This window comes from Vombatus ursinus, unplaced genomic scaffold, assembly GCF_900497805.2.
Source record: "Vombatus ursinus unplaced genomic scaffold, bare-nosed wombat genome assembly UNPS02014962.1, whole genome shotgun sequence".
NCBI classification, from domain to species: domain Eukaryota; kingdom Metazoa; phylum Chordata; class Mammalia; order Diprotodontia; family Vombatidae; genus Vombatus; species Vombatus ursinus.
The window spans coordinates 489,425-633,603 of record NW_020954740.1 but is presented as its reverse complement, the minus strand read 5'-3'; the positions used below and the strand labels follow the sequence as shown (position 1 = coordinate 633,603).

General features: G+C 36.0%; 1 protein-coding gene across 2 annotated transcripts; it reads right to left on the bottom strand.

Moving 5' to 3' along the window:
* Positions 1–31,869: 31,869 nt before the first annotated feature.
* Positions 31,870–90,575, bottom strand: ZFX (zinc finger protein X-linked). 2 transcript variants are annotated; one of them, XM_027845450.1, is made up of 10 exons: positions 90,486–90,527; positions 87,687–87,754; positions 84,297–84,443; positions 74,754–74,842; positions 64,237–64,806; positions 39,989–40,138; positions 39,650–39,793; positions 38,900–39,034; positions 38,190–38,330; positions 31,870–37,162 (listed from the first exon to the last, which is right to left on the bottom strand). In XM_027845450.1, the coding sequence occupies exons 4-10, from the start codon at positions 74,812–74,814 to the stop codon at positions 35,979–35,981; spliced, it is 2,385 nt and encodes a 794-aa protein (XP_027701251.1). In that variant the 5' UTR covers positions 74,815–74,842; positions 84,297–84,443; positions 87,687–87,754; positions 90,486–90,527; the 3' UTR covers positions 31,870–35,978. The 2 variants fall into 2 exon arrangements, with proteins under 2 accessions (XP_027701251.1, XP_027701250.1); XM_027845449.1 differs by lacking the exon at positions 87,687–87,754 and having other exon boundaries at positions 90,486–90,575.
* Between the last annotated feature and the right edge of the window lie 53,604 nt (positions 90,576–144,179).

Here is a 144,179-nt window from a genome sequence, read left to right as displayed (position 1 = left end):
TTATTTTCCTAAAGGATCATAGGAATGGGATTTCCTATAGTTAAGCTTGCTTTCTTCAGGAGAATGGAAGAGCCTATATGCCAGAACTTACTATAATTAATAATCTTTTAATATTTTACCTCTTTCTTAAAACATCCCAACAATCCATCCCCCTACAGCTGTTATACCTCAGTGATATCACTTTGTATACCTCCATTATCTTGACTACTTGGTATACTTCTGTTAATCTCTCAACTTTGTATACTTCAATTAATCCTGTCCAAGGCTCTCATTTGATTATTTATGCCTTCAAAGGCTATAAAATTATTAAGACTAGCACAGCTGAATGAGCTTCTTCACTGAATTCCTTTCTCTGTGAGGGTCTTTTCCTTTATGGTCATAAATAGTAAGCGCTATCTGTGCCTTGATTACTAGAGAAGGAAATGCCAACCACTACAATATCTTTGCCAAGAAAATATCATGGATGGTTTGGTCCCTGGGGTCATGAAGAGTCAGATATGACTGAATGACTCAACAACAACAACAACATCTTGATTATGCTGAAAATTTCTGTGCTCTGAGATAATTCTTCAACTTCATTGTTTGGAATAAAAGGCCTGAGGTAAAACCAGACCCTGAAATACATCTTTCCCTCTCTTTTTCAGGCTACAGTTCCATTAATTGCTTCCTGCTCAATAAATTCTTTGCTTAAGACCTAACTGAACTTTCAGGTTCATGGGTGCCATTTTGTTTTTTGGGGGGTTTTTTGTTTGTTTGTTTTTTTGCTTTTGGGTGAGGCAGTTGGGGTTAGGTGACTTGCCCAGGGTCACACAGCTAGCAAGTGTCAAATGTCTGAGGTCGGATTTGAACTCAAGTCCTCCTGACTCCAAGACTGGAGTTCCATCCACTGCGCCACCTAGCTGCCCCCCATGGGTGCCATTTTGAGTGACCACTTTGAAGGCAACTTTCATCTTGTCTACTGATTGTCTAATTTGTTGGTGTTAGTGGAAGGGAGTTCTTCAAATCCTCTTTCAAATCACTTCACTGATATCCACACACAAAGGATCCTAGAAAAGTGTTCAAAAATAAACCTTTCTTGAATAAAGGCTAGAGGTATATGTTGGATACTGAGAAATCTCCATTCTTATCTCAAACTGTTAAAGGACTGATAGGATCCTTAGCAAAAAGTATGAAAAATCCCAGCAGGACCTCACATTTAGTGGGGCAGTTAGTTGGCGCAATGGATAGGGCACCAGCCCTGGAGTCAGGAGGACCTGAGTCAAATCTGGCCTCAGACACATGACACTTACTAGCTGTGTGACTCTGGGCAAGTCACTTAACCCTGATTGCCTAAAAAAAAAAAAGCATGAAAAAATTATGATAATATATGTTCTTTTGAAGAGTATTGGCTTTGGGTTCAGTAGGACTGAGATGAAATCCTACCTATAACATTTATTCCCTGTGAGACTTTGAGCAAGTTGCTTAGCCTCCTTGGCCTCAGTTTAGTCATCTGCAAAATGAAAGGAAGGGGTCCCTTCCACCTCTAAATCTAAGATCCTTAGAATCTTTGAGTGTGAGAAAATTAGAAACCAAAGTAATACGTAGACACAAAGTCGTTCAGAGTTATTATCAGAGCAATCAGGCTCAGAGAACTTGTGACAGCTGCAGTTTTGTTTTGTTTTGTTTTGTTAATGAAACATATTCTCAGACACTGTAGTCATTGGCTTTTGGATGCTTGACTCTGAAATCTCCTTTATGCACAGTTCTGTGGCTGGTTAGTGAGATAAAATATGGCAATTAGTTCACTGAGTCACTGGGAAGGAGTCCCGTAAGGCTGACTTATTGTGCCTTTGATGTGTTCTGTGGCTAATATACTTAAGATACTTGATTCAAGACCAACTAGACCCCAGCTTCAGGAAGAAGAGTTGTATTGACTTCTTTGTGATTCAGGTTGGCAGCTGTCTGATGACCACAAAATTGTGAACCTTGGTGTCTAAACTTTGATAGATGAGTTATTAGTTTTTTGGGGGTTCCTTTGCCTTTAGATTGATTACATTTAATACTTGGCTTGCACATACCTGGCTTTCAATCCAACAGAACAGTGTCACCACAAGTCTGTTAAATCACCTTCCTGGGGGCAGCTAGGTGGCATAGTGGATACAGCACTGGCCCTGGAGTCAGGAGGACTTGAGTTCAAATCTGGACTCAGACACTTGACACTTACTAGCTGTGTGACCCTAGGCAAGTCACTTAACCCTGATTGCCTCATGTGCAAAAAAAAAAAAAATCGCAAGATGAATCACCTTCCTGTCTGATCTTATTTCCAGCTCATCATGAGAGTTTCTGGATAAACATTTTAATACATAATCAAAATACAATATATGTAAAAAAGGAAAAGAAAAAAAAGAAAAGGGCAGCAAAAGTGGTTTTTGTGTGAAGGATGAGATTGGTATTTATTGTTAAAGTATGCACAGATGATATTGCCACTGTTAGGCATAAACCTTTTGATGTCTAATATAGGTAGACAAAGAACTTTGATAAATTGCTGAAATATATATATATGTATATATATTATATATATACATATATATACACACAAAGGAAGAGATTTCAGACAGGATTTTTGACATTTTAGGAGAGAAAATTATTCATGTATAGATCTGAGGACTGGAATCTCTTTGTTAACAATATGGCATGATACCTTGCTTGTGTGCAAAAAATCTAATGCTATAAAGAAACAGAAATAGATTTTATTTATTAAAAACTAGAGAAATATAAATATGAGGAAATGTGGTTTCAAGGGCACCAGACAGACTGCCTTGGTGGAGACTTCAGAGCTGAGGCTTGATAGCTACCTCTTCTCATTTGCAAATACTTCTTTTCTGACTAAAGATTGATTCCATTTCATATGGGTCCTTCCTGATTGTTTTTGGAGAGAAATGACATCATTGGCCAAGATTTCTAGTAACAGCTATTGCCCTTCATCACCACCTGGAGTTGAAGAAAGGTAAAGTTTTTTATAAGGGCTTATTCTCTGCTGCCACCTCTGGCATGAGAAGGGAAAGCACTTGCTGTAGTGAGCAGGTTTGAAGTGTTGAGCCTGAATTGTGCTGTTGTGAGCTCCATTCTGATTGGACAGCACAGAATCTTGTTGGTCGAGTAACTGGCTGGTCTGGTCTGTATAGGGCAGAGATAGTCAGTTTAATAAGCTTTGCAATTGTCTAGGTTAAAGACAACTGTAGCTTTTCACATTAAGAGCTAATATTTTCTAAATGTTCTTTTAAGGGTAATGGTTAATTGAAATTGCTTTAAAAACTTCAAGTAAAGAAGAGAAGAGAAGAGGATTTCCCTAGCTGAAGAGCAGTTAGGATCAACAGTGATGGGTGATACAAATGTTACTGAATGGACAAATAACATTGGAGCCTGCAGTCTAGAGTTGGAGTTGCCTTAAATCCGTAAGCTTTCCTCTCTTACGTGTTTTTAGGGCAGGTTCCTATAAATGTTTGCCCACCCTTCACCAGAGCTACTAAGTGCATTGGTGGGACAGTGTGATCCAGGTTTACAGGTATATTTTAATGTATTTTGTTATTTATATATTTACTTTTTAGCATGTTAATATTTGTAGCATCTTTTGCTTTATTGTTAAGTAAATAATTATATTCAAGATATAGAAATGTCATTATTAGGAGTGGTTGATTGTGTAAATGGAAAATCTGTTGGATGGGGACTCAAGAACTAGAATAGTCAGGAGGATAAGTATATTTCCTTTCAAGAGGATTCCCCCCTAGGAATATAAGTATGTGGTGGTGGTCTGTCTCTAGCAACTTAGACTTGGCTAGTGAGGATAGGATGGAGGAGTGAGCCAAGTCCAGGGAGCGGTAGGGATATTTCATACACCTAGGTGAGTGGTGTGAGAACTCGTGTTACACTGTGGGGGTTTATAAGCCACTCTGTGACTAGACCGTACTTGGAGCACCACACATAAGGTGTTACATTTGGGAAATGTAGGGGCCCAAACTAACATATATTTGTCTCATTACATACATACAACACTATTATTTGTATGTTGAAATGTTCATGCCCTTCACAAGGAAGAACATAAAAAATAAAAATGGTGAAGGAGAGGGTGTGGGCCAAGGAATAATAAGGTAGGTGTCATCCAAGAAGAACTAAATGTTTAAAAAAAATTCCTAAAGAAGACAGGGCACTTTGTACAATAACAAAGAACTGGAAACGAATTAGATATTCATCAATTAGGAAATGGCTAAACAAATCGAGGTACATAAATGTAATGGAATATTACTGTGTTTTAAGAAAAAAATGACTGTGATGAATAAAGACATAGATGAATATAGATATATATATAGAATATAAAATATGGGAACATTTATATGAGCTTATGAATAATGAATTAAGGAGAACCAGGAAAATAATATGCACAATGACCACAGCAATGTAAAGGAAAAGAATAACAAGAAAAATGATTTTTTTGGGGGAATGCTGTGTAATTACAAAGACCAAGCCTGGTAATGAAGATGATATAAGAAAATGCATCTCCCTCACAATGTAAAATCACAACAAAACCAGAAGAAACAAAAAGAATTAGCAGAACTTATTATGCCAGCAAAAATGAGGACATAAAAAGAAATAGATGATTACTACCAAAAATATAAAATAAACCAATAGAACACCAAATAGAGAACAAAATAATTCTGTCTCAGAAAAAGGAAACAGAACTAGTTGTAATGGAGATGTGGAAGGAGAGGGGCAGAAAATTCTCGGTCTTGATGAATTTACAGGAGAATTATATCAAACTTCAAAAGAATAGTTGATCCCAATACAACACATTTTATTCTTTAAGATTGAGAAAAATAGGGGCAGCTAAGTGGCGCAGTGGATAGAGCACTGGCCCTGGATTCAGGAGGACCCTGAATTCAAACCTGGTCTCAGACACATAACATTTCCTAGTTGTGTGACCCTGGGCAACTCACTTAACCTCATTGCCTAAACAAAAAAAAAAAAAAAGATTGAGAAAAATAGCATTCTACCAAACTCCTTCTAGAAGATAAACATAGTCTTAATACTTAAACCAAGGAAGGAGAACTATAGGCCAATATCATTAATGAATATCAATTCAAATTTTTTAAATAAAATCTCATCAAACAGGTTACACAGCACTTCATTCAAGAAATCATTCATTTTGACCAAGTTGAATTTATACCAAAGATGCAAGGATGGTTTATCATTAAGAAATCAATCAAAATAAACATATTAAAAACAAAAATATCTAAAACCCATGATTTTCTCAATAGATACAGAAAAAGCATTTGACAAAGTACAACATTCTTTTATGTAAAATACCCTAAAAAGTATAGGAATAGAAAGGTTTTTTTTTAATGAAGGAAAGCATCTATCCAAAACCCAAAGCAAATTTTATATGCAATGAGGATATACTAGAAGCTTTCCCATTAAATATAAGAGTAAAGCAAGAATTCTCCCTTCCCTTGCTATTATTTGAAATAGGTATAAAATGCTATCAGTATCAAAAAGGCAAGAAAAATAAATTAAAGTCATAAAGTTAGACAAAGAGGAGATGAAACTATCCCTATTTGCTTATGACATAATGTTTTATTTAAAAATCCTAGGGAACAAGCAAGGAAACTAATTGAGACAATAATTTCATCAAGGTGCAAGCTATAAAATAAAACCACAAAAATATATTTCTGCACGATAAAATCCAAGCAGCAATAATAGAAAGGGAAGTCTCATTAAAAATAACTTTAAAATGCATAAAATACATAAAAGTCAATCTACCAAAGCATACTCAATACCTGCATGTGTTCATTTGCAAAATGCTTCTTAAAGAAATAAAGGAGAACTAGAATAGCTGGAAGAAGATTCAGTGTTCATAACCCAGCCATGTCAATGTAACAAAAATGAAAATATTACCATTAGTTTACAAATTTAATGCTATACCAATCAAACTACTAAAGAGACAATTTATGGAGCTAGACAACATAATAACAAAATTCATTTAGAAGACTAAAATAACTAGAATTACAAAGGAAATAATGAGAAAAGGGTAAGGATGAAGGGAGACTGGTATTCTCAGAATTCAAACTACATTATAAAACATCAATCATTGAAACCATTTTGTATTTTTTAATAGGATAATGGAACAAATTAGAAAGGGAAGAATTAAAAATAACTGAACTAAATAATACAGTGTTTGATAAAACCTGAAAACATAAATTACCTAGGAAAGAAATTAAGCTGTCTGGCAAAAAATTAGCCTCAGACCAACATTTTATACCGTATTTCACAACAAATTCAAGACGGATGAACATGCAACCCAAATGTTAAAGATCATATCACAAAAATTTTTAAATGACAATTCATATACCTTTCATAGCTATGGGTAGGGGATAATTTTTGTACCGAATGAAAGAGAGGAAATTACAAAAGATAAAATAGATCAGTTTGATTACATGAAATTTAAAAGCTTTTGCCAAACAAAATTAATGCAACTGAGATGAAAAGGGAAGCAATCAACCTACAAAAAAGTCTTTGTATTGAATATCTCAAATAAGAGTTTAATATCCAAGATATATTGGCAACTAAAAGAAATAGATAAGACCAAAAGCCTTTCCCGAGGATGTAAACAAACAGTTCTCAGAAGAAAAATTGCAAACTATTAACAGCTATATGAAAAAAATCTATTAATAAAAATCAATTTAAAAAAGAAAATTCACTTCCCTTCCTTCTTTGCTGAAGTGTAGAACATTCCAAAAACTGTCATTCTTGATTAATTTGTTGATTAGTTCTGTTATGCTGCCTTTTTTCTCTATAGGAATGGTTCTCTGGGCAGGGAGAGTATAAGGAATAGATAAAGAAATGGTGTAACAAAACAAAAGAAAGCACAAAAATTTAGACAAGAGTTTCAACAAAGTAGCAGATTGCAAAATAAATCTATAAAAATCATTAGTACTTCTATATAGCAAGAACAAAATCCAGGAACAAATAATAGGAAAAGAAATCTTATGCAGAATATCTACAAAATGCATGAAGTTTCTAGGAACCAATCTACCAAGATACACTCAAGTTTTATACAAATGTATAACAAGGACCTAACCAATGCGGTTCCTAGTGGGTTACACAGGGCATGCACAAATATTCTTTCTTTGCCTGGTTTTAATCTAACAGGCGGAAACCTAGTGAAGCCTACTTCCAGCTATAAGTCAGGGGCTGGTACTAATATGTGCAGGAGGGAAAGGGAATAATAACTGTCCCCTCAGATTGCGAGGAAGGAAAAGGAATGCTTTGTACCAATCACTTTAAGTTTAAGCCCACCCTTCCTAGGGATTAAGTAGGTGCAGAGGACAGAATGATTTGGAGGATATTTTTGTAATTCCTGCACTTGCTGTACTTTCAGCGAGGTGATGCAATGGGTCTCAAGTTAGAAGGCCTGAGCTCAAATCCAGCCTCAAACATTTACTTGCTGTGACATTTGCCAAGTCATTAAACCTCTGTTTGCCTCAGTTTCCTCATCTGTAAAATGGGGAAATTAATAGCACCTACTTCCCAGGGTTTTCTGAAAATCAAATGAGATAATATTTGTAAAGCATTTAGCCACAAGGTTGGCCATAGTAGACACTCTATAAATGCTAGCTACTACCATTATTATTATTACCTTCTTGATAATAATATCCCTTTGTAAAAGCTTGTTGATATCTGCTGGTTGATCAGTTTTGGGGGAGGACACTGGATAAGGGCTAATGAGTGAGAGTATTAGAAATTATAACCCCTCAATTACCTGCTGATATAACCCTGAGAGGTAAAGTAGTCAATTGCCTTTTAAAGCCCCAGCCTGCAATTGAAATGGGTGTTAGGGAAAAGCTCCAGAGAGGATGTCACTAATACAACTACAAAATACTCTTTAACAAAATAAAGAATGACTGAAATAATTGGAGAAATAATCTTTATTGCTTGCGGTTGGGCTATGTCAATCTAATCAAAATGGGAATACTATCTAAATTAATTTAAAGAATTACAGTTCAGATTTAGTGTTATACCAATTACTCTACCAAGGGGATACTTCATAGAGCCAGGCAAAATAATAACAAAATTCATTTAAAAGAAAAAAAGATCTAGAAACTAAAGGGAAACTATGAAAAAAAGGAATAAAAGGGGGATGAATGGTATTTCCACACTTCAAACTATATTACAAAGGAGTAGCTATCAAAAATAATATTAGGTGATTTTTAAAAAATAGAAAGGTATCAGTAGAATAGACTAGATAATCAAGTATTAGAAATGCTTTATTATTTATAAACAATTTAATTCAACAGCGCAGTAATAGGTAAACTTAAGGTCATAAACCACTTGGGGAAGGACTCCCCATTTAACAAAAACTGCTGGGAAAATTAGAAATCTGTCTGGGAAAAAAAAAACAACAGTTTGTACTAGTTTCTTAGAAAGAATAACCAACAATCACATTTTTAAAAAATCAGAGGAAAGGGCAGCTAGGTGGCACAGTGGATAAAGCTCCAACCTTGGAGTCAGGAGGACCTGAGTTCAAATCTGGCCTCAGACACTTGACACTTATTGGCTGTGTGACCCTGGGCAAGTCACTTAACCCTGATTGCCTCACACAAAAAAAAGAAAAAGTAGTAATTAGTTGTATGGTGACATATTAATCTCTGATGATTTTCCCTTCCCTCTACCTTGGGAGCCCTTGCTCATTAAAAACAAAAGAGAGAGAGAAAAAGACTAGTCAGAAAAAAAACAAGCAACACATCCACTCTAACTGAGTATATATGCAGCATCGTCCATCCATACATCTGTTGTTGTTTGTCCTTCATTTCAAAGAGGGCCAATGACATCACAAGATGATGTCTTGACTTGTGTGTAAATTGGATTTAAGTGAGACAGAACTGCAAAGTTGTCAGCCTCACTCTCTTCTCCTGAAATCAAAGTCCAGTGGCATGACAAAAGTCAGAATGACTGGAAATGGCCAGGGATGCAGCGGATGACTTTGGCATCTTCAATGTCTGACCAAGCTCTAAGCTCTCCATAGCACCAACTTTAGCCATCTTCATGACAGTTGGAGCAAATTGTTCTCATCCATTCTTTCGGCCAGCGGAAAGTCTTCACGTGCTTGGGAAAGCCATCCCCCTAACTCCCCAACAGGTAAGAGGCCTGTTGGTTACTCTCAACTTGGTTTAGTCCGTCTGCTGAGACAGTTTTACTGGATGCGGCCATTGTACATGCTACAGCTTCTTGGAGTCACAGGTGAGCTACACCTGCAATAAAGGAAGGAGGTGTTTTCTCTTAATTCTTCTTTGAGTCAAAACTTGTTCATTATAATTTGAGGAAAGAATTCTTAACCAAACAAGGGATAGAGGAAAACACAAAAGACAAAAAAACCCCGATCATTTCAATTAAATGAAATTAAAAATCTTTCACACAAACCAAGTCAATGCATCATGGATTGAAACTATCAACTGGGAAGTCAAGTCAAGAACCATTTATTAAGTGCCTGCTATGTGCCAGGCACTGTGCTAAGTGCTAGGGATACAAAAAAAGCAAAAACAAAAACCCAAAAAAAAACCAAAATACCCCAATTCCTGTGGTCAAGGAGCTCACATTCTTATGGTGACAACATGCAAAAACTACTATGCACAAATAAGGAAATTGAGATAATCAAAGGAGGAATGCACTAACATTAAGGGGGATTGGAAAAAAAGCTTCTTGTAGAAAGTGGGATTTTAGCCAGGGAGTCCAGATAACAAAGATGAGGGGAGAAAGCATTCCAGGCATTCGACAACCAGTGAAAATTCACAGAGTTGGGAAATGGAGTACCTTGTTTGAGGAACAGCAAGGAGATAGTGCCATTGGAAATTATTGAATAGTTGATGTCATTGGACCTACACCTTAGGAAGATCAATTTGACAGCTAAGAGGAGATGGAGGAACTGGAAACAGGAAGACCAACCAGAAGTCAATCAGAATAATCCAGGAATGAGATGATGAGCCTGCACGAAGGTGGCCGCGGGTTTGGGGTGGGGGAGAGTGGTAGGTTATTTGAATCAAAATCTCTGATAATGGTCTGATATCTAAGATCTATAACAAATTAGCACACACACATACACACACATATATATATACATGTATATATATATATATATACATGTATATATATATACATGTATATATATGAGATCAAGAGCCACTCCCTATAGTAAGAGAGAAAAGTTCTCAAAAGAAGAATTGAAAACTTTTTTAAAATATGAAAAATTGCTACCATGATATGAGCAAGATCTACTATGTAGGCTAGGATAGTTTTTCCTTTAAAGGATTGGAACCATCCTTGAGATGTCATTGGCTAAAAACACTAAAGCTCAGTCTATTGATGGAGCTGCTTGGTAGACAGCAGTTCCTCCCTCAGACTTCTATCAGACCAGCACGGCCAACATGGAGGCAAGAAGCAACAACCTACCTGAATCAGTGTTGGATACTTGCTGAATATTCTTTTTCTGCTATGTCTAAGTAAACCTCTTTTTGTTCACTATTAGATAGATTATGAGTATCTCATTTAGCTCCAGTTTTAATCATGAAGCAACAGACATGCCTGAATTGGAATATCTCCAAATCATCATAATAAGAGAAATCCAAATTAAAATAATTCAAGTCTCACTTCACACTCCAAAAAATGTCATAGACAAGAAAAGTCGGAAATGTTCAGTATTTTGGGAGACATTAGGGAGACGCACTAATAAACCAGCGGCGGAGCTGTGAATTCGTCCAACCATTCTGAAAAGCAATTTGGAATTATTTAGGAAAAGTGACTAAAATGTTCATGCTAAGAGATTTCTCTATTATGCATACATTTCAAGGATGTAAGAGGAAAGAAACATATCATATATAGAATTTGTAAATGCACTTTCTTTTAGGTAACAAGGAGCTGGAAGCAAGGAAGGTGTCTTTCAGTTAGGGAATGGTTAAACAAATTGTAGTACGTGAGTATGATGGAATATTATTGATATAATCACAGACTCATAAAATTTAAGAGTTGGAATGGATCTCAGTGACCATTTAGTCTATCCCATATCACAAGTGGCCTTAGTTTCTTGTTGCAAAATGACAAATATGAGGAACTCAGAGAAACATGGAAAGATATATATGAATTAAAACAGATAAGTAGGGGCAGCTCGGCAGTGCAGTGGATAGAACACCAGCCCTGAAGTCAGGAGGACCTGAGTTCAAATCTGGCCTCAGACCAAACACTTGACACTTACTAGCTGTGTGACCCTGGGCAAGTAACTTAACCCCAATTGCCTAAAAAAAACAAAACAAAACAAAAGAGAGAAGTAAGCAGAACTAGGAACATCCTGTTCACAAAAATTTACAACCACGTAAACAGACAGAACAATCTTATGAAACTGAATATTGTATAGTTATAATAACCAAGAATATTCTAGAGAAGAGGTAAGAGAATGCACCTCCCATCTTTAATTCAAAAAGTACATTCCTATGGGTGTGAAATATGGCATTTATTGTCAGAGACAATCAGTGTATGGTTTGATTTTGCTGAACTATTTTTTTAAATCTTTGCTGCCAAGGAAGACTTGCTGAATAGAAGAGGTGGAGGGATATATTTGGAAAGTAATATGATAAGAAAAGTAAAAGTCATCAATAAAACTTTTTAATGATTTCTTTCAAATCAACATGGATGGATAAGAAATAAAAACTAAAATAGTATCTTTTTTTTGGCAAAGCAGTCAGGGTTAAGTGACTTGCCCAGGGTCACACAGCAAGTGAGTATCATGTGTCTGAGGTCACATTTGAATTCAGGTCCTCCTGACTCCAGGGCTGGTGCTCTATCCACTGCGCCACCTGGCTGCCCCTAAAAGGTACATTTTCAAAGCCTTTTGAAAACAAATCCAAAGAATTGTGTTCATCAATGAACTCAAGAGATACATTAAGTACATAGATTGGTAGATGTCAGCTCGTATCAGGTTCTCTAAAAACATTCTGTTCCATTTGTGTCAATGTCCTGTAATTCATTGCTTACTTCCTGGCATGTAGTAATATATTGTAATATTATTGGTAATATTACTAATATGTTATAATAGTATTAGTAATATTATGAATAATATTGTGACATTATTGGTAATATTAATAATAATATGCAATATGACATAGTAATATGTAATAGTAATAATAATCAATAAATGCTTTTTCATTTATCCACTTATTGCTTCTACTCCGTGTTATGTATCAATGTGTCACTGTATGCCCATTGAAAACAAGGAACAATTATTTTATAAACCCTGCATACTCTTTTCAAGTCCCTTATACTATAATGTGTATCTAGTGGGTACTCAATAATTATAGAAATAATAAATATCCAGCTGGAAGAAAAAAATTGTGGTTTCTAAAAGGAGGGAGAGAGAGAGATCTATCAATCAATTCAGTAAATAGCACTCTTCTTTGTATTTGCCCGAGTACTCTTTTCTTCCTCCTAAGAAAACTCAATAAAATAAAAACTTCTCTCATGATTGAGAAATGAGATATTTTAATTAATTCAACGTTCTGGATGGTAGAGATGTTCCATATTTATTATACACGAATGACAAATTTTCAAATAATTTGAATACTATAAAACACACTTAACCTAATAATATACTGATCAATTAATCTTTCTTTAATGATTAAGGATTATAAGGCTCATTGCTGGGTACCCCTTCCAGGCCTGGAGATCAGACTGGGGATCTTAGAGGACCAGATAAAAAGCTCCATGAAAAATCTGTAGAATGCTTCATTATTGCTCAGCTCTCTTTGATGTCCTTTGCATCTGGACTCTGGCCTAACACAGAACCTGACTGCAAACTCAATTTCACCCACCCTGTGAACACAAGTTCCTGATTGCCTCTTTTGGAAGGCCATCTCTGCAGTTATGGCTATACCAGGAGCCTATGAGCTATACAAAACCACATAGAGAATGAATGATTCTATTTGAATCATCACAAAATGTTTCCTGTATGGCCTTATCTGTTATCATCTAATGATTAACATATTTCACTCCTCCCAAATTGATTAAAAGCTTGTTCACACCTAGTTAACATTTTTGATTAACTGATTCAATGAAAAAATCAGGGCCTTCTGTGCTTAGATAATTTGGGATGAGGGTTTCTATTCCCACACTTACAGAAGAAATCCTAACTGATCTTGGCATGTGAATGGAAAACACCTTGCCATAAAAGAACCTATCCTTTTGTTCTGACAAATCAAATGCTTTTTTGTTACCATCAAACAATGAATACCCTTTACTGCCTAATCTCCAGCCTCCAGTGGGGATGGGAAGAGGAGGGGATGTTGTTTTATCATCATGCTTCACATATCTTTTTCTTGGTCTCCAGCATCCCTTGGAAGAGAAACTTTCCAGTCTCCTGCTGCTTTGGTGAGGGGAGAGGATGAAATTCCAGTCATTCCTTCTCAGCCACTTGTCTCTACCTTCCTATGGGAGGTGACAGGAGAGGGTGCCATTCCATCAAGTTTCCAGTCTGTTCTCCTGCCTTTGGGATAGGAGACTATCACCATTCCTTCTCCTCCAAGCTCTTGTTTCCTTGCTTGAACTGTTCAAGGCTCTGGAAGGACTCCATCCTGAGGTCAAAACCTTACTGGCATAGAAAATCTTTCTAAAAATCTCCCTTAATAATTAACAAACTCCCCACTGGTCAAACCCCCACCACCACCTCAGTGATTCTGAACCCCCAGCAACTCCTATTGACCCATTCCTTATTCCTATTCCCCTCAATCCACCCCCCACCAATGTCCCAACCCAAAGCTATTCATCCCCTTCCACCGTGCTTCCTGGAATACTTGCTCCAAAAGCAACAAACTTTCTTTCATCTTAAATCTCTCCACACCTTCCATCTTCTGGCTCTCACTGGGACCTGGCTCCCTCCTGATGATACAGCCTCCCTGGACTCCCTTTCTAGTACTGGTTGTACTTGCACTCATTCTCACCGACATGATTCCCACTGGTTGAGGTGGGGGAGCTAGAGTACTTCTCGTTCCCCATTGTCAGTTCCAAGTTCTCCCCCTACCGTCATTACTCAGTAACCTCTCCTCCTTTAAGGTTCATATATAGGGCTCATCCATATTCACTACCCAATCAAAATCCTTGTAGCTGTCGTCTGAAGCCATCCAAGATGTTCCCCCTCCTTTCTCAACGAAGTCAGTACCTCATTCACAAATCTTTCTCTCTTCCCCAACTCCTGCCCTCATACTGGGAGACTTCAAGATAGATAGATAGACAGCAGACAGATAGACAGACAGGCAGGCAGACCGATAGATAAATAGATAGATAGAAACTCCCTCAAACACCCTCATCTCCCAGTTCCTCAACTTACTCATTTCTCATCACTTATTCTTTTACCCTGTATCAGCCACTCACAAAGATGGTCATAGCTTTGACTTTGCTATCACCCACAAACACACCACCTCCATGTTTATGAACTCTGAAATTCCCTTATCACAATCTATTGGCATTCCACCTCTCTACCTTCCAATATGAAACCCTGCTCTTCATATCCACTGTGACCTCCAATCTCTCTACCCTTCAGGTTTCTCACAGGCCATTACCCCTTCAGCTAGCTACACTCTCTTCCTTTCACCATTTTGACCCTTTATGAAGCATTGCAACTCTAAACTGTTCTCTTCTCTGGAGTCCCTTGCCCCCTTATCATAGTTTTACTTATGCCCTGCCAAGCGTCAGCTGTGGATCACTCCCACCACCACTGCCTTTGCTCCTATGCACATGCTGCTGAATGAAAGTGAAGAAAAATCACATAACTGTGCTGGCTGGGTCTACTACAAATTTATGTTGTTGTTCAGTAAGTTCAGTTGTGTCCAATGCTTCATGACCTATTTGGAGTTTTCTTGGCAAAAATATTAGAGTGGTTTGCTACTTCCTTCTCTGGCTCATTTTACAGATGAGGAAACATATGCAAAAGGGTTAAGTGACTTGCCCAGGGTGACACAACTAGTAAGCGTCTGAGGCCAGATTTGAACTCAGCAAGATGAGTCTTCCTGCCTCCAGGCCCAGTGCTCTATCCACTGTGTCACCTAACCACTTACAAATTTATGTTGCACAATCTCAATTGGGTTCTCAGTTGCTGGACAGGTCTTATACACCTCCTTAAGTAACTCACTATCCCACTTACCACAGCAGCTCTTCCAAACCTTTTCATCCTTTCTCAAATCTCCCATGGTGCTCCCTCCTCCAACCTGTCAGCTGAGAATCTTGACTCATTTTACTGAAATAATTAAGGCTATTTGCTAAGAGCTCCCTCTTTTCCCCTCCTCCTTATCTTGTGATGAGTTGCCCTCTACTTGTAAAAGTGATTCTCTTGTATCCCATCTTCTCCAATAGATTGACCCTTCTATCATCCTTATTGTTTCACTTATCTTCTGTTTTGCCCAGTCTACTGCTTCTCTATTGCTTACAAGCATATCCCTCATCCCTAAAAATCTTCACTAGATCCATACACACACACACACACACACACACACACACACACACACACACACACACGCTATTGTCCTTTTATGGCTAAACTCCTTGAGAAACCTGTCTACAATAGGCACCTCCACTCCCACTTCCTCTCTTTTTAACTCTCTATAGTAGGGCTTCCGATCTCATCATTTAAATGAATCTGTTCTCTCCAAAGTTACCAATGCTCTCAATCACCGAATCTAATGGACTTTTCACAATTCTCATTCTTCTAAACCTCTCTGCAGAAAGGTTTGACACAAATCACCTTCTTCTTGATAATCTCTTTTCTCCATGTTTTCAGGACACTGCTCCCTCCTGGTTCTACCTAACTATTCCTTCTCAGTCTCCTTTGCTGATGTTGGTCCTGGTCACACCTGTTAACCATATGGGTCCCACAGGGTTCTGTGTTAGGCCCTCTTTTCCCCCCAGAGGTTCCCAAACTTATTTGGCCTACTGCCCCCTTTTTTAAAAAATTACTCAGTGTCCCTCTGGAAATCTACTTTCTTTAATCCTCTAATGGTTTTTTTTTATTTGCATCATTTCAAAAAAATATATAAATTTTTAATGATGCATCTTAAATTTAGTAATTTATTGTAAATTTGTGGGATTTTTCCTGCATTGAAATTTTGATGATGCAATATTGCATCCTGTAACCATATAGTATCATATTGTAAACAAATCATCACACCCACATACTCCCGCCCATACATGCTGGACTTCCTGACAATGTATAATAACATGCTCGTCTGCCAATGCTTGCTTAAGATCTATCAGCGGACTTGACCATTGATCAGTTGTAATATGCATTGTGTGTTTATCTGGAAAATAATATAATCACTATGACTTTAACTCTTACACAACAGACAAAATATGTACGAACGACTTTTTCAAATTTTTCTTCTTTTCTTTCATTATGCTTCCACTGCCCCCTTATTTTTATTCAACACCTCCCAATTGCACCTGAGGCTACAACCTTCCCCTTGGATCGTTCCAGGGCCCCCAGAGGGCAGTATTGCCCACTTTGGGAACCTATGCAAGTCTAGATTATTTCACTTGGTGAATTTATCACCTCCCATGGATTCTCAAATCTACTCATCCAGCCCAAACCTCTCTGCTGGCCTCCAGTCTCATGTCTCTAACTGGTTATGAGATATCTCAAATTGGATGTCCAGTGACATCTCAAACTCAACATGTCCAAAACTGAACTCATTATTGTTCTCTTGCAAACTCTCCCCAATTTCAAACTTCCAAACCTCCTCCTTCCCTATTACTTTGAACATAGGTATCAAACACAAGGCTTGCAGGCTGAAGTCTTTTAAGTGTGACAGAACCAAATTAAAATGTAATTAGGAAATATTAAACAAAATAAATAAAAACACAATGAAATATAATATTAATATGAAACTTTTTTTAAAAAGTCAATATGCATCTGCAAGGATCTTTATGTACAGTTTAGTGAGTCTCTTTTTTAACCTTTGACCTTCTTTAAAAAATTTAATTCATTATTTATTTTTTTAATATTCTTTTCTTTTTAAATTTTGAGTTCTAAATTCTCTCTCTCCCTCCCACCACCTCACCCCCCTACTGAGAAAGAAAACAATATCATAGCATTTACATGATATATATCATGATAAATATATATCATGCACAACATACATATTAGCCACATTTTTTTTCTAAAAAACAAGGAAAATAAAGTGAGAAAATTATATTTCAATTTGCACTCAGAGTTAATCAGTTCTCTGGCAGTAGATAGCAAAGTCCTTTGGAATTGTCTTGGATCACTGTATTGATCAGAGTGGGCAGGTCTTTCACAGTTGTGCACAATGATCTCCTGGTTCTTCTCATTAAACCTTGCATTAGTCCTTACAAGTCTTGCAATGCTTTTTCTAAAACCACCCTCCTCCTCATTTCTTATAGCACAATAATATTCCATCACAATCATATGCCACAGCTTGTTCAGTCATTCCCCAATTGATAAAATTCCCTCGATTTCTAATTCTTTGCCACTACAAAAAGAGCTGATACATACATATGTATGTCTATATATATATTACATATAGGTCCTTTTCCTTTTTCTTTGATGTCTTTGGGATATAGACCTAGTAGTGTTATTGCTAGGTCAAAGGGCACGCACAGTTTTATAGCCTTTTGGGCATAGTTCCAAATTGTTCTCCAGAATGGTTGGACTAGTTCACTATTTCACCAGCAGTTCATTAATATACCTATTTTTCCCTCATCTCCTCCAGCATTTGTCATTTCTGACAGGTGTGAGGTGGTACCTCAGAGTTGCCTTAATTCACATTTCTCTAATCAATAATGATTAAGAGCATTTTTTCATATGTCTATAGATAGCTTTGTTTTCTTCTTTTGAATACTACCTGTTTATATCCTTTGACCATTTATCATTTGGGAAATGGCTTTTATTTTTATGAATTTAACTCAGTTCTCTACTCAGCATATATTTGAGAAATGAGGCTTTTATTAGAGAAACTTGCTACTTAAAATTTGATATTACTTCATTGTCTATGGTTCCTTTTAGCATAATGCAATTTCCCTGATTATCTCTTTTAGTTAGGTCTTTTTTTGGTTTTGTTTTGTCTGAGATCACAATTGCTACCCTTGCTTTTTTTTTTTTTTTTTTAGTTCTGCTGGAGCATATCAGATTCTGCACCAGCCCCTTATTTTAACACTATGTGTGTCTTCCTGCATCATGTGTCTCTTGTAAACAACATATTGTTGGATTCTGATTTCTAATCCATTCTGCTATCTGCTTCCATTTTATGGGTGACCTCATCCCATTCACATTCACAGTTATAATTACTCTGTATTTCCCTCCAACACATTTTCTTATTTCTTCCCTCCCCCCCCCCTTTCTCTTTTTATCCTGTCCCTCTTCCAAAGCCTATTTTGTTTGTAAGCACTGCCTCCTTTAATTTATCCTCCCTCTTATCATCCAACTCTTCTCTCATTTCCTTTCTCTCCTATTTCCCTATTGAGTTTCTGCATTTCTATACATAATTGAGTGAGTGTGTGTGTGTGTGTATTCTAATGAGAGTGAGGTTTAAGCATCACCTGCCACACCCCTATTTTCCCCTCCATTATACAAGCTCTGCCCTGTGTGCCTCTTTTACTTGATATAAGTTCCCCTATTCTCTCTCTCCCTTCCCCTTTCTCCCAGTGCATCCATCTTCCTCACTCCATTTTTTTAATATCATTCCAATATAATTGACTCACACCTATGTCCTCTGTCTACGTAAACACCTTTTAACTGCCCAAATGATGATAATAGCCTTAGGTGTTTCATGTATCATTTTCTCATATAGGAATGTAAGCAGTTTAATTTTATTAAGTCCTTTATGATTATTGTTTCATGTTTACCTTTTTAATGCTTCTCTTGAGTTTTGTGTTTCAATGTCATGTTTTCTATTCAGCTCTAGTCTCTTTGTCAGAAATGCTTAAAAGATATATTTTTGTTTGTTTGTTTGTTTTTAGGCAATTGGGGTTAAGTGACTTGCCCAGGGTCACACAGCTAGTAAGTATCAAGTGTTTGGTCTGAGGCCAGATTTGAACTCAGGTCCTCCAGAATTCAGGGCCAGTGCTCTAACCCCTGCACCACCTAGCTAACCCTTAAAAGATATTTTTTAAACATACATTTTCCACCCTGAAAGATTACACTCAGTTTTGCTGAGTAGATTGTTTTTGGTTGCAATTCTAGCTCCTTTACTTTCTGGAATATCATATTGCAAGCCCTCAGATCCTTTAATATAGAAGTTGTTAAATCTTGTGTTACCCTGACTGTGATTTCATGATATTTCAATTTGTTTTTTTCCTTGAAGTATTTTTTCTATGATCTGGAAGCTCTGGAATTTGGCCATAATATTCCTAGGAGTTTTCATTTTGGTATCTCCTTCAAGAGGCGATCAAAGAATTCTTTCAGTTTCTATTTTACCCTCTGAATCTAAGATATCAGAGCAGTTTTTCTTGATAGTTTCTTAAAATATGATGTCTGGGCTTTTTCTTTGATTGTGACTTTCAGGTAGTCCAATAATTCTTAAATTATTTCTTCTCAATCTATTTTCCAGGTCAGTTGTTTTTCTGATGAAATATTTCACATCTATTTTTTCACTCTTTTGACTTTGTTTTATTATTTTTTGTTATTTCATGGAGTCATTAACTTCCACTTGTCCAATTCTAGTTTTTAGGGAATTATTTTCTTCGGTGAGATTTTGTCCATTTGTCCAATTCAGTTTTTTAAGAAGTTTTTTTTTTTTAGAGAATTTTTGTACCTCCTTTCCCATTTGGTCAATTTTGCTTTATAAGGAGTATTTCTCTTTAGTGGAGTTTTGTGCCTCTTTTACCATTAGATTAATTCTGTTTTTTAAGTTGTTATTTTCTTAAATTTTTTGTACTTCTTTTACCAACATGCTAGTTCTCTTTTCATAATTTTCTTACATCACTCTCATTTCTATTCTCAATTTTTCCTCTACCACTCTTATCTCTTTCTTTACCTCTTCCATGAATTGGATCCAATTATCATTTTTCTTTGAAGCTTTTTCAGTAGTTGTTTTCAATTATTGTTTTCTGAGCTTATGTCTTGGTCTTCCCTGCCACTGTAGTATCTTTTTTATGTTCAAATTCTTTTTTGTTGTTGTTGTTGTTGTTGCTGTTTTCCCATTTTTCCAGCCAATTTTCTTTTGCTTTGAACGTTACGTTAAAGCTGGGCTCTGCTCACCTGCAGGTGAGGAGGCATTGTCCCAACCTTCCTGCTTTTTTTGTGCTGCTGTTTTCAGAGCTATTTCTGAGAGTCTGCCAGTTTTTGGTGCTTTCAAGGTGGTGTGATCCTAGGAGAGGGATGGTCAATGCTCTCCTGGTCTGCACTCTGGTCTTTACCCAGAAAGGGCTGCTGGTCCCCTGCAGCCACAAGAGCTAGAGTTCCTCTTTGCTTTGATACCATAACCAGAGTCCCTGTTCCCTTGTGACTGACCGACAGCTCTCCTCTCCTAGAACTGTGACTCAACTACATATGCTTGCTCTTGGTTTTAGATAGATACCATTATGATTTTAAGGAAAGGTCTATTTATTTTTGTGCTTTCTACTATTTGTTTGTTTGTTTTTTGAAATAAGAATGGATGTGGTATTTTGTTTGAAAAAAATACTAAGATTTTTCTTGGTTTTGTTGTTAATTGAACCAATCCTTTTGTCCTGTGATAAATTCAGTCCTAGTCATACTGAATGATCTTTGTGCTATATTGCTATAATCTTTGCACTAGTATTTTACTTTAAATTTTTGCATCAATATTCATTAGGAAAACTGGCCCATAGTTTCCTTTTTCTGTTCTGATTTTCCCTGGCTTAGATATCTAGACCACATTTGTGTCATGGAAGAAATTTGGTAGGATTCCTTCTTTACCTATTTTTTTTTTTAGTTTATGTAGAATTGGAATTAATTGTTCTCTGAATGTTTGGTAGAATTCACTTATATATCCATCTGGGAGTAGGGTTTTTCTTATGGGGTTCATTTATGGTTTGTTCAACTTTTTTTTTCTAAGATAAAGTTATTTAAGTATTCCATTTGCTGTTCTGTTAATCTGAGGAATTTATCTTTTTATAAATATTTATCCATTTCATTAAGATTGTCAGTTTTATTGACATATAGTTAGGCAAAATAATTCCTAAAAATTGCTCTTATTTCATCCTCATCGGTTGTGAATTCACTCTTTTTATTTTCATATTGATAATTTGGCTTTATTCTTTCTTTTTTCTAATCCAATTGGTCAATGGCTTATCTATTTTATTGTTGTTAGGTTTTTGTCCCCTCCCCCAAAAAAATCAGCTTCTAATTTTATTTATTAGTTCAGTGGGATTTTTTTGTTTTTGTTATTGCATTTTGTGTTTTTTTTTTTTTTTAACTTTCACTTTTGTTACTCTTTTTTTTTATATTCAGGATTTCTATTTTGGTGTTTTGCTGGGGGGTTTTATTTGTTAGTTTTCTAATTTTTTTAGTTGCATGGCCAATTCATTGATTTGCTCTTTCTCTCTTTTATGATAGAGATATAAATTTTTCCCTAAGTACTGCTTTGGCTATATCTCACAAATTTTGGTATACTGTATCATTTTCATTTTTATAATTATCTTTAATGAAATTATTGTTTCTATGACTTGTTCTTTGACCCACTCCTCATTCTTTAGGGTTAAGTTATTTAGTTTCCTATTAACTTCTATTCTGTGCTTCAAAGGTCCGTTATTGAATACATTTTTCTTGCATCATGGCCAGAAAATATGCATTTAATATTTCTGTTTTTCTGCATTTGTGAAATTGTTATGCCCTAATACATGATCAAGTTTTGTGTCACTCACAGCTGAAAAATAGGTATACTCATTTCTATTTCCATGTAATATTCTCCAGAGGTCTATTACATCTAACTTTTCTAAAATTCTATTCATCTCCTTAACTTCTTTTTTGTTTAGTTTATGATTAGATTTATCTAGGTCTGAGAAGGGTAATTGAGATCCCCCACTATTATAGTTTTATTGTCTATTTCCTCCTATAGCTTATTTAACTTTCCCTTTAAGAATTTAGATACTATGCCATTTGGTGCCTATCCAGTATTAATATTAATTCATTGTCTATGGTACCTTTTAGTAAAGTGTGGTTTCTCTATCTTTTTAAGTAGGTCTATTTTTGTTTTTGCTTAGTCTGAGCAACCTTTGCATTTTTTTTTATTTTCTGCCCTCCACTTCTTTATAATGGTGGCTGTTAAATTTTGTGTGATTCCGACTGTAACTTCATGGTACTTCAATTGTCTTTTTAGCTGTTTGAAGTATTTTTTTTTTAACCTAGGAGTTATGGATTTTGGCTATAATATTCCTGGGAGTTTTCATTTGGGGATTTCTTTCAAGAGATGACTGGTGAATTCTTTCAATTTCTACTTTGCCCTCTAGTTCCAACATATCTGGTAGTTTTCCTTCATAATTTCTTGAAATATGAGCTTAGTCTAGGTTCTTTTTGTTTGTTTGTTTATGTCTTTCAGGCAGACCAGTAATTCTTATATAAGCTCTTCTCAATCTTTGTTCTAGATGAATTGTTTCTTTCTATCAGATAGTTCATATTTTCTTCTATTTTTTCATTCTTTTAATTTTGTTTGATTATTTCTTGAAGTCTCAAGGAGATAGGGGTAGCTAGTTGGCACAGTGGATAGAGCACCAGCCCTGGAGTCAGGAGGACCTGAGTTCAAATCTGACCTTTGACACTTAGGGGTAAGTCACTTAACCTCATTGCCTAGCCAAAAAAAAAAAAAAAAAAAAAGAAGACATCAGCCTCCACTTGGCTAATTCTAACTTTTAAGGAGCTTTTTTCTTCAATAAGATTTTGTACTTCTTTACTAAGCTGTTATTTGTTTTCATAACTTCCTTGGTTAGGTCTTGTTTCTTTTCCTAGTTTTCCTCTACTACTCTTATTTGGTTTTTTCTTTTCTTTTTCTTTTTTTTTTTTGCTCTCTTTAAAATTCTTTTTTAGCTCTTGCTTTAAATCTTCTAGGGATCTTGTTGGGCTTATGTCCAATTTTTGTTGTTCTTTGAGGCTTAGCTTGTAGTTTTCAAGTCGTTGTCTTCTGTGTTTACGCTTCCCTCTTAAGCTTCCCTCTCACCATAATAGCTCTTTATAGTGCTGTTCATTTCTTTCCTCGTTCTTCCACCCTACTTCTTGACTTTGGACTTCATTTTAATGTTAGGCTCTGATCTCTTCTGGTTGGGGGATGGGAAAAATGTTTGGCCTGAGCTTCTGCTGTTTTCACAGCTCAGTCTGACGACCTAAAAGTTTTCTGTTCTGTTAAAAGTTGCATGATCCAGGGAGAGTTTTATGTACAGCCCTCCTGATCTTAGTTCCTGATTCAGATTTAGGTCTACTGGCTTATGTGTAATTGAATTTCCATAGACTGCTGTTTGATTCAATCATTGTTAGCTCTCTGGGAGGTTCTATAGGTTCAGTGCAACTGAACTTCTGCCTCTTGTTCTTCTGCCTTAATTTTCCACTGAAGGATTATGTTCCGGGCTACAGGTTAGAACTGAGTAACTTCTGTTTCCATGCTCAGAGCCACACAGCTAAGTTTTTGGAATTTGTTTTGCGCTCAGTGTTCAACTAAGTTGCTGAGAGTGGTGAGTCCTCTCCTCCCTGGATCTATGACCCAGAAAGGGTTAATGGGTAACCATTGCCACTTGGCACCAGTTCTTGCTCCCTGCACTAGTTCAGGGGTCCCCTAGATCTCTTGCTATTCCAATAGTTGGTTCTCTTTCTTCTCTGGACACTGTATTGTTCCCAGTTCATTTGCTCCTATAGTTACCACCATGCTGTTCTCCTTGCCAGCCTCCACTCCCAGTGTCTACAGACTTCTCTGTCTCTCTTCCCAAGCTGCCTGAGGCTGGAAAAAAAAAATGGTTCCCTGTGACCTTTTTTTGATTTTCTTATTGGAAATTTGGTCTCAAATGTTTTCTAGGTTATCATAGAAGATGTATTTGGGTACAGAGGCAAAAATGTTGTATCTCTCTCCACCATCTTGACTGCCCAAACATCTACTCACTCTTGATCTAGAGAAGCTTCTACTATACCATGGTACCTTGGTTTTTGCAAGATTGCTATACTTGCTAAATAAAATTATTGTACTGTGCATGATACATTGCTAATTAACCATGTAAACTTACCTTTTGGCAAGGCTAGTAATTATGTCAGTATTAAATTCTGCAGCGACCAATAAGAATAAATCAAACCTATAGATATTAAAAGATTTTAAACATTTAAAAATTACTGCTTGGGTTCTTTGTCTTCATCTTAAATCCATTACTGAGACAAAAATAAGACAAAGCGGTGAGGGTAGAATGGTGGAAAGGAAGAGGCAAAGGGAAGGCTACGATACCATTAGACTTCATTCTCTTTGCAGCAGCTTTCTACTCACAACCTGTACCCACCTCAGTTACTGGGCAGGCCCAGCCCTGACTGCTAGTCCCTGGGAGAGTCTTTATAATTGTTTGTTGTTACTAAGGGCAGAGTCCAATCCCATCAACTATTCCATTAAAGATGTTTTTCTCATTCTATGTGTAGTTAAGATAGCAATTTTTGTGGCTGGTGGAATGGCAGTGCAAAGGTCAAAAGGTCCTCCTGATCTTCTCTATCTAGCCCAACCCCTGGGATTTGTTTGGAACCCTGGAAGCAAGATGGGGTATAAAGAGGTAAGAGAAGTCTCCTTAGTACAATTTTACCCAGCTCCTATGTATTTTGTTAAGTAGAGATCCTAGTAATCATAATTTCAGGGGTATGGTAGGAATTAAGAGATTTTCTTACAGATATAACAGACAGGGGATAGGGGATAAAGATGTTTAAGAGATTCTGAAGCTAGCTCCTGGAGTGCTATTTGTTGTGATTCACATTTAAAAGGAGATGGCTTCAGGGCCATCAAAATTGTTGTTTGTCCTTTATTTTTTTTGAAGACCAAAGACATCACAATGTTGGAGTAAGGGTCTAGTATGTTTAACTGTGACTGATCAGTCCAATATGAGTTTGGAAGGGACCTCCACAGGTGAGGCACAGGTGCATCCATTAGGACATTTAGAGTGGAAGTGGCTTTGTGCTTCTATGATTCTACGATACTTCCTTTGATGCCACACTGCATGGTCCTATGCCAGCATCTCCCATGCTGTCAATATTAAAGTTCTTCAGCAATACCTTGAGAGTGTCCTTATACCACTTCTGATCACCATGTGAACACTTACCTTGTGCAAGTTCTCTGTGAAATAGTCTTTTGAGTAAGTGTGTATTTGGCATTCAAACTACATGGCCAGCCCATTGGAGGTGTGCTATCTGCAGCAGAGTTTGAATGCTTGGTGGTTTAGCTCTAGAGAGGACCTCAGTGTCTGGTATCTTATTATTATTATTATTTTTTTGCTTTATTTTTTTGGTGAGGCAATCAGGGTTAAGTGACTTGCCCAGGGTCACAAGCTAGTCTGGTATCTTATTTTGCCAAATAATCTTCAGGATCTTCCTGAGACAATCAACTCAAGTGGCAGTGGTTCTGTTTTCTGGTATAGCATTGACTATCCAGGTTTCACAGGTATACACACAATAGTTGTAGTCAGCACAATAGCTCTGTTAGACCTTCGGTTTGGTATGTAGCCTGATACCACTTTTCTCTCACACTTTCTTTCCAAATACTGAGTTAGCTCTGGCAGTATGTGCTTTACCCTCATCATCTATGTGGACAGCCCTGGACAGTAGACTGCTAAGGTAAATGAACTTATCCACAGCATTCAAAATTTCTCCATTTACTGTACCCAATGGTTCTACCTAAGGATGGTGTGGTGCTGGCTGGTGAAGAACCTCAGTTTTCTCGGTGTTGATTGTCAAGCCAAAATTAGCTTCAGGCAGCAGAGAATCAGTCCATACTCTGCTGCACCTTGGCTTCAGAGACTGTATTGAGTGCACTGTCATCTTTGAACAAAAAGTAAAGAATTGACAGAGTCCCTACCTCACCCCATCCCTTCATAAAAGAGAAGAGACTGCACTGTATTAGAAGTCCAGCAGATGGTAGCAGAGAACAGCAGCCGCCCCAGAAATTCATAGCTGATGACACAGCTCAGGGCCGCAAACAACGTGGCAAAGTAACCAGGGCAGCAGAGCACTCCAGTTCAACAGAGAAAATAGCTCACTCAGTGATGTGAAAAGATATCAGCAGCTTCTCAGTAATCAGGCATGAGTTGCTGGGTCACATGTGGGTTCCTTAGCCATATGTATCCCCTGAAGGAAGGAAGAATGGCAAAATGAGCTGGATCTGGAATCAGAGAGCTTGGGTGTCCATATTGGTTCTTCCACTTCAACCTATAGGATCTTGGAAAGTTATTTAACCTCTCAAGGCCTCAGTAAGTTTCCTTTCCAATTCTAAGTCTATGGTTCTATGTTCAATACCTATATCATCTTCCAGTTGAGGGGGTGGTAGGTGGACGGTGAGAGTGTATACCCCTGAGTGTATGAGAGAAATTTTTGTCATTTTTTAAAAAATGCTGTTTGATTAAATGTCTTTTGCTTTGAACTAATGTATCCTCTGATTGTCTAGTAAAAAAAAAAAAACCACACACATGAGGGGGAGCTCAAAAAGTGATGCTCTCCCACACCTATAAATTGTGGCTCGGACCTGGGGTAGTTTTTAGGGCAGGTCATATGCAAGGGAGGCTTTGAAATGCTACATATGCCATGACAAACTCTAGATTATCTTTTTTCAAATAAGCTATGTATCCACTCACAATAGGAGCATAGTATAAGCGCTGTTAAAATGGGTTGAGGGAGGAAAGGGGAAAAAAAGATACAGAATAGGGACAGAGGACATATACAAGAGAGAAGAAAACAAAGAAGAGATGTTATAAAGGTAGAAATGAAAAGACTTAACAACCAACTGGATATGGGGGTGAGAGAGTGAGGAGTTGAGGATGTCACCTAGGTTGTGAGCCTGAGTAACTAGGAGGATGGTGATACAGTAATAGGGAAGTTAAGAGTGGCAGGTTTGGGGAGAAGATAATGAATTCAGTTTTGAACGTGTTTAAGATGCCCATGGGACATACAGTTTGAGATATCCAATAGGCAGCTAGAGATGCAAGACTGCAGATCAGGGCTGGACAAATAGATCTGAGAATCAACTGCATAGAGATGACAACTGAACACACAGGAAGGTGGAAAAGTAGGGAAGGTATCAAAAGGGAAAAATAAAGACAAGAAGACAAAAGGAGGAAGGAAAATGGAAGGAGGAAAGAGAAAATGAAAAGAGGAGAGCTGAGAAAGTCAAAGCCTTAGGTTAAAGTTTTCATGAAGCTGCTCTCTCCTAGTTCTCCTATTACCTGTACTTAACCGTACTTTTTCTCCTTTCCTGGATCTTCATCTAGGTCATGTTTGCAAATCATGAGTATCCCCCAAAACTCTGCCCTGGACCCTTTTTTCTTCTCCTCCTATTGAAATATACACTATTTCACTTGTCAATCTCATTGGCTCCCATGGATTCAACTATCATCATATGGCATACAATTAGAATGTGCTCTGTTGTAAAGCATTTCTTGACTGTGATTCTCAGAACAGAGACTAGATTTCTTGGTCATGAAAGGCAATTTCTGAAGCATATCACAGAGCTTGCTACTGGTGGTAGAAATAAATTAGAAAACTGAATTTGAGTCATGGCACTTATTAGCTTAGAACATGAGCAAGTAATTTAACTTCTCTCACTCCCAGTCTCTCCATTTGTCAAATGAGAAAAAATAGTATGCAGAATTGTAGTGCACTTATAGTAAGAAATGTAATATGAATGAGTGCCAGTTTTCTCATGTGTACTATGGAGATACTGGTGACTCTCTTCTGAGAGGAATGGAGGCCAGTCAGTTCTCCAATCCCCCAGGAAGAAAAGGGTGCATGGCCTGGGGAATCAAGTTCAATCTGAACAACAAACATGCTTCTTTGTGCTAAATTTTTCCAGGTTCAAAGCTTGTGCTAACAACAGTATGACTTACAGCACAGTATACACAAAATGGGAAAGGGGAAAAAGGAAAAAAATAAGGATACTTTAAAAATAAAATGATGTAATAAGTGAATTCTATTGGCACTCATGTTGTCTTTTTTTTTTTTAAATACTTATTTATTTTAACCACTGAAAAAGTATACCTTGCTTTGCAGATGTTTTCTTTTGCATTCAGTCCTGGGATCTCAGGCAAATGTATGCTATCTCCCTGTAACAGATGAGATGACTGGGGTAGAATAAAATGGAATGACTCATTTGTTGCCTTCTGACACAGGCTAGTGTTCCAAGAAGAAAAAATACTAGTTGTACCACCTGCTTCAACACAAATAAGTACAAAAAACACTTCATAGACCTTCAGGTGCTATAGTACACTTATATTATAAGACTCACTGCAATGATTCTGGGCTTTTTTGGATGACGCTAGTACAACAGGAATTCTGCCCAGTCCTCCCAATCTGAAAAGGACTTTTAGTATGGGCCACTGATGGACTATGCCAGCTACCTGAGGCCCGATCTAGCAAAGTATGGAGAGGCTCATCAGCCTGGTTTCAGGCAGAATTTTTTGGCCACAGTCACTTTAGAAGGCAATAATAAACACTAGAGGCAGCTGATAGTGCAGCGAGCCTTGAGTTAAGAAGCCCTGAGTTCAAATCTAGCCTCAGATTTGTTTGACCTCGACAAGTCACTTAACCTCTATTTCCTTATCTGTAAAATGGGGATGATAATAGTACCTACCTCCTAGGGTGGTTGTGAGAATCAAATGAGATTTTTTAAAGTTCTTAGTAAAATACTTGGCACATTGTAGACACTACATACGTATTCTCTTTCCTTTCCCTCTTCCTTAGATCAATTGAAATATGCATCGGTGGATTAATGTTCTTGAATTGTAAAGGTATTATCATTATCAACATCATGATCATTACGACTGCTGCCTTGGTGCCATTTGGTTGTATATATGCTGAAAGTCATTTGAGACAAACAGGTAATTAGTAAAGTAAAAATAATGCCTTCATTTCTTTTAGCCAGACAGTGCTTCAATTACAAAGATGAAGGAAAAGTGCACCAAATCTGAGTTAAAGGGGAAAAATGTTTAAAGCAACTAGGAAAAAAAAGACATGATTTACTATTTGCTCTCCTTTTCTTTTGTTGTTTTGTTTTGATTCTTGTTTCTCGTGGTTCTTCCCATTGATTCTAATTCTTCTTTACATCATGACTAATGTGAAAATATGTTTAATATGAACATGTAAATAGAGCCTATATCAGTTTGCATGCCAGTCTTGGGGACGGGGGAGGAGAGAAAATTTGAAACTCAAAATCTCATGAAAGTGAATGCTGAAAACTAAAAATTAATAAATTGTTTAATAAAAAGACATGACTCAGAAATAATTCCACTGAATTCTACCTATGAGAAATCATACATATGTAAATATTGATATTTATGTTCCTTGTTTTAATAAGGAAACATTTGAAAGTCTCAATCTTTCATTTAATAATATTGCCCCTTTAAGATTATTTTTAGAACATAAATTCAAACATATATAATCCAACTGGCAGAGTGAATTGAGCCAGCTGCAGTCAGTGAGACTTGAGTTCAAGCCCCAGCTGTGACATACACTGGCTCCATGACCCTGGGAAAAGAGACTTAACATCTCAGTTCTCACTCCCCATTCCCAACTCTCTTAAGACTCTAAATTGTAGAACAATTGCCTATCTTTGCTGATGGTTTATTCAATAGTTCCCTGTATCAATGAAATCACAGGTCAAAAAACCCAAAAAATTCAAGCACACTGCTGTAGGTGTTATAGGTTATATCCTTCTAAATCCACACAACTGACAATAGAGTCTTCCTAAGGTTAGTCTCACTGCTGGCAATCTTCCTTCAAAAGTGTTCAGTGGTTCCCCATACCTATAAGATTAAAATACAAACTCCTTACCAGTCTCACTTCATGTTATTCTCCTTTACAAACTCAATATTCCAGAAAAACTGTACTAGCTGTCCCTTGAACTCAACATTCTCTTTGCAGCTGTACGTGCCTAGAAGGTATTTTCACTTCATTCATCTCCACATCTTGCAATTCTTGTCTTCCTTCAAGGATCAACTCAGGTGCCACCTACTGCACTGAAACCTTCTGAGCTCCCCAATTGTTAGTGCTCTCCCTTTTTTCCCCCCATATTGTACGTATTTGGGAATATGCTGTATTCATAGCCCCTTCCCCTTTGCCCCCTTCTTCCCCAATGTAAAATTTCTTGGGCCAAAGGCTATTTTATCTCCATATTCTCAAGTGCTTAGGATGTTTATTTTTGGTTTTAACTTGTGATTTCATTTGTGTGGAACTCCTGGTATGGAAACCTTCTTCACTAACGTGGCTCTGCAATTTGTCTTAGAGTCCAGGGAGCACTCCGTCTACAGGTGATTTGCATTTGGTGCTAATATTTCAAAGGCAAAACTTGGACCCAAATATTCCTTACCCCAAGTTCTATCCATTACATCATGCTCTCTCTTTATCTGAGGTGGGACAAAAAAGGGAAGAACTCCAATAAGACTTTAATGCTGGTGATCATACCACTTATTGTGCCCTTACAATAGGAATTAATCATCCTAGAACCTTTTTATGCTTCAGATTTTCTTGAGAATGCCTTTAATATACTTGCCCTTAAAGATCTTGGGGTGAATAGAAAACTCGATATTAGTTTTTCAGAACAAGTAAATGAAAATATGGAAACTAGATTCTACACTTTGAACAAAAACATTAAGAAAGCTAGTATCTTTTCAGGGAAAGCAATATGAGAAATGTAATCTTAATTAGCAAGTATCTAAAAGAATAAGACCAAGGAATATCTAAATGAAAAACTCTGCAAATATTGGATATAGGTCCATAAAACTCCAAGGATCAGCAATTCCAACATGGGAAATCATTGCACTTATAAAGATCACACCTCCTCTGTAACTTAATAGGGTTACTATGGTTGAAAAATTCATCACCAGTGAGTGAGCCAACTTGGTGAAGAGCCTTCTTTGAAATTAGATGGGTCCTCCTTGGATAGCATTCATTACTGGAATCGTAAATGCATTAACTACACAACTAAATGCCATTTGGAATATTTAAGCTAAGTGTCCAGATTCTCTACACGACAGAACTTTTCCAACCAGTTTCTTAGGTCATCACAATGCAAAGGCCTGTACATGACAAAGTTCATCTCTCATTCATCTCAACTGTTCTACCTGATACATAGGAAAAAAAAAAATAGGAGGCTAAGTGGATAGGAAAGGTCACTGAGATAATTCAACAGTTTTGGAGATTTGCCCTCAAACTAAAAAATCAAAACATTTGCTATATACCTACATACACTTCATGAGCATGTTGTGGAAATTAAAATTCTACGTTGTATATGCAAATACAAAAGATATCTTAGTGCTATATAACAATACTTACTAGATAATTAAAATGGCAAAATAGCTTGTTTATACGTTTAGGAGTGGAACAATGTTCTAACCTCTCTCAGTTTTGGAGTTAAGAACAAAATCACCTCACTTAGTTTGCTCACACACAAATATTCCTTTATCCATAGCCAACACTCTACTAGAATAGCTTAAAACAAAATAGGAATTTATTTACAAACAATAGCAAAGCTGTCAAAAGAACAAGGAACAATATGTAACAAATTCAAAAATTACTTTATAAACAAAACAAAACATACTTTCCACCTCTTGCAGTTGTTTAGGTAAGGTCAAGGTAAAGTTTGCCCTGTTGGTTTATGTTACTTTATGTTCCATCTTGTATATATTGTTTGTTTTGTTTTTTTTAAGAACTTTTAAATACCCCTATGGTAGTAAAAAAATAAAACACAAAAACTTTGTCTATACCCTTTAAGGAATGTAACATCGGAGGCTATGTAAAATTTATGAAATGGAAGAGATGTTAACCCTTTGACGGACATCTCATTGGACTTTTATCATCCAAATCATACAAGGTAAGCATGAGGTTCAAACTTCGCAAGTATGTTTCACCTCCACTTCTTCATTCTGATGTTTTGTAATACTTTCCCTTCTATGTCCCATATAATGAAATGTCAGACTAATGATCCTAATTTTCTGCGAGTGCTTTATTGTAGCTTTTCCTTTCAAAATTAAGGGGGGGGGGAATAACAGCTGTTAATGATACCCAAAGGATAAAGAGAGAAAGTCAATGTACAGACTCAAGAGATGGCTAGATCTATTTATTACCTGTCTTATTAAAATTAGTTAGCTGAATCCTGGATTGCTATGGTTTTTATATTTGATTCACAACTTCAAATAAGTTAACAATTACTATATTTTGTTCCATTTAACTGTTTCAGATGGTAGTCTTAATTACTAAGTAGGCTTTTTTCATTGAAGAATTATTTTCTCCCTAATCAGATAATGCATCAGATAAGCAAGGTTTAATTACTACTTTACATTGAGAAATGATTACACTTATTTACTAAACTAGTCATCGAATATTAGTTATTCTGTCACTTTATTCCTGTCTTGTCAGTGCTGCTATTTGGACTCCTGCTAGCTAACTTCAAACTTGACAAGATCAGTCAGTCCTCTATCTGAAAGAGTGAAAAACATGTGGAATGTTTTTCTGTCATGGACATAATGAAGGCTCATGAAATTAAACACTGATTTAATGTGTTGTGGATTTATGGCAAAAAAAAATTCTAAATCCTCTCAAAAACAGCTTTATGGACATTGTGGCACTAGTCTATACAATATTTTTTTTCTCTTTATCTTTTCCTCTCAATGGCTGCTAAAGAAACAAAAAACCCACAAATGAATTTCAAGGACATACTCATTAAAGATGTCACCAGTTACCTAAAATTTTATAAAATATTACTTGCAAAATCACAGAACTAAAGGATTCTCAATATATGCATTTGTGTCAAAAATTCAAAGCAATGACATTTTGCATTCCAGTACTGCACAAAATGAGTTAAGAAATGGGGAAATGAAAATAATCCACTGTATTTTGTTTATTAGGTTTACAAAAACTGTACATTTTTCTTAAGAAAAAGCATTAACTTAGTACTGGTATCAAATAGACTAAACATTCATTAACAGGAAAATATTCTGATTTTTATTTTTGCACGTTATTCTCAAGTACACAATTACAATAATGTCACACTTCCCTATATGATTTTCTTTTTATGTATTTTACTTTTTTACAAAGTATACAGAGGGAGGGACATACAATATTTAATAGGATATTTCTACAGAACAATAACTTATATTATGTCCTTGTAAAAATCTGTACCTCTTTAAAACATTTAACTGAAACATCCATTTCATAGCATTTGCTACGCAAATTGTTTTAAGAATTAAAACTATCCTGTAACTAATGTCAGTACATAACAATAACTACAATTCCATTTTCTCTTTATACAGACGAATACATTTTACAAAATCCACTTGACCAAACCCTTAATTACCTTTTAAAGGTTTCAATATTGTGCTTTAAAAAAAAATTGTGTATGATTCCAGACTATGTAAGAGAAATACAAAGTGTGTAAAGTGTTGTGTTCTTTATCTTTCAGTTTATTTAAAAAAATATAGTTAAAATGGCTACTTTTGTACTAATTTCATTTTTACAGCATGTTTTTTCAGTTCTTTTACACTGTTTAAAAGAAAATCAAGATTAACAGGGGAGACTTAAAAAAAAAAAGACTGTGATGAAAATACTAACATTTAGTTTTCAAGGACAATACTAGATATCGATGGACTGCACAACCATATGTGACCAATGAAATGTATTATGTGGGGTAATGTAGTATGAAGGACATTGAAGTACCAGAAAACACATCTTAGCTTTGATTACCACCAACTTCATAGCAGCCTGAAGCACTTAACTTAAAACTAAATAAATCTAATACCCTGGGGATTTGTCAAATACTTTGAAAAAAAAATGTAGTATTCTATACAATTCTGAATCCAAATACTGGGGCTAAAAGGAAAGATGATGAAAGATGAAAATCAGAAAGCAAAGGTAGGACAGAGAAGCATGACAGTAACAGGCAGCACTGGTATCAGACTTGAGAGTGTGGCAGGCAAGGTGATGGGAAGAGGCATTTGAAACTTCCAAAAAAATGCCAGAAACAGAAGGGAATTGAATTAAGTGGCAGTAGCCATTTCTGGGTACTTATATGTATTTCCCTCCCCCACCTCAAAATCCATATTAACTTCAAGCAAATTTAGGTTAAGAATGTCTGGAATCTACTATCTATTATACCCTTGCTTATTTAGATTGATTTAGACTGGTTTAAAAAATTCAACTGCAAAGAAAGACAAAACAATGAAAGACTTGCTAATCGATACAAAGCCTTAGCTCTTCTTTCTGCATACTTAAGAATGCTGTAATCTTTAAATCAGTGCTGACTAAGGTGTTGAACCATTTACATTTTCACTCACTGCAGTTGTTTAAGGTATAATAACTGAAACTTGCTACATCTATATATAATCAGTACTCATTTATAGAGATCTATAGCTCCTTCTTCACATCCTTCATACTCTTAGCTTGGTGAGAGAGATATATACTGTTCTCTCAAGCTGCTTGTATCACAGAACTGAATTTAGTTGTGTATGGATAATAATCACTTTTCTGGAATAATATGAAGCTGAAATATCATGAAAAACATTCTATTTAGAAATGTATCATTTCTATTTCTCAATTATTAAAGATATTTTAATGAAAATACCTTTATTCTTTTAAAAATACTACATACGTTATTTTCTTTCTACTTCTTTACCTGAGGTCTCTTCTCTAAATAGTATGTTTTACAAAATGGTCTATCAAGTACATCCCTGAATTTTTCACAAATTATTGTAAATTAAGTCCTTTTTAGTTTGAAATTTTTAACTCAGCCATTGTCTTAGGACGCGTGTATAAATGTGTAAAATAAGTAATACACAGAGATATATGTATACATAAAATTTGAGGTACACTTACATACAAAGTTGCAAACTACTCTATGAGCCATAGGAATGATCTCTCTCAAATTCCAAAATTCATTGTCAGTACTGTTTCATTTGTAGTACACAACCATTCCAAGACAAAAATGCACAGATGGAATAGCAGACACAATAGTAATAAGCAAAAATCTTCAGTATGTCTTTTTAAAAGTTTGTTGTGCTGACAAAAGATGTAAATACTCCAAAAAAGACCCAAACAATTTTTCTGCTAAAAATGAATTTAAAAACCACAGCTTTTTCATTCAGTAATGTTAGACTTAAAAGCTTAAATGTAAAGTTCTGTTGTCACATGATCTTAAGATAGTAAACAAGACAGTTAAATGAGTTCCGTATTATGACAGCTAGATCTGACAATAAAATCTCCCATATATATTTATATATGTATATATATATATTAGATGTATGACAATTTCATCATGAGAAAATGCAAATTACCTTTAAAATTTGTGACACAAATGAGTCAACATGAACACTTTGCAAGTTACCAATCTTAAATTATCTTTAGTTAAATGGTATTAGGTGAGTACCAAGAAGGTAAGCAAGGTAAGCAAGGTAATATTTAAATAAATATAAAAACTACTAGGACTGAAAGATTCAGTATAGAGGCAGGGATTACTTTATTAAATGCAACTTTATTGTTGCCATCTTTTCCTCATTTATTAAACAAACTGAATAGAATCCAGAACACGCTATTTAACAAAATGTAAAAAAAAAAAAAAAACAAAAAACCAAAAAAACAAAAAAAAAAAATCCAACTAGAAGCAATAATCCTATTTGTATACAGCATAAATCAATGCACAGTATTTTTTTGTAATCACAACTGATTGGCTTTAAAATGAATTGACTGTCTCAAGGCCAATATTCTTTACAATTCCACTCCACAGAAGTCAGCGAAATAATTTTTATGGCAGTCCAACATCTTTATGATGTCGCATGATGTGCTGGTTCTTTTCTGAGGGTCTTCGAAACCCTTTCTTGCAATACTCACACCGATGGGGATAGTCTTTTGTATGAATGGAAATAACATGCCGCTTAAAGCCTGAGGCATCTGTAGTGCTATACTCACAGTACTCACACTGGTAAACTTTCCTGCCGCTATGCGTCTTCATATGTTTTTTGAGCTCATTTTGCTGCCTGAACCCCTTCCTACATCTCTTACACCTAAACGGAAGATCCTTTGTGTGAACAGAGAGAATGTGGCGACTTAGCACAAATGGATCTGCAATCTTAAAGTCACAATGTCTACACTGGTGCATTTTTTTACCCTTGTGGGCAGCCACATGTTTCTTGAGTTCTGAAGGCCGATGGAAGCCTTTATCACACATGTCACACTTGTGGGGGTAGTCTTTTGTGTGAACTGAAATTATGTGTCGTTTCAAATCACTTGAGTTCGAGCTCTTGTGATCACAATGCAAACACTGATGTGTTTTGCTTTCTTGGTGGATAAGGGCATGCTGCTGCACCTCTTTGGTATCTGAGAAAGTCAGAAGACAAATCTCACACTTGAATGGCATCTCTTTACTATGTTTAGTCTTTACATGAGTTTTCAAGTTAGAAGAGTCAGCAGACCTATATTCGCAGTACTGGCATTGGTATGGCTTCTCACCAGTATGGATACGCATGTGTTTCTTGAGCTCAGACGGGTGACGGAAACCTTTGCCACATTCCACACAAATATGAGGAAAGTTCTTGCTGTGGACAGCCAGAAGATGGCGGTTCAATAACCCTTGTTCAGCTGTCTCATAATCGCAAAATTTACACTTGTGCATTTTGTTGGCTCCTTTTTCCTTATGCACCATTTTGTGAGTAAACAAAGCTCCAGCATGAGAGAAATGTTTCCCACATTCATCGCATTCAATTGCCTTTTCGGTTTTGTTGGTCAGCTTGTGGCTCTCCAGGTGGTTGTGTAAACTAATTTTTTTATTAGTAGTGTAATCACAGTCTGTGCATCGATATTTTTTCTTGGTAAGGTGCTCTGGATGGTTTTTCATATGCCTCTTCAAGAATCCTCTAGATTTAAACTTCTTTCCACAAATCATGCAAGGATAGACAGTCAATGGATGACCATCAGGGCCAATAATTATTGCTAAGGAGGAAGAAAAAAGAAAAGATTATGAACATCAAAACAAAGAGTTAAGAGCACTTATGTTTTACAGATTATTAGACAAGTTTAAATTACATTTAAGCTATTTTTTTCTACAATTCTCCAACACTGAGACATCCTCGTCGAAAAAGTTACATCCATAACCATGGACATATAGCCTTTTCTTCCATGGAGTAGTATTACATACTACTTCACCAAGTATTGCCCTACTATCTGCCAAACGTAAATGCCATCAGCTCAAAATAGCAAACGAAGCCATCTCAACGTTGAGATCTACAGTATCAAATCAAATCATAAAGGAAAAAATAACATAATACTTTTCCACATTTCTGTTTAATTCTTCCACAACTGTCATTTAAACTGAACTGAACATATAGCTAAAATAAAGACTAAAAAAAAAAAGCCAAGAGACCTTAAAATATTCCTGCAAAGAAATTACACTGAATGTCACTTTCATACCTAGACTGTCATAACATGGCTTCTTGTTTCCTCTTTTAAACAGGTTATGTTATAAGCTTAGCCCAGAAGAGTTGAGGAAATGCACCTCCCACCCCTCTTTACAGAACTGTGGGACTATGGGTGGCATATTCATAGGCTGTCAGACATGATTAGTTTTACTATACTGTTTCCCCCTGCCCTTTAAAAAAAAGAAACCTTTGTTATAAGGGACAGTCTGCTAGATATGTGACTAGGGAGGGATATATTCAGAAATAAACATGATGTAAAAACAAAAGATATCATTAAAACAGTGGTATCATGGTGGGGATAGGGGAAAATTTTTCATATGAATTAGAAGGAGTCAAGTTAAAAATCCTCTTTTCTCTCCACATCTTGAAGTTATCTTGCATTTTCAAATTTAACATACAAATTCATGTTTTTTGGTACTACAGCTTAAAAAGTATTGCAATACAGTGGTAAGCTCAAGATCATACTCCTCCTTTTACCCAAGGGATGACTGTTAAATCCCCAGAGAGTGAACACTGCACTAATGATGTTATTAACTCCTCACCTGTTTGGTACTGCCTGGAATCAGGTCTTCTCCTCTTCTTTGGTTTTTGTTTTGCCAGTCTGCCAAGTCCAGCAGACTCATCTATGTGCAAGAGGGCACTTGCAGTGCCATTCCGGTTTTCAATTCCATCAGTATTATTACCTAACAATGCGCATTAAAAACAAAATTATACAGTATTATCACTTTGAAGACTATTTGTATTATGGATTGTTTATTAATAACAACATTGCAAAAACAGCCATGATCCTCATGAATGACAGAAATTCCCCATCCTAAGTAATGAGTTATAGAAAAAAAATTTTTTTTGGTGATGGGGGGGGAGTCTAGGAAACTCCTAGTTGTCATTTTGAAAAAACACATTACAGCATTTTGCCCCATGGAGTCCCTTGTTGTCTCCCAAAATTGTAAAGCCACGGGGCAGATATTATCAAGATGGAAATTTTCAGCTTGGAAGTCTGTGTACTTCTTGCAGTACTTCCTTCTACGTAATATAGACATGAAGGAAATTCCTGTTAAAAATAGAGACAAAAAGTAGACTTTATAATCTTCCTCTATCCTTGCTGAAATTAAACAACCTTTTATAGGCACTGATATTTTAGCTTTCTGGGACTTACACCACAAAGAGGATTCTTTGAATGTGCACAGATGTTTATAGAAAAAGCACCAGCTTTTTGTTGTTCCCAGGACCTGAAAGTTTTCCTGAGACTTACCATAGGCTGCTGCCCAAGCTATTGGCATGAAAGTTTTTATTTCAGTGTCATCAATTTGTTGTTCATGTGCCACTGCTGCATCTTCCTCCCCAACAATCACTTCCATATAAACTTCATCAGCGATTTCTGCAACATCTAAAAAATAAAGACATAAGTATTAATAACATTTTCCATAAGCTGATTTCTAGATATCCATAGAAAGGCAGGTAAAATATAGGATAATAATAAACAGTAAAATGAAAATCTGAAAGCACAGGTTCTACTTCTCAATTACTGCTAACAACTTGTTCTGTGTCTGAAGGGAAGCCACTTTGCTTCTCTAAACCCGTTTTCTCATCTGTAAAATCAAGGAACTGGACCACATGATCACTGAGATCTCTTTTCTAATATTAATATTGTATGAGGGTGAGTCCACAGTTAATGTCTCTTTCCTCCTCTAACAGTCTCTGAGTCTAAATATGAGATAATGACATTTTTTCATTTTAATATAGTTACTACATCAATGAAGAAAAATAAATAAATAAAGGTCAAATTACAATCATCACTTGGTCTTTTTATACACCTGCTACCCCCTATAAAATTTTAGGCACACAAAGAAAAGCTTCATAGAGCATCTTTATTTTCTAGCTTTTGAAGTCACATAAATTTTTCTACAATTAGTGTTGCCATTACTGTCAAACATCAACTGAATTAAAATAAAGTCCTAAAAATTATATAAAATTTTCTCCCACAAAAAAGCCACCTACTTACTTAAATCTTCATCTTCTTGCTGAGAGTCATTTACAGTCATGTAAACCATCTTTTCCCTTGGAACACGAATACTGCTACTCTGATCAAGTAGTCCAACTCCATGATCATTCTCAGGTTCACTCTCCACAATATCCACTGTACCACCTAGTGGAAATGATCACAGAACAAAGAATTTATTTTCAAATTTCATATCTAATTAGTTACAGTATTACATTGAAATGTTTTGTTCAAAGCACTGCCCTTTCACTGAAACACTATTTCATAAAAGACATCTAAAAAGAGATAAGATTTAAGAAGTTGGGTTAAGATATATAATATGTGGTAAACATTTTATCTCACCTAAATCATCTTCTCCAGGATCAGCCTTAAAAATATAAACTTTGATGACTTCAGGGCAAGTGCCATCTACTTTACATGGGTCAATTTCAGATTCAGCATCCATGGTGATTTCAGAAGAGACATCATGTTCTATCTTCCCAGCATCATCCACTACAAAATTAAAATTGTAAAATAGGGCAAGTAAAACTAGGTTCCAATGAGATTAGTAATAACAGAACTACAAATGGAAAATATGTGGCTTTCTGCAAAACTAAAAATGGGAAGAAAAAAATACCTAACCAACATACACACAGACACACACACACACGAGATACACACACACAAGACACATACACACTTAAAATGGTAAATGTAACCTTAAAAACTACTTTTGTAATACTTAACACTAAAACTATATACCCATCACAACCTGTTCATTTCTATAGAAAGAATGCAGTAATGAAGTCAGGAAAAACAAAAAATATTTCCTAAGTCTTACTCATGACCTTTTGGTAAAATTTGCTTTTGATTATTATCAAGTCCTAAATAAAACACTGTGAAAAGTTAGATTGTTTATAATATTAAACAGCTAAACAAAATTCAATTTATTTAAAAAAAGTAAAAATAACCACATAACATAGTATCAAAACTCTTTAAAAGCACATATATTTAGGTAGTATTCCTGGTATACATAGGTATAAACGAAGTAAATAAAGACTGATCTTGTACAACATCTAAATAAAACATAAGAGAAAAATATTCTTATGCATCACCATGGTATAGAGGTGACCATCAATCTCAAAGGAGATACTTACTAATGAATGGAAAGGCTTCAAGTATGGATGACAGATTGAGAGTCTATACTCTGAAGAACACGAGCAAAATTCATAAATGCTGTTCACAAGAAAGCTAGCCACCAGGTGATAATTTTTCTTTATGACTATAGGAATTCATAAGGAGCATGTGCTTTTACTCAAGTATGAGGTATATAATCTCTTTTGCTGGAAGAAGTACCCATACCAGTGAAATCAATGGCTCTTTGGAATTATTAAAACAAATACTTTACTTATAGTTATATAGTTATTAACACATGCCAGAGGGAAAATTTGTTCAAATTTTTAAAAAATTAATTGCCTTAGAGGCATATTTAACAAAAAAACCTAAATAACATTTCCTAATTTGATGTGTTTGCTCACTTACTTTAACTGATCTGGGATCTTTCCAACACAAATACTACTACTCCTTCATCCATCAGTATAAATCCATCCCTACCTCTGTAACCTATGAAATTCTTATCCATGATCTCACCTAAATCCACGGTAGTCTTTTAATATTTTGTAGGTATCAGTATAACCACTGAGAACAATTTGCTTGATCTTGCCCCTAGACTAAGTCATCTGTTTTTCCAGTCATATGCCACAGATGTTTTCTACATCCTTTTTTTGCGTACAAGTCTCTGTGAGTGACAGGATGTAGCTTATTTATACCTACCATGCACTTCTCCACTGCTCTTTGGTCATTTGCAATTTTGATTCCTTGGAGAGAATAGTGTTTCATGATTTCCAGCTATATAGGAACCCTAGAAGAATATAGGTGCCAAAACCATAAGCTTTTGTGCCAAGCAGCAGCTTAAAATCATGGGAAGCACCAGCCAATTTCCCATATGCAATTCAACCTATTCTCAACCTGTTAAGTCTAGACTCAAGTTACTCTTCACTTCCTTCTTCAGTTCCTGTCCAAGGTGAATATACTGATAGATTAAGGATACTTATCCAACTTCATATATAATCTGAGGAATACCATTTCTTCATGAACTAATGGGCAATCTCTTCTCATTGAAGAGAAAAGCCCTACAGTATTCAGTGGCTTGATTAATCAGCATAATGTTATCTGCTAATAAAAGTATCTGGAAGACCTCAACATGAGTAAAGACTCTCTCTTCTCTTTGACCTCTACAAAGATATGAGTGAATACCTCGAGTGACTATGTCCCCAATCCTATGCCTCATAGAGCCTTTAAGGTTGGATTTTGCAACTAGAGTTATGATTTACGATTAATACTAATATTAATCTAGCTCTTTTTTTTTTTTAACTGTTGTATGTGTGCACAATTACAATGATACGGTCAACGTGGCCACCAAAATTATATGCTGTCTGAGAAAGATCTCAAAACTCCACAACCAACATAGGCAATCACATGAATATTCAACAAGAGATCCATAGGCTCATTTTCACCTCTGCTACTTTCCATTCTTCTGTGAGGTAAAATTGTTTAAAATCTCCCATCATTCTATTGATTCACTGATCCTACAGGATTACAGATCTACAGTTGGGGCATTTTACAGATGAGAAAAATGAGACTTAGAGGGCTTAAATAACGTGTCCAATGTCACACACAGAGTAGTACTACCCTCCTAATTGCTTTGTAGCTATGTAACTATGTAACTACGGCTAGTACCTCAAACTAATGTTTCTCTGGTAAAGATATCAAATTATTTGGCCAGCTTAGGTAGTTTTTAAGCTCTCCTGGCTTTTTTATGGCAACTACTTTACACAAACTGAGCTTCTCTAAGAAACAGAGATAATTGATAAGAATAGTTACTGTCCTTATTTAATCCATCTCCCATTTTTCAGAATCAACAGCTTGCATATAAGGACAGTCAGAATTTTTATAACTACATGATGTTCCTTCCCTCCTTCCTTCCATCTAGTCTATTCTAACTTTTATCTCTTCTCTAGCCAATTGACAATCCAACAGAACACTGCCAGTTGGATCTGAACGACCACGTCGGTAACCAGTCATTCCCTTTCTGTTAAGATATAGGCAATTTCATTTTTTAAATGACAAGATTTAGTGCTTCCCATATACAGACACAGCCAACTATAATTTTCTTGAAAAAATTATTCAGGATATACTGAAGCACCTAAGTAATCCAGGTCTCATGAATTTCTGGGATCAAGAAAGACCACATTTTCCAACGTATTTTTTGCTGTCATCGAGCCCACCTTCATCATGAAGTCACCAAGGAACTTGCCAAGTTCTTCACACGTTTTTTTTTTTCTCTCTCCTTCACCTCTACCCCCAATAGCAGATATTAGTGTATAAGTTATATACAGTCTGAAGGTACTTTCCTCCCCATGTTAAATAAGTAAATACTTCTACTAGGAATTATACAGATTAAAAAAATAAACCCAATTATTTTCAAGGGAGCAAAACTCAATTTCTAACAAAGTATTATCTGTGTAGTGAAAATACACTAACTAGAATCAGAAGACCTGGTTTCAAATCCCACCTATAACCCTTACAATCTGTGTGACCTTAAGTAAATCACTTCCTAGTCCCAGTTTCTTCATCTGAAAAATGAGGGAGCTGGACTTAGATGATCTCTGAGATCCCTTCCTACTCTAAATTTGTGCTTCTATGTCCCTTAGTCTCTTTGGGGACTTCCTCCTGAGGTCAATTGATGGTGATAATGATAGTAATATTACTTATATAGAGCGCTTACCATGTGCCAGGCACCATGCTAAGCACTTTACATTTATTATCTCATTTGAACCTCACAACAACCCTGGGAGGTCGGTGCTATTATTATTATTCCATTTTACAGACAAGGAAACTGAGGCAAACAGTGGTGTCACACTGCTAGTGAGCATCCAAGACCGCATGTGCACTCCAGTTTTACCGATTCATGTAACTTCCAAGTATTTTACATTAATCTGGTTCACCACATATATATCCGAATAGAACATATTTCAATTTATATGAGACCACATTATAATTTAGTTTCAGGAAAAACTTCTACCAAATCAAATCTGAATTTACAATCACAATTGGTAACAGTCAAAATCTCAACTTTTCCAATTTCCCCAGATTCTCAATTTTGCATTAGCTGCTACCACCTCAAATCAACTCATTGCTTTAAGTTACCTAACTTCCAAAGATGCATAGTGGCAGCCTCACATTCTTATTCCCTTCTTTTGGGTCCCACGAAGTTCTAAAAACTGGATCTTCTAACGATCTTTTAAGGACCTAGCACATGACATTCTGGAGATTTTTGCAAGTCCTAGAAATTAATGATTTAATGTTTGACACCTTTTGTCCAATCCCTTTGTGCAAGGTTAAAAACCTCCAATTAATGACACTTAAGAAATGAAAATTTGCCTAGATCTTTATAAATTGCCTTACTAACAACAATACAACTTTTCTTCAGTTCCTAATTAATTTTCTACTACAGAATGCAGGACTATACTGCTTTAATAAAATCATGGCCTTAAAAATCACAGGAATAAATTATCAATATTGCCAGTAGAAATTAATAAAAACTTCATAAAATATGCAAAAACAAGTTATCAATAAAGATCTTTTTCAAAAAACTCAAAAACCTCATAAGTTCTGGGAAAAGGAATAGAATGAGAAAGAAAATTTAGTTCAAGTAAATGACTAAGTAAGTTAAGGAAAGTTCTTTATAAAGTGTAGTATCAACTTGTTCAAGGACAGTATTGTTAAGACAAATATTCACAGATTGATTGATCTAGGAAGATTAGGCTCATCCCTGTAAGAAATTGAACACAGAACTCAATATTCCTAAAAACAAAGTCCTGGTTTCATTTCACACTTTTGAAACTGGTAAAGATAACAAAAGAGGAAAATGAAGGCAATTGTGGGAGAGACTTTGAGATGAAAGGCACAAAGGTGATATACTTACCAGAGGTGCTGAGACATATTTTTCTAGCCTGACCAGTGGGTTGAGTTATTTTTGATTGACTATTCTTATTTGTTCTAAAGAAAGCTTTTTTTTTTTAATGGAAGGGATAAGTCAAAATAAATTAATTTTAAAAATAAATAAAATAAAAATAAAAAACCAAAATATTCATAGCTGTACTCTTTGTGATAACAAAAATGTTGGAACTAAAATGAGACTAATCATTTGGGGGATGGCTAAAAATAGTGGCATATAAATGTGTGGTAGGAGAAATTCAAAGAAACATGGTAAGACCTGAAGTGATACAGATTGAAGAAAAGAGGACCAAGAGAATATTAAACAACATAATTATAACACTAAAAAAAAGTTGAACTTAAGTGAACTGTAATAGAAAACTAGAAAACTGATAGGAAAATATCATTTTCCTCCTTTTCCTAGAGAGGGAGAGATTGTCACACCCAGTTCCTAGGTAGGAAGCATTCAATGGGGCTGAGAGGACAAAGTTTAAAAAAATGACTGGCACTTAACCCCAATTGCCTAAAAAAAAAAAAAAAAAAAAAAAAAGGAATGACTGGATTAAAAACAAAATAAAACAGCAAATATTTTATATTAAAAAGACAGCCAGAGGCATTTAAAATAACATATGAAGTTATTTTGCTTTAGAATGGCATTTCATTTATTACAACCTTTGCTATAGAATATGATTATTAATGATTTTGTGAAGTTTCAGTAAAGAGAAAAAAAAAGGCAGCATTTTAATAATAGATACACTAAATACAACAGTGGTTGCATGCAAATTTCAAAATATGTGTACTTCTGAGAATGGCAGAACACATTTAAATGGAAACGGAATGATCCATCTTTTCTTCTACATTGATTTGTGAAACCTAAGTTTTCATAATCAAGGCCCAGAAAACAATAAAATGGTTCTACAAAAGAATCAGAGAATTTTAGAATTATTCAATTTGAAAAATGTCACCAGAAGTAACTATTAAATGAATACAATAAATATTTATTGCCTATATCCAGAGTGCAAGGTATTTTATATATACTACATGGAAAGAAGAAACAGTTTAACAAGTTTCTCCTAAAGACTAAGCACTATCCTTTAGAAAACCATAAAAGAATATTTTTAAAGTATTATTTGAACAAGATGGGATAAAATTTAGACGTCATTACATTTGAAAATAAGAATGGCATGTCTATTGATAGCTATACATCTACAAACCATCAAGTATGAAGCTTGAAACCAGAGAACCATTTAGACAGAAAATTAAATATATGACTCAAATTTGGAAAAACTATTTTGATCAACTGCTATTCTCTTTGACAAAACCTGACACTTTAAACAACAGAAAATAGTACAGTACTTCGCTATGTTAGTATTAGTTTAGAAATTAGCAATATACTTCATAGCAATTAACAAGCACCTCCAGTCCAAAGCTAATTAACTTTGGCAGTTTTCTGACATGTGGTTACAGCAGCATTGTAAAATGGAATTCAATGGTGGTTAAAATCTATTCTATGATCTTGTCCCCAGACTCAAAAATTTCCTAGCATGGACCATAGCATAAATAGCTGAAGTTTTCCCTAATGCAGATGTGTACCTACTACTACCTACAGGGATGAGATAAAATCAGATCAATCTTTACAGGGGTATGTGAGTAGTTGTGTGTTTGTTGGGGGAAGAGGATCAGGATGATAAAGCAGTGTTTATTCAGGCTGAAGTATGCTAGAAATAGGTTGGTACTCTTGGGAGAGATTACTAGCTTAGGACGTACCTGTGAGTAATTCTACTCCAGAATTAAGAATGGCTTTCAGGGTATTTAACTGAGTGCAATGTATGGCTGCTAGTATCCTATTGGTTTGAGTATTACTTTGGAGCATGAGATGAAGGGAGAGAGAACTAGTGCCTGTGGAACATGCCAGGGTCCCTTCAGTCCTGGAGCTGTGCATTTCACCCTTAAGGGTTCAGTTGTTGATCAAATCGCAAGAGATATGCTTAAGTCTGTATTCTACTTGTAGGGAATAGCAGATAAGAGATGGTACTGGTCTTTTTTTTTTTTTTTCCAGAAGTACCAGACGCTACACAGCAAGAAAACCTAACTATGGTACAAGCCTCAATATCTGATGATGTCATACTTTTATCCAGCCTTAGGAACCTGTTTCTAATAGAAAAGATAAAACAAGAGGCCTTAGCCCCTGACAAGGGTATTTCATAACATTAATTCATCTCTGACAAAAATGGGAAGGAGTTACTTGAATAGCAGTCATGTCTTTCCTATCAGCTCTAGCTATTACCAGCAAGGAAATTAAATGAATGGATGACTAGTACAAGCAACTAAGAAAACAAATTTGGCTCTTTTGTTTATACAAATTTTTAAGAGATAATTGGTTAGTCAATGTCATATTTCCAGCCAAAAAACAAAACAAAACAAAAAACCTGTTTTAATAATCAGGTTAATTTTTCCATGGAAATTAAAGAAAACCAAAAAGAAAAAATGAATTCTGAATATTCACACTGATACAATCTCCTAGGAAACTAATCTGTTCTAAGAAACCTATTCTAATTTAACAGCTGACAGACAGAATAACGATTGCCAGTGGCAACGATGTTTTCAGAAAGATAGCTACACTTGATTATCTCTCCTGACCAATGTACTGCCTAAAATATTTTTCAAATTAATTACTGTACCCTTCTCATTTAAAAGAATATGATCCAAAGAGATTTACTCCAAAAGTATTCCAAAATTTCAAAGAACAATATGGGATTAGAATCAAGAATACAAATATCAATTAAAGAAGATTACAGAAGGAAAAAGAAAACTGACATCAATTAACAAAAAGGAGCAATGACACAAAATAAAATCATCAAGATATAAAGAGATATGGTTGGATAACTGAAGACATTTTTCTCAGCTTAACTATAAATGAAAATAGGCATCTTTTCAAAATACAGTTCTAATAAGCAAATTAGGTAATTGAGAATTTAAATTGTTATACTGAATAAATATAAATTGATAGCACAGTTAACAATGAATGTATAATACTTCAAGAATTCATAATTTGTTGGTGTGGATATTCCCTTCGATCACTCAAATCATAACTCTTCTGCGAATGTCATATATAGTATTTGAAAGCTGCTATTGCCAAAAACAATTCATTGCCCTGTAACTAATGTGGTGACAAATCTCTCTAAACTTATCAAGGCTGTTTCTGTAACAAAAATAATACAGTCCGTCACCAGGCCCACACTGAAAGACTTTACAATATTTTAGGAACTGCCAGAGCTTCCACTATTCTAGCATAGCCCTTGAGAACCCAGGATGATCATGTGAGAGTAACTTTAGTAGAAGATCAGAAAACTTAAGTTTGGAGTTGGATAATGTGGACTCAAATCCTAGCTCTATGACTATCACTTTTTGTTGTTCAGTCGTTTTTCAGTTGTGTCTGACTCTTCATGACCATCTGGGGTTTCCTTGGCAAAAGTGCTGGAATGGTTTGCCATTTCCTTCTCCAGTTCATCTGACAGTTGAAGAAGCTGAGGCAAACAAGGTTAAGCAACTTGCCCAGGGTAACACAACTAAAAAGAGTCTGAGGTCAGATGAGTATTCCTGACTCCAGGCTCGGTACTCCATCCACTCTGCCACCTAGCTGCCCACTACTACACGTAAGAGAATGAGAAAAGTCACGTAACCTTGATCTTTAAGTTTCCCTTCAAGGCATAATAGAAAAGTAGAAAAAAAGCAGTTTTTTAAAAGCAAAGGAAAATCAATTATCTATATGGATTCTATTGGGGAAATTATGTCAATAAGCATTCTTTTTTTTTTTTTTTAATGTGAGGCAATTGGGGTTAAGTGACTTGCCCAGAGTCACAGAGCTACTAAATGTTATGTGTCTAAGGCCAAATTTGAACTCAGGTCCTCCTAACTCCAAAGCCGGTGCTCTATCCACTGCGCCACCTAGCTGCCCCAATAAGCATTCTTAAAGAGATATATTAAGATAAAAAGGGAGGAGGTAGCATGGTTACAACAGAAAGAATATTGACTTGGGCGTAAGAGGATATGGGTTCAAATCTCTTCTCTGACATTTTCCACTTGTGTGAGTAAGAAGTCATTTAATCTTCATGGGCCCTGGTGTGCTTAACAGTAAAATAAGACACTTGGAACAGATGGCCTTTAAAGTCCCCTTCCAGCCCTATGTTATTTAGATCTTTACAGTATATTTTTGACAAGGTTCCACACTGAAGGGAAAAAAAATACCATGATATTATTCTGTTCTGTCACTTAACAGGAAACTGGTTTAGAGATAGGAAAACAAGTAAGAGTTAAATGGGCATGTCTTTTTAAGGAGAAGTATTAACAGTGAGGTCTCCTAGGGATTGGTAGGAAACCTAGTTTAACATTTTTTATAAATAATCTGAAAGACAGGGTACCCTGTGAACTAACCAAAGTCTGTAAGTCTGTGCTCTTCTAAGTGGTGAGAGTCAAACCAATAGATGAAAAAGCTGAACATTTTTTTTTAAATCTCTATGACAAGAAAAAAAGGTGGCAAATAAATATGTATGAAGTAGTTTAAGGGGAAAAATAGCCTGGTTATACTTGGGAAATGATGGGCTTTTAGTTATCCACTATGACCAAGGGATGGTATCTCAAAGAAAGTGTTCCTGTAGCACCAGTCTAAGTAACATTTTGACTCAACCCAATATGCTACTACAGGTTTAAAAAAAAAAATCAAAACATCATTAGGAGAGGCACTGGAAATAAAACAAAAAAATCTGCAACATTTCGTTCAAATCTACCATGAACCACACTTGAATAAATTACCATATCTCAAAATATAGGATTTGAAAGAGTTGATATGCTACAAGAAGGAAAACTGAAATGATGAAAAACATGGTTTAGAGAAAATGAAGTTCTCATGAGAACAGATTAAAAATTAGGATTTTTCACTCTGGAAAGATAAAATTGACCTGGATTATTACTGGAGTCAATAAAACCATGAACATTATTTACTAATATAATTGAAACTGCTGAGTAATATAATAAGAGTGCTGGGTTTAGAGTCAGGAAGGTTTGAGTTCAAATCCTTTCTCAGACATCAGTAGATGTTTGGCTCTGGGCAGGTCATGTAATCTTCCTTAGCCTCAGTTTCTTCATCTATAAAATGGAGATAATAATAGCATGGTTGTCTTGAGAATCACAAGATACAGGCAAAACAGTTTGTAAACCTTAATACACTTTAAAAATAGCTATAATTAATATGGAAAAAATGGATTCAATATTTTTCAAATTCCAATTATCTGGAATTAGGTGGTACTTCATCCAACTTTAAAAAGGTCAATATAAAGGAATAAACAAGGAAGCCTCTGATCTTTTTCTCTTTACCTCTTTCTTATTTGGAAATTACATTCACTACCATTGCTTCAACTACCACCTGTAAAGAAGTAACTCCCAATTTTCTCTTTAGAACTGACATTTCTTCTGAGCTCCAGAGCAGCACTACCAACAGCTTATATGTCATCTCTGTTTAACAGTCCTACTGGCACCCTAAACAAGGCCTTAAACATTCTCCTTTTCTGAACTTTAATTTAGCAATTTTTTTGATACCCCTAAAGCACTGTGATAAAGGTGTTAGGGATACAAAAAATAAATAATTTATTCTCAAGGAGCTTACATTCTCCTAGAAATTTGGGGTTGAGTATCTTATACACAAACTAGTAAAACATAAGGAAGACTGAGGAAAGACAGAGTACCAACAACTGGGGAAGTCCAGAGAAGTCTTCATGGAGGTGATGAGTTTATTATTTCTGTCTGCCGCATTACTATTTTATCCATGCTTTCATATTCAAAAACCCTTGGAACTCCTCCATTTTCACCACTTCTCATAGATATAATCAGTTCCCAGGTCCTGCCAATTTCACCTTTGCACTAAAATTTCCATCTGTCTCCTCTCCATCCTCACTGCCACCACCTCAGTACTGGCTCTTATTATCACTAATAGCCTAACAGATTCCTGTCAACTCTCCTCCCCTTCCAATCCATCTTTCATTGCCATACTAATGATCATGCAGAGTTCTTGATTATGTCATGTACTAAGAAAAGTTCAGTGGTTCCATGTTGCCTATGGAATGAAATTCTAACCCCTTAGCCTGGTGTAGTGGATAAATCACACTACTCAAGAATCAGAAGATTTAAGGGTCAGAGTTCTGGCTGACACTTTCTAGCTATTTGTGGGTCTGAGTTCTGGCTGATACTTTCTAGCTATTTGTGGTCAAGTCACTTAACACCTCTCAACATCATATCATCTATAATATATAAATAATATTTATACTATCTCCATCACAGAGCTGTTTTAGAAAAAGCACTTGGTCAATGATGTTAACATTTCTTGAAGAGTGTAAAACCATAAAAATGCGAGTAGTTACAGGATTACAGACTTACAGCTGGAAAAGGACTTCTGACATCCATCTAGTCCAACTCTCTCATTTTACAGATGAGGAAACAAAGGTTTAGAATAGAGAAGAGAAAAGATCCTAAAACTGTGGTCAGATGAAAAAATCCAAAGGCTATGGCTGTCATCACGAAGCTGTTCATGAGGATTTTGTGGCCCTGACTCTGATGTCTATTCAAGCCTATATTCTAGTCATAATGGACTATCTGCCCAGTGAACATTCTCTGCATGATCCAAACCTGTTTCTTTGCTCACACTCTTTCCTATGACTGGAATACCTCTCTTTCATCACCACCTCCCCTAATCCCACCTTTGCCTGTTGAATTTCTACCCATCCTTTAAATCCCAACTCAAGCAACACCTCCTCTGTAAAACCTTATTGGATTCTGTCAGTGACAACCTTCCTCTCTAACAAAAATCAGTCCTCACGTTGCATCTTCTTGTTACTTTCTAGTACATGGACCACATAGTCTTGTTTTGTAGTTACCACAGTTTGTATATTTCCCTTTCTCCACTATCCTACAAACTCCTTATAGGGCAAAAACCAAATCATAATTAAACTTTATTATCTTCCTTTTGCCACGCATAGCACTTTGTACATAGAAGGCAATTAACAAATATTTGCTAACTGAATTAATATAATAAAAGGTATTGTTTATCATAATGGGTATAATGTATATGGATCTAGTTGTCCCAAGATATGGAACAAGCTTAATATAGAAATAGCTTCAAAAACTGTCTAGCCGGATTCACAGAAAACAGATCCATAACTGGTTATGAAGAAAAATATTGGGGCAGCTAGGTGGCGCAGTGGATAGAGCACTGGCCCTTGAAGTCAGGAGGACCTGAGTTCAAATCCAGCCTCAGACCAAACACCTGACACACTTACTAGCTGTGTGAACCTGGGTAAGTCACTTAACCCCAATTGCCTTAAAAAAAAAAAAAAAATGTTAAGTTTAAGTAGTCTGTCACTAACCTTTTAATAATGAGGCCAGGAATAATAAAACAGGCCTTTCCACAAACTATTCTTTGGTTTACCAAGCCAAAAGATAAACCACTAAACTTGATGTACCCTAAGCCTGACTAAGGCAATTCTCTTATTGTTTAATCCCAATTTTAGTCTCCACTCTAGAAATATATTAAAACAATTTGTTCAAGAAGAGAAAGTAAGTATAACATAATTCAACGTGTATAAGCAGGCTGGGGTAGGCACTACAACTTATCCTCCTAAAACTGCAAAAACATTTTGGTAAGGAGGTAGACAGCACAAATCTCTTTGTATCCTCCAAAAATAAGACTCTGTTCTTCATCTGTTGACATTTGTTTTTTTTTAAACAGTAAGATCTTCATAATAATATACTGTTAAAAGATATAAGCAAATTAACAAAGGATTACTATATGAATAATTTATCAAACTTATATATGCTAACACTATTTATTGCTCAAAAATGATGTACATTTTGCCATAGTTTAGCAATAACATACCAATGTAGCTTTTAATCATTCAAAAATATTTGAGTTGCTACTATATACAAGTGGACTTTCCCATTAAATAAAAGGTAAGGATAATAGCCTTTTAACTACATAAAGAGTTTGTAGTTATGTTTAGGAAAGATATGCCATTGTACAGTTTTCTATTTAAGGTAGTGTGCTGATTCGGTTGATAGTAGAAATTATCAAACCACAATGTATGCTGATGACTGCCGTGGTGAGGAAGAATAATCAAAAAGGATTCTCTAAAGGGACTATACAAACACGAAGTCATCAAGATTGCTAAGCTCTCTCTAGGGCTACAGAGTTCCAAAGGATGACAAGAGACTAGAGTTCCACCACAGAGACTAGCATTCCACCTAGCTAGGTAGGCCTTTAGCGCCTAATTCCCTTTTCCCCTACTCAAAGTCCTTTCTTCAGGTCAGTTTCTGGTTTCTAAGATAGACCTGAAACCTCTAGTTGCTAGGCAGGGGTCTGAGGAGAGTAAAAGTATTGTTCATCAAGTGGCACATTTAATTAAAGTAATATGAATGCCACTCAAAGCAACAAGGAAAAAAAGTCCAAGATTTACATATGTTATAATAAATAATTGCTGCAAATTTTCCCCTCATTATTATATGGCACAGGCATATTTTAGAAAATTTTACATTTTACGGATGAAATCACAGAAAAACAAGACTGAATAAGATTCTAAAGAAGAGCATCTGGGGTAGCTTCTATTACTGTCAAGTAACAATGAAAATTATTTAAGCTAAAATTTCCTGATTATTCTTAAAAATTTAGAGATTCCCCAACAATGGAGGCCTTGAATTGAAATAAAGGACCTTTGAAGTCTCTTCCAAATCTGTGACTCTATAATTCAGAAAGATGGAGAATTCTGGAGCCATGGGAATGAGCTGGCTTAATTCAGAAATAGTAAACAGTTTTCTTTCTAAACTTGATATATTAACCTTCAGGATTTACTTCAGTTTCTCCCCACTCTTCGGCCTAAAGTCCATTATAAATGTATTCTTTCTTTTTTTTTTTTTTTTGGAAAGGGTGGTGGTGGTGATGTTTCTAAGCTGTGTACCAAAAATCTCAGTGTAGTTTCAAGCTCTAATAACTTGAAACTGCACTAAGACTTTTGGCACATCATGTTTAAAAACATCCTCAGTTTTTTAAACGTATCTGTATAACTATTACAAACTCAAGTCAAAGGAATAGTTTGATGGTAAAATAATTTTTTTTAAAAAAGCAAAACTTCTCATATAGATATGCTTTTAGATAATAAAGCACAAGATACATCCTGAATTTTTCTTCAAGAGGACCTGACAACATTAGAAAAGGCATTTGCTTTTTGTATAGAACTGTTGAACAAACAAAGTAGGACAAAATTCAGTTGACTTGAGTGAATCAAAGAATGCAATATTGCCTAAAATCTTCCTTGAATATATTAATTAAATTGGCTTACAAAATGACAAACACTAACTTAGGCACCATAAATTAAAACCAAACCAACTTAATGATTTAGTTATCATTTAATTCACCTATGCAGCCAGTGTGCATATTGCTTGGAACTAGTACAGTTATAGTCTTGGGATATTGTCTAATCGTCTTGGCTTTGTCATAGTCATACATGCACTTATCGTGAAGCTACCAAAAAGTTTTAATATAAACACTGGGATTCCCAGGACTAAAACAGATCTAAAATGGTCAGAATAAGAGTGAAGCTCAAATAAAAAAAAAAAGTCTGCTCATTTTAAGACTGATAATTACTTTAAAAATATATTTTGTGGGGGCAGCTAGGTGGCGCAGTGGATAGAGCACTGGCCCTGAAGTCAGGAGGACCTGAGTTCAAATCCAGCCTCAGACACATAACACTCACTAGTTGTGTGACTCTGGGCAAGTCACTTAACCCCAATTGCCTCACAAAAAATATATATATGTATTTATTTTGTCTTATTTTAGAAATGGAGAATCACTAGCCTAGAGAAGAAAGAAATACTACACTAGGTCAGCCCTAACATCTATTAAAGTTCAATCTTTGTCTTTGCCTATCTTCCTTACCGTCATCTTTAAAGGTGAGAGTCAAAACCCTAATACATACTAGTTTCCCCCTAGTAACTCATATAGATCTAACACTCATTTATTTGTTTAACACTGCTTTTAAATCAAAATTTTATTTTAAAGCCTGCATGACTTCTTTAATGAGCTTCCTTAGATAATAAGCCACTTGAGGACTGAGACTATCTTTTGCCTCTTTTTCTATCTTTGGCACTTAACACAATACAGTGGCTGACACATAGTAGGTATGTAATAAATGTTTATTGAATGATTTATTGAACTTCAAAGAGTCACTCTTCATTCTACTTTTATTACCAGATTTGATGAATAAAACCCTTGCCAATACCTGTATCATTTATTATAATATCAAATCATATCTCTACTTAGCCTTCATCTATCCAGGCTAAAATTTTATTCTGTTAAGTTGTCTTCATATAGTAAGCCCTTCATCTCAATCATTTACGACGCTCTTTTTAGATCTTTTCTAAGTCCATAACATTTTCTTGAGGATCAGGGGTAATCATGAAAGTGTACTTTAGCAATAAATGTAAATAGCACCTTAATCAAATTTTGTGCTCACATTAAAAAAGATTAGACAGTTAAAAATAATGCGAACAAATATAAGCACCTGCCTCTTATTACTCAACAGCCTGGAACTTCCTAATCTGAAACTAAAACCAAGAGTTAACCATTATTACAAGAAATTGGATTTTAAGAAAATCAAAATTAGAATGAAACTGTAGTCACAAAAAAAAAACTTTTTCACAATCCCAGAATATTTTATTAAGTAACAATTTAATCATGACATCGTTCCCTAGATAACTTGGAAAATCGCTGACTCATGATGAGAAATGATAACACTGCCACTAGGAAGCAGAATGGAAAACCTACTCACCTATTCAGTAAACCTCCAGTTGTCACTCCACTGCTCAGCTGTTTCCATAGAAACTGGGGCAGGGAAAGCATCAAGGACAAAAAGCAGTCAGGGACCAGCTACTGTTTATTATAAAAAGGGACATGGGAGCATATTTTGTGCCTCTGTATAAAACCTCTGCTACTCTATTCAATCAGCTATGAAAATAAGTGCACAAACAAAATTAAGAAGACATGAAGGAAAGCGAAAAATAGAAAGGCACAAAGAATAATGAAAAGGGAAATCAGAAGAGCAATAAACAAAGTCTTTATGGTACTGGTTGGATAACTGATAAATTTTATTTGAAAATGTCTATTTTCCTTTTTAATAATTCTCTCTTTTCTGTTACTAAAATAAGCAGAAGTAGAATCAATCAAACATTGATAGAATCTCAAGTGGGGAATCACTAAGCAAACATAAATGCAGCGAAAAATTATTGCACCTTAAGAAACAATGAATCTAAAGAATTAAGAGAAGCATGGAAGATTTCAATGAAACCAATACAGACTGCAATAAGCAGTACCAAAACAATATCTACAAAAACATCAATAAAAAGAAAAAGAAGAAAAGCTGTGTAATTACAGTGACCAAATCAGGCCCCAGAGAAGAGCAGAGAAAATGCACCTCCCTCCCTTCTTATTTAATATTATATATACTATCAGACATGGCTGTCCTGTTTGTTGGTTTTGCTGCATGTTTTTCTCTTTCCTACAGAGATGGCTCAGTAGGGTAGGGCAGAGGGAATGATAGAGTTGGATAAACAAAACATTTCAATCATATTAAGATTTTTTAAAAATCCAACACACACATATGGATGAAAATTGTCCATTTTCAAAGTATGATGAATATAGAAGGCACTTAACAAACATTTGTGAATGAATTTAAATCCCTCTGATGGTCAAATTAGAGCCCAATAGTCAAAGTAGAGCCAGAGAAATTAGAAGTCTAAGAAATTTTCTCACTTTTGGTACCAAGACTTAACAGATATTAAAAACACCATGTAAAAGCATTTCGGGTAAAGGATGATTTTGACACTTCTGGCACTAATAATGACTATAATAATGAAGTAACTAAACCTTCAAGGACTGAAAAGCTAAACCAAAGTTCAATATTCCATGCATTAGTCCACAACCACGAACACAACCCATGTACTGAAAGACAATGTGGTATAGTGGAAAGGGTGGTAAAGTCAAAGGGCCTGGGTTCAAATATTGGCTCTACCACTACAAATGGCTCTACAAACGTATGATCTTTTTGCAAGGCATCTTTATACCCTCTACTCATTGGTTCCCTTATCGGTAAAATCAGGGAAATGAATCAGAATACCTCTAAGGTTCCTTCTCATTCTAACTCTTATAGTTCCATGCAATAAAATGACATGATGGTTATAAACCTAGCTCTAAACATCAACAGATATCCTAAAGCACTTAAATTCCTATAGCTGTGTAAAGGAATTGTGCATAAACTGAGTATCATACAATCTGCTTCTAACTTTTCCACCACATAACTGTCATAAAGTGGCAACCTGTCCAGATGCAATGTGATGTTCCTAAAAAATGAAGATTCATTCAAGGAGTTTTGTGACAACTCCAAAGCAATCTAGAATCATGGACTGTATTTCCTAAGTGGGTAACTCCAGTGAAACATAAGAAGCACAGAAACCGCCACTACAGGTTCTTTTTTTTTTTTTAACAAGACCTTCAAGGCATTAGTTGCAGGAAAGAGAAAAGTGTATCTGTCAATCCCTTGTAGCTTTTTGTTCCAGAAACAAGAAGATCAATTTCTGTAGAAATTTGAGGATGAGATTTATTCAACAAATATTTAATGAGCACATATTGTATACTAAACACTGTGAAGGACTGAAAAATAAGAGATAAATCAAAGAAATAGTTAAAAAAACACGGAAGTGAGCAGAGGGAAGTTTTGAAGGAGTCATAAATTGGGCAGGTTTGGTGGGGTTTTTTTTGCTATTGTTTAAAAGAACTACATAATAAAAGTTCAGTTTCATATACAATCTTCTTTTCTGTTCTTTATTGAAATATTCAAGTCTAAGCTTATAATAAAAATATAATCATAAGAATTTAAAGACAAGCTCTTCTCTTAAGCAACTTACAAATTATTGATCAAGTTATGAAGCACATATGGACAACACAAAGACCAAAAAAGATACTCATTTATCCATGTGCCCTCAAATAAGATTCATATGTAATATCTTACAGTGTATGTATGTGTCCATATACACTAACACGGCATTGATAAAGAGTTCATCTTAAGCACAGATGAAATTTCCTGGTAAAGAGAATCAGTCAAGGTAGGGCAATAAGAAAACTGCCACTTAAAACTGCCACGAACACAAGAACTACATGGTGTAAGTAGAAATTTCTAGAGCCTAGAACTTAGGTGAATTGATGCAAAGCATGAGGAAAGCAGAGCCAAAATAACAATATATGTAACTGCAACAATGTAAATCAAATGAACAGTAAAAGGTAGCCAAACCTGGGGTCAAATACAATGGACGTGGTAAGATCATGCTACTAACGTTAAGGCACAACATCTTTTCTTTTTGTTAACAATACAATCAACAACCAATAAACATTAGTTACAATCCTGCTATTAGGTGATTCTGCTTAACTATTCCAGGAAATGTACTCTGTAAAAGGGGTAGAGGGCATTGTTTCTATGTTCGTTGCTTTAAGTGTCTGTTGCATCAAAATAAAATGAATTATTAAATTTATAAAAACAAAGAAAGCTTATTGATGTCAGAAAACCTGGATTTGAGTCCCAGTTTTCATATATCTATGACATTTCAAGTTTCTTTCCTGTAAAATGAGAATAGAAGGAGCTCCATAACTGCCTCAAAGATTAAGTGAGAATCAAATGAAATAACATGTTAATGCCCATTCTTAAACCTTAAAGCACTACCCAGCATCACAGATTTAAAACTGTAATTTATTTGCTACTTTAATCAACATTTCTATTTTTTATATCCATTTATAGCACCTATCATAGTCTTCTGCACAGAGAAGTTACACAGTAACTGTTGACTGAATTGAAGCCTAGAATTTATTAAGCAAATCTGAATGACTAAAGAAATCTACTAAAATCCTATGCCTATTCCATGATGCCAGTCATAATGGAAACATCACGAAGTGAGAGCAAGATAAAGCTCATTTTATTCAAATAATTTGTCAACAATATCAAAAGCATATGTGTGTACACTTACACATATCTTCCACGAGCATAGTATTCTAATTCCCTATTATGGTAATGAGGTGAACCTAGGGCCTTGAAGGGCAACTAAATGGAGCAGTGGATAGAGTCCCGAGCCTGTAATCAGGAAGATCTGAGTTCAAATCCAGCCTCAGACACTTACTAGCTCTGTGATCCTGGGCAAGTCACTTAACCCTGTTTGCCTCAGTTTCCGCATCTGTAAAATGAGGTGGGAAAGGAAATGGCAAACCACTCTAGTCTCTTTGCCAAGAAAACAGCACGTGGGGTCACGAAGAGTTGGACATGACTGAAATGACTGAACAACAAAAAGGTCCTTGAAAGCAATGTATTAGCAAATCTCTAGGCAAGTTCTACCCAGCTGAAAAGCCTTTAAATATTGGTCATGGGAATGAAAGGTTAGTTCTATCACCCACGGACAGACAAGCCTGGAAAGGTTCATCCACACATTCCTTGCAAGGTGAGGAAATCTCAGAATACAATAATTCCTGAAGACTGAACACTAAATTGTAGAAAGGGACTGCAATCTGAACCAATAAGAAAAGTAACCACACCAATAAAGGACTAGATCCTTAATGTATACACACATATGCAAATGTTAAAAGGTAGCATCAAGAAAACTGTCTTTCCAAAAATATAAAGCAACTAGTCAAAATTATTTGGCAACAGATTACAAGATAAGTAAACTAGTAAAACTAAATAAAATAAGCCAAAAAATAGATTCAAACCTATTTTAGAGTTTAAAGGCAAACCAAAACTTTAAAAATGAAGGAATAATTATTTCATAAATACTACTGGACAAACTGCGTGTAAATAAGAAAAAGAAATATGTAACTACAATTGGATTAAGAATTTACATTTAAAAAACAAACCATTTAAAAAGTAATAATGTACATATTCCAATTTTGAAAGGAGATTAATTTCTTGACTATTAAAACAAGAGAAGTAATTACCAGCAAAGGAGCACAGTTAATACTGCATAAACATAAAACATTTCTGCACAACAAAACAAAATTTTAAAATAGGAATATATGTATGTATTCACAATTAAAATTATAGGTAAGATTTTGATCCCTAAAATATATAGAGAACTGATTGATATATAATCTCCAAAGGACAAAATAATGCTCATATAAAAAGAAATACAAATACTAAGTAACTATGGAAATGGTTCTCATTCAGTAATAATTAAAAACAAACATATTACAAGTACCATCACACCCACTAAAATAACAAAAATAAATGAAAATGAAAAAGCACAATGTTGATGAGGTTGTGGAAGGAAAGAGATAGCCTTCCACACTGTTGATGACACTAAAAAAAAACTTTTTGGGAAACATCATGCTAGTGGGTAAAAAGAGTAATAAAAATAATCATATCCTTTGACTCAATAATGCTACTTTGGGCATGACATTCCAAGAAAAGAGGAAAAAACTGTACAAAGATGTTTGTATCTGCACCATCGTGTGTATATATATTTGTCTGTGTGTAAAGTATAAATGCTCAGCACTGGAATACTTATGTTATGCTAATCTGACTACTAATTTGCCTTGGAATCAATCAACATTTATCAAGCGCCTACTAGGTTGCAGGCTAAATGAAGACTAGATAGAAGCAGGGAAAAGCCAATAATAAGTAATAAGAAAACAGAGGAGAACTCAGAATGAAATCATTCTGACATCTTTTTTTTTTTTTTAATTTTTAGGCAATTGGAGTTAAGTGACTTGCCCAGGGTCACACAGCTAGGAAGTGTTAAATGTTTGGGCTGAGGCCGGATTTGAACTTACGTACTCCTGACTTCAGGGCCGGTGCTCTATCCACTGTGCCACCTAGCTGCCCCCATTCTGACATCTTGATGACAAACTTTATAATGCTATGTCTAAATAAACATTGAGATTAGAATACAGAGCTGGGTGTATTTGCTTTCTACTTTACAGAGCTGTTGTTTTTTGACATTTCTGGTTAATTTTAGTTTTAGAATTAAACATATATCCAGTTTTAGTTAAATTCTTCAGCCATGTTCAATGCTTCGAATTAGGTTTAGAATATTGGAAATCCTTTGAACATTGCAGTTCATGAGAGTAATATCCAAATCCTGGATCTGCTGTTTTCAGAAGACTGTAATTTTCAAGTGTATATGGGGATTATGGACAGCTCTGCAGAGCTTGTTCAGCATTGATAAGACTGAAAATAAGCCTACAGAATGAGGTACCAGATTGTACCAGGAAAATTCTATAGTCTACAAATACAAAAAGTACTTATCATTACTAACACTACTTATATAGTATGCCATACACGAGGTACCAAGTAAAAAGTAAGCAACAAAATCAGAAAAAAAGTAGTGTCCTCTAGAAGCTTTCTCAAGGATAATATCCACCCACATGACAACAAAGTCCTAACCATTTTCAATCTTTCATGTAACTGGAAAAATCAGAAGCTGCTAGCTATTTCATTAGCCATGGCACCACAACTAGTTGAATTCAGAGAGGATACAGACGTTAATTCTAGAATACGTACATATAACAGCTGGTAGGGAAGAAAAAATCTAAAGATTGTAAAAGACAGAGAAAATAAAACCATACTTTTTCCATGGAAAATGCTGGTAATCGGCACTTCTGCTAACCTTCCCATCCAAGGATACTTAGTTACTTTTACCACTGTCTTAGTCCTTTACAGTTACCCCATTATAGTTTTCCTTAGGGTACTAGGCTCAATTTGTAATGAGACACTGCTGACAGTTCCAAAACCACCCAGCTCATTGACGGAATGTAAGCTCCTTGACAGCAAGGATTGTTTAATTTTTGTCTTTGCGTCTCTAGTACCTAGAACATAACAAGTACTTAATAAATATTTGATTGAAAAAAAAAAGAAAATAAAGCTACTACTCAAAAACCATCATCACAGAATCACAGTTTTAAAAAAATTAATACAACCATCTCAATGTTCTTAATGTTTATCAAATGTGAAACTAAAGGGTAAAAGAACAAGTGTTTCTCCTTTAGTGTCAGTTTAAATCCTTTGGGTTATTGGAGGACAGTTAGACATCAGCACAAAATCTTATATGAGTAAGCCATCATTATTTGTTGGAATTTCAGTCCAAATTACAAAGGAAGTAATTTTATTTTCAAATTGCTGATATTAAAATATACTATATGGAAAGGAGGCAGTGTGGTATAGTAGAAAGAGAACGTACTGGGAGTCAGGAAGACTTGGGCTCAATTCCCTCCTCAGACACTTATTAGTTGTGTAAACCCAGGTTAACAATGTAACCTCTCTCAACCCAATTCTTCATCTGTAAAATGGGGATAATAGCACTTACCTCATTGGGTTATCTGAGGATCAAATGAGATAATATGTACAAAACATTTGCAAAAGTTAAAGTGCTATATAAATGTTAATTATTATCATTACTAACAGCTAGATTATGGAAACTTTCATTCTGAAGGTTACAGATTAGTTCATTTTTTTTTAAGGTAAAAAGAGCCATTCCTTCTTTAATATTTATTTACTCAGGGGAAAAAAAGGGGTGGGGGGCTTCTTTAAATTGGAGCCAGGGCCTAAAAGAAAGCTAAATAAAAATGTTAATAAAAAAGAACAAACTAGGGGCAGCTAGGTGGCACAGTGGATAGAGCACCGGCCCTGGATTCAGGAGGACCTGAGTTCAAATCCGACCTCAGACACATAACACATACTAGCTGTGTGACCCTGGGCAAGTCACTTAACCCCATTGCCTAACCAAAAAAAGAAAGAAAGAAAGAAAGAACAAACTACATAATAAAGTACAAAACAAATGATTCACTGTACCAGGCCTTCCCCCCAAGTAAAGACTGTTTTTCATGATCCCCTTAAAAAGATGTGGAAGGTGGGGGTGGCTGATGTTAGGCTATATGCTACAAAAAAAAAAAAAAAAATGCTGACTCCAAGTATTGTACTCCAGGGAAAACTAAATTTGGTTTTTGTTTTCTTTGACATGAGGAAGAAAAGGCATCCAGAACTGGTGAAGAACTCTAGAGGAACTCCTTTCCCAACTAGGCTACCACACACCATATCCCTGTTACTCTTTATTATCTTGATTATAGTATTTGCTATATTTGTAGGGTCCTTTGATCTCCCAGCCTCTGGTCCCTCTCCCTATTGAATACATTTTATATACTAGTGCCAATTTAATTTCCCAAACACTGATATGTTCATAGCGCTATGTTGCTCAATATCTTTCCAAGATTCTCTAATTGCTGCCCAAAAGGAGTGTAACCTCTGGTCATTCAAAGTCCTGGTTCCAGACCATCCTTCTAGCCTTATTCCCTATTTCTCTCCTTCATTTACTCTATGTTCAACTAAACTGGACTAATCATTGTTACCTGAACATGTCCATTCCTTTGCTCACACCCTACCCTCCTTGGAATTTCTACCTCCCCTATCTCTGCCTATTGAAATTCCATGTCTCCTTGAAACTCCAATCACCCCTCCTTCCTCCACAAAACTATTCCTGATCCTGCCCAGTTGGAAATGACTTCGTGCTTAGAACTGTCCTAGAACTTTATTTGCACCTTTTATAAACTGAGTGTACTTTTTGGGGGGTACCATCATTATTTTTCTGTCTCCTCTCCTTTGTAAGTTCCAAAAAGTGGGTACTATACTTTATCAATCTTTGCATCTTCCTTAACATCTAACACTTTGCACAGAATAAAGACAAAAAAGTTTGCAAAATTATATTGAACATATAGCCCTTAAATACTATAGGTTTCCTATACATCATATTATTTAACAATGCTCTGTGTTTAAAAGAAATAGTCATACAAGACTTTAGAGAAGCAAACTGTTTGCAATCATTTTCTATGGAAATTCATTCTAAAACCGTTAAAATTTTCATATAATGATTATAACTGTGATACATCCAATCTTATATTCTGTTTCTGACGGCAGGACTAAGAAACATTTTGTTCAAGGGCATAGCTTGCCTGTGAAGCAGAAAAGATAGGAAAGTAACAAAATATCATAGTTTCATTCAGTCATCAATTTGTCCAAATCCTTTTGAAGATGCTTCTACTTTTCTCTGTACTCATCTCTTATCTGTTGTATTGTATCTTTCCTTTTATTCCTCCTAAATTACTTCATTTGAAATTTCAAGCATTGACCCCTAGTTCCAGTTTATCAAGATTAAGTGGTCCAGCTTCAATTACCCTTCATGATTTAAGGAACCAATTAAAAATTCTCTTCAATGTCTATCTTTCTGACCTATCAGCAGTCCCTTAAGCACTTTAATTTTCTTAAGATTCTAACTTAATAGGATCCAACTGAAACACAAATACAGGTAGGTTTATGAGATTTACTTTAATTTTATAGAAGTTTCAAGTAAAGTAAATATCATCCCTGATATCATTTAGAGAAGACATCTTTCAAAATATATCTTTGACAATAGAGCTTTACCCCAAAACTTACAGGAAATCATAAGGTAATCCTCACAGTTGCTTTTATCATCATCTTGTTGTTCCACAGGGATTCCATTGGCATCTATAACAGCTTCTGAGGCACAGTCTGCTACCAATACTTCTTCTGAAACTACATCAGTTGTCAGAGGATCTGTGACAATTTCTGCTTCTACAACATTGTCATGAACAACATGTTCCACATGTCCAACATCAGGTACATGCATAGAGTCACTTGTCAATACGTGTTCTGGTATGGACATAGTAGCTGTAGTTATGTCAGAGGCTAAAACATCATCAGGCACAGTGCAATGTGCTAATGAGACTTCTTCAGTTACATCTGTGTCCAGCACTTGCTCAGGAATAATGACTGTTTCAGACACATCTGCTTCTTCCATGATATCTGGGCACTGAACGTCCTCTATAACAACGTCCTCAATAACATCTTGGATTACTACAGAGTCTGGATCATCAGGGACAAAGTTATGCACAGTTATGTCTGAATCCACCACATCTGAAACAAAAACAGTTTCTTGTACTTCCACAACAATTTGATCACCATCCATGTGTGTAGCATCAGCCCCTTTAAAAAATAAAAACAAAAATGAACTTACAGGCATACAAACCTACTTCAAATGATAATTACTTTTTTTAAAAAATTTCCACAGGAAATACTACTGACTTCAAAGTTTTCTCTTGTATTGAATTACACTAAAACAATAACTGTGTGATTTATTTCTACTTTTGGGAGGAGGCTGGAAGAATACAAACTTATAACACATTGATCACTTTTTGACCCATCACAAGTCAAATAGTATTTTTTTTAATTTAAAAAAAAAGTTTTATTTTCAGTTTCAAATTCTCTCCCTCCCCTCTACCATCCATTGAGAAGGAAAAATATATGATACCCATTATACATATGAAGTCATGCAAAACATTCAAATAATATCTGAAAAAATGTTCTAGACAAATCAATGACGAGGTAATCAGACAATATATTCATAGGAAAAATACTTCTGGAAACACAAGGATAAAAAGTTTAAACAGTATTAATGCTAGTAATGTCATTGAAGTATTTATAGATGACTCTAAAATTAAAAAATTAAATAAGTATCAGAAAATTTTATCTGTAAAACACATTTCCTCCCTTCTTCACCATAAGTTCATTTTCCCCCTTTTCCCTCACAAAACATTCACCCTCTTCTGATTTCTCCTTTCTACTTCTTTCAGTAGAATACTCTTCCCCTTATCCCTTTAAATTTCTTTCCTACTGTTCTGACAATGATCTGGACTACAGTGCTAAGTATGGGCATAGATATTACATATTTAAGTTGAGAAAAAGATCTTAATTTATAGTATTATAACCATGATATCAATAAGTAAGTTCAGCATGAGAGAAGTAGGAAAGATGATAAGTAAGGCCTTTTGAAAAGGAAGGGATGCTTTGGGAGAAATAAGGTTCAGGAAGCAAATAGGGAAATATTCTTTGATAGTTAAGGACTAGGATAAGAGAGAAAAAACTATAAAATTTCAAGTTGGAGAAAACACTAGAGTCTATTCCAACACCCATTATTACCCCTACACATAAAAGTGACTAAACCCAGTGTAAAACAAAGCCAAATTAAGCAGATGACCTAGAAATAGAAGCCAGGTCTTTTAACTCTCAGACCCAGTGATCCTGTCACTACAAGAAAAATAACTTTAGTTTCTTAACCAGAAGACCACTCCTTTACTATCTTACTACTTTTCCATCAATTTCGCAGGTGTATAAAATCAATCACTACATCACTTCTCAGACACACAGGGACATAAATTTTTGGTAAATTTCTTTTACACGCTACTTGTTTTGAAGAATAGGTCAAAAAAAGACAAATTTTATTTGTCAAAAAATATTTTAAATGAGCTAAAACAGTAAATTTATCATCAATTTAAAAGGTATTTTAAGTTCTCCAGAATTTCTTCTGTAAAATGCTTTCTAACAATTTATATTCCACGATTCTAGTTTTAAATATATTTATATGTTGAGGCACGAAAACTACTGCATTAATGTCAGGGGACCTTGGTTCTAGTCGTAGGCTCTGCCATCCAACCTGACAGTTACAGAACCTCTCTCACTCTGGTCCTTCATTTGTGAAACAGGGATAATAGCTTCTATGCCTACCTCATATGGTTTGAGTATCAAATGAGAGAGGGAGAGAAATAGGGATATATCTGTGATTTCACTGACATATGATACTCCCAGATGACAGAACTCGCCCTTCAATGCAGCTCAACACCTTCTCTGCAACTTAGTCTTAAAAAGTTGCCTAGAGCACTAAGAGATTAAAATACTTGCCCAAGGTCACACATCTAGTATGTGTCAGAGGTAGGACTTGAACCCAAGTCTCCCTGGCTTTGAGGCCAGCTCTCTATCCATTATACTATGCTGCATATCAAATGAGAGAATGCAGACTAAAGTCCTATGCACCTATAAGATGACAATGCTATTCTATATTAAAATTACTTTATAAATTAAAATTTACATATTCCCAAATTTAGCAATTTACTCAAAGGCAGACAATCACTTTCAGTATTTAGAAATTTGAGAGACCCTGAATGTCTTTTCCATTCTCTGAACTACATGGACTTGTCATGCTATTCCTATTAAATTAATTTCTCCAAAGAAATTATTGTGATTTAAAGATAAAATATAACCACCCCATACATATTGCAATAAAATGGTCAAGAAAACATAATCAATCCTGTTTAACAATAACCTCAAACTGGATTACAAAAATTAGTTAAAAAAAAGAAATTTACAAGTAATATAAACCTGTCAAATTACAAAACTGGCAAGAAGGTTAGATGAAAATCTGTGACGAAAATCTTTAAATATTTAGAAATCTGCTAAAGGACTCTTTCTGCCAAGAGCTATACATCTTACAAATTCCTAACGTGTTAATAATTACCTATTTCAGAAGGTAGAAAAAGTGTCTAGGGAAAATGCTATTCCAAACTTTACTCTGAATAACAGGGAAGGACTGGTAAACTAGAAGAGTAACCCTGAAAGAAAACAGTCATATCATTTTAGAGCTTGTGATAGCCAAGCTGGTATAATTTATTGTGTACCCTAGAATTTAGGAGAATATAACTGACAAATATCAGAAAAAAAAATAGGTTACACTTGATAGATAGCAAATCTAAAACAAAAGGCTGTAGAACAGTGGAAAGAGCACTGGTTCTGAAGTCCATTCAAATGCTTCTGGGGATGCCTGTCAATTGGGAATGGCTGAAACAAGTTGTGGCATATAACTGTAATGGAAGAATACTATTGTGCTATACGAAATGACAGGTGGGATGGTTTCAGAACAACCTGTAAAGACTTACATAAACTTATGAAATGAAGTGAGCAGAACCAGGAGAACATGGTACACAGTAACAGCAACACTACACGATGGTCAACTGTAAATGACTTATTCTCAGCAATACAAAGATACATGACAATTCCAAAGGACTCATGATGAAAAATGCTATCCACATTCAGAGAAAGAACTGTTGGTGATTGAAGCACACAATTTTTAACTTCCTTATTTTTTCATGTTTTTTTTTGGTCTGTGTTTTCTGCCACAACATGACTACTATGGAAATGACTTACATGATAGCACATGTATAACCTATATCATACTACTTACCATCTCAGGGAGGGGGGTAGGGAAGATGGAAGGGAGAGAATTTGGAACTCAAATGTTTTAAAATGAATGTTAAAAATGGTCTGTATATGTAATTGGGGGGGAATATATATATCTATATATTTTATACATGTATGTATTTTTTAAATCCTGCCTCTGACACCACCTGTATGATGTTAGGCTTGTCACTTAACCTCTCTGGACTTCAATGTCTGTATCTGTAAAAAGATGAAATTGGCCTAGATGGCTTCTCCAGTCCCTTCCAACTCCGGATCTACGAGCCCATGATCAAGAAGGGTGAAAAGACTCTTGAGCTTGGGCAGCTGGATGGCGCAGTGCACAGAGCTCTGCCCTTGGAGTCAAATGCAGCCTCAGACACTTGACACTTACTAGCTGTGTGACTCTGGGCAAGTCACTTAACCCCAACTGCCTAAGCAAAAAAAAAAATTAAAAGAAAAGACTTTTAAGAACTGTATTGCTCAAAAAGCAAACAGATTCCAAAGATGGACCTAAAACATTAATAAGGCCATATAGAGAGTTTTCGATTGAGCACAGATTTTAAAAAGATACATATGAAATATGGTTCAGTCTTGGGCAATGAAAGAGGCCAGAGGCTTTTTAGACTCAGACCTTTACATCACTAATATTTTCTTCTGAATCAGTTTTCTGTCGGCAAATGGACCACTGACTAGCTAGAGCAAAGATCAAAGTCTATGAATAAGAACATTATTAAAGATGAAAAGTCATCTTGAATAATTAAAACAACTTCAACCTTACCTAGTCAAATTATCTATCAATGATGAAAAACTGGGACGAGAAGAGGAGAAATAATGACCTCCATTATCACTATTTCTTGCAAATAGTTCAATAGTATAAAACAACCAATGAAAGGAGGAAATCAAAAGAGCTCAGGAACTACAATAACAAGTAAACACTTGATCTTCTTGCCAAGTAGAGTTAAAAACCAAGGGCAACACTGATTTAGACTATAAATCCATTCGTAAAGCAATGGAGAAGGATGGCAAAAGATTACAAACAATAAAACCTCATAAAAGAGCAAAAAGCAATGGAAGCAAAAGCAAGTCAAAGGATAGTCTGGCATGTGACCCAAAAGAGCCACATCACTCCAAGAGTAAACTGATGTAAAATGGAACAAATTTATTAATAGTTTTATAACAAACTATTTTCATCATCACTGATAAAGGAACATTTGGGCTCTAACACCTATAGTCAATGTAATCCAAAGTTAGAAACAGCATATAAGAAGATGAAGTCAGGAAGATCAGACAAACCAAATTATATACATCTTGGAATGTTATATACATCTTGGAATGCCTCCATGCTGGAGGCAATTCAATGTAAGCAATGGGAAAAAACTTCACAAGATATCTCACGGAGGAAAAAATAACAAAATGGGGGAAAAAAAAATCACAGACACTACTAATAACTACTCTCCTCAAAGGCAAACGAGAGAACATCAATAACTACCAACCCATATATCCACTCTCCCAAGTTTATGAAATCTTCATGCAAATTGATCTACATACATCCAGAGTATCCTTGAGGAAAATATGAGAGGGAAAAGGCAAGGTTTTGCCAACTATCCTCTACAGCTAACCAAGGTAAAGAGATTACAAGATACTACAGGCTTTATCTTTACTGATTACAAAAAAGCATTCAGTAAAGCCTTAAAAGGGTCTCTTCTGGGAACACAGTTTCTCAAGTATGTGTCAAGTTCATACAAAATTCTTGATAGTACAAACACAGTGATAACTATTCAAAAGCCTTGTGATTAACCACAAGCAAGGCAAAGAACTGAGAAATATATGCACACCAAAGGGGCTCATCACTGACCCAGTTTGCCAGGTCTAAATGGAAGAGAAAGGTAGTGAGGTTTTTCCAAATGCTTCTTTTTTATGGATGATTAATGAGCTAATTTCATCAAGTATCTGAATATTATAGTCTACTCAAATAGATTCATAATCACTCAAAAGAGATCAGGGTAATAACTTATAGAGAAATACGAAATGGAAAAAAAATACCTATTGTCTAGATTACAAAATGAGGTTGAAGGACCATAATAAATTGTATGTGTATGTATACGTATGTATACGTATACATACATATACATTATATATGCATATATGTATTTAAGAATATATACACACAATAATAATACACTGTACCTATTATATGCCAGGTACTGGCTTAGGACTTTACAATGATTTCATTTGCCTATTATTAGTATACACATTTTACAGATGAGTAAACTGAGTCTAACAAGTTAAGTGATTTGCCCAGGGTCACAGCTAGTATCTGAGGCTGGATTTAAACTCGTATCTTCCAGGCCCTGAGCTCTATCTACTGTACCATCTAATTGCCTCATACATGTATGTACACAAACACACAAACACACACACACACACACACAATCTAGGGCTGGTACTATAGATACAAAAGTGGAAAAAAAGTTAGTAAGCTAGATTACTTTGATACTCCAACTGATCTCTGATATTACTGATGTGGGTATTCTTTCTAACAAGGCAGGCTGCAAACCATCCATCCTTGCCTATCCTCTGTGACTCTTTTCCAAGTCCTCTCATAAGTACATCACAGGTTCACTCAGTATAGTAACAACCTTCCAAAAATTCTCATGGCAACATGAGCATGCAGGTTTTTCACTGATAATCCTCTATTCTTGCCATAAGGTTAGCTCATCTTTTTGGAGAAACTTATCTTTTATGACATCCTTAACACCACTTCTTCATAATTACTTGTTTGTAATATGTGCCTCTTGATTGTCCTTTGGATAATCTTTAACTTCAGTTCTTTGGAGTCTATATTATCTCATAACTCACAACTATACTAATATTAAAAACATGGGCCTTTATTTCAGAGAAGCTTGGGGCCACTGAAAGAATTTTGCAATTTCCAAGAGACAAACCCAGCTCATTTGTCTCGTTTAACTATGATCACAACTCTCTAGACACTTGAAGTGTCTGTCTAAGATATTTACCAGTGGACAATGGCTAAAGGTTGTCCATCCAAATACACATAGTCTAGCCCTTTGACTCCTGCCAGGCAAGAATGGTCTTTACATTTCAAAATAGTTTTGTTGTATTTTATAATATAAAAACCATTTTTAGCCAAAAGGCCATACACAAGTAGGCTGAGGCCTTCTGGTCGTAGTCTGCCCACCTTGGCTAGACAATAGGCATTCTTCATCTACCTTTTCCTGTGTGAGTGGTTTAAAGCTGTTCTGAATTATCATGAATTTAATTTAGGAAACTATGCAAAGTTCTAGGGCTTAATGTAATGACTTTAATCTTCATCCTGGTACAAACATCTATCTTTTAAACACAAATTTTCTTCTATCAACGCTGCCTAGTTGCAAATATGTAAGTATCACAATTTCTAAGGAATGAAAGTTGTAGGTGACCCACAGGGTAATAGATACACATGGTGAGCACAAACAGTCACATAAGGTATATCATTAAATAAATGTATGGTCAGAAAAGAAAGTGGGCCAGTCACATGTTGAAAGCAAAGAAGAATAAATGGACAGCCCAGGTATGCTGCTGGGACACACAAAATATAAAAAGACTGAAAAGAAGGCTTCTAGGAGTCTGGGTAAATCCTAAGGAGATGTATTAAAAATATGGCCAAGAATCTAATGGAAAGAATATCTATATTGATTAAGATCTCAGATCCACTGAAATATTAAAGTCTACATTCAAAATATGGCATTAGGAACATTTAACCAGGGATGAATAAAAATAAATGAAGAAATGATAAGCTCCTTGGAGAATGGTGTCAGGAAGACTAGAGCCATAAGTTGATGCTTGTGAAAAATTCTAATAATGATTACAAAAATACCCTTTCAGTTACACTGGAGGAAAAAATAGGAATAAAGAAGCTCTAACACTTAGGATCAATATGATAAAATTAACAGATGACAGAAAACCAAACTACCCAAATAGTTCTGCTTTTTATATACTAAGGAAAATTATTTCAGAGTAAAAGGTAAAGTAAAAATGATTAAGATGAAATTAAAATCCAAGACAAGTGAGAAAATAAGAGACTGCCTGGCTGCTCTAATTAAATGAGTTAAAGTCACTTGGAATTGGAGAATTCCCAGGTTGCTTAAATGGACAGCTAAATCATTGTTTATCTTTGAGGAACCATATAGCACAGAAGAAGTGCCAGAACTAAAGACTAACAAATGTTTCAATCTTCAGAAAATGAGAGAATGTAAATTTGTTCAACTATAGACCAGACTTAATGTTCATGATCAACAAAATTCTAGAACAAATTATAAAACGTTAGCACTCGTAAAGGATATTGGTGACCATTAGGAACCACAAGAAGTCATGAAAAATAAATGATGTCAGACTAAATCCATTTTCTCTTTTGACAGTGTTATTAAGCAGGTATATCAGTATGAATGCAGTATATCAAGATTTCAGAAAGGTATATCATTATGGTCAAGAGCTAGTAATGCTGTCTGGAACACAAAATTAAGCGCATTCAGCATCCACTGAAAAACTAGATCTAAAGAATGTTAATGAATTTATATCAAAAGGAAATGAAAACAACTTTGTTTTCTCCCATTTCACAAGTTTTTATAGTCAAATAATTAACCACCATAGGTCCAATCTTCTAGTGCTACATATGTTCCAAAAATAGTACAAAAGACATTACAAAGAATATGTATGACCAGAAATGACCAGGCATGTACCAAACATGAGGGGGAAAAAAGGTGAATATTCTAAATGTAACACAGATATTAAAAACACATCAAATGAACTGGGTGGATCTTCTATGGCAAACATATGGAAAAGATACAGATAAACATCACACAGGGTAAGAAAGCATAGAGGGATTACAGTGCAAATTAAGTAAGCATGAGTTGAAGAACTGAGAATGGTTAGCCTGAAGACTTGAGGCAGACAAGGTAAACGACTTTGATATTTATAGGGATATCTGGATGAGGGATCATCAGACTTATTCTACTTGTCTTCAGAGAAAGTAACAAGGGCCAATGGGTAGAAATTTGAAGGAAGCAGGTCTTAATCTTATCAATATAAGGAATATCCCAGCAATTAGAGCTATTTGAAAGTAGAAGGAATTGTTTTAAGAAGTAGCGTTACCTATTTACAAAGAGACTATATTGCCATTTGTCAGGGTTAATGTAGAAGGGATTTACCATTTAAGCAGGTGGTTGACCAAAAAACCTTCGAAAGCCCCTTCCAACTCCAGTATTCTGCAGCACTTCACAAGTGGAAAAAGTTTAAGAATCTAGAGGATCATAAGATTTGTAACTGGAAGGAACCATGGAGCTCATGTAGTCCAGCCCTTTCATTTACAGAAAACTGAACCCCACAAAGGTTTAACTGACTTGCCCCAGGTCAAATGACACGAAGTAGCAAAGCCAGAGCTTGAACATAGGACCTACGACTCCAAATCCAAAATTCCTTGCGTATACCATGCTGTAACTCTATGATTCTAGCTTTTTTAAAAGCAAATTTAAAAAGCTAACAAATTTCTTGGTCATGTGCATTTGTTTTTTTTATAATTTTATTTTAATTATAATAATATAAAATTTAACTAAAAAAAAGTCTACAAAATTAACTCTACATTTTAAAGTGTACCTCCTTACAACAGTGATGGTTTGGACAGAAAACTTAATTCTTTGCTACAGGGTTAAAATATTATATTAAGGGGTTTTGGACATAGTGGTTACATTTCCAAATTCATAATGTCCTATGAATAAATTACAAATATTTTTCTCTTAAAATTCATTCACTTAGCAAGTATTTATTGAAGATCGGTTTTGTTTTGAGCTCTTAGAGAAGCTGGGAAAAAACAAAAGAATTATAAAACATAGTCTTTTCCCTTAGGGAGCTCATATTTTAGCTGGAAAAATAAGACTTAACACACATGAACTAATCATATGCTATCCTGTCAAAACTACAGTTTTGATATAGTCAAAACAACTACTATCAAATAATAAATGCTAATAGTTCAAAGGAAGTTAAGACCCATATGGGCTTCATAGAAGAGGTGTACCTTGAGCTGGGTTTTGACTATTAACAGATCATATTTATATACTGCTTTACAATTTGAAGAATTAAAGATTTAAACAATCAGAAGACATTTCAAGTAAACAAAGAAAAAGAAAAATTAGTGACGCATGTTGCGTGAAAGGTAGACAGTAAAAAGATTCCTTTGCCTGCTAGAACATATTCCTATTGTGACTGAAGTACAGAAAGCAAAATATTAGATTGCAGAGAGCCAAGATTGCTATATTGGAGGCGATGGGGAGTTAATGAAAGCCAAAGAACAGGAATGGAATGATAAAAGCAGTTTTAAGACGATCAACGAAAACTCTTGTAGGGAGAAGAAACTAGAAGCAAGGAAAACAATTAAGAGGTTATTATAATAACACAGGAGGAAGGGAAAGAACAGGAAAAGTAGCTGAATCTGATTAGCAACTCAAATTTGGTAAGGTTTAGTGACTGGAAAATAGCATGAAAGCAATAGTAAAAATTGGCTCTAAGACTCATAAAACAAACAGGGAAGTTGGGAGGGAAAGCCAATTTAGGAAGAGATCACAGGATTTAGGGCTGGAAAGGGCCTTAGCTCTCATGCTCCCTTGCTTTATAAATGAAGAAACTGAGGCCCAGAGAAGGTTAAAATACCTGCCCAAATTTTAGTATACATATTGACTCTAAAGTAATAATAGTTCAAACATCCAAATGTGTGATCAAAAGCATCGCTCATTAACAATTTATCCTCTTTATAATCACCTTAACATCTTTAAGCAATTAAGTTAAAACAACCCAAGAAGCTGCTGTGATACCTGTTGCATCAAAAAACGAGTTTGGCTCTTGTGGCTGCAATTCAAGTCCATCTTCATCCATGGCCTTTAATTCTCATCAGTCACTGATCCTGAGCCAGGAAAAAACCAAATCCCATATTAATCTTTACACAATAAGTCAAAAGTTATAGGCTTATAAATCATGAAGTTATTTTCTTTGCCTCAGAATGAGTATTTCTTTTTCTTTGATACATTAATTACTATCAAAAACTTATCAGTCCAAATTAAAAATAAAGAAGCCCATAATCTTAAAATGGGTATGTTTGAAAAATAACCAGGAAAACCAGATAACCCAACGAGTAACTCAAACTATTTCCAGTCCAAGAATCTAACTCTAACCTTTATTTCTTTCTATAAGTTTAATTTTAACCCATTCTTTAACTTGAGAATTCCCACAATCAATCAATAAGTACTTATTAAGTACCCACTACTGTCATGAATTGTGCAAGGTGCTAGGGATACTTATACAACAAAATAATGCCTACCTGAAAAGCACTTAACATTCTAGCCTAAGACTTCCAAACTGCAAGCCTAAATCTAATATACTTTGCAATATTGCTGCAACAAATCCTCAGGATAAAAATTCTAAATACAGGTAATAATAGCATAAAAACAGAAGTTAGCAATTTTGGTTTACTTCTATTGGGGACAAGAAGAAGCTTATGCTCACAAAACTTAAAAACTCTAGGTGTAAATGCAGGACAATGTAAAATTTTAGCTCTTCTGAAGAAGTGTTAAGTAAAATGTGGTAGGATATTTCTATATAAGATAATTACATTTAGTATGACATCAATAAAAGGAGTGTCATCTTATGATATTGATATAATGAAAAAAAGCAAAGTAAAAATACTGTTACATACATCCTTAAGTAAATATGATTTTTATGCAGGAAAAAAGTACCAAACATATACTGAACATGCAAACCAAACAGAGAATTCAAGGTAGTTTAACAAGACAATATTAATTCTGTTTAATGAAAAAAAATTTTGTCAAATAAATTGATATTCCAAAAAGGAGATAATTGCTCTGAAATTTCATATAATGTGGTTTCTCAAGGCTATGTGCCCATAGTTCAGAAACTCCCTCTGCAATTTCATTTCACACTTATGAAAACTCACATGATTTTATCCTAGATTTTCTTCAGTAATATAAAATCACAGTCTTTGGACATAATCTCAATTACACACAACTCAAATTAGTTCTTTTTATGTGATTTGAAGCAGGCTACAATGTTATGGCAATTGTTGAAAAAGCAATGTTATCCAATACTACTTGTAATTAAACGGGGCACCTCAGTCTGGATACAATATAAATCATCTTAAAAAGAGGAACAATTTTGAATACACACACACTATACAATAATATTTACACAAAGATTTTTACTCAAACAAGGAGTATTCAATCAAAATTTGAATAACCATCTTTTAAGGAAACTATGAGATATTATATTTGGTTGAATAATATTGGCTTTGACTCTAAGGTCTATGCTAACTTAAAATTGTATTATTTCAAGTCAGTTTCAAGAATTATAAGAAAATATTTCAAACCATTTATTCCTATTACTTTTTATTGAAAAGACAGCACATCAGCTAAGATGAATTTTCAATCAATGGAGCACAGTATAAAATAAGAGAAAATTGGAGGACCTTCATTTTAATTCTGCCTCTGCTAAATCCATAAACTTCATGGATCTGATTCCTCCTCTTTTAAATGGAGTTGAACTAAATTATAGAATCAAAGACTTAGGCTACACCTCTTTTCCCTTCACTGAGGAGGTGGGGGACTATTCAATGAAGAGATGTGGAACACTGGATATACTGTCAAATGTTGTTAGTGGGTTGACTGGTTTTGCTGACCTGGTTTTTATTTCTTAAAAACGTCTGTTATAAGAAATAGATTAACGGGGAAGGGAAGAAGGAAACGTTTTATCTGGAAATTTAATATAAAACATGTGATTAAAAAAAAAAAAGACATTAGGACTAGAAGGACATCAGGTCATCTAGCTCAACCCCCTCATTTAGTAGATGAGAAAACTGAGAGCCAGAGAGATTAATTTACTTACCCAAGGTCACACAGGGAGTAATAACTTGAACCAAGGTTCTCTGACTTAAATTCGCTAGTCTTTCTGCTGCACCAAGGCGCAACATTTAGGTCCCTCCATATAAACAAGTTCTTATCCTAGTCCTTTCTTCCTTATTGAGACCCTTTTCATATTTGGGTTTGGTGGCACCAACCAAACTTAGTTACATTCCTACATTCCTACCTCTCTGACTGTTCCCATTTACATTCTTCCTCCTATTCACTTGTTCCCTATCACTCCCTAAAAGGTAGGTATGTTTCCCCCAAAGGTCAGGGTATTTATTTTCTTTTCTCTACATTCCCTCTCAAAGATCTGATCCTTTTTTCTAGCTCATGCTACCACCTTATTATCTCTGGAGGACTCCTAAAATGTCTATCTAGTTATAGGCCTGACTTTGCTCCAGAGCGCCCATGCCACATTTTTTAAAAAAATTCTTACTGATATCTTGTTATTATATCACCTAAAACATCCCTGTATACTTCCCCAATTGCCCAGAAAATCATCTCATAAATCAAAGAATATTTTTAGAAGAGAATAGAGCCAGAAAAACTAATCAATACATTGAAAAATTCTTAAAATACATGTCTTTCCATGCTTCTCTATACTCATCATTTGTCATTTCTTAGAGCACAGTAACATTTAATTACTTTCATGTACCACCATTTGTTTAGCCATTACTCAATCAAAGGAAATTTACTTTGTTTCCAATTCTTTGCCACTACAAAAAAAGTGTTCCTACAAATATTCTGGTATATATATGGACTTTCTTCTTAGTAGTGATCTCCTTGCAGTAATAATGTTTAGTAGAGGAATCACTGGGTCAAAGAATTATGAACATTTTAGTCACTTTATTTGCATAATATCAAACTGCTTTCCAAAATGATTGTACTTATACATAATTTCATCAACAATGCACTCACTGGTGTGCTTATCTTCCCACAATCCCTCCAACATAGACTATTTCCCATCTCATCATAAGCTGAAATCTTAAGGGTGTTTGGATTTGCATTTCTCTTATTACTAGTGATTTGGGGCATTCTTTCATAGGGTTAATAGCTTGCAATTCTTCTTTTAAGAATTGTCCGTTCATATTCTTCAACTTCTTATCTACTGGGAAAAGGCTTCTGTACATATATGTTTTAATCTATGTGTATGTGGATGTGTGTGTTTGTGCACGCGTATGTTTCTGTACATGTTTTATTTTGTTTCAAGGCAATGGAGTAGATAGGGAGCTACCCTTGAAGCCAGGAAAAACCTGGGTTCAAGTACCATATTATCTCAGATACATAATGGTGGTGTCACCCCAACAGGTCATTTAACCTCTCAGTGCTTTATCTAGGCAACTTTGTAAGACAATAAAATAAGTTTCATAGAAGGTGCCAGCCTGCATTGGTAGTGGAAGTTTCCTCAAGGAGAATTCCCTATACCACTGAAATCACAAGTCAGGTCCCTATTGCTATTACCTATCATTTTGAAATTGAATAAACTGTTAATTATATAGACATAGTAATAAATTGAGAAATTAGTAAGATCAGTTTTCTTCTCCCCAAATATTAACAGACTATTACAGGGTCCCATAATGTGGGAATTGCTCCTTCTACATATATTGACCACCTGGCTGAAAATGAGTTCCAAGACAGAAAAACCACTGAATTTGCAATCAGAGGCTCTGCACAAGTAACTTTTACCACTCTAGGCCTCAGTTTCCCCATGTGTAAACAACAACTCTAAATGACCACTAAGGTCCCTTCAAATTTCCAGCTGGTCTTTTTACACACAGCAATAGAGTGGTTCACAACAAAATCTGTAATCAAATCTATGAATAGCACTAATTGGTTGAATAAAGAGAAAAGACCTTAAGTAAAGGTCTCACTAACAGTGATGCTTCCTCAATAAACAAGTTCCCATGTCTCACTTCAGTTTTAATTATTTTTTCATAGGTCTGGTCTGGACCATTTAGTCAAATATCACAATTTTCTAGTTTTATTAAGACAGCATGATACAGTGGATAGAAAGTCGGACTTGGAAGTCAAGAAGATTTGGGTGCAAATCCTGCCTCTGACACACGCTGACTGTATGATGCTGGGCAAGTCACTTTACCTCTCAGTGCCAGTAGGCAATTCTCTAAGACAGTAAATTGCAGAGCAGTTGTTGATATGCATTGATATGGGGAGTTTCCTCACTGGGAATTACCTATACCAATGAAATCACAGGTTCAGACAAAAAAATGTTATTAACTTTAAGTAATAGGTTCAAGACACAGAGGCAGCAATATGAGGATGCTGGGAAAGAATGAAGGCAAAAGGTGGCAGATGATGAGATGGGTAGATAGTGTCATAGCAGCAATAAATATGAGCTTGAACAGATTTTGGGAGATAGTGAAAGATAAAAAAATCTGGCATACTATGGTTCATGGAGTCACGAAGAGTGACACACAACTGAATGACCACACAGCAGCAACAACAAATGAGGATGAATATAAAAGAGTGGCAACTTCCTATTAAAAAATGTCACCAACACCAAAGCATACAGGATACCAAGCCTTTTCATGAATGATAAGAACCAACAGAAAGCTTTTTTCAAGATCTACTTTGGAGGCAGAAGGAAGATTACAGAGGTGCCCTCATCAGATTAGTCACCCAGGTTTGCAACCTGCAAGTCATTCTCAACTCTCAACTCTCCCTCTCTCTCAGTCTACCCCCATGTGATTTTATTTATACTGTTTATAGCTTGTTTGTATATGTTTGTTACTTGTTATCTCCTCCAACAGACTGTGAGCTCCTTGAAGGTAAGTCTTTTGTCTCTTTTTGTATCTCCAGAACGTAGCACAGTGCCTGGCACATAGCAGGCACTTAATAAATGTTTATTGATTGATTTTAGTCCCAGTCACCTCTCTGATATGGGGCCTAGCTGCTCCCTCTGGGCAATGGGCCTCTTGGTAACATGCCCTGGATGATTTTAATAAACATGACTTTGGAATTGCAACCCTGGGAGGCATGCTCTCCTGAATGAAGAGTCAACTAGCATAAATGACTCACTATATCTAGAGAGTTCCAGACTATTCACTGGACCATGTTTCACATCCCATGACTATCAATCCTCTCATTTCCTTTCCATCTGCTCACCCTCTTGGCTCTAACATCAAAACAAACTTCTTAACCTGACATTTAAGGCCCTGCGCCATCTGGTTCAGACTTACCATTCTAGATTTACTTGAATTCCTCCCCTCGTCTCAAGTCAAACTAGCTGTTACCCTACTCTTGACATGCCTTTTCCCATCTCTGTGCCTTTCTAAAGCCTGTCCTTCCTGCCCAGAATGTACCTTTTCTTCCCCCACCCCCACTCCACCCCTACCTCTTAAAATCCCTAGCTTTGGGGGCAGCTAGGTGGTGCAGTGGATACTGGCCCTGGAGTCAGGAGGACCTTAGCTCAAATCTGGCCTCAGACACCTGACATTTACTATCTGTGTGACCCTTGGCAAGTGACTTAACCCCAACTGCCTAAGCAAAGAAAAAAAAAATCCCTAGCTTTTCCACTGTACCATGTTTTCTCTCTTCCCCTTCCCTAACTTCCCTCTTTCTTTCCATCTTCTTCTTTCCCCCTCCTTCTTCTTTTATCCTGTTCTCTTCCCTACTCCTTGTATTCTTTCCCTCTCTCTTCCTTCCTCCTCTTTCTTTTCCCATTCATTGTTCTACTTATCTTCTTCACTTCTCTCCTCCCTCAGAACTTCCTCCCTCTTGGTTGGCTCCAACCCACCCTGGCCCCAATTATTACCTTACATACAAAACTTTTCAAAATATTACCTATATTCAAATATTCATATCATACTAATTATTCTATTTCCTCTTCTATTCTTTGCTTACTAGTCACCTCTGCATTTGTACATATAAACATATATAATGTTCTATTATATAGTTGGTTTATTGGGGGAAGGGGGAGGAGTGGACAGGGAAGCAGTCTAGATATATATAATTTCAACTGTGTAAGAAAAGGCCCAGTAAGGAGACTCTTTCTATCCATGCAGATGGGCAACTATTCTGCAGCTTCTCATCTTATCTTCCTGGCTTTGAAACTGGCCTCTACTGACTTCAGCAGGCTGTTAGGCTGCTAAGAGATACAGACTATAAACTAACTGGTCTTCTGATTGTCCGTTCTTCACTTTGCATTACTTCATGTCTTTCCATATTACTTTACATTGTTCATATTTGTCATTCTCAATTGCATTATAACGATGACCAATCTATAGCTATAGTTTCCCAAATAATTTTTCCATTTCAAATTCAACACATCCAAAAACAAGCAGTCTTGGAATAACTTTTCTCCTAATTCAACCTTCCATCTAAATTTTTCCATTTTATTCAAAAAGCACCAGTATTCTCCCTGGCACTGAAGTCCAAGTTGTGCTCCATTCACTAATTAATCTGCCAATAAAATCTTCTTTTACTACTTCTCTCAGTTGTTCCTTTCTCTTCATACCCAATGACCCCGTCTTCATCATCTCAACTCTAACTCATCTCACTATCTCCAATCATATATTGTTAGACCAAGGAAGGCATCTAACCCAACTCTCTCATTTTAAAGATGAAGGTCACACAATTAGTTAGTGGCAGAAACTGAAGTTGAACCCAAGTCTCCTGACTTTTCTAGTCCTATGGTAGATAGAAGAACACAGTAAATGAAGTTTACCTCAATTTTAGTAAAGCTTTTGATAAAGTATATTATCAGACTAATCTTCAAAGCATCACCTTTATCACCTTACATTATTAATTCAAGAACTTATAACAGATTCTACACTGCCTATCTTGCACATAATATTTGTGGAAGTGAACTAAATTAACCAATGCCAATATATAGTTAAGTCATATAACAATAACAAGCTGAATATTTGCATTAATCTGAAAGTAACAACTTCCAGGTTTACTCACAAAATTTACCTTGAGATTAAGAATTCTTATACAAGTAATAAACCATTAAAGATAGGAAAGTTAAAATGACTGCCAGTAGTCAGTCAACTAGCACTTATTAAGCACCTACTATGTGCCAAGCATTGTGCTAAGTGCTGGAGATACAAAGAAAGGCAAAACAGTCTCTGATCTAAAGGCACTGACAGTCTAATGAAGGAGACAACATGTACAATGTACTATGCATAAACAATACATATATGGAAAAATTGGAGAACAGTACTAGAGGAAAGGCACTAACATTAAGGAAAATGAGAAAAGAGAGGTTTATTGTGGAAGATGGGACTTTAGCAAGACTTGAAGGAAGCCAGGAAGTAGAGATGAGGAGGGAGCATTCCAGGAATGGGGAACAGCCAGTGAAAATACTCAATAGTCAGGAGATGGAGTATCTTGTACAAGAATAGCAAGAAGGTCAGTGTCATTGGATCACAGGGTACATGGAGAAGAGAAAAGATTGGAAAGGTAGGAAGGGACCAGGTTATGAAGGGCTTTAAAAGTAAAGCCAAAGTTTGCAAGAAGCGGTGCTCAACGAAAAATAACAAGTTTAAAGTAAGAACAACCACTGCAGAAATTCTCATTACACAAACAAGGAGAAAGAAACACAAGTTCCAACATGAATTGTAAATGAGCAGATGTGAAATCAAAGTTCATTTTACTAAAATAACACCTGATATTTTTGTAGTTCATTAGGATTACTTTTGTGCATTAATATTTAGGTCCTAGGCTTTTAAAAAAGTCAAGACAAACATCTCTCTTCAAATTCTCAACATCCTTCTCAAATCATTTTTCATAATTATATGGTACCATGTTGGTAACTCGTGAGCTCAAAACTATTTTTGATAGTAACCAATTTTAATGTTAGGTCTCCCTTAATTCCAATACTAAAAAAAAAAGAGCACCTACAAGAAACATATTTTAAAAGATCAACAAAATCAAGCTAATTTTTATGTAATACATAGAACTATAAAGAAGTTGACATAAGGGGCAGCTAGGTGGCACAGTGGATAAAGCTCCTGCCTTAGAGTCAGGAGGACCTGAGTTCAAATCCGCTGATACATGACACTTACTAGCTGTGTGACCCTGGGTAAGTCACTTAACCCCAACTGCCTCACCAAAAAAAAACAAACAAACAAACAAACAAGAAGTTGACATAAAAGGTAAATTTGAAATAAGAACTGAAATTTTTCTGACTAAAGAACAAAACAGTGTTACCCTTATTCTGAATGAATTACTAATAAAATCCACAAAAACACCCACAGAAAGTTTGCACAGTAAAGTTGTGTTCCGCCTAGATAATAGTCAACAAGCTCACAAAATACATTTTAAATTAATTTATATATTTTAAAAAAAGGGTTTAATCAATCCAAGATGCCCTGGTCAGAAATTACTTCTTCACTCAACCCATCATCATTGAGATTGAGCTATCCTATTTAGCATCACTATACAAAATTTCCTCCATTCTACTAATGCAAATGAAGTATAAGCTGAATTTTTACAAATAAGATCTCATTTTGCCATTTATGTATAATTTCTGAACTTTTTTTTCTTCATTTTGGATTTATCTTTAATTACTAGCACATCTCTCCAAACATCTGAGCTTTCAGTTTCTCTTCTCACCATTCATGAATTTATGCATTCGTTTCATAAATGCTACACCTTACAAAGCACCATTCTAGGAGAGTTATAACCACTAGGCTCATATAGTTAGTGAACTATATGCCTTATTTTGTAATATAAATTATTAAAACATCCTAATATATACCTCTTTGCAAATTCAAATTTTGATGAAGTCTCCACAATATGGAGTCTATATTATTTAATTCACCCAAAAAAATGACATAAAATGATTCAATAAGATATTTCCTTTCTCTCACTTAAAACTCACAAATCCTATGTCCTTCAGGAAATATGTATGCTCACAACATGTAGGTTTCCATTTACATCACAGAATAGATAAATATTTAAAATGTTGAAATTAGGAAAACAATAAGATTAAAAATCAATAACTTTGGTCACAATCGTTTAGAGAGAAAATAAAATAGATTTGGCTATGATGAAAGCATTCAACAATCATTCTTAGGATCATAAGTCATAGGATCTAGAGTTGGAAGTGACCTCAGGGACTAATTTAGTCCAATTCTTTCATTTTACAGATGAGGAAACTGAGGCTGCTAGAAATTAAGTTGCATAGGTATGCAACAGGATTCAAACACAAATCCTTGGACTCCAAACCTACTGCTCTACTGTACAGCAAATTTGAAGGATCAGGGTAAACCATTCGAGAAGGTTATTCTCTAAAATGCTTTTAAATAAGAAAAGACAACAGAATTTTTACCTGACCACCTGAAGTCATGAAATGCTTTTCAATTCAACAATTAATATTTAAGCTCCAATTTACACACAAAGGGAATAAAAAGATGAGTAAACCAGAGTGAGTCTTCAAACAGCTTATGAAATGATCTAGTGAAGTAGAATCCAACTTACGAAAGCTTTATCTGCCAGTGAAGAGGCAACAGGGTCTGATGGAGAAAGCCCTGGATTTGTACTAAGGCGTGGATCCAAATTCCGGCTCAGCCACACCATGTGGTGGTCAACAAGTCACTTCACCTCTCTGGGCTTCAGTTCACACATCTGTAAAAGCAAGGTTGAGATTAAGATTATCTAATGCCCCTCTCAGCTCTTCTTTGATACTACGTACAAAAGAAATTTTGTTCTTTGGAATAATTTTTTCTGAACTGAAAAATCCATTTAGAAACTTACAATGTAAGTTATCTTATTTTTCTAGTCTACAAATAAACTGGGAAAAAAAAGACAAAGTTTCGTTCCATAATTCTGAATTTTAAGTGTTCATTTCCAAATCTGCTCTGTGAAGTAAGACTGTCAAATTATAAGAGCAAAAATCAAAATATCAAATTAGAAAACAAGGAGACAGCATATTAAATTAGACTAGCTTCAACCTCACCTATCCAAACAAGCCACTAAAGCCAATAATTGGGAAATGAATGAAAGAAGAACACATAATATGCTCAGTTACTAAGAAAGTAAATATATGAATTCCTTAAAATGTACAACAAGAAGGCCAAAAAAACTTAGAAACCATCTCAAGCAACAAACATATGATCTCCCTGAAAGGGAGAGTTAGTTATATGGCAGGCAAGGATAACACTAGCTTAATATAGAGAAGATGATGGTAGAAGATTAGGAACATCTCATTTTAAAAAGAGCAATAAGCAGGGCAGGAAAAAAACAAGCTTATAAAAAATTGATAGGAGGGTCAATTAAGTGAGATAATTTCTAGAGCATTTAAGGATGAACTTGGAAGACACTAAACAAATGGATAGCAAGGACTGACCCAAACGCCTCCTTTCTTGACTCTATATAAGCTAGACAAGCATTCAGTGCATCCTTAATGAAGATATGAGAGGGTAACAAGCAAATGATATCCTTCAGATGCTCCTATCTGTGGATGACATTGGGCTGATTTCATCTAGCAATGAAACACTGCAGAACCCACAAAGGAAATTTATCATCCCTTACTAGAGATCAGTCCAACTATTCATACATGAAAAAAAGTGGATGAAAGAAAGTCTGCTGTCTGGACTTTCAATGGAGAGTTCACAAAGCTGGTCCCTATCTATTAAGATATCTATCTACAAATAGATGCAGATATAAATATCTAGGTATGTATATGTGTGTGTGTGTTATATTTACATGTAAATACCTATATAGATATTTATAAACACATATTGCTCTATCTTTATGTATCTACATAGAGACAGAGAGATAAGTTTTCTCTATAGACAGGTCTTGGACAAAAACTGCAGATAAAAAATGAACTGAGCTCTGAATTAAATAGAAGGAATAGAGCTAGCTGAACTGTGTCTAATAAATTATGTGTGCTTTCAACATCCTAATTTTCCCTGAAACAAAGTTCTATCTTTACATATATATATACATGTATGTATATATACATATACATATACATACATGTATATATGTGTATATATATATAAAACCAAAAGAAAACAAATGGACAGCCTAGATTTTCCACACTGGTATCCCGGTAACGTCAAAAGAGCTAGAAGGCAGACCCAGCACTCTGAGTAGTTGTCAACATCCCGTCCTTTCCTTCCCCTCACTCCCCCAGCTCCCACCTTTGGACCATCAACAGAATGACATGGACAAGAGTTGTCCAAGGAAGATAAAAACTTTTGTGATCTGCACTGTTACAGGAGGTCCCCAAAATAATGAGACCAAAGATCTACTTAAGTATCTACTGACATACAATATGGTCTAAGTCTGCTCATATTCACTCGAACTCCTTTTCTTCCCAAGAAACATATTTTACCTTAGTATTTAAAAATTCAAAAGAGAAAAACTATTAAAACTCGTGTACCTTTCTTTTGTTTGTTTTCATATTCTTGTTGAAGAAAAAACACTAGGATATGTTTGCCAAATATGGGAAAAATCTATGATTTGGGGAGCACAGGAAACAGTGTGGGAATTCCTTCCACAAACAGGCAGATGAAAATTCATCTATGGTTTAGTAAATAACTCATAGGCAATTACCAGTGTCACAAAGAGGTTCAGTGATTTGCCCAAGGTCATAGAGCTAATAAAGTATTGGAATGGTATTTGAACCCAAGTATTCTCGACTATGAGCCCAGCACTCTATGTACTATACCAGCTCCTTTTCTTTTAAAAACATGTTTCACTTAAATAAAAACTGCACTCCTGTTCACAGTGAGTGATGGTAGTTGTCCTACCTTAACAATAACATGGCAGAAAATATCCCTTAAAAACATACTTAATCTACTGAACAGGAGGTGGCTCCTTTCGCAATGACTTCAAAGTAACTACTCTAATTAGCTTTGGTAAATATAATAATCCAATCAGTTTTCTCAGAGTTGCAAAATGTATCTCTCCCCTTGCCCCCGTAACAGACTGGTTGAAGAGTATTAGGGTAAAAGGGTTTGGGCTATTTTTGGTTTTTGAAAAGGGACAATCTAACAGAGAGAGATCGCATGATGGCTGTAAGATGAAAGAGAAATGGGAGATAACTGATGGAGAGGGGATCAAGAGAGGTATAGGATTCAACCTTGAAAAGACAGCAGATGAGTGAAGAGACAGAAATTTTTTAAGGCGAGAAGAGGAAAGTTACAGGATCTCTCATCAGATGGCACAGCTTTCAGTAATTTTTAGAATTCTCCAGTTAACTGAAGCTTATGCCTTCCAGCTCCAAAAGAACATTGGATTAGAAGTAAGAAGACCAAGGTTCCAGACCAGGCCCCACTATCTTAGTCATGTCTTTAGACAAGTCAGTGTTTCTGAACCTTACATTTTGATCTATAAAATGAGAAAAATATTTGCCCTTAACCTCACAGGATTGTTTTGAGCATCAAATAAAATCATTCATATGAATGTGTTCTAAATTTTATAGAGCACAATACAAACGTACAGTAGTAGTATAATTAACCATTTCTTATAAAACTCTTTTGCATATAGGTATGCTTCCTTTAAAAGTCTTAATGAGATGTTTTTACATCAACTAAAATAATCAAAATATCCCTCCATCCTCTCTAGACTAGAGCCATTTCTTAAAAAGGTGGGTGGGGGGAGAGGGAAACAATTCAGCAAAACAACATAGATCAAGTCCAACATCATATGTAGTGTTCCCCATCCATAGTCCCCCATACATACAATGCAGAAAATTCCTTGCCTTTCTAAATAGCATAATTTAATCCCTTCTGGATGATTCCATCAACATCAACATGCATTATTGTAATAGGATAAACAACTATCATCAGTATTTTTAGCTGTTCAGCCATCAGCTGTCAGTTTTGCCATAATTGTGTCTTCCTCTAACTTACACACCTCTCTGGGGTCTCTCTCATTAATATAACACAGGCTGTTCTCATCTCTTCTAGTTTGGTGTCTCTAATCTGTTGGAAACCAGAAAACCACATTTAAGATACATTTAACGTAGTCAATTTCAAGCATATTAATAAAGCTGAGTGGCAGTCTAACAAATATAGATTGCTTGGCTTTAACTCTCCAATTAAGTGAGGTGCAAATATATGTGGAATATAACAATTGCCCTATAGTTTATCCCCAGAACAGCTATCACTTCCCCCCCATACATTTCATACTAATTTTCATTTAAAAAACAAAACACACCTACACAAATGAAAAGTTAACTGTGCCCAACTTTAATCACTCACCAATTTGTTATTCTAAGTTTGGATCCTCTTATTCATTTTATAAAAGTTACCACAGACCTCCTTTATGCATCTCCAGAGCACTTAAAATGATTCAATTTACAAAAACATGATTCATACAACCCCTCAAAAACATGTCTACTTCATAAAGACTGAGGAACCCATCTGTTTTTTAAAACCAGGCATACCCAGAAGAGGAGAAATCTCTAAGAGAGATCCTTTTACTTAGTTGATAGACCATTGGTGTACTAGCAGTCACTCTGCCAAAAGCAGTTTATATCACCATTGCTACAATTTTGTTCTGAAATTATCTTTTACTATGTAACCTGTCACATGGATTTAGGTCCAAAATTCTAGAATCCAAGGATTTTATTCATCCCTAGTTTTTAGGACAATCAACCATCATGTAAACATTAGCCAAAAGGCTAGATGAATAAACTGAATTACCCTTTCAAACAAAAGGATGATTAATAATTCCTTCATAACCAAGTTGAAACACATTGGTTGCATGAAGCAATCTCCAAAGTCAGTGCCTTTTTTTTTTAAAAAAAGGCCTTTTCTACACTATAAAGAATTACAAGACTTATCAAATTTTACTAGAATTCTCATAGGACTGATTCTTCATAGTGTGAATTTGACCTGTAGCATCACCATTCCTTCGAGTTCACGATAGGTAACAGCTTCTGAACAAAGGTTATTTGAGGTGAGCAAAGGCTGGAATGGAAAAAAGCAACAGGGGCAACATCCACCAAAGGTATTCAAGAGGTATCAACTTTTGGCAGAGTCATCACACTATATATCTCTTTACTGTCTTACAACTGATTCAAAATTCTGAAAAGGCTTTCTGGTGACAACAGTTCAAACTAACTAATGTTTCCAGAATTTCTTAATTCTACTGACAAACGTTGCTAAGATTTTAAAAATGATATGGAAGAAAGCATCCTTTAAAATGTTACAAACAGGTAAGAGAAAGAAACCATACATATGTACTTAGGCAACAAATTCTGCATTACATCACTGTTCTCATTCGATTAGAAACCCTTCAAAAACTTCCATGTCGTCTGTATTCTATACATCTGAAAATGCACCACGGAGGAAAAATGATCTACAAAAAGGTATTAATCTCTAGATTTAATTTTTATTTTTAAGACAAGAATTTTATTAAATGGATACTTTAAATCTTGATGACGTTTTATTGGTCTGTGTGATTTGTACTTTTGCTGTACGGACAAAATAAGAACAGATCGAACTTCTTTCCTAGCCAGTTAGTTTCTTTTTAATTCTGCAGTAACCCAAAGCAACAATGTTTCTCGTTGCATAACTGAGGCAAGGGCACAGGACCATCCGAACGTGCCCGTAAAATTAAGCTACAATTTCCTTTTAATCTCCTTTCTCTTTGATTCCCAGAGAGCTTTGTTTCCTGGACAAGACCACCTTTGAATGGTCCAGTAAGTTACAGGAACACAGAGGGAACCTCGGGGCGATGCTCCGGAGAACGCGGGACCCGGGGGGGGGCAGTGAGGGACCCCGCGGGAATGCCCACCCCGCGGGAATGCCCCCCCCCGGCCCGACCCCAAGCCCACATCAGGGCGCCGGCTCCTCGGGGGAGGACGAGAGCCGGGTGCAGTCCGTGGGAGGCACACAAGCGCTGAAGGGAGGCGGTGGCGGCCGCCTGAGGCTGCACAGTTAAAATTCCGCGGAAGCTGCAATCACGGGTGCCCGAGGAAGAGCAGGAAGGTGGCGCTAACGCCAAGAAATTGGAGGCAAAGCGATAATGATGGCGGCGCCGGCTCCGGCAGTCCCAGGGAGAAGAGAGAGCACGCCCCCATCCGCGCAGACTCCGCAGCTCCGTTTCTCCCGAGCTCCTAGCGGGGGCAATCCTCGCCTACCCTCCCCCCACCCCCTCTCACGGTCTGTAGCGGAATTTTCTATCCCGACGACTAATTTAAGATGGCGGCTCCCCCGCTTCACCACCCCCCCCTTCAACCGCCCTCCTGCAGCAGACAGCGAGCCGCCGCCATCTTGTCCCCCAACACCCCCCCCCGCGGATATTTACATAGCGAAAAATCTCCATCTACCCCTAGCCCGCCTGCGGCCTTCCCCCCACCCCTGCAGCCTTCGCCTCGTCCCCGGTTCTGCCCCGTGCACGATACCCCCCAGCCCCGGTGTAGCACCGACCTTGTGCCCCCCCACCCCGCCTCTCACACCTCCCCCCCCCCCCCCCCCCCTCCCGCTTACGGAGCGCGCCTCCGCCGGCCCCGCCGCCGCCGCCGCCGCTCTGGGCACACGGGCTCCTCCCCGGGCCTAGCTGCGGCCTCCTCGGGGCCTGCACCGCGCCGCGCGCCATGCCGCCCGGCCTAGTGCGCGGGAGGGGGGCCTTGCGGCCGGCCAGGCCACGACCAGGCCGCCCTCCCGCGCACTAGGCCGGGCGGCCGCCACCGCGCCGGGGACTCACCGTGCAGGCGTGTAGGGATGTCGGCGGCGGTCGCTGGTGCTGCAGGCCGGGCTCTCTCTGGAGCACTGGGCCGGGCTCCGGCTGGTTGGGGCGGGCGGAGGGAGGGAGGAGGGGCCGAGCTCGGAGCTGACAAAAAGCGGCCCAGATCCCCGGCACGGGCCCGCCGTCAGCACGTCACGTCACCGCCCGGGAGAGAGACCCAGGAAAATGCGGAAGGGGAGATGGTCGCTCACCTCCCCTCCGGGTCTCTCCGTTGCCCCGGCCCCGCCGCAGCCTGCTCCCCTCCGCCGGGGGAACCCACTTCCCTCGCTGCTGCGGGGTCCCCGGCGGCACCGGAGTCTCCGTGACAACGCTCCCCCCCTCCCCGCTTCTTTCCAGCACCGACGCCGCCGCCACCTCCTCCTCCTCCTCCTCCTTCTCCCGCCCGCCCGACACACACGCACCGCCACTGCCGCCGCCGCCGCCGCCGCCCTAGCTCGGCCGTAAAAACCCGCTCGGGGCTGCGACTTGCTCATCTCCCACCCGCTGAGACCCGGGGAGACTCTGCCAGGAGGCTACCCTCAAAGCCCCCCCTCTTCCTCTTCTCCGCCAAAAAGGCTACCCCAGTGTAGCCCCCGCACCCCCTTTCCCCCGGAGAATCAACCCTGTCCCTTCACGTAGGACTCACCAGCAGCCTAGCTCCACGTCGGGATCAAGGGTTTCAACTCCATTTGTTGAAGGCCTCAACCCCCCCCTCAAAGCGGATTTATTCATCCTCCGTGGCACAGGAGGATAAATTTTGCATCTCCCCCTTCCCGATACATTAATTTCCTTTTTAAAAATAGTATTGCTCTGATTTTAAAATGAAAATGAACTTACCAGTGTAAATGGGTGGGGGAGGGGGGGAAGGAGGAAGGGAGGGGAGGAAGGCCAGCCTAGTGCAACTGCAAAACAAATTAAGTTAAATATTTTAAATTGTTCATTGATCCATAAGACCCAACTGCTTCTGTTATTTTGCAAAAAAAGAGAAGGGGGGGAGGGAAATGACTACAATTTTAAAATGGCTTTGCACATGTGCAGAAATACATGTAATAAAGATTTTTAAATTGTGTATTTTCTACATGTATATTATTATTTTTTTTCTATATTGTAGTGATGGTAGCATGGAAATGCCCAGGTCTTATGCTCATAGTTTTAGGAGTTCAAGGGGACCTCAAGTCCATCACCCTCATTTTACTGATGAGAAAACTGAGGACAACAAAGGTAACTTATCCAAGGTCACATAGATACTAACTGGTAGAAGCAAGAATCTGAACCTAAGTCCTTACCTGAGGGTTCCAAAAATTATTTTCCCAATGTTTAAAATATAATAAACTTACTTAGTTGCGGTACTGAGGTGTGTGTACGTTAAAATAAAAAGGCATCTCCATCTTCTAGTTTTAAATAATTTTGTAAGAAAAATGATATTGTAAAACAAAACATTAACAAAAATAATTTTCCTTTTCCTTTTTTTATCTCTATTTTCTTTTTTTAAGTGAATCATTTTTTCCATTCTAAATACCTGAGCCAAACCATGTGAATGTCAAAGATTGAACTTTTATTTTTACTATAATTCTGATTGCCTACATTCTATGTGCTCTTTCAATCTAAGTTTAAGTGTGTGATCAAGCACAAAGGACCAAAATTATAAAACAAAAAATTGATGAGTCCAATCATTTTGTATTCCACAGACTGATTTGGCTGTTTCAGCATTGCTCCTTTTTTGCCAGTATCCTAAGAATGTATAAAATATATGTATATGAATGAAGTTTCTGGCGTCAAAACCCTCAACATGCATTAAAGCACTGAAATAGAGCCTTAAGAGGTTTATAAGAAAACAATATTTTTAAATTGAATCTGTAAGTTTCTTTTTTAAAAATCTTAAAGGGTAATATGTCAGTACCTATTTAAGTAAGATTTCCCAAGTGTTTTAAGTGATACAACTTTCCCAATATTTTTCATTCCTAAGGCTGTAAGTTTGTTTCATGAAAGAGTCAAATAATACTAAGCATTAGTTTTCAGATGGAAACTTAAATAGTTTTGAAGTGCTAATTTTTTAAAAATATATATTTTTAAAAGGTCCATTTTCAAGAGATCAGAGACCTCTAACTTAAGATATTGATTGGAATTCAAGAATAATATACATTGTAACACTCTCAGGTAGCCTTATAACTCTAGTTAGGTCTGGGAAGCCACAGAACCAAACTTAAAAAACTGCAATCAAAAAAATTTTCCTTTGCCTACATACTAACTAGATTTATTATTATCATTGTTATTATTATTACCATCACCTTTCCTCTGTGATCACTACAAGACTCTTAAGGAAACTATTAACTGCATGAAGAAGCAAAAACATTGTACCTACTGTCAATAGTCTTAGTTAAAAGGCCAGAAACTTAGTTTGAGGGTTGTTACTCTTAAATGCATGTTTCTTATTTGTATTTTTATCTCCATAAAAATGCTTTAAATATATAGGAAAAGCAAGGAGGAATGGTTGTGATTGTATATTAAATAATTCAAGTAAGTATCCACTTTGTGAACAACACTACTCAAACTGCTGAGGATACACAGATGAAAACACAACAGCCAAAAAGTTGTTTGCCTGGGATGGAGAATTCATGAAGGACGATGATGTATTAGATGGAAAGAGTTTGAAGACAGATTCTGGAAGGTTCTTCATGCAGAGTTTGAATTTTATTCTAGAGGGGACACTGAGCCACTAAAGGTTTTTTAATATGAGAGTGTAATGGTCAGATGGATTCCTCAGAACAGTTATTTAACTCTGTAAAGGATGAATTAGAAGAAATATTGGAAACAATAAGACTACCTAGAAGGCTATTAGAATAGAACAAGGCAAGAAGAGATTAAGGACTGAACGGTTTTCAACAAATGGTGGCAGCTCAGGATCTACTGAGAAGGGGACAAATATGCAAGATATGTTATGGAGAGAGATGGCAGGATTTGGCATCTTACTGGATATGATGAATAAAGGAAAGAATCCATCAAAGTGACTTAAGATCATGAACTTGGATGACTGGGGAAATGGCAGTACCCTCAACATAAACAGCAAAGTTAGGACAAGGGGCATATATAAGAGAAAAGATGGTGAGTTTAGTCTCTAGACATGTTCAATGTGAGATGCCGATGGTCTATCCAAGGCAAAATGTGAAACAAGTCAGTTGGAAAGGGCAGTGCAATGAAAAGATTAGGGATGGATACTATACAACTTTGTAAGTAGTAATATAACCTAATGTGAAAACAGTAAATAACATGTGGTTTATTACTATGTGGATAATTATAGTGATTTTTTTTTGTCTTTGGGATAGGAGAGGATAAAAAACATTTAGAAGGCTATAAAGCAAGATACCCTAAAATCATTTAAATAAAAATGCACTTTAATGTATATTATAAAATGGGTTTCACGACGATATTAATTGATTAAGGGAAATTCAAAGGAAATTGTTTTAAGTAAAATTGTAGTCATCACAACTCATAGGTTATTACAATGATATAACAAAGTGCATTTTATGAAAGTAATGACTCATTCTAAGATAGACAGTTAAGCTGACACCTATACTTCCGAATTAATTGAGGATTCTTGGTTGTCTCATACCATAGTTCACTCAAATATGCTAAATACTACTTCTTGTTGTATCATTGTTAAAGTTAGTAAGTCCCTATAGAGTACTAGCCACTATACATAGTAACAAAGGTGTGGTACTTGCCCTTGAGGAACTAAATGTACAATAAAACTAAAGATACTAGAATATAAATAATTCTAAAGTGCCATCATTTTCACTACAAAAGCTCACAAAAATGCTTGCTTATTTAGAACATAAAGAATGTACAACTAAAAAGCATACACAGTACAAAAATAGCTAGTTTCACAGCAGCTAAAAAATTTATTATGTACTGAAATTCTTATATTTACTCCTTCCAAGCTGTTAGTGTGTATCAGATAGTTACAAGCATCTACTGACATTCTTGACAGCTTTTTAATAACTAAACACTTTTTTAAAAAATCCTTGACATGTTTATAGATCCTTCAGCAAGTAAAAATACAATACCCTGTGATTTTTTTTTTAACTCAGACTAGAAATTGTTCAATTTTCCTGGCAACTAAACTGACAAAAATCCAAATCATAAAGAAAAAAAAATGTTAGCTTATGGGGAAATACTGACTTTCTCAAGTGAGATTTTTGACTATTATTTTATATCCCAAAGGTTATAAAATAATTACCTTCTCCTAGGGTAATTTATTGAAATAAATATGTCTTATAAAATAAACTTATTTGCCTCTCACACTGTACTATAGACAAATTCCATATTCCCACTCTAGCTCCTACATTGTAGCACATTAAGAAATGTTAACTTATGACTACAAGAAACCTAAAAAAAAAAAAGTAAGTTTAAAATCCCGAGTCAATGAAAATTATTTTCTTGCAGCACTTTGCAAATTAATGAAATACTGTTAAATAAAGTCACTGGTAGCCATATTTTGCTTCATCTGTTCTAATCAACAGGACACAAAATTCAGTCAGGCACCAGGCACCAAAGATAAGAGCAAAATACTCTAGTACCCATTGCAAAGGAATCCTCAAACACATTTTTTTTGTGTAGAGCAGTTTTTCCTTTCCTCATTTCAAAATTATTAGGTGCTCCCTTCCTCCCTTCCCCTCCCCAACCACAAACATGTAAGAAGCTCACTAATGACCAGGAGACCTATGTATATGTTTTGTGAAGGGCAACTACAGTATCATTTTAAGTTGGTCATATTTTGCAAAGTTATTCTCTTTGTTCAAGCAGCTCTGGAATTGCAGAATGTCATTATATTAATGGTTATTACATATATAATGGAGAAGGAACCTGGGTCCCATATTGGGGGCTGTAGGGCAAAGGTAGCTAGCTCCTCAACTCTGCCCTCCCTTGGAAGATCATAGATTTAGACTTTGAAAGGACCTTAGAAGTCACCTAATACGACTAATTTTATAGATGAGGAAACTAAGACCTAGAGAGGTTAAGTGATCTGTTCAAAAACCCTAATCCTTTTACTCAAAATCCAGTATTCTTTCCACTAAACAATTTCCTTAAGGCTTTTTAAAAATTTCTAGAGGGCAGGAATAGCCTGAGATACTCTGTTGACTAGACAGATCACTTGAAACTGGGGTCAAAAACCAAGTTTTGAACCCGGTTCCAGAGACTGTTTTGTTTGTTGACTAGACAGGTGTGTAAACTCAGCAAACAAACAAAAGAACTGAAAATGTATTGATTAGCCCCAGGCATATTGTCTAGGCAGTCTCACCAAAGGGAGATAACACCATGATCTTCACATTACTCAATCTTGGTATCTTTGCACTGGCAAAGATTCCTAGCCTAGAATACACTCTCTCTGTAATTACAGAGTTCATGTCTTTCTTTAGATGCCGCTCAATCAATACCATCTTCTGAACGAAGCCTTTCCTGATCCCAAATGTGAGAGCTTTCCATTGCAGATTACCTTGTATTTATCTACTTTGTTTATATGTACATACATATTGTGTCTATGTGTGTGTTAACTTTATGTTTACACAATAGATTTATTTTAACTTTATATTTACATAACTTTTTTTTAATCTGTACTTGCTCTCCCATTAGAATGTAAACTCACTGTGAGTATGGATGACTTCATTCTGTATACTTATATCCCAGTGACTAGCACAGTGCCCAGCACATAGTAGGTACATAAAAATACTTATTGATTGAAGGTAATTTGGAGAGAGGACATTAGCAATTGGGGATGGGGGGAATCAGAAAAAGTTTCATGTAGAAGGTGGTGCTTGAGCCCAATATTGAAGGAAGAGAGAGAATCTGAAAGGAGCAGGTGAGGATGGATTAAGTTCCCAAGCATGGGCATGGGTAAGTACAAAGTATAGAAATGGGAGATGGGGGTAAGGAACAGAGAGAAAGCCAGTTTGTGTAGATCATGGAGTGCAAAATGGGGAGTTCTTAACTCTCCCTCACCCCACATATATAGTCAGTTGCCAAATCTTGTCAAATGAGAACACATATTGATTGTTCGTTAAACGAGGCAAATAGATCTCAAAGAATTTTTTGAAAAGAGGAATAGGACCCATATATATAAAATTATTTATAGCAGCATCTTTTGTTATAATAAAGAACTAGAAGTAAAGTGTATACCTAACAATTGGGGAAATGCAGAACAATTCATGGTATGTAAATTTAATGAAGTATTACTGTACTATAAGAAATTATGAAGGGAACAGATTATGAAAAACCTAGAACAACTACACATTCATGCAGAATAAACTAGGTGAAAAATTTATACAATGACCACAAAACTATAAAGGAATACAACTTTGTAAACTCTGACCAATGCAATGACTAATTTTTTAGTTGAGGTGACTTATGATGAAGCGTACCTTCCATCTCTTAAGGGAGAGGTGGACTGTTGCCTCAAAATCAGATATGATCAATACAATACAAGTTTGTGTTGTTTGATTATACTTACTTGTTACAAAGGAGGGCTTTTATTTAGGGAAGGAGTATTGGGAAATATTTGGAAGGTAAATGGTATTACTGTAATGAAAAAATGTTAATGAAAAATTTTAAAATAAGTAAGAGTAGAAGGAAGTTCATAAGAGAACACAAATAAGTTAGTGTTGGTACTACCATCTTTTGTCTGTTTTTTTTTTTTGGTACTACTATCTTAAATATAATAAATATACTTTTAAAAACAATTTGTATATAATAAATTCATAGTTTCATATGTGATTCTTTTAATGCATTTATTTATGGAAATGTTCATGTTTCTTAATTATTGTCAAGTTCAAAACAAAATTATAGATATATATAAAATAAAAATTAGATTGGAAAGTTATAGCATCTTAATGGGAATGTTAAAGCACATATGAATTTTTCAAGATCAAAAGACCTTTACAAACATTGATTGTATGCAATGCAAAGAAAGCATAAATAATTGTAGAAACATGAAAATATTAAATATGTCCTTCATAGACATAATACAATAAAAATACAAAGAAATACAAGAAATGTAAGCAAAAACAAGGAACTAAATGGAAACTAAGTAACAATGTCCTTCCTAATTGTCAAGTCAAAGAGTAAATCATAAAACAACAGATTGGTATGTTAAAGAGAATGGCAACAATAAACAACACACTAAAATTTATGGGATTCAGCTAAAGTAATCCTTAGAGCAGTTCTTAACCTTTTTGCATCAAAAGCTTTCTCAGAGAATCAAGTAAAAAAACTACTTGAAATAATAAATATCTTTAACAAAGTTGCAGGATATAAAATAAACCCACATAAATCATCAATATTTCTATATATTACTAACAAAGTCCAACAGCAAGAGATAGAGAAATTCAATTTAAAGTTACTGTAGACATTATAAAATATTTGGGAGTCTACCTGCCAAAACAAACTCAGAAACTATATGAACAAATTACAAAACATTTTTCACACAAATAAAGTCAGATCTAAATAATTGGAAAAACATCAGTTGCTCCTGGGTAGGCCAAGCTAATATAATGAAAATGATAATTCTCCCTAAATTAATTTACTTATTCCGTGCCATACCATTCAAACTACCAAAAATTATTTTGTAGAGCTAGAAAAAATAATAACAAAGTTCATCTGGAAGAACAAAAGGTCCAGAATATTAAAGGAATCAATGAAAAGAAATGCTAGGGAAGGTGGCCTAGCCATACCAGATCTTAAATTGGATTATAAAGCAGCAATCATAAAAACTATTTGGTACTGGCTAAGAAATAGAGTGGTGGATCAGTGGAATAGATTAGGTGCACAAGACACAGTAGTCCATGACTATAGTAATCTACTGTTTGATAAATCCAAAGACCCCAGCTTCTGAGATAAGAACTCACGATTTGACAAAAACTGCTGGGAAAACTGGAAAAGAATATGGCAGAAATTGGGCATAGACCAACATCTTACACTGTATAGCAAAATAAAGTCAAAATGGGTACACAATTTAGATATAAAAGCTGATACCATAAGCAAACTGGGAGAGCAAGGAACACTCGTCAGATTTATGGAGAAGGGAAGAATTTATGACCAAACAAGAGGTAGAGAACATTATGAAATGCAAAATGAATAATTTAAGTTTTTGCACAAACAAGGCCAATGCAACGAGATTAGAAGGGAAGCCGAAAACTGGGAAAGAATTTTTACAACCAGTGTTTCTGAAAAGGGCCTCAATTCTAAAATATATAGAGAACTAAGTCAAATTTGTAAGAACACAAGTCATTTTCCAATTGATAGATGGTCAAAGGATATGAACAGGCAGTTTTCAGTTATAGAAATTAAAGCTATCTATAGTTATGTGAAAAAATGTTCTAAATTACTATTGATTAGAGAAATGCAAATCAAAACAACTCTGAGGTACCACATCACACCTATCAGATTAGTCAACATGACAAAACAGGAAAATGATAAATGTTGGAGAAGATGTGGGAAAATTGGAACATTAATACATTGTTTGTACAATCGTGAACTGATCCAACCATTTTGGAGAGCAATTTGGTACTATGCCCAAAGGACTGTAAAAATGTGCATACCGTTTGACCCAGCAATAGCACTTCTAGGGCTGTATCCCAAAGAGATCATAAAAATGGGGAAAGGACCCACATGTACAAAAAAAAAAAATTTATAGCAGTTCTTTTTGTGGTAGCAAAGAATTGGAAATTGAGGGGATGCCCATCTATTGGGGAATGGCTAAACAAGTTGTAGCATATGAATGTAATCGAATACTATTGTTCCATTAGAAATGAGGACCATGCAGATTTCAGAAAAACCTGGAAAGACTTGCATGAACTGATGCTGAGTGAAGTGAACAGAACAAGAACATTGTACACAATAACAGCAACATTGTGCAATGACCAACTTTGATAGATTTAGCTCTTCTTAGCAATTCAGTGATCTAAGACAATGCCAAAAGAAGCATGATGGAAAATGCTATCCACATCCAAAGAAAGAACTATGGCATCTGTCCCATTAGTAAAACATTTGTTAATTCCTTATTCTATGCAAAGCACTAGGTCTTCAAATTGAAAAGTAAAACAGTCTTACAGAGCTCACATTCTAATGAGGGAAACCCCCACAGTTATCTGAAACTATTCTACTGAGTTCAAATCCGGCCTCAGACACATAACACTTATTTGCTGTGTGACCCTGGGCGAGTCACTTAGCCCCATTGCCTAGCCAAAAAAAAAAAAAAGAAAGAAAGAGAAGAAACTATTCTAATAAATTACCTGTTGGCAAAAGTGAGGCAATAGATAATTACTCATGAAAACAGAAAAAAAATCAAAATTAACAAAGCAAAAAATGGAAATCTTGGAAAACCTAGTTCTAGAGGGGGCTATCAAGTATTCAATCCTAAATGACTAAGGTAGGCAAGAAGGAGAGATGAAACTCTGGTCCGGATGGATTTATAAATGAATTCTATCAGATGTTTAAAAAGAAATTAATACCTATGTTTTAAAAATCATTCTCAAAAACTAAGAAAGAAGCCACTCTACCAAACTCCTTTATGATACATAGTCCTGATGCCAATAATACAGAGGGATAAAGCAGAGAAAGAATTATGGACCAATTTTACTAATGAAAATTTAGAAAAAATCTTAACAAAGAGACTACAACAGTATATAAAAAATTCACTATGAAATTGGGTTTAAAGAAAGGATGTTAGCGTGGATCAATATTAGGAAAACAATGAGCAGACTTATTTATGTAAGCGATAAAAACAACAAAAGCAATCAACGCAGAAAATACCTTTAACAAGAAACCAACAGTCATTTACGTTAAAAAAAAAAAAGCTCAGAAAAGGATAAGCCTTGATGAACTCTTCTTTAATGTAATCAAAAGTACATGGCAAAATCCAAGAGCAAGCATTATTGCCAATGGACAAAGCCCTGAAACCTGTAGGGTTAAAAGTAAAGGAGGAATGACCCTTCTCCCCAATATTATTTGAATTAACTGTAGAAACAAAAGCAATAGAAATAAGACAAGACATTTAAAATAAAAAACCAGAAAGGGGAGATAAAATTATCTTTGTAAAAATCATGCAGTTTACTTGGAATTCAGAAAATTAATGAAGAAACTAATAGAGATAATTAATAGCTTCAGTAAAGTAGACTCTTACAAAATATGTCCATAAAACAGTTAGTGATTCTAAGCAATATTAACAAAATCCAAGAACAAATGATAGAAAGAAAAAATACCTTCTAGATAAAATGCAGAAAATATCTGGAGGTGAACCCAATGATATTCACTGAGAAATTATATACATGCAACTGCAAAAATTTTTTAAAACAATAGAAACTTAATAATAAAAACTTAACTCATTGGAGAGAGTAATTCTTCATGGTTGGGGGTATACAAATTTAATGAAAATGACAATATTCTTTAATAAATTTATAGATTATAGTACTTTGATAATCCTAGAGATATTGTAGGTTTCCAGACTATCACAATAAAGTGACCCACCCAAAATTTTTGTTTTCCAGTACACAAAGCTTATGTTTACACAATACTGTAGTCCATTAAATATGCAATAATATTATGTCTTTCAAAAACAATGTTAGAATGGGGCAGCTAGGTGGCACAGTGGATAGAGCACCGGGCCTGAAGTTAGGAGGACCTAAGTTCAAATCCAGCCTCAGACCAAACACTTGACACCTACTAGCTGTGTGACCCTGGGCAAGTCACTTAACCCCAATTGCCTAATTAAAAAAAAAAAAACCAATGTTAGAAGATAATGGAAGAAGTTGCCTTTCAGATCTGTGGTTATATGGAGAATTCTTAAACAAGATAGAGGTGATCATAAAAAATAAATAGCTGATTACATAAAAATTTTTAAAACCTTATAATAACAAAATCAATGCACCTTAAATAAGAGAAGCTATAAAGTAGGAAAAACATTTTATTCAAGTATCTTTGATAAAAGACTGATATCCAAGATATATAAGTGGTTGATGCAAATATACATGATCAAAATCCATTACCAAATAGATAAATGATTAAAGAATATCAAGTTTTCAAAAGAAGAAATGAAAACTGCCACCAACATTTTTAAAAAATATACCTTGTCACTAATTAGGAGAAATGTAAATCAAAATAACTTCTAAGTGTCCCCTAAAATCTATTGAATTGAAGATGATAAAATGTGGGAATAGTTGTTGTTGGAAGGTATATATTCCACTGGTAGCAGAGCTGTAAAATGGTCCAACTATTCTTAGAAACATTTTGAAATTAGGTGAGAAAAGGTATTAAATGGTTTCTTCCCTTTGATCCAGTGAGTTGACTACTGGGTAAGCAGTCTGAAGAAATCAAAACCAGGAAACTTTCATAGATTAAAATAGATAAAGAATAAAAAAGATTTCTTAGATAAAAATTCTTAGTGGGACACCAACAAAAAGTCACAATGAGTCATTTTTCCAACCCAGGGCAGCTTAAGAGGACGGGGGAAAAAATGGTTTATAGACACCAGGGGAGGAGGCAGAGCACAATCCAACAGAAGAGTTATCAGTTTTGGGCATTGGAAGCAGGTAGGCAGTAGAACAGCAGAATTGGGAGCACCCAACACCTAGGATTAGTAAGGAGACTGAAATTCTAGTCAGAAAGAGATTCCAGGTGGACCCTGTGCTAAAATTGGTAGTGGGATCAGGCCCCATTTGACATCTCCATCACCTAGTACTTAGTTTCCCATAGCAGTTCCAGGATGGAGTGGAGCAGTCTCAAGAGAACAGGAGCCTTATCTAAGTAAAGACCAAAGGGCAGAGCAGAAAGGAAGTGGCCACACCATCTCCCAAATAATACCACTTTGGAAGCATCAAAAACTTACAAGGTTCCAGATATAGGTATGAAAACAGCAGGACATAAAAGCCTGAAGTTCAAGTTAATCATCCCTCCAGAAGTGAGCAGAGCCAACTCTAAGATGAAGTCCAAAGTCAAGAAATAGATTGGAAAAATGAGCAAACAAAAAACAAACAAACTCTAAACATAAAAAACTGCTATGGTGACAGGGAAGCTCAAAACACAAACTCAGAAGAAATGACTTGAAAACATAGACAAACAAAGCCTCAGAGAAAAATGCAGATTGGATACAAGTTCAACAAGAATTCCTATAAAAGTTAAAAAATTAAAAAAAAACAAATTCAAAGTGGTAGAAGATAAACAAACAAAAAAACCCAAAGTGGTAGAAGGAAAAATGGGGGGGTGGAGAATTAGAGCAATACAAGAAAATAATAAAAAGAGAATTAACAGCTTGGAAAAAGAGGCACAAAAATACTGAAGAAAATAACTCCTTAAAAATTATAAATGGCCAAATGGCAAAGGTAGTAAAAACAAAAACACTAAAGAAAATAACTCCTTAAAAAATCAGAATTGGGCAAACGGTAAAAGAGATACAAAACCTCCCTGAAGAAAATAACTCCTTAACAATTAGAATTGGTCAAGTGGAAGCTAATGATTCCATCACATATCAAAAAACAAACAAACAAAAGGTTAAAAGATTAAAAAAAAGTAGAAGAAAATATGAAATATCTCACAGGAAAAACAACTGACCTAGAAAATAAAACAATGAGAGATAATGCAAGAATTATTGGACCACATATAATAAATAAAATAAATAAATAATATAATATAGAATATAATAAATATAAAGATATAAAGATAAAATAAATATATAATAAATAAAAAATAGAATCTAGACATCATGTTTCAAGAAATTATAAATGAAAACTGCTTAGATTCCTTAGAAGCACTTTGCAGATATTATGGTTTTTGGTTTTTTGTTTTTTTTTATAAAGTAGAAATTGAAGATATCCACCAATTATCTCCTGAAAGAGACCCCAAAATGAAAACTCCCAGGAAAATTCGAGAGCTCCCAAGTCAAAGAGAAAATATACTTCAAGCAACTAGAAAGAAATAACTCAAATGCCATGGAGCTACAGTCAGGATCATACAAGATTCAGCAGTTATCACTATAAAAGAACAGAGCAAGAAGCTTGGAATATACTCCAGAAGGCAAAGGAACTAGGATTACAAACAAGAATAACCTGTCCAGATTATCTGAGTATAATCCTATAGGGAGAAAATAGAAATTTAATGAAATAGACGGCTTTCAAGTATTCCTGAGGAAAAGATCAGAGATCAATAGAAAATTTGATACGCCAACATAAGACTCAAGACAAGCATAAAAAACTGAACATGAGTGAGAAATCATAAGGGACTTAATAAATTTAAGTAGTTTACATTCCTATATAGGAAGATGATACATGAAACCCCTAAGAACTTTATCATTATTACGGCAGTTAGAAGAAGTCTATATAAGATGGAGGGCATGGATGCGAATGTATTTTACTGGGATGATCTCAGAAGAAAAATGAAAGGGTAAGAAAGAAAGATGCATTGGGAAGAAGATGAAGGGAGAAGAAGATTGAGGAAAACAATCACATAAAAGATGCAAGCAAGGAAGAGTTTTTACAGTGGAGGGGAAAATGGTGGGAAGAGAGTAGGCAATGCTTGAACTTCAATCTCATCTGAACTGGTTAAAAGTGGGAAGAATATAAGTACATATACAGTTGGGTATAGAAATATATCTTACTCAAGAGGGAAACAGGAGAGGAAGGGGCAAAGAGAAAAGAGGAAGAGTTTTATGAGGGAGACAGTGATCAGAAGAAAAATAGACTTTTGAGGAGGGAACAGGATAGAAAAAAAAGAGAAGAATAAATAGAAGAAAGTAGGATGGAGGGAAATACAGCTGGCAATCATAATTGTGAGTGTGAATGGAGATGAACTCACCCATAAAATGGAAGAGGATAACAGAATGGATTAGAAAGCAGAATCCAACAATATGTTGATATTAAAAATGTACTTGAAACAGAAAAACACACACAGATTCTGGAGCAGAATCTATTCTGCTTCAACTGAAGCAAAAAAGGACAAGAGTAGCAATCATTAAGCAAAATAGCCCTAATTAAAAATAGACTTAATTAAAAGAGATAGTAAGGTGAACTACATTTTATTAAAGGCACCATAGATAATGAATTAATATCAATAGTCAACATATATGCACCAAATGACATATCATCAAAATTCTTGAAGGGAAAAGTTAATTGCTTTATAAGAGGAAATAGTAAAACTATGCTAGTAGAGGACCTCAATTTACTCCTCTCAGACATAAATAAATCTAACCATAAAATGAACTAAAAAGAAGTTAAGGAGATGAATAGAACTTTGTAAAAGTAAAAATAGACATCTGCATAATATTGAATGGGAACAGCAAAGAGTATACCTATTTCTCAGCTGTCTGTGGCACCTTCACAAAAATTGACCATGTATTAGGGCACAAAAACCTCACAAACACACAGAAAAGAAGAAATATTAAATGTTCCCTTTTTGGGCTATAATGAAATAAAATTACTTTAATTAATTACTTTCAAATTATTTTACTTTTTGCCAAAAAACAAAACAGGATCAATAATTTCATCAAATATAATGACAACAATGAGACAACTACTAAAATTTGTGGGATACAGCCAAAGTGGTATCTAGGAGAAATTTTCTATCTCTAAACATATATATCAATAAAAGAAAGAAAGAGCAGATCAATTAATTGGTCATGCAAATAAAAAAAATTTAGAAGACCAAATTTAATATCCCCAACTAAACACCAAAATAAAAATTCTGAAAATCAGAGATTAATGAAATTGAAAGAAAAAAATAACACATTGAACTGATAAATAAAACCAGAAGCTGGTTTTATGGGGGGGGGGGGGGGAAGAGCCAATAAAATAGATAAACCATTGGCTAATTTTATTTTCAAAAAAATAAAGAAGAAAACCAAATTACTTATATAAAAAATTAAAAGATGACTATACAACCAATGAAGATGAAATTAAAGCACTTTATTAGGAGCTATTTTGCCCAATTATATGCCAATGAAACCAACAATCTAAATGAAATGAATTAATGTTTACAAAAATGTAAATTTCCTAAATTAACAGAAGAAATAACAAAATACTTAAATAGCCCATCTTAGAAAAAGAAATTAACAAGTCATAAATGACCTCCCTAAGGGAAAAAACAAACAGGACCAGATGGATTTACAAGTGAATTGTACCGAACACTTAAAGAACAATTAATTCCATTACTATAGAAACTATTTGAAAAAAAAAAAAGGTGGAAGAGTCCTAGCAAATTTGTTCTATGATATCAATATGGTTTTGAGACCCAAACCAGGAAGAGTAAAAAGCAGAAAAAAATGTAAGCCAATTGAAGCCTAATGAATATAAATGCAGAAATAATTACTAAAATTCTAGTAAGGAGATTACAAAAATATATCGCAAAGACTGACCGGGGGGATTTATACCAGGAATGCAGGGCTGGTTCAATATTAAGAAAACTAGAAGTGTAATGACCATATTAATGATAGAAACAACAAAAATCATGTGATTATATCAATAGATGCAGAAAAGGCTTTTGGCAAAATATAACACCCATTCCTATTTAAAAACAGTAGAAAGCACAGGAATAAATGGAACTTTTAAAAAATGATCAGTAGTGTTCTATCTAAAACCAGTAGAAAGCATTATATGAAAAGGGCATAAACTAGAATCCTTTCCAATCAGATCAGGGGTGAGTCAAAGATGTCCATTATCACCATTATTATTCAATATTGTGCTAGAGATGGTAGCTATAGCAATAAGACAAGAAAAAAGAAATTAAAGGAATAAAAATATGCAATGAGGAAACAAAATTATTGCTTTTTTATTAATTTATTTTTACTTATCAACAATCACCTCCATAAGCTTTTTAGTTTTAAGTTTTTCTCCCCCTCCCTCATACTTTTTTTTTCTTTTTGGGGAGGCAGTTGGGGTTACATGATTTACTTAGGGTCACACAGCTAGTGTCAAGTGTCTGAGGCTGGATTTGAACTCAGGTCCTCCTGAGTCCAAGGCCGGAGCTCTATCTACAGTGCCACCTAGCAGCCCCTTAAAACTATTGCTTTTTATAGATGATATGACAGTATACCTCAAGAACCCTAGAGAGTCAACTAAAAAAAATGAATAACTTTGTCAAAGTTGTAGGATATAAAATAAACCCACATAAATCATCAACATATCTATATATTACCAACAATACCCAGCAGGAAGAGATAAAAAAGAAATTCCATTTAAAATTACTGCAGAAAATATAAAATACTTGGGAATCTACTTATCAAGACTCACACAGGATCTATATGAACATAAATAAAGACCACTAAACAATTAAAGAAATATTAATTGCTCATGGGCAGGCCCCATCAATAAAATAAAAATGATAATTTTTATTTAATTTATTTAATTATTAAATGATAATATTGAGGGAATCAATAAAAAAAATGGGAAGGAAGGGGGACTAGCAGTACCAGAACTCAAGCTATATTATAAAGCAGTAATCATCAAATCAAATTGGCACTTGATAAGAAATGGAGTGATTGATAGAAGGAGGGTGGAAAATTGGGAAAGAATTTTTACAACCAGTCTCTCTGATAAGGGCCTCATTTCTAAAATATATAGAGAATTAAGTCAAATTTATAAGAATACAAGTCATTCCCCAATTGATAAATGGTCAAAGGACATGAACAGACACTTCTCAGATGAAGAAATTAAAGCCATCTATAGTCACATGAAAAAATGCTCTAAATCACTAATGATTAGAGAAATGCAAATCAAAACAACTCTGAGGTACCACATCACACCTATCAGAATGGCCAACATTACAAAACAGGAAAATGATAAATGTTGGAGAAGATGTGGGAAAATTGGAACACTAATGCATTGTTGGTGGAGTTGTGAAATGATCCAACCATTTTGGAGAGCAATTTGGAACTATGCCCAAAGGACTATAAAAATGTGCATACCCTTTGACCCAGCAATACCACTTCTAGGGCTATATCCCAAAGAGATCACACAAATGGGAAAAGGACCTACATGTACAAAAATATTCATAACAGCTCTTTTTGTGGTGGCAAAGAATTGGAAATTGAGAGGATGCCCATAAATTGGGGAATGGCTGAACAAGTTGTGGTATATGAATGTAAAGGAATACTATTGTGCTATAAGAAATGATGAACAGGCTGACTTCAGAAAAACCTGGAAAGACTTGTATGGTCTGATGCTGAGTGAAGTGAGCAGAACCAAGAGAACATTGTACACAATGACAGCCACGTTGTGTGATGACTAATATTGATAAACTTAACCCTTCCTGGCAGTACAAGGACCTAATACATCTCCAGAGGCCTTGTGATGGAAAATGCTATCCACACCCAAAGAAAGAACTATGGAAGCCGAATTGTTACTTTTTTTTCTCTTCTGTTGAGTTTTGTTTCCTCTTTCTGATGGCTCCTCCTATTGGTTTTAATTTCTACTTACAACATCACTAACATGAAAACATGTTTAATATGAATGTAAATGTACAGCTGATATCAGATTACATGCCGTCTTGGGGAGGAAGGGGGAGAAAAATTTTAAACTCAAAAACGTATGGAAGTGATTATTGATAAATCAAAATAAATTAATAAAAAAATAAAAAAATGAAAAGAAATGGAGTGATTGATCAGTGGAATAGATTGAGTATACAATATACAGAAGCAAACAACCATAATAGTCTAGTGTCCATAGAGTCTAGTGCTCAAAAAAAAAAAACCCTGTAGGAGCAAGAACTCACTATTTGATAAAAACTGATGGGAAAAATGGAAAGTAGTCTTCCAGAAACTAGGCATAGACCATCATTTCACACCATATACCAAAATAACCTTAAAATGGGTATATGATATAAAGAATAGTATCATAAGCAAATTAGGGGAGCATGAAAGAAATTATCTAATCTATGGATGGGGGAAAGTTCATGACTAAGCAAGAAATAGAGAGGTTCACAGGAAGTAGAAATGAATTATTTTGATTATATAATATTAAAAATGTTTTGCACAAATAAAGCCAATGCAGCCAAAATGAAAATGAAAGTAGGAAACTGGAGGAGAATTTTTGCAGCAAGTTTCTCTGATAAAAGTTTCATTCACACATATAAAGAGAACTGAGCCAAATTTGTAAAAATAGGAGCCATTCCCCAACAGATAAATGGTCAAAGGCTATAAATAGGCAGTTTTTAGAGGATGAAATCAAAGCTATCAATAATCATAGAAAAATGTACCAAATCACTAATAATTAGAGAAATATGAATTAAAACATCTCTAAGATACCACCTCATATCCAATAGATTTGACTAAGATATCAGAAAAGGAAAATGACAAATCCTACAGGAGATGTTTAGGAAATAAGACACTAATGCATTGCTGGTAGAGCTGTGAACTAGTCCAACTATTATGGAGAACAATTTGGAACTAGTCTCTAGTTCCTCTGCCTCTTTGAAAGCCAGCCTGCTCTTCTGGTAATTCTCAGTTCACATATTGCTGAAGCCTAGCTTGCAGAAGAATCTTAAGCATAACCTTGCTGGTGAAATTATATTGAAGAGGTAAATTTATGTTAGAGATTTACTGGCCATCACATTGCTATATAAATGAAACAATGCCACAGAGATCATTCAACATATTTAGCAAAAATATGTAAATAAATTCCCATCTATAAACAGTAATAGTACATAATATTGAAAAATAGTAAAATTAGTGTTGTAGAAAGAATTCTAGACAAGGAGCTAAAAGTCTTAGGCTTCTTATTTACTATCTGACCTTGAGCAAATTGTTTACCCGAAACCTAAGATCCCTCATTGATTAAAATGTAGCTATTAAAATGTGGAGGGATTCATATGTAAACTCTTTGACAGTATGTCAACCTTACTGTCCTATTAAAGTAGCCTATTTGTTCTGGCATTGACTCAAGATATCAGTTTCATAAATGCAACACCAATAAATACCAATTAATTGACATCATGAGCTTGGGGGTTTTTTTAAATCAATTTTATTACTATATTTTGTTTTATACTGCCTAAATTTCCCACTGTAACCCTCCCTTCACCTCCCCCAGAGAACCATCGCTTACAACAAAAATTAAAAAGAGAGAAAAAAGAAGAGAAAAACACCAGCAAAATCAATCAATACTGTACACTGAAAGAAAACTAATAATATTCTTAGTGTTCCACATCTATGGACTTGCCATCTCTGGAAAAAAAAAAAGGTAGAGGCAGGTGACTTTTTATTATCTCTTTTTGGGGGTCAAGCTTATTCTTTGTAATTTTCCATATTCTTTTTCATTTGTTTTGTAGTTATTGTCCTTTCTAATTATGTTGTTGTAGTCACTGTGAATGTTGCTTTCTTGGTTTTGTTTAATTCACTTTGCATTGTTTCATGGAACTCTTTCATGCACGCTGGAATTCACCCTATTTGTCATTTCTTACAGAACAGAAACATTCCATTACATCCAAGTATCACAATTTACTTAGTCATTTCCAAATCAAGGAACATCTCCTTTGTTTCCAGTTCTTTCATGCCACACACAAAAAAATGTTCCTTTAAATACTTTGGTGCATATGGAGCATTTCTTTTTATTAATGACCTCCTTGGGATATATGCCTAAGCAGTGGAATTTCTCAGTCAAAGAATATGGACATTTTAGCCACTCTATTTGCACAATTCCCAATTGCCTTCCAAATGGTTGTACTAAATCATAGCTTCACCAGCAATATAATAGTTTGCCTGCAATATTTACTATTCTCATAATTTGTAATCTTTGCCAATTTTCTAGGTAGGAGGTAAAACTTCAGGTTTGTTTTGTTTGGCTTTCTTTTCTTATAAATGATAATATTAGTGATTTGGGGCATTCTTTTATACAGTTTTTAACAATTCTAAATTCTTCTTTTGGGAAATGTTTGCTCATGTCCTTTGGCTACATATTTATTGGGGGAATGGGGAGTTTTACATATTTCTATTATCTGCCTGTATATTTTAGCTGTATAGGCTTGGTTTTTAAGAGAGAGGTCAACTTGAGAGAAGTAAGACAAACATGTATTTGATTCCCTGGAGAGAACCCTACCACCACATGCTTGGAGTGAGTCAGAGAAAGAAACATGAGGCCAGTGCAACTGAGTGACTCCCCTGGAGAATGCCTGGCACTAGAGAAACAGACCAAAGAGGAATTAGGTGTAAAAGCAGAAAATAGCCAATTACTAAAAAGAGATATGAGGAATTGTTTCTAGATGGGAATACAAAGAGGAAGTATTAGCATAGCATAAGAGGGATTCAAGACTATGAGAATGAACCTGTACCCTGGCTGGTATTGTGGGTCATGTGGACTACATAGGACTAAATAGATATAAATGATAGACAGATAATAGATTAGAGAGATAGATGGATAGATAGGCAGAAATCATAAATAGAACATTTATTAAGCACACATTACGTGACAAGCACTGTGCTAAGTGCTAGGGTACAAATACAAGCAAACAAAACAGTCCCCCTAGGATTAAATAGTTATAATCTAAGTATATAATTGGAATCTCCTGACTACCTTATAAAGTTGTCAGAGTTAAATAAAATAATAGAGCACATATATAAGTACTTTGCAAAATTATTTTTTAAGAAAAAAGACAGAAATGGGAGAGGGGAAAGGACTTTTTATATAATAAAGCAGTAACTATTAAAATTTTCTAGTTCATATCATTGAAAAACAAGAAATCCAAATTGTCAACAACCACATGAAAAAGTATTTCGAGTTCTCTAATAATTATAAAAAATGCAAATCCTGAGATGTTACCACATGTCTATTAAATGAACAGATCCTTAAAAATAGTAAAATTCAATGCTGATGCAGTTATGGAAAAGAAGGCATACTATCACACTGCTGGTGGAGCTTCAATCTCTGGAGAGGCATTATGCTTGAGTAGAGAGTGCTAGATTGTCTCAGGAAAACCTGGGTTTAAGTTTTATCTGACTCTTATTAGCTCAGTGATCATGAGCAAGTCACTTCTCTGAATCTCAGTTTTCTCATAGTTATATAAGAAAATTGAGCATTTATTAAATCACTACTGTGTAGTAGGAACCATAAAATAAGGATAAAAATACCCGTAGTAATCATAACTGATTTTTGTAAAGAGATTTAAGTTTTGCAAAGCACTTTACATAAATCATCTTATTTGAGCCTCATGATATTCCTGTGAGATAAATGCTACATAAATTAACTCCAGAAGATGGTGGAGGAAGCAATAAATTGCCATAACTCTCCCATATTCACCTCAAAACAACCATAAAATAGCATCCCAAAGCAAATCCTGGAACAACAGAACCAGCAAAAAGACGAGGTGAAACAATTTTTAAACCCAAGAAATTTGAAAGGTCAGGTAAAAGGGGAGCACAGTCTGGGATAGGAAGTGTTCCAGAAAGCCACCTCAGCAAACTAGTAAGAGATCCTGGGCCCCAGTGCTGTGGATCAGGCAAATGCCAACACCAGGACCCCACCATGTGCCTCAGCATAGCCAGGGGAATGGGCAGACTCCAGCTCCAAGAACTTCCACTTTAGCTACCCATGTGTTTCAGCATAGCCCTGGGCAAACAGGCAGCCTCCAGTAGCCAGACCTCCATGTGCATCAGTGTAACCCAGAGAAATGCAGAAACACCCCACTGGCCACAGCACATGCCAGACTCCAGCACTAGGACCCCAGCCAGACTCCTATAGCATCTAGCAACTCCAGCCACTTCCCTCCGCACCACACTCCCACAGTGCAGCACCAGACACGAGGGTTCCCTGTGGACCTCACGGCAACATCAGTGTAGCACCAAATAAACAGCCAGGGCCCACAGCCCCTGTCACAAGAAGCCTGAGACAGTGCCCCTTCCACTCTGGGAGCAGAGCTTAAATTTAAAAGAAAGGAAAAAGGCCAAAAAAGATGAGCAAAAAACAACAACAACAACAACAAAAGAATCTGACCATAGAGAGTTAGTATGGTGACACACTAACAAAGACACATCATCAAGACACAAATTCAGAAGAGGATAATGTCAAAACACCTATGGGTAAAGCCCCAAAGAAAAATGGGCAGTGGTCTCAAACCCAGAAAGAACTCTTGGAAGAGCTCAAAAAGGAGATTAAAAATCATATAACAGTGATAGGAGAAAAATTGGGAAAAGAAATGAGAATGATGCAAGAGAATTATGAAAAAAGAGTCAACAGCTTAGAAAAAGAGAACTATTGCTTAAAAAGTAGAATTGGCCAGGGGCAACTAGGTGGTGCAGTGGATAGAGACCTACATGTGTAAAAATATTTATAGCAGCGCTTTTCATGGTGACAAAATATTGGAAATTGAGGGGATGCCTCAATTCAATTGGGGAATGACTGAACAAGTTGTAGTATATGAATGTAATGGAAGACTATTGTGCAATAAGAAATGATGAACAGGCAGATTTCAGAAAAACCTAAAAAGACTTGTATGAACTGATGCAAAATGAAATGAGCAGAACCAAGAAAACATTGTACACAGTATCAGCAATATTGTGTGATGATCAACTATGAATGACTCAGCTCTTCTCAGCAATGCAATGATCCAAGACAAGTACAAAGGACTCAGGAAGGAAAATGCTATCCATATCCAGATAGAGGACTGATGGATTCTGAATGCAGATCTAAGCACACTTTTTTCATTTACTTTATCTTTTTTTGTTTTTTTTTTCTTTTTGATCTGTTTCTTCTTTCATAACTGTGACTAATATGGAAATTTGTTTTATATGATAGCACATGTATAACCTATATCAAATCCCCTATGATTTTAGGAAAAGGGGAGGGGAAGGAAGGAGAAAAATTTTGAATTCAAAATCTTGTAAAAATTAATACTAGGGGTAGGTAACCGGTAGCTCAGTAGATAGAGCTCCGGCCCTGGAGTCAGAAGGATCTGAGTTCAAATGTGACCTCAGACACTTGACATTTACTAGCTGTGTGACCCTGGGCAAGTCACTTAACCCTGAATGCCCCACCAAAAAGAAAAAAAAATTAATGCTGAAAGTTGTCTTGACATGTAATTGGGGAAAATACTATTAAAAAACAACAAAAAAAAGAAATTATTAATTCCTCTTTATAAAATAATCAACTTTAAAAGACTTAGTAACTCTGATCAACACAATAACCCACCATAGTTCCAAAAGACTCATGATGAAACATGCTTCCCCATCTCCAGATGGAGAACTGATGGATTCAGAGCACAGACAGAAGCATATTTTTTTTTCTGTTTCTTTCTTTTTCTTATCTTTTTTTGGGGTGAGGGGAGACTTTATGGCTAGTGCAGAAATTTGTTTTGTATAACCATACATATGTGTATAGGTACCTAGTAGGTACTTAATGCTCATTGCATTGCTAAATAATATTTATTGATTGATTCTTATCTGAGTAAAACCAGTGTATGCTGCATTCTAACATATATTTTAGCTTCCATGGGGAATAAAACTGTCAAAAGGAATTGGGCATAGCCAATGGGTGATAACTCAGAGTTAGGCTTTAATTGGTGTATCCACAAATCCCCACACCCTTAGACAAGGGGTACCACCATCTCATAGAAATGGTGTTGGAAGATTGAAGAACTTTGAATACCTGGCCACCTAGGAAGCACAAGAGTTACTCAGCACTTCCACTCCAACAAAGCAAGGGACTACCTAGCTAGTGGCCATTAGTGCCACCTGCTGGGAAAACGCATAATAATTTGCAAACATTAAAATAATTGTTCTTGAGTCATTTTTTTTCAGTTGTGTCCAACTCTTCATGACCCCATTTGGGTTTTCTTGGCAGAGATATTAAAGTGGTTTGTCATTTATTTCTCCATCTCATTTTACCAATGAGGAAATTGAGACAAACGGGGGTTAAGTCACTAGACCAAGGTCACACAGCTAGCGAGTGTCTGAGGACAGATTAGAATTCAAGAAGAGGAGTTTTCCTGACTCTAGACCTGGAGCTCTTTCCACTATGCCACCTATGCATAAATGTTAATTATTGTTTTTGGAAAACAATGTGAAATCAGACAGTAAAAGCTACAAAACTGTTCATTCTGTCTGACCCAAGCCCGAGTACTAGAATAATGCACTAAAGATATAACTGACATGGAAACAAGATCTATCTGTACAAAAATATTCTTAGTAACATTATTTGTAACAGCAAAAAGCTGTAAACAATTGTGTCAAATGTGGGAGATGAACAAATTGTAGTATGTCAATATGATGAAATATTTGCTGTAAAAAAGTGACATAAAAATGATACTTCCTGAAGCCTTTCCTGATTTCCCTAATTATTAGATCTACTCTCACCATTCCCACCAAGAAACTCATTTGTATATTTGTCTTGAATATGAATCACACTTATTAGTCTGTGAATATGTTGCATCCCCCTAATAGGATATAATCTTTTTGAGGTCAGGGACTTTCTCACTTTTGTATTTGTATCTCCAGGACCTAGCAGAGTTGAAGTAAAGCAGTGAAGAAAGTAGAACTGAAGGAATAATATACACATTAAGTATAACTGTATAAGAGTTAGAAAAATACATGAAAGCAAACAGAAACGTGGAAAGAAACAATGATTTTGTTACTACCTTGTTAAAGTTAATATACTTTTTTAAAAATGGAAACTGTAAATAATAGATGTGGTTTAATGTAAAACATTTTTGGTCTTATTTATATATTTGAATGTTTTTCTTTGTTGGTGGTTATAAAGTTCATCATTTGACAAATTCAGAAAGCCAGAAAAAGTATTTTGAAAACTATAAAGTGATAATGAAATCTAAAGAATTATTATTAATGTTATGCTTCTCCATTAAAATCCACCTTTGATGATTCATCTTAGCATGGAGGTGACCCTGTGTTCTCAAAGGCTATCAATGGAACACAAACTCTATCAGACTAGAAGGACTTTGATGCCCCACAGATGGAACATAGGTTTTCTGTCTGAATATGACCCTAAGCTAAAATTTAAAAGACTCATTGCTATAAATCTGGCCACCAGATGCTGATTTTTTTTTAGGTGCAGCAACTCAATGATACCAAAGTTGCAACAATGAAAGGAATGACCACACCAATTAAACCACAGGTGTTTGAATTGTTTCAAGGCTTTGACAGATCTGTTATCTGTTAGATAAAGGTATTACCTTTCAATGTAGGGCAAAACACAACTCAAGTATTCTACCCTCAACCTCTCTGCTGACCTCAAATCTTGCATCTCCAGCTGCCTTTCAGACATCTCAAACTGGATGCCCAATAGATATCTTAAATCAACATGTCTAAAACAGAACTCATTATATTTTTTCCTAAACCTTCCCCATCCCCTTCCCTGTCACTATAGAGAGCAACCCTACCCTCCCAGTCCTTCAGGATGGCAACCTTGTGGTTATCCCCAACTCCTCACTATCATTTGTGTCTCCCCACAACTCCCAATTTGTTGCCAAGGCTTGTTGATGTCTGTAACATCTCTGTTACATCTTTGCAATATACCACTGTCTCTTTTTTGACACTGATATCACTCTAGTGTCAGCTTTCATCACCTCACATCTTGAATACTGCAAAGGCCTATTGATATGTTTGCCTGCCTTAAGTCTCTCCCTACTCCAATCTACCCTCCTCCATTCCGCCAACAAAATGATTTCCTAAAGCTCAGGTCCAACCATGTCACTCCTCTTCTCAATAAATGCCAGTGGCTCCCAATTGCCTCCAGGAGCAAAAACAAATTGCTGTTTGGCATTCAAAGTCCTTCATAATCTAGCCCCCCCCCCCCCAGTCTTCTTACACCTTACTCTCTGCCCTGTGTCTTTGATGCAGTGACACTGGCCTCCTGACTGTTCCAGGAACAAGACACTCCATCTCTCAGCTCCGGGCATTTTCTCTGGCTGTCCTTCATGCCTGGAATGCTCTCTCTCCTCAACTCCACCTATGGCTTCCCTGACTTCATTCAAGCCCCAACTAAATAGGAGGCCTTTCCTAACCCTTCTTCATTCTAGTGACTTCTGTCCATTATTTCCTATTTATCTTTTATATAGCTAGCTTTGTGTATATTTGTTGCATGTTGTCTCCCTTGTTAGATTGTAAGCTCCTTGAGGAAAACAACTCTCATTTCCTCTTTATCCCCAGCACCTGACACAGTGTCTGGAACATAGTAGGTGTTTAATAAATGTTTATTGATTGATTGATTGATTGATTATCATAAATTCTCCACAAGATTCCACCCAGTGTCATTCACAGAATCACAGAATTTGAGAGTTGCAAGGGACTTCAGCAGCCATCTGGTCTAAACTCATTCAAATAGGAATCTCTATTATACTACGCCCAGCAAGCAGTTATCTAGCCTCTGGTTAAAGGAAAGGGGGGAAATCATCACCTCTCAAAAGGCAGCCCATTTCATTTTAAGAAAGGCTCCATTGATTCCAATGTTTTCTAGCGTTTTTAATAGGAATAGATGTTGTATTTCGTCAAAACTTTTTTTTATCTATTGATATGATCATATGATTTTTGTTGTTTTTGTTATTGATATGACCAATCATGCATCTAATTTTCTTAGTATTGAACCAGCCCTGCATTCCTGATATAAACCCCACCTGGTCATAGTGTATGATCTTTGTGATATATTGTTGTAATCTCTTTGCTAGTATTTTATTCAAAATTTTTGCGTTGATACTCATTAAGGAAATTGGTCTACAGTTTTCTTTCTCTGTTTTTTCTCTCCTTGGTTTAGCTATCTAAACCATATTTGTGTCATAAAAGGAATTTGGTAGGACTCCTTTACCTAATTTTTTTTAAGTTACCTTAGTAATGGGATTAATTGTTCCTTAAATATTTGGTAGAATTCACTTAAAAATCCATCTGGTCCTGGGAATTTTTTCTTAGGGAGCACATTTATTGCTTATTCAATTTCTTTTTCTAAGATAGTTTTATTTAAGTATTCTATTTACTTTTCTATTAATATAGACAGTATATATTTTTGTAAATACTCATCTATTTCACTTGGACTTTCAGTTTTACTGGCATATAATTGGGCAAAATAACTCCTAATAATTGTTTTAATTTCATCTCCATTAGTGGTATATTTTTGTTGTTGTTTCCAATACTAATAATTTGGTTTTCTTTTTTTAAATCAAATTAACAAATGATTTGTCTATTTTTTTCCCATAAAACTAGCTTCTATGGGGTTTTTTTTTTAACTTTTTATTTTATTAATCTGTCCTTTGATTTTCAGGATTTCCATTTTGGTGTTTAATTGGGGATTTTTATCTTTTTTTTCTAGTTGGTTTTTTTTTTTAGTTGCCCAACTCACTGATCCACTCTTCTTTTATTTGATGTATGTGTTAAGCAATATAAATTTTCCCCTAAGTACTGCTTTAGCTGCATCTCACAAGTTTTGGAATGTTGTCTCATTGTTGTCATTCTCCTTAATGAAATTATTGATAATTTCTATGATTTGTTATTTGGACCACTCATTCTTTAATTTGGGACAGCTAGGATTATTAGGATTCTTCCTCTAGATGTCTTGACACTACAGGTACTGGAGAACATAAGCACACCTGATTGGACCACTTCATTATTTCTATACCATTTCATTCATCATTGGTAACATGTTTCTTTTTTCTTATTTACTCTTACTTTGTACATCCCCTACCTTTGGTTGACCTGAAACTTTAATTTTTCAGAGACTTTTATTTGAAGAGTCACAGCAATAAATCATCACCAAAAAAACGCTGTTAAAAGATGGTCATTTGTTTCAAGTTTGGGTTTGTTAAGAGCAAGTGTCATGGAATAGTGAGTAGAAAGTTGGTCAGAAACACTTGGGTTCAAGTCCCACTTCTGATCCATACTGGCTGTGTGACCCTTAGCAAACTATTTAATTATTCAGTGCCATAGGCATCAAAGACCAGAAGTCACAGATAAGGTGCTGACCTGCGTTAGTAGAAGGAGTTTCCTCACCTAGGAGTTCCTGTTACTAAAGAAATCATAGGTCCAGTGCCAATCCCTAGCCATAAATTGCACATTGCATAATTTTGCAAATGCTATCCAGCACACTCTCTTCTTCATTTTTAGTTCTGGGACAGATTGGGAGTGTCTTAAATGCTGGAATGAGGAATTTGTATTTTATCCTAGAGACAATGGAGAAACCAATTAAGGTTTTTGAGGAGGGAAATGACATGATTAATAGCTCTTAGGAAGTATATCTTAGTAACTGTGGAGAATGGATTTGTGAGGGAGATATATTGGGAGCAAGAACACTAATTAGAAGACTATTACAAACAACTTTGAAATGCTTGAGAACTCTGATTAATGCCATAGCCAACTTTGATTCTAGAAGACTGATGATGAAATATGCTACCTGTCTCCTGACAGAGAGATTTGATGGACTCAAAATGCATAATGACACATTTTCTGACACAGCCAATGGGAGAATTTGTTTTGCTTGACTATGCATATTTGTTACAATGGCTTAACTTTTCTTTATCATTTTTTTCCAGTGGGGGGAAGATCAGTGAAAAGGGAGGTGTGGGAGTATAGTAACAAATTTAAAAAGAGAAAAAAATAAAAGAAATGAGAGTTGTTGAGTCATCTTTTATTTCTTTTAAATATGGAGAAGAGAAAAGAAGAAAGGTCAAAAAGAAGCACAGACAAGCAGTACAGCTTTGAAGGCTACAGGTTTAACTTAAAAGGAAAAACAAGCTGTACATAATAGAGATCTAGAGTGTCATATACAATCTTTTTTTTCTGTTCTACTATGTATATGAAAAAGCTCATTTTATTTGGTGTTTGCTTAAGTTCTGGATAAAAATAAAATTTCATGACTAGAATATAAATTGAATCACAGTTCACATCTTACTGTGATGATATAATGGAAGAACTCTTGAGAGGGATAATCCTGGCAGTGGTCACGGACATTTTTGCATGCAGCTTGATGACAGTACACAGCCCATAACATTAGACTTACCACACTCCTACTGTGGCTGAGTGCTACTTGAACCAGATTAAAATGTATTTCCTATTTGATTGTAATATGTTAATGTAGTCATTTTAAAAAGAAATATATGAACATGTATGTTTTTCTAAGTCAATGTGCAGCCCATAGAGATCTTCATGTATGGTTTAGTGGCTCCCATTTCTATCTGAGTTTGACACCACTGTTTTACCTTATGCCATATCAATGAAGGTGGTGGGAGAATGAAGGGAAATACTGGTTGTCCATGGCCCTAACTCTTGCATCAGGATGAATATGTACTCATCATTGATGACGTGGGCAAGAATGTTAGAATTAGCAATGTTGTAGCTGTAGTGGTAGTTGTAGGACTATAATTAATATAGGTTGGTTGAACTGCTGAGAAACCTCTATTATCCTTAACCATCTCCTTTTACAAGATTATTTGAAATATCTATATCATATGACATAATTTGTGAAATCCAAATTTTTACCTAGGGCTCTACCCTTTAGAGAAATATTATTGTTATGAAATTGTTTGGGGATTTTTTTTAAACTTTTCAAAACTGCATTCCCAGTTCATGAATTCTCTATTTTGTTATATGTTTTTAGAGACACAACTTTCCCTCTGATGTTTGCATTTGCTGCATCCTACAAATGTCAATATATTGTCTCATTTTTATAATCCTTTTAAACATTTTTATTGTTTCTATGCATCTTTGACTCATTCATTATTAACTGATCTCATAACTCAAGAAGTCAGTCTCTGTGTGGTCTATTTTTTTTTTTTTGCTTATGTTTCATTTAGTAAATACTATTTTTGTTCAGTATGACCTAAAAATGTTGTACTTAATATTTCTGTATTTTTACATTTTTAAAATTCGTTGGTATATGATCAATTGTTCTAAAGATATTGTGTGATGTTGGAAATATGCATAATCCCATTCACTTGCTACCATGTCTTTTAAAAACAACATTTGAACAGTCGCCTCAATTCTATATTTCCTATCTTGCTTATTTTTTTGTTCTAATTGTGCAATTCTCAAATAGAAAATTTAAAATTTATAATTGTAGTGTTCTTTTTTTTGTAAACTGTTAGGCTTCTCTTTAGGACCTTGTATTTTTAAAAATCTAGTTGGATAAAATGAAGTAGAAATCAATTTAGAAATAATTTTTGAATGAGTATGTTTTGAACTTAAAATTTTGCTGTAAGTTATATGAGACTCCTACCCATTTTTGTAATAAGGTATGTATTTGAACTTTTGAGAACTGGTTTTCTTGACCACAAAAAGATAAACTTATTTAAGCAAGCAACTTGAAATTTACATGGAATTTATTTGGATAATTGCTTTTTTGTTATTCTCTGAATAACATACCAGAACTTAATTGGTATTTGAATGAAGTAAGTTTTTGTTTTTTTAATTGATAAGAATCTCTTAAAGGATTTTTGGTGCTTCTAGCTCTCAAGGAATGACAGAATTATAACTGATTAGATTCTAAGTAAAATAAAAGTCTTTAATAAGTCATTGGTTTTGTTTTACAACAATGCAGGAATGCAATAAAGTAAAGGTTAGAGAATAATAGCCTGAAATATTATTAGAATACATAAGAAAGATATGGGTTTTCAGACCACAGGAGAAATGTGTATACAAGAAAAGATGTTGAATGAAAGGTTTGAGGGAAATTTTGGCTTAAAGGGGGAAGGTTGAGTGGAAACCGTAGTAATAACAATTGCAGCTTGATTTGAAAGTAAATAGAGAAAAGTTTGTTAAATACACAATAATAAATAACTGAAATTACAACTTGAAATTCTGTGTGATGCCACTTGGGAACTAGATCTAGGTATAATTGAATCTGTTCTGGTCTCATTTCAAGTGAAATATGTCTTTCCTAAGATGCTGCTTTTAATGTCGGTTACTGGGCATTAAAACAGTATTTTTTAAAAATGCATGGATCTGGAAATTTGTTAATTGTGTGATCTTTAAAACAGTGCTCATAGCCATTGTTTTGAGAGAAATTAATATTTTACTATTATATTAGTAACTAATTATTAATTGTGATCCACCCTTTTTCCTTCTACTTTCTGTAAAGGCCCAACTCTTGTTAGTCAGTCAGTCTCTGAAAGGTATGGCTGATTGACGAAATTGCTACTAGTCCTCAAAACACATGCTTGACAATTTTGGGTGGGACCCCAACCAACTAGGAGACCTAATTTCTGTTTAGTGTAGAAGCAAAAAACAGTCTCAAGTGAGCCCTTACCCTGGGGAAAGGAAGCCCTGTCATTTGTCCTCTCCATTAGAGTTTAGGCTGACCCAGCTGGTGAAGGAGAAAACCAACCAGAGAGGCCTGGATGGAAATGGCTAACCTTGCCCGTGTTGCTAAAGGCAGCTGAGTCTCATGATCAAGTCAAATTCTCAGCAGGAGGAATAGGAGGCCGCCACCTTTAGGCCACTTTAGACCACCTCCTCGTTAAATGTCTACTAATCAAGGTTGATCTTCATTTGTCAGGGAATTCCCTTTCAGAAGGTATTGAAGGCATCTCAGAGTCTCCCTTGTCCTTCTTATGAGAGAAACCACTGATCATCAATTTATTCATTATTAGCCAGCCTAATTAATAAATTGGTTATTAATTTCTCAGAAACTCTGTCTCTGAGGGATTTCATTCATCACAGTTCCAACTGGACTGTGATTAGTCAGACTTTGCTGTCTGAGGTGAAACCTTTTGGGACCATGAATTTTCTTTTTGAGTTTCATTTTCAGGTTTGTTGTGTTCCTGAGTAAATGTTTCACCACTTCAGGGAAAATGCCAGCAGTTCAATTGGACTGAGAACTGTGACCTACAACTGTCCCTGGGAAAAATGTTGAGATGGTGACCTTGGGAAAGCTAAGGTAGGACCCTTTTGACTCAGCTTCCCATACAAGAAATCTTCCCACCTGGTTAATTCTGAAACCAGCAGTAGTATCCCTTCATACAGTTGGCTGCTTATGCTATTTTCACCTGAAACCAATTGAAACTAAGGCTGTTTTAGTTCTGTGCCCTTGGGCTTCAGCCAGGAGGCTGCTATAGTGGTCCCAAACTACTTCTTCCTCTCATAGCAAAATCTCTATAACCAGGGCAAGTCCTTCATTGTATAATTTTTTGTTGCAATACTTTAGCACCTCCCGTGGTTTTCAGTCTGAGATTCCATACCCTGGACAACTAAGCAAATGAGTATTTGGCCTTGTCATTTGCCTGTTTATAATTATGAACATGTATAAGATAAGGTCCTTAAATTTTTCAAAACGTTATGTTGATTCATGAAAAAGTCATTGGTAATGTTTTCATTATTTGAATTCATGTCTTTTGTTGTACTGTTGTATTAAGCACAGTATATTAATCCATTGGATCATTGTTGCTGTAATACCATACATTTATTAATTGCATTATTATTTGTGTATTAATGTAGGCACACATAGAGCAATCCCTAGAAAAGATGGGAGCTAAGTTAACTGAACTCTCTTGCTTTTGCAGTTGAAAAGCCTAGGAGTCTCTTAGTGGTAGGGGTAGACCCTTACCTTAAGAATAAAGACATCTGAATGTTGAAAACTAAAAATAAATTAATTTAACATTTTTTTAAATGATTAAAATATAGTATTTAGGGGCAGCTAGGTGGCTCAATGGACAGAGCACCGGCCCTGGAGTCAGGAGGTCCTGAGTTCAAATCCGGCCTCAGACACATAACACTCACTTCCCTGGGCAAGTCACTTAACCCCAATGGCCTCACCAAAATATATATATATATATATACACATACACGTATACATATATACATATATATGTGTATTATATATGTATGTATGTGTGTATATATACATTTTTGGAACACTAATGCATTGTTGGTGGAGTTGTGAACTGATCCAACCATTTTGGAGAGCAATTTGGAACTATGCCCAAAGGTCTATAAAAATGTGCATACCCTTTGACCCAGCAATACCACTTCTAGGGCTATATGTCAAAGAGATCATACAAATGGGAAAACTACCTACATGTACAAAGATATTCATAGCAACTCTTTTTGTGGTGGCAAAGAATTGGAAATTGAGAGGATGCCCATCAATTGGGGAATGGTTGAACAAGTTGTGGTATATGAATGTAATGGAATACTATTGTGCTATAAGAAAGGATGAACAGGCTGACTTCAGAAAAACCTGGAAAGATTTGTATGGTCTGATGCTGAGTGAAGTGAGCAGAACCAGGAGAACATTGTACACAGTAATAGTCATGTTGTGTGATGACTAATACTGATAGACTTGACCTTTCTTGGCAATACTAGGATCTAAGACATCTCCAAAGGCCTCGTGATGGAAAATGCTGTCCACATCCAAAGAAAGAACTATGGATTTCGAATGCAGATCAAAGCATACTATTTGGTGTCTTTTTTTGTTGTTGTTTTGTTTTGTTTCTTCTTTTTTGTGGTTCTTCCCATTGGTCCTAATTCTTCTTTACAACATGACTTATGCTTAATATGAATGTGTAAGTAGAGCCTATATCAGATTGCAGGCCATCTTGGGGAGAGGAGAGAGGAGGGAGGGGGAGAAAATTGAAAACCCCAAATCTTATGGAAGTGAATGTTGAAAACTAAAAATAAATAAAGATATCTTAAGGGTATTGGGTAGAAAAGTGAAGAGACTGGGAGAATGTAAAATTAAGGACACTGCTGTTAAAGACAAGTCAGACAACTCGGGAAGTTTTCCTAGTCATGTGTGAGGATTTTAACCACAGAGATATACCTGAGGAATTGATAGTAAGGAGATATTCCTGGGAATTTCAGCCTTGTCTGCTCTCTGAAGATGAGGAATTACTTATATTGTCTTTCTAATCAAAGGAGGCATTCCTACAGAAAGACTGAATGTCACAATGAAATCTAGGAATTCCACTTACCTATGAAAGAAGATGGGGCCACAGACCCACCAGCCCCAAATTTTCTCTTGACATAAACCATGTTCCCCAGGAAAAGAATCTTGGGAGATTTAGGTTAGGCAGGCAAGAGTGCACCTGGGACACTGGATGAGACTGACAGGTAGCCCAAGAAGAATAGCTATAGTGGCAGTGATTAACCTCATAAAGGCAAAGCCAGATGTTACTTGGCATGACTGTATAACAACTTTAGTTGAGATATTTGAGGAAGCAGATCAGAAGACCCCTTAAGCTAATTTTGTCTCTAATACTGTACAACACAAATGAGAAAAACCTAGTGAGTTCCTCTTCAGGGTGGAGCAATGTGTGCAGAGACTGATACAGATAGGCACTGTAGATCCTTAAAATACAGGAAACAGAGACAGTTCCAGGGCTTGGTCCATAACCTACATGCATCTGATGTCATCAGATCCACATGGACCCAGAAACCATTGCCAATAATGTCTGAACTGAGATAGGTACTCCTAAACTTCAAGGCTCAACATAATCCACAGGACTCGAGACTCAGGACTTAGTGAGTGTGAACCCCAGCAGCAAAGCAGGACAACAGCACCACCAGTGCTGAGTTGTAGTCATAGAACCTGAGAGAATCAGGGGAGAGATGGAGCAGTGCACAATGCTGTTCTCCATGGAGAGGTGGAGGACCAAGAGAATGGAGGGCACAAAAATCTGAAATAAGAACACTTTTATATGGTAAACATCAGAGTAATGGATCCACCTTTTGTCATAATTGCAGATTAGATAGCCATATTTATATTGAATGTACTAGCAAAGAGAAGGCAGTATTAATCATGAAGAACTTATAATCTTCTGATCTAGCTTTAGGAAACCAGAGCAGGGCTAGAGAAGGAGGTTATCATGGGCTCCAAGGATAGTCATATTGACCTTATCATCAATTCTTTATGAATCTTTTCCACCTGTACTCACAGAACCTCATGCAGAAGTCAAATAGCACATGGCTAATCACAGATCTCTGGATGGCTTCACTAGAAACCTCTTTATAAATTGATTCTGAGAAAGGGAGAGGTAGAATGGGTAAATTATCTCACATAAAAGAGGCAAGAAAAAGTTTTTACAGTGAAGGAGAAGAGGGGAGGAGGTGAAGGTGAGTGAACCTTATTTGAATCAGAATTGGCTCAGAGAGAGAATAGCATACACAGGCAATTGGGTATAAAAAGATCTATCTTACCCTACAGGAAAGTAGGAGGGGAAGGGGGAGAAGGTAGTCAGAAGCAAAACACTTCTGAGGAGGGACAGGGTGAAAGGAGAGAGAGAAGAAAACAAATGAGGATGGGGGAATAGGATGGAGGGAAATACACTTAGCAATAGTAACTGTGAAAAAAATTTTGAAGCAAATTTTTCTGATAAAGACCTCATTTGTCAAACATGTAGAGAATTGAGTCAAATTTATAAAAATAAGAGCCATTCCCCAATTGATAAATGATCAAAAGATAAAATCAATTTTCAGATGAAGTAGTCAAAGCTATCTATAGCCATACGAAAAAATATTCTAACTCACTACTGATTGGAGAAATGCAAATTAAAACAATTCTGAGGTACTACCTCATACCTATTAAATTGTCTAATAGGACAGAAAAGGTAAATGACAAATGTTGGAGGGTTGTGGGAAAAATGAGACATTAATGCATTGTTGGTGGAATTGTGAACTGATTCAACCATTCTGTAGAACAATTTGGAATTATGCCCAAAGGGCTATAAAACCAGGCACACGCTTTGACCTAGCAATACTACTAGGTCTATATCCTAAAAGAGATCAAAAAAAAAAACAAAAAAGAAAAGGACATATATGTACAAAAATATTTATAGCAACTCTTTGCTGGGGGTAAAGAATTAGAAATTGAGGGGCTGCCCATCAATTGGAGAATGGCTGAACAAGTTGTGGTATGTGATTATGATGGAATACTATTGTACTATAAGAAATGATGAACAGGATGCTCTCATAAAAGCCTGGAAAGACTTACATGGGCTGATGCAAAGTGAAATGTGCTATGTACAAAGTAACAGCAATATTATGAGATGAACAGCTGTGAATTACTTAGCTATTCTCAGCAATACAACAATCCAAGACAACTTTGAAGGACTTATAATGAAATGTTATCCATCCCCAGAGAAAGAACTGATGGTGTCTGAATACAGATTGAAGCATGCTTTTTTTAAATTTTATTTTTCTTGAGTTTTTTTTTGTGTGTGTTTTCTTTTACAACATAACTATTATAGATATGTTTTGCATGACTATACATGTATAGCCTATATATGCTTACCTTCTCAGTTGGGGTAGAGGGGTAAGGAGAAAGGAACAGAGAGAATTTGGAACTCAAAGTTTTAAAAACAAATGTTAAAAAATTGCTTTTACATGTAACTGGGGAAAAATAAAATAGTAAATAAATTTTAAAAATTGACTCTGATACATTAATGACTGTTCTTTGAATCTGGCCAATAAACCATTTCCAAATTTATCTAACTGTACTACTGACCCATTTCTTTTCAAGAATAACATAAAAGAATTCATCATATGCATGGCAAAAACCTCGGTAAATTTTATCTACAGAGTTCTTCTGATCTACTCGTTTAGTAATCCTGTCAAAAGAGGAAGTAAGTTTCATTTGCCAGGACTTTTTCTTGATCAAACTATATTGTATCATGGGGCAGCTAGGTGGCGCAGCAGAGAAAGCACTGACTGGCCCTGCAGTCAGGAGGACCTGAGTTCAAATGTGATCTCAGACACTTGACACTAGCTGACTGACCCTGGGCAAATCACTTAACCACATTGCCTAGCCCCCCCACAAAAGAAGCTATATTAAATCCTTGTGAACATCATTTCCTTTTCTAGATGCTAATTAACTATCTCTTCAATAATAAATCCTAGAATTTGCTGGCCTGTAACTTCGAGATTCAATTCTTTTTCTTAATTGAAAAATCTCCCTTCTTAAGTCCTGTGTTTCTCTTTCAATCTCCATGATTTTTAAAATATTATTAGCTGTAGCTCAGTAGTCACACCTGGAAATAATTTCAGTACCTTAAAGATGTAGTTCCATCTGGACCAAATCACTGGAATTCAGCAAGGGCATCCAGGTTCTCTCTCAATATTTTCTATGTGATTTTTATCCCTCATCATCTTGAGATAAGCCTATGTAGCCGGCACCATGTGTTTAGTCCCAGGCCTGATGACTCAGTTCACCAGGTTACTTACTGTTCCAGATGCCCAAGCTGAACTATTTACTACTTCCACCCCCTTGACTCCTGGTTCTTGAGGGGAGAACATGGAGAACACTCCACGAATGCCAAACAATACAGTGTTTGAATCAAACCAAAAACTGGAGGCTCCAACTAATCTACTTTCCCTTATTCTATAGCTCATTCTATAAACTTCTGCTTCCTGCTTCAAAAATCTTTTAATTCAGAGTTACAATTTGTAGTGGCGAAAACCTTCCACTTTTACCTCTTCCTCCACTTTCATTCCCTGTTTAGTTTAGTCCTTTTACCCAATTTCTACTATTCTCTAACTTCCTTTCACTGTGTCCTGTGGAACCCCTGCTCTATCATTAACAAACTCTTTCATCCTTGATCTCTTCCTTATTATTTTCTTGGGTTCACAAGAACCTGACTCTCTTTGAAGGTATCTCAACCTTTTCACTCTCTTCAGTACTGATTGCTCATTCATTCCCCTGACAGACTGAGCCAGTAGACAAAAGTGGGTATATTCCTTACTCCCCCCTGCCACTTCCATATTTTCTCGTTCTGTCACCATCACTTTGTAACTTTTCCTTCTTTGAGGTCAATTCTACCCATCTGCATCATCTGTTCCAAATTACTGTTACCTTGTCCTATTGGCCATCAAAGTCATTCTTTCCTTTTTCAAGGAGTTTAGTACTTAGCTTATAGTCTCTCTCTTCAATCAAACCTATATTTGGAGACTTCATCAAACTTCTCTAATCCCATATTTCCATAACATTCATTCCATCTCAGTCATTCACATGGGTTATCATGCCTTAGCTCTCACCATGAAACTCAGTTGTACCATATCCATCTTTTGAATTTTGACAGTTTCCCTCCTTGATCATAAATCTCCTACTATCTGCCCATCTCTTGATCTTCCTCATTCCTTTAAATCTCTTCTTTGTCCTTTCTGTAACCTCTGTGACCTCTAGTGTTTCATGCCTCTCTGTTCTTCCAAGCATACCTGTTTTTATCTCACTTTGCTCCCTTCACAGGCATGACCCCATAGTGAAGCAGGCCAACAATGTACTGTCCTCCACCATTGATAAACTTGCTTTCTTTGGCATTCTATCATCATTCATGTCCTTCCATCACTTATGCTGTGCCAATTTTCAATCTTGGTTACTCCCACCAACCTTCTCTCACCCCACTCCAAAGCTGCTGAATGCTCCTGGAGGAAGGCATACAATGATGCCAACAAAATCTTGTTGTTTAATCTCCACTGGGTGTTCTCAGCTACCTCAGTTTATAAAAAGGAGATAACAGAAACACCCAGCTTTCAGGGTTGGTGTGAGGATCAAATGAGATAATTGTAAAGGCCTTCACATAGTGCCTGACACATAACAAGCATTATATAAATATTAGTTATTAATAACTTAAAGTTATGGGCTACAGAAAATGACTACATGAGGAGAAAAGGACTTCTAGGTTCTGCAGTTCTAGCATTATAAGTTGCCTTGATACATGTGTTCCCTACATCATTATACACTACGCCCACTCTTCTCATGGACACTGTGTGGGAGCTGATGCTAGCTTTTTGTAGCAACTCTTCTCACTGTATGATCTTAATAAATGCTTTTGCTAAGATCTTTTTTGTGTCCACTGCCTGACTGAGTCAGAAGAATTCTGGGACTTGTGAGTTATAGTAGTAGGAGCACAATCCCACAGGGTTACCCCTAGAATCTGAGGGGAGCAGCCACATTCTGAGGACCCAACCTGTGAGTATAAGTGCAAGTTTAGGAAAAGAAACTAGGGTTGGGGGCTAAAGAGGACTTTGGCTTTTTTTTTAATATTATAATCATTCCCTGATATAGTCTCCCTCTCATCAAATCATGATTTGTAACAAGAAAAACAACCAACAAGCATCTGGAGACATATGTCACATTTCACATCCATATTCCCCCACCTTTCTGCTGAAAGTAGAAAACTGCGTTTTATCATCTCTTCTCTGGACTAAGAATGATTATTGCAATTATAGTATTGAATTTGTCACACTCCCTATCTTTTTTCTTCTAGTCCTTTTTAACATTTCCACACCTCTCCATGCCCAATCTCTCTTATCCTAATTTCCTACTTTACTAAAAAGAATTGACACTATTTATCATGAAGTCTTCCATCGACCCTTCATTACACCTCAGAACCCCTCAACATCATAGCCCATATAATTCTCTCTTGTTCCAAACTCTTGAGAAAGAGGTGAGGGCCCTTCTCCTTGATGGGACCAGACCTTCCATTGTGTGCTTGTTCCCATACAGGGCCATCTCCAGTTGTCCTGATGAGTATCTGGCCCCTGGACCCAGATGGCTCTGGAGGAGAAAGTGAGGTTGGTGACCTTGCATGGCCCTCCCTCCCTCCCTCCAATCAAAGTCAATTCCAAGTCATGTCTTCATCTCCCTGATGTCATGGTCCTCTTCGAGAAGGAAGGACAAGCACAATCAACAACCCATGCACCCTCGTGTTATCACTCCCCATCTATTCGTCTTTCTCTCTTATTTTCAGACTCTCCAATTTGTTGTAAATAATCATCCAAATTCCACTCTATACCCCCTTCCACCCAGTCCCTCATTCCCATCCCTCTTGGCTCTCTCACCTCAAAGTTTCATCTGAACTCCACTCAGCCCTTCCACTGTGCTTTCTGGAATGCATTCCATAGGCTTCCTTCATCTTAAATCTATTCCGCTCCCACTCCTTCCACCTATTACCTCTTGCTGAAACCTAGTTTTCCCCTGTTGATGAAACTTCCCTGGCCACCCTTTTCAGTACTGGCTGCACCTTTGCTCATTCTCCTCAGCTCCACTGGTCAAGGTGAGGGAGTTGGAATAATCCTTGCTCCCTATTATCACTTCTACCTTCTACCCCTTCCTCCATCACCCAGTAACCTCTCTTCCTTTGAGGTTCACACTATTGATATCTACCACCCAATCAAAATTCTGATAACTATTGTCTACAAACCCCCAGGTTACTTCCCTTCCTTCCTAAATGAGTTTGACGCCTTGTTCATAATTTTCCTCTACTACCCTACTCCTTGCCCTCATGTTAGGGGACTTCAAATACATATAGATTCTCCCTCAAATACCCTTATTGCTTAATTCCTCAACCTGCTCACTTCCCACGAGCTACCACTCCACCTTGATCTTGCTATCAACCACAAATGTACCACTTTCGTGTTCAAGAATCCTGAAACCTCCTTATCTGACAATAATGTACTGACTTTTCACCTCTCCCTCTGATTTTTTTTTCAAATAATTCTACTCTTCATCCTCACCATGACCTCCAATCCCTTGATCCCTCATTTCCCTCCCTAGCCATCTCCCCTGCACTCTCCACTTCTCCCCAATCTTGACTCTTTAGTGAACAGATTCAACTCTACACTGTCTTCTTTTGAATCTCTAACACTCTTTTCTTATCATAGATTTCACCCAGACAAGTCTCAGCCTTGGATCATGCCCACCATGTATCGCCTTTGTGCTTGCACATACACTATAGAACAAAGACGCAGAAAATCAAGCAACCATTCTGACTGGGATCCACTACAAATTTATGTTACATAATTTCAACTGGCCTCTTGCTGCTTCTCGGCAATACTACTATACCAACCTTATCAACTCACTATCCCACTTTTCACAGCAGCTCTTCCAAACTCTTTCATTCCTCCTCACACCTCCCATGGCTGCTTCTCCCTGTTCCCCCACTTTCTCAGCTGAGAACCTTGCCTCATATTTTACAAGAAAAAAAATGAGGCTATGCACCATGAACTCTCTCTTCTCTCCCCTTTTTCATCTCATATTACTCAGATGCCTTCTGCCACTTTCTCCTCATTCTCCATTCCATGTGATGAAGCAGCCTTACTCCTTCCAAAATTAACCTTTTGACTTGTTTACATGATCCTATTCCAGTCCATTTCCTCCAACAGATTGCCCCCTCTATCATCCCCACTCTTTCACTTATTTTCAATCTTTCCCTCTCTACTGGCTCATTTCCTATTGCCCTCAAACATGCCCATGTCTCCCCTATTCTGGAAAAAAAGAAAAAAAAAACTTGATCCTTCCATCCCTGCTAACTATTGTTCTATATCTCTTCTGCCCTTTGTACCTAATCTGCTTGGAAAGGACATCTACAATAGGTGTCTCTACTTTCTCTCCTCTCACTCTCTTCTTAACCCTTTACAATCTGGCTTCTGACCTTATCATTCCACCAAAACTCCTCTCTCCAGTTACAAATGATCTCTTAGTTGCCAAATCCTGTGACCTTTTCTCAAACCTCATTCTCCTTGACCTCTTTGCAACCTTTATCACTCTTTCCTCCTTGATACTCTCTTCTCTTTAGGATTTTGGGATTCCACTCTCTTTCCTGGTTTTCATCCTACTTATTTGATTGCGCCTTCTCTGTCTCTTTTTCGGGATCCTCCTGGAGATCCCACCCTCTAACTGTAGGTGTGGCTCAGGGTTCTGTCAAGGGCACTCTTCTCCCTCTATACCATTTTACTTGATGATCTCATCAGCCCCTATGGGTTTAATTATCATCTCTGTGCTGATGATTCCTGCCCCAATCTCTCTACTGTCCCCAAATCTTGGATCTTCAACTGCCTTTTAGATATCTCAAGCTTGATGTCCTATAGGCATCTTAAATTCATTATGTCCAAATCAGAACTCATTATTTTTCTCCCTAACCCCTCATCCCCTACATTTCCTATTATCCTCCTCCCAGTCCCTTAGGCTCGCAATCTAGGAGTCATGGTGGATTCCTTACTTTCTCTCACTTCTCATGTCCAAAATGTTGCCAAGGCTTGCTGATTTCATATTTGCAAAATCTCTCCAATATGCCCCCTTCTGTCCTCTGACACTGCCCTCACCATCTCATCCCGGGGTTGTTAGAATAGCCTGTTGGTGAGTCTGCCTGACTCAAGTCTCTTCCCACTCCTGTCCATTCTCCACTAAACCACTAAAGTGATTTTCCTAAAATATAGGTCAGATATGTCACTCCCCTACTCAATAAACTCCCTATCCCTAACCTGATAACGAATCAATTGCTGTATCCTTGTCATTTTAAACTAACTTTTCTGACTAGAAAAATCTCTCCTCTTTGTCCCCTTCATTGAACGCAAAGTTAACTACTCTATCATAAGCCCACACCACCACTTACCCAATTATTTTACTAGACTTCTAATTAGCCTCAATGACTCTGGTTTCTCCCATCTCTAATTCTGCTATCATTAAGTTGCCAAAATAATCTTACAAATGTACATTTGCATGAAGTATGAGCATATTTCTCCCTGATCAAAAAGTTTTAGTGGTTTCCTATTGCTCATTATTAAGAAACAGCTTGAAATTTAATTTCCTTATATTGCAAAGGATATGAAGGAGAGTAGTTATTTAAGATCTCTAAGATAGGGGCAGCTAGGTGGTGCAGTGGATAGACCACCAGCCCTGGATTCAGGAGGACCTGAGTTCAAATCCAACCTCAGATACATAACACTTACTAGCTGTGTGACTCTGGGCAAGTCACTTAACCCCCAATTGCCTCACCAAAAAAAAAAATCTCTAAGGTAGCCTGGTAAAGGCAGCAAGGTGACACAGTGGATAGATTTTCAGGCCTGAAATCAAGAGGACCTGAGTTCAAATCTGGCCTCTGACACTTACTAGCTGTGTGACCCTGGACAAGTCACTGAACCCTGTTTGCCTCAGTTTCTTCATCTGTAAAATAGAGAAGCAAATGGCAAACCACTCCATTATCTTTGCCAAGAAAACCCCAAATGGGATCATGAAGAGTCAGACATAACTGGAATGACTGAACAACAACAAATATAGTCTGGAAACATCTTATGAAGGATCTCAAATATCCAGCTAAGGAGTTGATGCTTTATCTTACTAGAAATAAGGGGCCTCTGGGGGGCAGCTAGGTGGTGTAGTGGATAGAGCACCAACCCTGAAGTCAGGAGGACCTGAGTTCAAATCTGGCCTCAGACCAAACACTTGACACTTACTAGCTGTGTGACCCTGGGCAAGTCACTTAACCCCAATTGCCTAAAAAAATAAAGAAAGAAGGAAGGGGCCTCTGAAACTTTTAGAGTAGGGAAGTTGCATGAAGATTTGTGCATTGGGAGGATTATTTTGATAGCTATAGGAACAACAGATTTAAAAAAGGAAAGATTAAAGCTAGGAAGACCAATTAGGAGGCTATTTATAATGGAAAAAATTAGTGGTAATAGAGGTTTAAAGTAAGGTGGTGACAGTCTAAATAGACAAAAGGGGATAGATATATTACCAAGGTATAATAGCCAGGACTGGTAACAGATTGAACATAAGGGTGAGGGAGGTAAGAGGTGGGAAATCAAAAAAGACTCAGATTTTGAGCCAGAGTGATTGAGAAGATGCTGATACTATCAAAAGAAGGAGAGAGAGAGAGAGAGAGAGAGAGAGAGAGAGAGAGAGAGAGAGAGAGAGAGAGAGAGAGAGAGAAAATCTGGAAAAAGGAGTAAGTTTGGGGAAAAGGATGAGTTCAACTTTGACCATGTTGAGTTTGAAGGATCAATGAAACAGCCATGTAGAAGTCCCACACACATTTGAAAATATGGTACTAGAACTCAGAAAAGATATTGTGTCTTCATGTATGGATGTGGGAGTTAGCTTCACAGAGATAAAATTGAAACCATTGGAGTACATACATGAACCTTAGGGAACATCTACCCTTAGTGAGTGGAAAGAGAAAGGTGAAAAAAGACTGTGAAGGAATCATAGACAGATAGGAGGAGATGCTGATCTATTAGGAGCAGAGAGAGGACAGTCCAGAATTAGGGAGTAATTAACAACGTCAAATGTTACAGAGAAGTCGAGTTGGATAAAAGCTAGGGGTGAGGGTGGGGAGGGGGAGGAAGAGCATTGTGTTTGGTAGACTTCATTGACCATAGAAAAGCCTAATTCTTTGCTCACTTTCTTCACCCAAACCCTAGTTTATCTACTATTCCCAATTTTCCTCTTCTTATCACCTATCTGGCACCTCTATTCCATCATAGCTCTTTTCTACCTTCTCTACAAACTCAGGCTTTTATATTGGTTTCTTACCTCCATACTATAATAACAGCTAGTATTTATATGGTATTTTATGATTTTTCAAAAAGTGCTTTACAAATATTATGTTATATTTACAAAAATCATGTGAGATAGGTACTATATTATCCCCTTTTACAGTGGAGGAAACAGAAGCTTATGGAGATTAAATGACTTGCCCAGGATCACATAACCAGTGAGGATCTGAGGCCATATTTCAACTGAGATCTTCCTGATTCCATGTCCAGTATTCTCTCTACTGCACGACCTCCCTGCCTTATCTCTGAATAAGTAGGGGGGCAAGGAATGGAGAGAGCAAGATGGGTTGCTAAGATCACTAAGACATGATGAAGTTACCTTCCTAACCTTGGGGTAAGGATACGTATCAGTTCAAGTTTTCTAAAATATGATATAGATTATCTGAATAGTTGCCTCTCTTTATGATCTAAAATTTCATTGAGGAAATAAAATTTAGATGCATATACAAATTTTCTCATGAGGAACAAAGCTGCATTAGGCACTGGGAGACGTAACTTATTTAAATAAACCTCACATTTAGGAGAAGGACAAATATAAATTCATAAAAAGGAAAGATAAGCACCTAGGGCATGTATGTAAGATTATCTTTATTAGTATATAACTAGGCAAGTTTCAATAAAATTAGATGTGCTTAATTTGTGTTTATATAAAATATTGACATTTTTCAATAATACTGAAAAAACAATGTCCCTAAATAATTAATTACATCAATCAACCACAGAAAAGCAATCTGTAATTCAATTCCTCCTGTGCTTAAGGGTGGCACTTCTCCAATCCAATTTTAACTAAAGCAATAAGTCTCTCCATGACATAATTTATTTTACGTTTACAAGTAAACAGTCCTTTCTTATGTCATGATCAGCTCTGGTCATCTCCTTCATGAATACTAGAAATTTAGAAGCACCACTAGACCACTCTAGGGTCTAAAAGTGCCACAGGAAACACCATCCTCCTAGAACCCAATTACCAGAAGCTCTCTTGAATGGCAGTCATAGAACCATAGAATCATAGAATGTTAGAGATGGAAAAGACCTTAGTCTCAACCTCTCATTTTATAGATGAAGAAATTGAATCCCAGAGAGGTGAAGTGCTTTGCCCCAAGGTCACACAGCCTCTTAGCAGCCAGGACAGAATAAGAACTTAGATCTTGACTTCCATAACTTATTACATAAATGAAATATTTTCTCTTTTCAGTGAATAGATATAATCATGAAATATTTTTGTTCACGTTTTTTGAAATGATTTCCTATAGATTCCCTGATTATATTTTCCACAGAAATAAAATAAGACTCACACAACTTGCTACTCCTCCTCATGAAACCATCGGTTGCTTTGTTGTTCCCTTGACGTGAACTTTTCATCAGTCAAAAGGACCTGACCCGTCCTGCAGCAGTTGTACTCAACTGTCAAGTCACAACCCACATTCTCAACTGCCGTGATTCCAACATTCCAACATGAGCAAATTCCAAATCTGCTCAAAATTCCACTTGCTCTTTGGTTAAAAGTGAGAAAGGAAATATGATTTTCTTGGTAGGTTCACAATCCAGACACCTGAAACAGTTTCTACTGGTCTCTAAATTCCAGACAGAAGTAAAAAAAGTAGATCTGTGGCCTTTGGCTTGTAATGCTTCAATTAAAACTTAAAAGTAAGGAAGAAAGAGAGGGAGGGTAGAAGGAAGGAAGGAAAGAAAGAAGGAAAAAAAAGGAGAGTCAGGATTTATTATTCACTTTCTGCTTTTTATTTTTTATTTTTATTATTTATTATTCATTTTCTGCTTTTCTGCAGACTACTATGTTTTGAGGATAGAAAATAACAGTTATTAAAATGGAAACAAGGAAAGAAACTGTGCTTTTCTCCATGAGAGTTCAAACTCATTCTATCTGCCCAGATCACAGCATAATGATAATTAATACCTTTAAGATAAGACATAGTGAATTACCTGAGGCACCCAGAAATTCACCCAGCTCATAAGTATCAGATATGAGAATTGAACCCTAAGTCTTTCTGACATCAAATCTAGTACTTCATCCACTAGCACACTATCTCTTATTAATAGTATTTAAGGTGGTCACAAATTTGATAATTCCAAAGAGTCTATGTCATATATGTACAAACATGGACATATGTACATACATCTGCCTCAATTTGTCATTTAAGTATTTTTTGGCATAGTAAGTCACCTACAATGTTACTTCATCTCTAAATGACAAGACCTCAAAAGAAAAAGGGCCTACGGTTCAAAGTGGTAAACTAGGAACTATTAGTGAAAACAATCAGAATTTAACTACAAGGGACCTGAATTTAGAAGTCTCCTTAGAAAGGTTAAAGAGGGGAGTAAATAATCAAAGTTCTCTATTAAGTATATTTACTAGGATTCTAGTATTAGCAGAATTAATTTGGGAGGGAAATGATCAAAGTTTTTATATATTTAACTCTAAAGATTCTTTGACAAAACAGGAAAAAGGAAACTAGATTGATGACCAAAGTCATAAGTGGGTGGTAAAAGTGGTAGCACTATACAATTTATTTCAAGTTCTTTGCATTTGAGAGGTCTTTTTTTTTTTAGCTTTTATAAACAGAATCCAAGATAAAGCTAATGCTCTCTAATGCTAATGTAAGAAAAAGTATTTTATCAAGATGAAATAGAGATACAGAAACATGGGCTGCCAAATTCAGTATCACCAAATTTGTACTTTGCCTGAATCAAATGCTTAATGTCTTTGGATAGACTCACATTGGGACCGATGAATCAAATGTCTAATGTTGTGTTGGAGCTTGTAGGATACAAAAGAAACATGAGATAAGATTCCTGACCTCTAAAGAATTTATAATATGACTGGAAAAAGAAGTCGTACACCTGATTTTGAGCAAGTCACATAATTTCTTGAGGGCTCATATTTAAAATGGGGTTGTTGGACTAAATTATTTCTAAGGCCCCTTTTAGGTCATGAACTCAAAGAACAATTAGTTAAAAGATGTAAGGAGGGTTATATAATATTATGTAATGATATATGCATTCAGAAAACATCTATATCTAAATATATATACACATAAACACACATATGGCCATGTGACGGAGTGTAATCAGAAAGATCTGAGTTCAAGTCCTACCTCTAATAATAGTGGCTATATGACCCTAGGAAACTCATGTAACATTTCAGTTGCTCCCAGCAACTCTTTATGATTTTAAATAGCAGGTTAGTTGCTGATCCCTATTGAAAGAGGAATTCTACACTAGAAATTCCCCATGCAGATAAAATGACAGGCTTGGACCAAAACCAGTGACAACAAAACACATGCATAGGTACATACACATGAACATGGATATACTTTTTTTTTAAATCTACAAAATTGTACACTACAAACTGTTAGAGACTTTTTGTTGCTGTTCAGTCATTTTTCAGTTGTGTCTGATTCTTCGTGACCACATTTGGGGTTTTCTCGGCAAAGACACTGGAATGGTTTGTCATTTCCTTCTCCAGTTCATTTTATAGATGAGAAAACTGAGGCAAACAGGCTTAAGTGACTTGCCCAAGGTCATACAGCTAGGAAATATCTGAGGCCAGATTTGAACTCAGGAAGATGAGTCTTCCTGATTCCAGACCCAGTGCTGAATCCACTATGCCACCTGGCTGACCAATTGAAGACTATAACACTACAAAATAAGATGCCAATTGTTTAGTGCAGAACAAAGGAGTTGGCGAAAGTAAAGCATTAAGAAGGGAAAGATAAGTACACTTTGGTGTCATCACAGAAGGTTTCACAAAGATTGAGAATTTTAATCCTGAGCCTCACAGGATGAATAAGACATAGATTTCAGGAAGAATAGCAACATAAAGTGCAACACCAAAATAATGTGGATCTGGGGGATTGCCTAGTCTGGTTGAAAACAAAGGAGTTGAAGTCTATTTGAGTTGTAGATGTAATAAAAGACTCTTGGAGTGACTTCAAAGGTACTTCATAGGATCACAGATTTTGAGCTGAAAGGGACCTTAGAGGCCATTAAGTCCACCCCTGCCCTCCCCCAGGAAACAGAGGTGCAGAGAAGTTAAGTGATTTTTCTAAGATTGCATAGCTATCAAAAGTCTAAGGCAGGATGTGAACACTCAAAGTCCAGTGCACTCTGTAGTTTAGGAGAACAAATATTAAATTCACAATAAGAAAGATAAGCATCCTACAGCATGTAAGATTATTAGTTATATAACTAGGCAAATTTAAGTAAAATTAGATTACTTAGTTCATGCTTATTATATAAAAAATTGATATTTTATATAATATCCCACACTCAATTTAGTCTAACTTCTACCAGAAGTCAACATTCCTGGCAAGTGATAATCCATCCTTTGCTTTAAATTGTCCATTAATGAAGAAATAAATTCTTCACAGAGCAGCTAATTCTATTTTTACTATTCTTGGAGCCAGAAAGACTGGGAAAGGCGAAGTTCCAACCTATTTGGGGCTTTATACCCTAGCCTGAATGCCAAAAGGATGAGAGCTTTGGATGCTAGACCTCCCAAAGATCCAAATGCATGCCCCATATGTGAGATGTCTTTTGGGCATGCCTCAACTCTCCTCACCAACCCCATCCCCCCCAATCTTGGGAAGTAACTACTGAGCAGGTGTCCTGAGGAAGTTCCCAGTATAGTCCCTGGTATCTGCTACTACTCACCTAAGTTCCCTAGTTTTTAGAGTGGTAAGACTGTACCACCACCACCTCCATCATCATAGGACCCTAAAAGGTAGAGGCTTCAACTAACTGGGACATATGACTAGTGCAATCATGGTTAGGCACCTCTTCTTTTTCCAGGCTCTCTTCTTGGGCTGGGCTGGATCATTCAATCAACTGTGGCACCCACATGCACTCCTGAGCCTCCACTGATGTGCTTCACAAATAAGCCAAGATGACACCATTAGCTCTTTAAACATGAAATATTTTCTGACAGAAGTCAAAGTGATAGTAACCATAACACAACAGTCCATTCATAAACCTGGGTCACACTCTCCCACCAATGCAACCAATGTCCATGGGGAGAATGGACATAAACCTACAGGAACTGAGCAGTGAAATATGTGACTCCATGTGTCTGGAGCAACTCACAATAGCTGACTGGAGGACTTGATGTCCTGGGTCTCCTTAGAGAACAGTCTGTCAGACCAGGCACTTGACACTCACTAGCTGTGTGACCCTAGGCAAGTCACTTAACCCCAATTGCCTAAAAAAAAAAAGAAAGAAAAAAAATGAAAACAGTCTACACCACACATCACCTTCTGGGAATTATTCCTCCTCCTCTGGGTTTCTCTGCTCTCTAGCTGGATGAAACCATTTCTTCGGTACTCTCAGGGTGCTGAATCAGTATTGTGGCAATTAAAAAGTTTCAAGAACTATTCCCAAAGAGCTATAAAAATGTGCATAACCTTTGACCCAGCAATAGCATTTCTAAGGCTATATCCCCAAGAGATCATACAAATGGGAAAAAGGACCCACATGTACAAAATATTTATAGCAGCTCCTTTTGTGGTGGCAAAGAATTGGAAATTGAGAGGATGCCCATCAACTGAGGAGTGACTGATCAAGTTGTGGTATGTGAATGTAATGGAATACTATTGTGCTGTAAGAAAGAATGAACAGGCTGTCTTCAGAAAAACCTGAAAAGACTTGTATGGTCTGATGCTAAGTGAAGTGAGCAGAACCAGGAGAATGTTGTACACAGTAACAGCCACGTTATGCAATGACTAATATTGATAGACTTAACCCTTCTCAGTAATACAAGGATCTAAGACCAAAGACTTCATGATGGAAAATGCTATCCACATCTACAGAAAGAACTATGGAGTTTGAATGCAGATTGAAGCATACTGTTTGCTATTTTTTTTTTCTTCTGCTGTGTTTTGTTTCCTCTTTCTGGTGGTTCCTCCTATTGGTTCTAATTCTTACTTACAACATCACTAACGTGAAAATATGTTTAATAGGAAAGTATATGTATAGCCTATATCAGATTGTGTGCTGTCTTTGAGAGGGAGGTGGGGAGGGAAGGGGAGAAAAATTTAAAACTCAAAAGCTTATGGAAGTGATTGTTGATAAATCAAAATAAATTAATTGAAAAAAGTTTCAAGAGACATAATTTCTGGGTAACTTAATAATTTTATTAACGATGCCAGCATTTTAGTAAAAGGACGGTCATTTGGCCATCTCTCTCTTAGACCAAAGACAATCATGGCTGTAGGCTCAGGCTCACTGCTTATACGCCCACTGAAAGAGTGATGTTCCTGAGGCTGGCAATCAACTCTGATTGGTTAACAATTAATGACAGAATGAATATTACAATGAGGGGCTGAACCTATTCAACTGAACTTTAATTTTGTCATTTACTTCTAAGTAACCCCCAGCCTTGGGCAATCTATTCAAAGAATTTATCCCCACCCAAACCTGAGTAGAGCACAATTGCTTTCCCTCCTGGGTGGGGTCTGGACAAAGGAGAAAGTTAACTCAGCTTTCAGAAACTGAGGTCTTGAAATGAAGATAAAAGAAAAAGGGGGAAATCTGAATCTCCCCAAATCATTGGTTATTAATAATAATTTCTCTCAGTGTTAAGCTTTCTTTTTTTTTTTTTTCAAGCAAACAACAGTTTTAAGCTTGGGATCTCCAAAGTTTCCCAGGCTTGTTCCCTTGACTGGGTGCCGAAGAAGCATTTCACTATTTTAGTGAATACTATCAGTTTCCTTAAGCCTGGGTTCTGCATAGCTACTTAGTTTTTCTCTCTGGGCTATGAGGAGTTTCCCCTTCTTGATCCATAAAAGGCAGCTTAGGCAAGACTCAAGAGTCTTGAGTCTCTCTCTTGAGCCTTAGAGAGAAACTTGCTAAGTTTTTAAGGTGTTTCCCCTTTCTCAAAATATAGATGATGCTAGAGATAGTCTTCACATGGGGCATCCACATTAGCTTGGGGCAGCTAGCTGGCACAGTGGATAGGACATAGGGTCAGGAGGATTTACTACTCAATTATGAGCTATGTGACCCTAGGCAAGACACTTAACCATGTTTGCCTCTGTTTCCTCATCTGTAAAATGAGCTGGAGAAGTAAATGGCAAACCATTCCAGTATCTTTGCCAATAAAACCCCAAAAAGGGTCATAAAATGTCAGACACAACTGAAATAACTGAATGACAACAAGAGATAGTACCTTACTCCAGTGAGTTCTTCAAACAGGGGAGGATTCTACTTTTTCCAATCACCTTCCAATAACCTTTCCTCAGATCAGATCATCTACCCACATGAACTACAGAACCTGTCTGTTCCTAGTGATCTGGTCTCATCTGAGCCAAGCTTTCTTGGCTTCTCAGTTTTGTCAACTGCTGTGTTCTATGTTCTGGCTTCTGATGTCTCATCTTCTGTGAATAGCTTCTCTTATTGGCTTCTACTTTCTAACTCCCTGGCTTCTCAATGTCACATTGCCACAAGTCAGAGCCTCCTCTTATGCAGTGACTCACCTTTAGTTTAGGTTCAGAAAACCCAAATTCACCTTTGTGTCAGATATAATGCAGAGTGAATATACAATTGTCCCACAAAGAGTGTTTGATACAGAGTTTCTTGGGGATGAGTTTCCAAGTCCTAAAAGAGTCGCATGTAAATTAGCTGCTGAAAAACAATATACTCACTGCAACTATCAATGAGTTCTTTTGCCTCAGAGAGGGTCTGCTTTCACTGGGCTTCTCTCAGAACTCTGTATCTCTCAAGCTGATTTATTTCTGTGTTTTTAACACAAATATTTTTCTTTCTGCCCTATTCAGGAAATAAAATGTCCAAATAAGAAGGAGAACTCATCTGGCAAATTTATATCTCCTGCTTCTCTAATTCCAGTGATTGATAGAGTTAAAGCTTTGTTCCATAGTTCCCTCCTACTCTCACCTCCATCTAATTCAATTTTACCACTTCTCAGTCCCTTTCTTTTTCTACCCTCCCTTTCCATTGTGTCTGCCCTTAAGCCTCCCTGCCCATAATCTCATCAATTATTAACAAATTTACATTTGTTCTGCATTCTTGTTGCCTTCATTTCACATTCTTTCCATCTTCTTGGCTTTCTCGAAACCTGGCTCTCTAGAAAACATAGCATTATTGATCAAACCTCTGCTGTGCTGGTTGCTCTTTGTCTCTTGTCCCCTGAGAAATTAGGCCAGGATTAGAAATTGGCACCTCTTTGTCCATTGGCACCTCTCCACTTTTCAGGTTCATTCTGCCCATCTATATGTTCTAGTCCAGATCTGTATCATCATCTACCCTACTCAGCTCCATCTTCTGCTCTTAGGCCATGCTTCTTCACCCTAGCCGTTTTCTTCTCTGCTATGGGCATACATACACCTGACCTCCCTGTCCCTGTCCTGTCCTCCACCTCGTTCTTGGAGAATCAATGATGCCTCCAGAAAGAGCATGTCAGTGGACTTCCCTATTGTTCCACCATACTATTCCTATGATTTCGAGACCAAAACAAACTTCCTGTACCTTCACTCACCTTTACGTGTTGTCTCCTTCTATCAGAATATAATATCTATGAGGGTAGGGACTATGTTTGCATCTCCAATACTTAGCACAGTGCTTGGCACAAAGTACGCACTTCATTCACTCATTCATTCATTCATTCATTCATTCATTCACTTATCCATTTATTTATCTATCATCCTTCCTCTTTTCTCATCAAGTTTCCCTTGGCTTTGTCTTTTTCTTTAATACAATCTCTGCCCTAATACTTAGGAACTTTCCCACAAATGGAGTTCTTGGAATAGCTACTCTAGATTCAAGGTACTTTATGGTACCACAGCTGGTCAAAACAATAGTTCACCAGCCTACATTGTGTCTACTTTTTTCTCTAGTCAGAGGATATAATAAGAAGTAAAGGCATTTAATAAAATAGATCTGTAATAGAAGATTCACCATATAAATCAAGGGCACACTGCCTCGCCATACTATTGTATTATGTTTAAAATATTTCCTAAATGTTCATCAAAACTAGGCAAAAACCAAGTAGTAATTGTTATTTGCTCACTTTTGCTACAGAGAAAGACTATGCCTATAGTATTTTTTTCTCATATGTGGAGCACACTGTGAAGAAAAAGAATAAATTTAGGAATGAGGTCAATGAGATGGAAGGACAGGAGATCGTGATCAAGGTCCCCCTCTGATAAAAATCTTGGAGACAACAACATACTGGATTTGCTAATCTGGTTCCTTGCCCTGAATAATCCTTGTGGACTTACTCATAGAAAATCAGAAATGATTAACAGTATATAATAGAAGATTATAATAATGATACCATATACCAAAATATCTAAGATATAAAGGAAAAATTTTATCCCTGAGAACATGTGCTAACAAAATAAATAAGAGGATTAATGAATTGAATGTTTAATCAAAAAAATTAGAAAATAAACAACCCCAAAATGAGAAACCCAAAGAAACAAATTTTG

Excerpts from the sequence above, each read along its gene's own strand:
- ZFX (XM_027845449.1), bottom strand. The coding sequence starts at position 74,814 with ATGGATGAAGATGGACTTGAATTGCAGCCACAAGAGCCAAACTCGTTT. Across the intron at positions 39,035-39,649 it reads GCAAGAAGATGAAGATTTAA|ATGTTGCAGAAATCGCTGAT; the intron begins GTAAGTAGGTGG and ends TTTATTTTTTAG. Across the intron at positions 38,331-38,899 it reads AGCTTGGGCAGCAGCCTATG|GTAATAATACTGATGGAATT; the intron begins GTAAGTCTCAGG and ends GCGCATTGTTAG.